Source organism: Mustela erminea, chromosome 20 (assembly GCF_009829155.1).
Source record: "Mustela erminea isolate mMusErm1 chromosome 20, mMusErm1.Pri, whole genome shotgun sequence".
NCBI classification, from domain to species: Eukaryota; Metazoa; Chordata; class Mammalia; order Carnivora; family Mustelidae; genus Mustela; species Mustela erminea.
The window spans coordinates 30,091,704-30,235,882 of NC_045633.1; the positions used below are offsets into that span (position 1 = coordinate 30,091,704).

The window sequence follows — 144,179 nt, forward strand, 5'->3', positions numbered from 1 at the left end:
GGCCCCAAGCCCTGCAAATCGTGTAGCCCATCCTTCTCAGGAGATACCAGTCACATGTTCATTCAAGGACAAGGGCCCCTTTACCCTAGTGCCATGAGGTCATAAAGCCATCTGCCATCCACACAGGCTGGGACACCATCTTGAGGGGGTTGGCAGGGAGTGGGGGACTGCTGTTGGAGACCAGAAGGCAGAGGAACCCTGAAGAGAATGAGGAAACTATTAGATTATAGAAGGACACTATTTTTACTGCATTGCCTTGCATTTTGTTTTCTTCTCTCCCCTCGCCTTCCTCCAGCTACAAATGGGGAGGGGGCCTGGGAGGAAAATCGGATTACTACATAGATTTTATTTGTAGAGGAATAATGAAGCTACACTTTGGACATCTGCAGGCAATGTAGGTCAGTGTAATTGTGCTGCAAATGAAGGAGGGATCTTGGTTTTTCATCCAGTTAGCAAGATTGTGGAAAAAACAATGGAGAGCCTGATCTTAGAGGAACAAAAGTAGCAATGGTTAAAACAAACAAACAAACAAACAGGAAAAGGAATTAGAAGGAAAATGTAAAGCTGTTTCTAGACTCATATGCTGGTGACCTGGCTGTTTTCTGGGGTGGGGAGAGAGTGAGCAGAACAGCTGGTTGCCTAGCAACACCCAGCATCCCCCCAACTCCAACCCCCCCACCCTACCCCGAACTGGAAGAGAGCATGAGGGTGATGAAACTTTTGTTCTGTTTTCGGGATGGAGCATCTGATCAGAAAGGAAAGCCTCATGTTACTTCCTGCGGGTAGAGAAGTCTCAGACCCAGGAACAGAGAATGTTCCAGCCAAAGCAAGAAGGACAGACCATTGGTCCCAATGGCAGAATTTGCTGGAACAGCTTCTTATTGTAAGACTCAGAGAGTGTGAGGAAGATGAAGCTATTCATGGGAGGGAGGAACAGCCTTCTCCTGGGAAGAGGAAAAGAAACCAAGGCTTAGCAAAGAAGAGATGAATCCTGGGAGAATCAATGTAGGCAAGAGGGCGCCCCCCACCATTAGTCCAAGTAATTTCTTTATTTTTATTTATTTATTTATTTATTTATTCTTTATTTATTTTTATTTTTTAAAGTAATTTCTTTATTTTTATTTTTTAAAAATTTTATTTATTTATTTGACAGACAGAGATCACAAGTAGGCAGAGAGGCAGGCAGAGAGAGAGGGGGAAGCAGGCTTCCTGCTGAGCAGAGAGCCCGATGCGGGGCTTGATCCCAGGACCCTGGGATCATGACCTGAGCTGAAGTCAGAGGCTTTAACCCACTGAGCCACCCAGGCGCCCCATCCGAGTTATTTCTTTAAATCTTGCTCCATATTTCCTTTCCTCAAGTAATGTACAGAGGGATTTTAATGACAAATCGCAGAAAAAGTTACAGGCTCTGAGGGACCATTGTGGGGGGTCGTCTTGTCCTCCCCTTGCCTCTGGACTGAACCCTGTCATCATGATCCCAGACAGAAAGCTATGCTGCTTTTATGGTTCTTCAAAGTTGGAGCTATGTCGTCTTCCTTGAAGCTCACTTCAGGGCCTGCCAAGTACCCTTCATCTCTAACATAAATCCCTGCTGCTATAACATTTCCTCTTGTTTGAGGCTCACAGGAAAGAGGGTAAAGCGAGGCGGCAGCTCCGGTGGGCCATCCTGTCCTGGGGGGAGTGTCAAGCTTTCTTTAACCAGAGAAAGGACAGTAATATTCCTAGCCATCCAGAGGTGTCAGAAAGACCCTGTATAGCTCTGTGTCATCTTGCTCCAGGGACCCTACGAGATGACATGTGCTACAGAGCCTGGCCTATCACACAGACCCCTGGGGTGTGGAGAAGGCCTACCCTCTTTCTCCTAGCCTCCACTCTGGCCTGCCGGAATTGAAACTCTTCTCAGTAATGTGACTTACCTTCCCCAAGCTTCAGGCTTATTGTCTGCAAGATAGTGTCTAAGGACACCCATCTACTGTGGTTGCCATGAAAAGGAAAGGGGGTGATGAATAGAGCACACCGCACATCCTGCCTAGCCCCTGTCGGGAACTTGGTGTGAACTATGACTGTTTTCGGGCACTGGGTGTCTCAATTTGTTAAGCGTCTGCCTTTGGCTCAGGTCATGATCCCAGGGGCCTGGGATCAGAGCCCCACATCAGGCTCCCTGCTCCAGGGGGAGCTGCTTCTCCCTCTGCCCCTCCCCCTAGTTGTGCCCCCTCTCCTCTCTTTCTCTCAAATAAATAAATAAAGTCTTTAATTATGACTGTTTTCTAGGAGAGTCGACGTGCCACAGGAACAGATGAGCCCCTCATTAGACCTGCCCTTCCAATTGGTCACCGCTGGCCACGTGTGGCTATTGACTTTTAACTTAATATTAAATAAGATTAAAAAATGCAGTTGTCAGTTGCATGAGCCACATATCAAGCCCTCAGCAGCCACGTAGGGCCAGGTGGCCGCCTATTGGACAGGGCGGATAGCGAGTATCTCTGTCACCGCAGAATGTCCTATCCAGCAGCATTGATTAGATCAGTGAGTGGAAGCAGGTCCCTAAAAGGCACAAAAATAGGGCAGACAAGTTTTGAGGGAGTGAAGGTCAGGGTCTACAGCAGAGGTCCCTCTGGGCAGGGAGCAGGAGGCAGCATGTGGGTAGGACCTGGGTGGGGATCCTAGGGGCCCCAGCAGGAGTGATGTGGGGGTCTGAGGACTCACTGCCCCTCCCAGCGAGCCCACAGCCTCTGGCTCCCCCAGGGAATCCACAATCTTAGCTCCTCCCCTACCCTTCTCAGGTGCTCCACGGCTGTGGCAGTCAGGGCATACCTCGTGAGCCAGAGGACGTATCTGATGCCTCCCCTGACTCTGGAGAGACTGCGGTGGTGGCACCTTGAACTTCCTCCGTGGCGCCTCGAGACGAGGAGACGGGGCAGGTTCATGTCGTCCTTGTGTGTCCTCCCTCCTTAAGTGCTAAGTGATCAGTGATACATCGAAGCCCTGATTGTTTCTGAAAGGCTCTTTTACGAGATCTCCAATAAAGTTCTAAATGATCATGCCTGTTTGGGGAAAGATAATGCCAGAGCGGGGCCAGGAGTTTGTCAGAAGAAATTCCAGCCGGGCGAGCATTTAAGGAACGAGGTGAAGTCAGCGCTTAGAGACAGTGAATTAGACGGCTGAACATGTCACCGTAATAATGATGAATAATAAATGACCGAGAAGCTGCTATAACTCACGGGGTAGGAGTGGGGACTGGCGAGGAAAATTTATGGCCTTGTAGCACCAAGGGAAGAGAACGTCTCAGACGTGCTTCTGTCTTTTGAAGAGAAATCTTCTCGAAGAGACGCTCCTCCGGAAAAAAAAAAAAAAAAAAAAAAAAGTCTCTTGTTAAGAGAGGGCCTGCCTCTGTTTTCTGGGAGGCAAGGGGCTCTGGCTGTAACAGACTGTCCGTCTGTCCAGCCTAGTCCTTGTCCACCTGTCTCCCTGCACCGTGCAAGCTCCCACACAAGCCAGCATCAGGGCAGCTAGGAGGAGAGGCCACTGCCCCACACTCATAGGACGTCTTTCCAACCCCCTTCTTTGCAAATGGGGAGCAGTCCAGTGATCGGGGATCCCATGGGCCAAGGCCAGGGTAGGAAGAGCCACCAGCAGGACAAGCTCATTGGGAAAGCATTTTGCAGGGGTGGGGAGTCTGCTGTTTTTATTAGGGCCCAGGGGTCACCTTCTCAGCATCCATTCAGAGGAACCACTAGGAAAGACATGAGTCAGAAATAAAATGGGCCTCAGGTCTGTGGATCGATGTCGATATTTAATCATTTATTGATGGTCTTCTGGGAAGCATCCCCACACCCTGTGTGGGAAGGCGCCCAAGGGGACATGCACACCACCTGGCCCGCCCGCCCAGACCCTTTCCCGGAGCCTACAAATGTGCGTGAGCCTCCCCATCTTATATACACTCCCTTGACCTCCCTTCTCCTCTCAGTGCAGCCCTGTTTCTGGGCTCCTGGTCAGAGCCCAGCCGCTCAGTCTGCTCCCTGCAACTGCTAAGTCCGGGCCCTCCGTGACCACCTCCCTCAGTCCCGTCGACGCTGTGCACAGCAGCGTCGGCTCGGGACCCTGGATGGATCCCCACAGGCTCTACCTTTCCAGCAGGTGCAGACTTACCTCTTTTCTGAACAGCCTATCTCTTCTTTCTCATCTTCCATGACTTCACCTTCTCCTGGGTCTGGGATCTGTAATTATGTCTTAAATCATGAAGGTGACTGAGTGACAAGGTGAGGAAGAGAAGGTCATGAAAAGAAAAGTTTCATGTTACAGTTTTCCAGGAACCGAGAGGCACACAACCAGGCAGGCCAGGTTGGGTGGGGAGAGGTACATTGGGTTCTCCCCCAGGTGAGGCAGGGCTAGGCAGGGCGAGGCAGGGCTAGGCAGGGCGAGGCAGGGGGAGGCAGGGGGAGGCAGGGGGAGGCAGAGGACAGAGTGTAGGACTGGCTGGTTTGAGCAATGTGAGTGGGCTCTGAGCCACAGGGTGGTCACTAGCTGCCTGGTACCAGGCCCCGGATGATTTAGGGCAGAGGAAATGTTGGCTTGGTGGCTTGACAATCAACCCCTTATTAGCTGCTTTCCCTCCTGTTTTAGTCTGTGAATGCTGCTGGGACAAAAAATGACAAACTGGGTGGCTTAAGCAACAGAAATTTATTATCTCATAGTTCTAGAGACCAAAAGTCCAAGAGGAAGGCATCTGCAGGGTTGGTTCCTGGTGAGAGCTCTTCTCCTGGCTTGCAGAAGGCCACCTTCTTGCTCATAGCCAGAGAGAGACGGAGATAGAGACAGAGTGACAGAGAGCAACCGAACAAGTGCTCTGGTGTGTCTTCCTCTCTCTCTTTTTTTTTCTTCCTCTTCTTATTCTTCTTTTTTTTTTTTTTGAAGATTTTATTTATTTATTTGACAGACAGAGATCACAAGCAGGCAGAGAGGCAGGCAGAGAGAGGAAAGGAAGCAGGCTCCTCGCTGAGCAGAGAGCCCGATGTGGGGCTCAGATCCCAGGACCCTGGGATCATGACCTGAGCCGAAGGCAGAGGCTTTAACCCACTGAGCCATCCAGGTGCCTCACTTCCTCTTCTTTTTAAAGTAGGCTCCATGCTGGGTGCCTACTTAATGTGAGGCTTGTACTCACCACCTTGAGATCAAGACCTGAGCTCAGATCAAGAGTCAGACATTTAACTGACTGAGCCCCCCAGGTGCCCCTCTCCCTCTTCTTATAAGGACACCAGTCCTATTCAATCAGGGTCCCCCCTTATGAACTCATTTAACCTTAATTACCTCCCCAAAGTCCCAATCTTCAAATACAGTCACACACTACAGGTTAGAATGGCAACCTAAGAATTTTGTGCCAACACAATTCAGTCTAAAACACCTGCCTTGCTTCTCTTGGCGCTTCCCAGGTCTTGGGGTCACCTTCCAAAAAACTATTTTGCCTTGAATCCTACCTCAGGTCTGCTCTAAGACACTGTGGGGGTTACTGGTGCCTCTCAGACAGTCCTCTCCAGACCACAGGCTCTGTACCGAAGATGGCATGAATGTCCTCCCTTCTCTCCCACCAAGGTCTCACAGAAGGAAGGTGGGGGTGTCTCTCTACTCTCCTGGTTTCCAGCCGGAGTTAAAGATTCCACTGCTGCCTTCCTGGTCTCTTTGTTGCCACTTTAGAGGATTCAGAAAATTCCAGATGGCCATTGCACCCAGGGGTGGGAACACCCTTGGGGCCCGTCATGGGGCTCCCATCTGGGGCCAGATGAAGCCAGTGGGGAGGGCACGGTAGGCCACTCTGTTGCCCAGGAATGGAGGGCAGAGGTCTGTCCCATAGCTGGGAGGAGGCCTGCCCTGGTGGCCCCTGTCTGCTCTGGCCTGGCTCCGTCCGTCTGAGAAGGGGGAGGCATCCTTCTCCCCTGAGGTTCCAGGAACCTGGATGGGATGAGGCCTGATCTCAGAGCTGTGGCTGCTCAGCCATCACTTGAGCAGCCCCATCCTGGACGTAAATGTAAAATGGCAGCTTGCTGTTTGTGCCCAGCACGGGATGGGGAGTGGGGCTTAGTGCTTTGTGGCCATATGCAGCTGTTTAGGGTAAAATTAAACAAAAGCTAAGATTCAGTTCCTCAGTCATATTAGCCCCCTTCAAGTCCTCAAGAGCCATGGTGACTCGTGGCTACCATACTGGGGAAAGCAGATATGGAACATTTCTGTCCTCATAGAAGGAATGGCCCATGCATTCAGCCCTGATTGGCTCTATGGGTGAGCAACTGTGGTGCCCAGCTTCTGTGGAATGGAAGCAGCCTTTGCTAAAAATGCAGCTTCCTCAAGCAAGCAGCCTCCAGCCTGCCTCCAAGTGCCATACTCTGCCCACTTTGGCTCCGCTCCTGGCCCAGTGCCTGTCCTTTCTGGATCCCCAGGTAAGACTGGCCCAAGGAAGGATTTACCAGTTACCTTCAACCCTACCAGGAGAGAGGGTGGGGGAGTGGAGTGTGGGGGCTCCATGCAGAGCCTGTGTGGGGGCAGGGAATGGTGCCACCTTGGGACTGTGCGTGGAGCAGGACATGTGTGCCCTGGAAGGACAGCTAGAGGGACAGAGGGAATCCGTATCTGACCATTCTGAGCTAAACTGTGTCCACTGCCAAGTTCATCTGTGAAGGTCCTCACTCTTGCATTTGTAGGGTCTAAAAAATCTGGAGCTCCCACGGTCCCACCCCCAGAGAGACTCTGATTCCACAGGTCTGCCCTGAACCCGGGAATATAGATATTTTTTAAAAGTCCCCAAATGATTTTAAAAGCCTTTTCATGTTAAGTTCACTTGAAGCTCACAGAAACGCTGTGAGGATAGTACAGAGTTCTGACATACCCCTTACCTGCCCCCCGCGCCCCTGTCTTGCAGAATCATTGTGCAATGGTGGAGTTCAACCCCACTAGCTGTGTGCACTTGTGTACACAGTGCTTATGGGTGCATGGGTGTGAAGAGTCAGGACGGTGACGGGTAGGCAGACCAGTGGGGCCTGAGGCTTGTAGTGAGGCTGCTAATGCAGGGAAGGCCCCCAGAGAAAATCCAAAAGCCTCTTCACTACCGAATAAATATTTAATGTAGTAACAAAAGCCTAATGTTAAAGATTTTTTTAAAGCAAGTTGAAAGTGGGGCGCCTGGGTGGCTCAGTCAGTTGGGCATTGGAGTCTTGGTTTTGGCTCAGCTCATGGTCTGGGGGGTCGTGGGATCGACCCCTGTGTGGGGCTCCGTGCTCAGTGGGGAGTCTGCTTCCCTCCCTCTCTCCACACTCTGTCTCATAAATAAATAAACCTTTCAAAATAAAAACAAGATAAAAGTAAAATACATTGAGAAAAGTAGGGGAGGTCCATAAGGATGTGTAAAGTGCTTTGAAATGCGTCCCAAATTCTGATGATTCAGGGCAACCTTTCATGATACAGGAAACACGAATTAACTTCAGGTTGTTTTAGATTAAAAAAATTTTAGATTTTAGATTTTTAAAAAAATTTTAGATTTTTTAGATTATCCACATTAAAAAAGTAAGAGCGGGGCACCTGGGTGGCTCAGTGGGTTAAGCCTCTGCCTTCGGCTCAGGTCATGGTCTCAGGTTCCTGGGATTGAGCCCCACATTGGGCTCTCTGCTCAGTGGGGAGCCTGCTTCCCCCGCCACCCCGCCTTTTTCTCTGCCTCCTTGTGATCTCTCTCTCTCTCTCTGTTAAATAAATAAATTAAATATATTTTTTTAAAATGTAAGAGCAACCATTAAAATAACTAGAAACAGAATGTCTAACTCAAAACAGTCAAGGGGATAAAACGCACAAGGAATGTCGCCCTTATCTACCGAGAGCTTGCGGTGAGCACCTTCTGCTCTGGGTTCTCCCTCCAGTCGTCCGCATTGGCCTTCTGTGTCATTTCCATTTCACAGATGGGTAAGCAGAGGCACGGAGAAAGAGAGCCTGCCTGCAGCCAGAGGGGAGGTCCAGGTAGTTTGGCTCAGTGACCTTGAGGAAAGAAAAATAAAACTAAGGAAAAAGATAAAAAGTAGAAATGTAGAGGACAGATATTCCTCCAAGTGCCCTTTGCCTGCTACAAAGAAGGATGCTGGGGCTCTGAGGACACTCGGCCAAGATCACGTCAAGGTGAAGGTGGGCAGAGTGGGAGGCCTGGTGTAGCTCCCAGCCCCCCTCCCCACACAGTGTCTTGCCCCGAGAGACAGAGGCAAAAGACAAAAAATATAGGACTGTTGGTGTCCTTAATAATAGAAGAGACAAGACACCACTCAGGATGCTCATCGACTCACAAATCATGGAAGGAGGAGCCATTCATTCCTGGACGCCAGGTGCTGCTCCCAGGGCCGAGGCCAGAGCTACACTGGAAGCACCTGCTTCACTGCAGCTCCCCAGAGAGCCACTCAGGGCACGTCAGGTTTAAGATTCATTTCAGCATTAGTTGCATCTCCACCACATTAAACAGATCTGAACATTTTTTGAGGGTAAGTCTAAAAGCAGAAACAAGATTTATTTGTCTTACAAACAAGCATGCTTCCTGTTTCAACAATGAAATAGTTGAGGTATCCATGGTCGTGTATCTCCTTGTTTGCGGGTAGCAAAAGCAATATATATTTATTATAAAAGCTTGGGAAATACGGAAAAGAAGGAGAAGGAAATTGAACGTCACCCTTAATTTGGAGACTACAAATATCAGCACTTTTACGTATTTTTAAGACATGTGAATCGGCAATGTTTATCATATCTATCACGTAGTTGCCGAATATGTGTTATATGTATTTAGGGAGACATACGTATGTGGAGAACATTAAAGAAAGGCAAAGGAATGACTCATGCAAATGAAGGATAGTGATTACCTTTGGGGGTTGTGAGGGGGCTGTGATTCAGGGCAATGGGCTCAAACGAACAGCCATATTTTTATTTTAAGCTGGGTGCTGGGTATGTGGGTGTGTATTCTTTGAACTATATGTAAAGATTATATACAAATATCACCTTATGATGTATGATATACTTTACAATGAAAGCATTTTGTTTTTATGGCATTCTATTCCCACTTCATTTATTCGACAAAAACTTGCTGAGTGCCTCCTCTAGGTATTGGGATCCATGGGGTTGAACACAAAGACCCTTGCCCTGGTTGGGGGGGTGGTATATTTGAGTGAAGGACATTGAAGATCAGGAGGGCTAGGGGGCAGTTGCTAATCTTCATAGGATGGCCAGGGGGTCCTATCGAGAAAAAAATGTTGGAACAAAGACTTGGAGAAAGTGAGGGAGGGATCCCCTTGGGTATCCAGGGAAAGACCATTCCAGGGAGACAACAGCAGGTGAAAAGGCCCTGGGGTAGGGTTATGGTGTGTGTAGTTGAGAACTAGAAGGAGCCTCCATGCATTGGGGGTAGGGGGAGGGTAAAGCTCAGAAAAGTAATCTGAGGCCTGATCCAGAAGATACTAGTAGGCCTTACAAGGATTTCGCTCTAAGTAAAATGGGCATCAGGGGAGCATTTGAGTGGAGAGCTGGCTTGAGCTGACATGTTTTCACAGGGTCATGCTGGCTGCTCGTGAGAATGGATTTAGGTGAGACAGAAAGAGGGACACCACTCGGGAGGCTCATACAGCACGTGAGAGAGATGAGGGCCCACAGGACATGCTATTGGATCGGATGCGTAAGAGGGAGAGGAGCCAATGCCACCACCACAATTTCTGACCTGAATGAGGATGATGGGGAGACTCCCCTGGATGAGGAAGCCTGTGGGAGAGGTGGGGGGAGGCAGGAGGAGAGTCACGGGAAGAATGGGGGTCTTGGAGGCCGAGGGAAGGGGCTCCGGGAAAGAGGAATGCTGGTTGCATGAGCTGTGCGGATGGAGAAGCGTCAGAATCAACACCAGGTTCAGCAACTCTGGCTGGCAACCCTGACGCTCCCGGTGCTTATGAACATCATGGGGGGAATAGCAGCCTCCCTAGATATATGTCCAAGTCCTAGTCCTTCTAGTCCTTCATGCCCATGAACATGACTTCACTTGGAAATGGGGGCTTTGCAGACGGAATTAAGGCAAAGATCTTGAGTTGAGGTCACCATGGATATGGGGTGACCACACAGGGAGGGAGGCCATGTGACAAGGGGACCAGAGTGGGGAACAAGGAGGCTACAAGGATCACTGGAAGCCCCCAGAGGAGAGAAGAGAGGCCTGGACCAGATTGTCCCTCAGCCTCCGGAAGGAAGCAGCCCCACTGACATCAGGGGATTGGACTTTGGGCCTCCTGGCCGGTGACAGACTGCATTTCAGTTGTGTGACACCTCCCAGCTGGCGGTGCTGTTACAGCAGCCCGGGGAAAAGAGTGTGTAGAGCGGTGGGGGTGTGAGCGGACGTGGGAGGGGGTAGCCCAGGAGGGAAGTGGGGTCCAGGTAGGGCTGGTGCTCCTGTGGCCAAGGTGGTGAGGGTCTAGGGAGGCTCACTCCTGACTACTTAGATTCCCTTGGAACATAGAGTGACCATTGTCTATGTGCACATTTTATCACATTTTAGAATTTTAAGTATAAACTGATGGATTATTGAAGACCATTTTATTATTCATCTGGCAAAACGTTCTTACCTTTTGCTAGCAAGCATAATTTTCCACCATTCCCTTGAAATGCCCTGGGCTTCCTGGCACCACCCGCATACCCTCCTCTCCAGGAGCCAGGGGAGGAGCTCACGGCCTTGCAGGCTCTGTGCTTGTGCTCGGTGTGGATGGGCGCCCAGTGCCTGGGGCTTGGAGTAGCGATCGATTCCTGGGGCAAATGAAGCTTACAGCTGCCGGGATTTCAAACGGCCAGTTCTGTCTTGCCATGGCCTCACATAGTTGTTTAAAATTCTAGACTTTAATCATCACGCTTGGCATAATCTGTAAGAGGGGTGGGTGACAGGACAGGAAGATACTGATGTAAATGCACAGACCGTGGGCCCCAGCTTGAGGTGGGAAGTGAGTTCGTTCCAGAGGCTGGGCAGAGTGGATTCTGGCATATAGACTGATTGCTCAGGGCCGCAGGCACGGGACACCAGCCAGCCCACGGCTCCATCCGTATGGGTGCCGCCAGGAACACAGAACTGTCCTGTGGGGGGTGCAAAGCTGGGCCTTCTGGGAAATGATGCCAAGCTCCCAACAGGGCCTGTGTACGTGGCCATGAATCCCTGCTGGGGCGACATTTGTCCTAGTTCTCTCTGGCTCACATAAGGGCTTCTCAAAGGCAGTTTGACACACACACGTATTTTGCTGGGAGCGCTAACTCATCACCCCCGAGGAAACCGGCGTTCCTCTATCTGTTAACTTGCTTGTTCTGTCATTCATTAAAAACATTACCAAATGCATGTCTTGCATCAGGTGTCAAATGAAACAATCGACTTCCAAATAATGTGTCCATCCAAGGCCAGGTTATCTGGGTAACAGACCGGAGGGCTTGGCGTCCCTGTGGATTAGAGGATTTTGTGTGGTGCAATGCATTCAGATGGGTTTAGCCCTGAGCTGAAATCAGACCTCAGCCCGGCTTCTTGTGAACACAGTGAAGCATCCATCAGTTTTGTATGCCTGCAGGGCCACTCCCGGGGGTGCTCCAGGACCCCTGTTTTGATCAGGACTGCAGGCATCTTATCCCTCAAAGCCTGACAGTGTCCAACCTTTCCACCCCACCATTGCTCTGCTTGTGTGTATTGCCAGGAAGGTGGCTCTGCCAACAAATAAATTCACCAGGTTCCATGTCCTAAGCTTCACTGGGCTAGTTTTGCTCTCCTTCCCTGGCATGCGCAGGAGGCATTCCTGGTAAAGCCTTTGTCTGCCTGGAAGGCAAGGAGGCAGCCCGGGTGCCGCATCACCGGTGCGGGGTTTTCACTTTTCTTTATAGGGCATGTCATCTGGGACAAGCCAAGTGTTGGATCTTCCAGAATATTACAGAGAAAACATCCCCACACATTTCAAAAATCTTCTATCTGAGCAAGAGGTTGCCAAGGGGAAACTTACCAACCAGCTGCTTTTGTTATTATGATGAGAAGGAGAGTGGCCAGGCGCATAGCTGGGCTAAGATGCTGTCACGCAACCCCAACAACAGTTTGCAAGGGGCTCCTGTGTGTTTGCAGTTTGCTGGCTCTGTGCGGAAGTGTTGTCCTTTCCACCACCCCTTGAGCTTTATCAGGATTGACTTGGGTGCCAAAGCCACGTGTCCAGGTGCCTGCTTCTAAATTCCATTCAAAATTACAGTTGGTGTGGGTAAAGGGGCTGAGGATACAGAAATGGCAGAAGGAACGCGTTGTCCATTTTCCAGCGCCTCCTTGTCTTTTGGACCTTGGCTAATGATAACGGGATTTCTACTCTCCCTGATTTACCCTCATTTGGGGGGTGTGAGGAAAGATAGCGGGGTTGGTTTGAAGCAGGCCACCCCAGATTCCGTGGGGAGGCGGGGCCTCTGGGCGGAGAGATGCCGTGGGAGGCACTGTCATTCGCGAACGTGCGAACGCCATGTGGTTTCCAGCCACTTTCAACCAAACATCTGTTTTATTAATATTAAATGAAAGTGCTTTTGGCTGTTAAGAAAACATTACTATAAAATGTGTAAGTATAATGATCGCATCCTCAATACAGTGTATAAGATCGCCTCTATGGAAAACAGGCACTTGTGCATTTGCTTTTTATCATATGCGAGTGTGATAGGTAATGAGAACATCAATCCACATGGAATGATAAAAATAAAATTTACTGCATCCTCCTGACATTAATAGTGTCTCCGAGTGCCTCATGCCCCTTTTCCTCTGTGAGATTAATTCGGGCTTCTTTTAAACTTTGCCGTATTCATCTGACATATCAATTCTGAGGAGTCTAATTACCAGGGACTGGTGGAGTAAATTTGTATTAGTTCGTGGACCGGCAAGGGCAGAAGGACCCACGAGCAGATTGTTGATTCTCAAGCATCATCCAGCTTCCTGGAGGAAAGGCACATGGCTGAAGATCTTGCTTGAGTGGAGGGCAGAGATATTTGGTTGCTCTGCAAACATCTGCCGTACACCGAGAATGCAAACTTTGGCAGGAATGAGGGCAAGTAAATAGAGTAATGTGCATCATCGTTAAGACAGGCTTTTGTGGGAGGGAGGAAACCGTCCTCATCTGTATGTGCAACTTCTCCGGGTTGGCAAAGGTTGTAGATCATAAGAGATGGTCGATACAGCATTTTCCCCTACCAGAAATGTCTATTAACCTACAGATTTGCACATTTACGGTACAAATAGAAACTGATACTCATAATTATGACTCTCAGGCAAAAAAAAAAAAAAAAAAGTCCTGGTGAGACTCTGTGTTTATTAGAGCCAGATTAAATTATGGTCACTGAGGTTTTAGTGCCAAATGCATTTTATTGTTTTATAATTCTCTGAGAATGGGAGATCCACGTAAGGTATAGATGTAATGCTCCATTAACCAGGATATCTGATTGAGACAGAAGGTCTCATCTGCCAGCCTTGCTAGAGAACAGAGGTAACAGAAATGCGCCATAAAACAATCAAGCTACGAATGGCAGCTTAGACGAGGGGAGCTTCCCTTATCATGGTGATGGTAGGAGATAGAGAGGTCAGGCTGGGGTCACCCATGAGCTGGCCACAGGGTCTAGAGAATGGGGAAGAGACTGTGTGTAGTGGTCCCTGCAGAAGATGACATGCAGAAGTGCATCTGGGTCTCAAGGACTTGGTGTGTCCCATTCTTATCAACCGACCAAGATGTCTGCAACAGTGTGGAGCTCTGGAGAGTCCTGATGCGGGGCGACAGCAACATGCGGTTGGTGTCCACACAGGGCATGCCCTTTTTGGGCCACATGAGGCTTGGTGGCTAAGGGGCTTGTCTAAAGTGCCTCAAATGCAAAGTGGCAGAGCATAATCTCAGACCCTGGCTTCATCTGCTGGAGATGGGTTTGTAACCATACCTTGCAGAATCCTCTCTGCCCTGGTCTCAACAATTCAGCAGCTCTGGTCCTCCTCTGTTTTCTCAGCATGGCAAACTCATTCCTGCCTCAGGACCTTTGCATGGGTTCTTCTCCCCACCTGAAATGTTCATCTCCCTGAAATTCACATGCTTGGATCCTTCAGATGTTCCCTTTGCAGCGTGGCTGCCCTCTAAATGTTGAGCGTTCGTGATAGCCCATCTGAAGTGGGCATCGGGGCACTTTCCATGATGTCATCTTGTTGTAATACCCTGCACGCATACCTCACACCCAACGTCTTCTCAATTACTTGCCTGGGGTTTGTCGTCTGTCTCTCCATGAGGGCAGGGAACGGGTAGGTTCGTTTCAGCTGTGTCTTTAAGGCATACAACCCATTGTGGGTGCACATTACAGTTTGATGAAAGGGAAAAGTTATCAATTGTTTTGGGCGATTGTGATTTGAGCACACATCCAAATCCATCCATCATGTGCTCCAAATCCAGGAGGGAGGCCTGGAGCTCCCCCATGGCTGGCAGTCCTTCGTGCCCCCAGCTGCATGGACAGATGACATGGATGGGAACAGGCCCAAAGTGTGGGACTGCTTCAGGCCCAAGGGGGGCTGGGCACACTGGTGAGCCTTGTCCTCTGCTGAAGGTCACTGGTAATACGGCAAGATATGTACAGCTCCCCTCTCGCGTGCCCCGTGCTGCCCCACCACCCCCAGCTAAAAAAGGGGTTTTCACAGAATTGAGTGATAGTTGACAAAAGTAAAAACAGTTTTTAAAAAGCCCCCTGAACCTCCCCAAGGTCTCCCCAGGAAACACTGGGACCCCAAATTAAGGAGGTATGGTGAAGCCATCCACAGAGAGGGTCCCAGAGTCCGCCCATGCAGGTGTGAGAGGCTAGAAGGCAGAAAAACCCAATGTCAGAGCTCAGAGGGGTGGAACCCGGGCCAGGTTGGCTGGCACCCACATCTGCCCTGCACATATGTGTGACCTGGGGAAGTCCTCTCTGTGGCTTGTCTGCCTAATGACTGACAGCTGCCTCTCCAGCCTCCTCCCAGGGCTGTGGAATGGTGCCAGCAGGCGCAGGTGGGCATGGATACGGCACAAATGGAGAGCTGCTGTTAGTGGACACAAGCCAGTAATCAATACCCCATTCCTCAGAGTGTCACTGGTCTAAACTGTGACTGACATCTCTGGTTCTAGCTTGGTATGTATGTCTAGGCTCATGTATGTCAGACCAGCATGTGATCACGGTCCCGCCTGATTAACAGCACTTGTCCTAGCCATGAAGGCAATACTGACAGTTTGCATTTCTGAGGAATGTTCCATGGCCTGGACACTGTGCTAAACACGTCACGTGAGCCATTGTAGCTGATCGAGACCGACCCTGCAGAGGACGTGCCAATGATGAAATGGGAGCTCGGAGAACTTAAGTTTCTTGCCTGCCCAAGGTCACCAGCTGGTAGGTGGCAGAGCGGGGATTTGAACACTGGAGTCTGATACCCAAGCCTACCTCTGAGCCACCAAGACTCATGGTCATCACTGAGACCCAGAAGGGCCTGGCCACAGGGAAGAAGTGATGGGGTGGGCTAGCTGGCGTTGGGGGCATCTTGCTCCCTGAGAGTGAAGATGGAGATGTACTTCATGGAAACACCATCGTTGGCGGATGATGGTTGGAAAGTTGCCAGCAGGGCCTCTATCTGGTACGAATGGTTCTGTTTAAAAAAAAAAAAAAAAGAGGGCGTGCTTGAAAGAGCTTAAATGCAAACTCTCTGAATTTAAGGAGAAAGAACATTGAGACTTTGATCTCCATTAAAGTAACATTGTGGTGAGATGCCCCTTTTCACTCATGCTGATTGGACAAATTGTACCCAATGCTTCTCGGTCCTCCTTGGCTGAAGATGAAGGTCATTTCCGGGGACTTATCTTAAGGTCCAACCCAGGGCTTTGTGCCCAATAAGCACTACAGGGTGAACCCAGCAGAACAGCCAGGTTGTGAGAGCCCCAGAGGCGCCCAGAGGTGGGTAGAGGAGCCAGACAGAGCTCCTTCAAATCTCTGTCTGCATTTTTCTCACATGTGACCCTGGGAGGTTACTTGACCCCTTCTGGAACTGTTTCCCCTTTTGTTTGATGGGAGCAGTGTGTCCATCACAGAGCTTTCCTGAGGATTAGAATAGTCTATGTGACATGACTGACATTGAATTGGTTCTCAACACGAAGTAGCAACTCTGATGATTTTGATTTTGTGGATTTTGAACAAGGTGGCAAGTGGAAAAATATTCTCACAGGTGTCTGCCTCTACCATGCAGGACTTCTGAGTGCTGGGGACCCTGTCTGCTCTGACAGAGGACCCCTTGATTGCGTCCTCGGCTGGTGCCCACTTGCAGGAAGCAAGTGGTGTCCCACCCTGTGTACACTCCAGACGGAGAAATTCCTACAATGAGTGAGCCCTCAATGGGCCATTTCTCTTGCACATCCAAGAAGATCCCACGTGGGGGATGGTGGGGTGTGAGCAGAATAGGGGAGATGGGTTGGTGGGTTTCTGGTGTGCAGAGTGACCCCCACCCAGGGGCAGAGAGAGGCCCTGATTGAGCTGGGAGGTTGGAGCTCCTGCTGTGCACTGAGGAGAAGGGGAAGGCGGGTGGATGTTGGACGTGCTGTGGGGACGTCTTGACAAGGCATCCTGCTGGGGGCTGTACAGAGATAATAGCATTTCCTCGAAATTCATGTCCTTCCCCAATCCTCAGAATGTGGCCTTATTTGGAAATAACACTGCATATATGATTACTTAAGACAAGGTCCTAATAGAGTAGGAGGCCCTTCATCCAATATGACTGAGGTCCTTATCAACCTTAAGAGAAGCGCAGACACAGAGATGCTCAGAAGGAAGACAGCCATGTGATGATAGAGGCAGAGACTGGAGAAGTGCATCTACAAACCGAGCAGTGCCAAGGACTGCCAGCATATCCGCAGCTGGCTGAGAAGCATGGAGCAGAGGCTCCCTCTGAGACCCCGAGGAGGAACCAGACCCGGAACATCTTGGTTTTGGACTCCTGGCCTCCAGAAGAGTGAGAGCCATTTATTTGGCTTTATATCACAGTGACTTTCTGAGAGTGGGGAGAGGGTCGGCAGAGGTGGGCTCTTAGGGTCAGAGGTGGGCTGAAGAGCAAGGAGGTGGCAAGTCCCAGCATTGAGGACCTACATTTGGTGCAATGACAGATAAGCCTCTGGTGCTAAGGAAGCACACAGGCCAATGAGACAGAATATATTCAGAAACAGCCCTGCTTATGCGTGGAAAGATATATGGCATTTCAGATCAGTGGGGGAAAGTGGGATTATCCAATAAGTGGTATTAAGATAACTTAGAACAGTCTGGAAAAAATGAAGTTGGGATCCCCTACATCACTCTTTATGTGAAAATGAATTTTAGATGGATCAGAGGTTCGAATGTATTAACTGAAAAAGAAGACCATGGCTCCTGAAATGGTGGAATAGATATTTTTCTCTATTCTGCCTGTTAAGTACAACTAACATCCCTGGACATTATATGCAAAACAAACATAAGACGTCTCTGAAAGCTGGAGAGAAGACAGACAGGCCAGGGAGTTTAGGACCCAAGAAATGACATGGCACTGGGTTCCTTAAAATTTGGAGTGTGTGTGTGTGTGTGTGTGTGTGTGTATACACTTTATATATCTCAGACTGAATATTAGAGAAGCTGGCAACTTAGAAATGCTAACAAGTGCAGACAAAAAAAGCCGTAAGAAGAATCTGCTCTCTCTGACCAAAGGATCAGGAAAGGGGCAGTCTAGCAAAGCAGTCAACTTTAGACAATGAATTACCTCCACACTCCTGCAAGCATCTAAAACCACTGAAAACAGAGGTCCCACCCGCACCCCTGCCAGCACAGGCTGAGTGAGGAGCCTAGACCTTCACCCTTTCCAGGTTGTAATGAGGCACACCAACCTACCTCCTCTTTGCTGAAGTGGTGGCAGAAAATGCCTTAGTGGGGAGCCACAAATCTCATTCCTGTGGTGGTAATGAGACCCCCTCCCTCTGTGAATTTGGTGGACACTCTGTGTGGAGCCTGGGAGTAAGCCCCATCTAGTGGTAAGTAACAAGGTCCCCTGCTTCTCTTTGTTGGGGAAGTGTCAGGTGAGGCCTACAAGGAAGCCTGCACTTCTACCCCCACCTAGGAGTAAGGGGTGCCCCCCTCCTTCTCCTGCCAGACCAATGTCACACGAGTCCTGGTAAAATAGGAGATTGAAGTAAGATCCAGATTCTCAAAACATAATGCCAGAAACATCCAGTTATCAGTAGAAAAATGATTCATCATACCAAAACCCAGGAGTGTCTTAACTTGAATGAGATGAGGCGATCAACCAACACTGAGAAACCAACACTGAAGTTGCATAGATATTAGAATGATCTGACAGGGATTTTAAAGGAGCCGTCGTAAAAATACTTCCACAAGAAATAATGAACATGTTTGAAACAAAAGAAAATGCAGAACATCTTAGCATGTAGAAGTAGAAAGTTCCTGCAAAGAGAGAAGGAATAAAGAAAAACTATATGGAAATTTTGGAACTGAAAAATGAGATAACCAATATAAAAGCTCGATGAATGGGTTTAATGGCAGAATGATGGGACAGAGGAAAGAATCAGTGAACCTGATGAGAGAACAATAGAGATGACCCAGTCTGAACAGCAGAGAGAAAATAGACTAAAAACAATAATGACAAAAAATGAGAGCTTCAGGGCTCTTGGGTTATAACAAAAGGTCTGGAAGGAGTCCTGGAAGGAGAGGAGAAAGAGGGTGGGGCTAAAAATTATTCAGAGAAATAATGGCTGAAAACTCCCCAAATTGGGCAAAAGACATAAACCCACAGATGCAAGAAGCTGAGTAAACTCCAAACAGGATAAACCTAAAGAAATCCATGCTAAGATACATCATGTTCAAATTTCTGTAACCTAAACAGAAAGAAAAAAATCTTAAACACAGCGAGAGAAAACACCTTACTTATATGAGAAACATAGTTAGAACTACAAAATTTTCTCATCAGAAACTATGGAGTCCAGAAGGAAGCAGCACAATATTTTTTGAAAGCTTAAAGAAAAGAACGACCAATCCAGAATTCTATCTCAAATAAAAATATCCTTCAGGAATGAAGAGGAATGAAGAAGAAATGAACCTCCTCTCAGATGAAGGAAAACGAAGAGCATTTGTCACCAGCTGATCTACCCTCAAAGGATGACTATCTCATTTTTCAGTTCTCATCCTGGGAAGTTCTCAAAACAGAAATAAAATGATAAAAGCAGGAATCTTGGAATACCAGAAAGGAAGATGAAACAATAGAAAGAGTGAAAATACGGGTAAACGCAATAGACTTTCCTTTTGTTCTCAAGTTTTCTAAATTATGTCTGATGGTTAAGCAAAAACCCTAACACTATTTGATGAAATACACAAAATATGTAGAGGAAATATTTAAGACAATTATATTATAAATGGGAGAGTGTAACGAGATGTAAACAGAAGTAAGGTTTTTATGTTTTATTCAAACTGGTTAGACGCTGATGCTAGACTATGATCTACTATGCATGTTTAATGAGATAACTAAAGTAACCAAAGACACAAAGAGATAAATTCCAAAACATTACTTATAAATCAAAATGGAACTCTCAACAATGTTCAGGTAATTCACAGGAAGGCACAAAAAAGAAAACAAGAAATGAGAAACTGAAGGAACAGAAAACAAAAAATAAAATGGCAGACTTAAGCCCTGACAATAATAATTAAATTAAATGTAATTAGTCTAAATACACCAATTAAAAGACAGAGGTCAACAGAATGAATTTTAAAAAAATTATCCGTGCAAGAAAATAATTTGGTGATTTCTTTAAAAAATTAAGCATTCACTTATCATATGGTCCAGCAATTATACTCCTTGGGTACCTGTCTCAGAGAAGGGAAAAGCCCAATTGTTCATAGAAATGTTATTTGTAAAAGCCAAAAAACTAGAAAAAAATAAGGTGCCCTGCAATTAGTGAACTGGTTTTTTTTTTGTTTTTAAAGATTTTACTTATTTATTTGACAGACAGAGATCACAAGTAGGCGAAAAGGCAGACAGAGAGAGAAGGAAGCAGGCTCCCCACTGAGCACAGAGCCCGATGGGGGTCTCAATCTGAGGACCCTGGGATCCCGACCTGAGCCAAAGGCAGAGGCTTTAACCTACTGAGCCACCCAGGCACTCCAATTAGTGAATTGTTAAATAAACTCTGGAACATCCATACCATGGGATACTTCACAGCAGTAAAAAGCAATGAACTCTTGAAACAGGAAACAACTTGGATGATCTCAAGTATGTAATGATGAATGAAAACAGCCAGTCTTAAATGGTTGTATATTTTGTGATTCCACTTATATAAAACCCTTGAAATGAAAAATGTCTCAGATATGGAAAGTAGATTTATGGTTGCCAAGGCCTAGAAGTAGGAGAAGGAGGGCTGGTCTGACTATAAAGGGGCAGCATGGGGGAGATCTCTATGGAAATGGACTGTTCTGTATCTTGACTGTGATGGTGTCTCCACAAACCTATGCAAGTGATAAAACAGCATGGAACTACAACGCGCAATGAACCAATGTCAGTTTCCTTGTTTTCTTGTTGTATACAACAGCTACGGAAGCTGTAACCACCAGGGGAAACTAGATGGGGGTACAGGGACTTCTCTGTATTATATTGGAAACTTCCTGCGAATCCGTGATCGTTTCAGAAAAAAAAGTTAAAAATAATAAAGATATAGAAATTACGGAAGAGAGCATGAGTGAGACAAAACGCAAAACCTAGAATTCAGAAAGCAAATAATCGATAAATTTGGTTACATAAAAATCTGAGACTTTTGTTTGATGGAGTAGACTATAACAGAGCCAAGAGAGAGATGAAATTCTGGGAAGAACATATTTGCAACATCTGTAGCAGACAAATGTGACAGGCCAATTTCCCTGTCTTACAGAGTTCACATAAATCGATTAGAAAAAAATAACCCAATAGAAAAATGGGCAAAGGATGTGAACGGGCAATTTACTGAAAAATAAATACAAATGGCCAACAAATGCAGGAAAGGTGCCCAGCCTCATACTTGATGAAGGTCATGTAAAACAAACCACAGTGAAATCTGTTGTTCGCCTATCAGATTAGCCAAAGTGGGAAACTGAAATGCCTCAGGACTAATGAGGATGAGAAGTAGGCATTTTCCTACACTGTGGGTGGGAGTGTGAATCAGCGCCCTCTTTCCAGAAGACAATTAGGGCATAATAATGAAAATGAAAAATACTCCCTGCACCCCTCACTGCCATGGTTTTCCCAAAATCATACTCTCAGGTTTCTTGAGATACATGTTCTGGGATTTTTTTGCACCAAGAAATGAGTTACATTTGTAAAATGGTGCCTGGCACATACCAAGTACTATGTCAGTGTTTATTAAATAAATCAATAGGGCTCAGCTGGGGCCTGGGAAGGCTGTGGCTTCAGGGACCCTGGCACACAAGACCCTTAGCATAGACGCCAGGGGTGTGATTCACCTGTGATGGTTCATGTTGTCTCTACTTCATTGGGTCAATGGGGGGCTCATATATTTGGTCAAAAATTATTTGGGGGTGCGTCTATGGTGTTTTTGGATGAGATTAGAATTTGAATCAGTAGACTGAATAAAGCAGCTGGCCCTCCCTAATGTTGGTGGGCTTCATCTAATCAGTTGAAGGTCAGCATAGCACAAAAAACCTCTATGAGAGGCAACTCTATTGCCTGACTTTCTTCCAGGTGGAAGACATCTCCTGCGTTTGGGCTTGGACTGGAACTTACACCATCGGCTCTTCTGTATAGAGAGTCTCATGTTTAAAATCTTGATTCCTCCCTATTCCCCCTTCTAGGGCGGTGGTGATGATGAGTGTTTGGTGCAGTGTGTTTTCCTACACATGCAAGTCTACACATCTTAAACATGTCCCAGGACAGAGAATGAACACCCAGCATCCAGAAACCTAACACTTGGGACCCGTTAAGTCTTTCCTTCCCCTGCTGCACTGAGTCATCTACAGTGTAGACATTGGCCTTGGTCTTAGGGTGCAGACCTTGCTAAAGATGGGCCTAGCCTCATCTCTAGGGAACTCCAACCTCACAGTGTGGACTGGGCAGGATAAGAAAAGCTATGGTCTCACCTCTCTAATCTCACACTCCTGAGCCAGTGGCATCTTATGTCTGGTGTGAATGTAGCTAAAAGGCAAACTATAGTAGGATGCAGGCCTATGCAAGAAAGGCAATTTGCAGAGACATTTCTTGCCCCTCTGTTCTCACTTATCTAATCTTTATCTAATTAAACAAGAAGCTCCACCTGCAGTCAAGGCAGCTGCATGTACGGACCTGGCAATTTGTTCAGCTGGGGGACTTTATAGCATTTGCTCACACATGTATTTGTGGCGAAAGTTCTTGCTTTAGGTAAGAAAGAAAGAAAGAAAGAAAGTCCTCTAGAATAGAAATAGAACACAGAATTTTGACTCACAAATTTGTAATTATTTTTCTTCTTTTGCCCACTTAGTCGTCCTGATCAACCTGTTAACCTATGAGATGCAAAGAAAGTTCCAGAACACCTCTCAGAAGGACCTTCAGATTCTATCTGCACTCACCAAACTGTCACCTTTGGACACGCCCTGTGAGCTCTCAGGACTGCTTTATCAGCACTGTCCTTTTTTTTATTTTTAAAGAATAAATATAAGGTGGATTGGATAGTCCAAGTTCTAAACGTTTGTTTAAATGTTTGTTCTGCTCTTTCCCCTCAGCCTGCACCCCTTCTCCGTCTTTTCTATCCAAATCGGCACATAAATTCACTTGCCTCAGGTTGAGTCGGGGACAGGGGAAGGCTAATGTCTTTGGGGCAGATGTTTGCCAACAGAGTCTGAAAATGGGGAGCCAGTAAGTTTCTCCATCATGGTTGGTGCCCAGGCCCCATCAATCTTGTGAAAATGTTCTCGTGCTTCAAAAAACCTACAAAAACAGTTTACAACAATATAGGTGCTTGGTTATCAATCAGATGGAGTGGAAGAGTGTGGGGTGAAAAGCAGCAGTTTCCTGGCCCATCCCCAACCCCATCCTACTCACTGCAGGACAACTCCCTGCTCTGTCAGTGGTGATTCCTGGGATAAGGGCTTGATTGCTAGACGCCGTGCCTCTTCTCCTGCTTCCTCAATTGCCAAGTTTAGGGAGTAGCTACTGATCCTGTTAGGGTCCGTGAGAATTTAGGTGATTCATCCTACTCTCTGTTTCCTGGCCTCTCCCATCGAGTGACAGTTATGTTCTTCTTCTTCTTCTTCTTTTTTTAATTCTTGTGTTGGTTCCCAGAACGGGGTCTCTGAACCCCAGGAAGGCGTGCCAACAACTGGGCTCCCTCTGAGGGTGGGTGGGAGGTCGGCCCCTGGTGCTCTGATTTCCCACTGGAGGAAGGCAGTTCTGAACATAATGTCTTTCTCTCCTGATGGCCCCATGGTCTGCTTGGGCTCTCCCTGCGCTGTGAGTGGGGGGGCTTGGAAGGGGAGCTGGTGGGGGGGCACAGGTGTAGGTGTCTCATAACCGCCACACTCTTGATGTTCCTCTTACTCCCTCCCCCATCAGGCCTGAAGTGCTCCCATGCAGGCTCCCGTGTCTTGGCTTCTTCTCCCATTTTATCTTGCCACATGGCCCCATCCATTTCCTTATCTTCCAGAAACCCACTGACGTTCCCTCTTCACCGATAACCCTGTCTCATGGGTGCAGTCCTCCTGTATTTCTATCCTTTATTCAGTCTGCCTTGTCAACAGGAAAACCACAGCAGCCTTTTTAACAGGTCTCGAGATGCCAAACAGAGGCCTGAGCTGCCCTGGGCAGACAATCCACAGAGCCCGAGCATGATCTTCTGACGATCGGCTGCCTGGGCTTTCTGGGTTCCCTTTATAGATGTTCCAGACAATTCCATTCATCCTAAACCTCATCACGGCTTTAAAACAATTGCTCAGCCTGGGGCCTTTTGGGGGTATCAAGTCATCTTTAAAATGGTGGAGATGAACTGGCTGTTGGGTCAAATCAACCCACACGTCTCCTGTTCCTGTGGAGACGGTCCCTGTGCCCAGGAACAGACATATTTCTGCCAGCCTGCTCATTCAGGGGCAACCAGTTCCTGTGAAGCCAAGTAAGAGTTCTGAATGATTCCAAAAATCTCCATGAACAGTTTTCATCTGTGAGCCTCATGAAAACCCCCTTGAGGTTGAGTTATTCCATTTTCTGAAGCAGACCCACCAGTGCAGAAAGGTGCCTGGACTTGCCCAAGGGCTCCAGACTGACCCCAGATGCTGGAGCCTGCGCTTGAAGCATATACCATCAACATCCCACTATTGTATTTGCCCAAACTGGGAGGGGCCTTGCTCACAGACAGCAGATCATATATTGGGATCCTAACTTGTGTGTTCATGTCATCTATCTTGTCCCCACTTTCAGGTTTTATTATGGGTTGAATTGTGTCCCCACCCCAATTTCGTAGGTTTAAGTGTTACCCCCTAGCTAATCTCAGAATGCAACTATTTGGAAATAGGGTCTTTGTAGATGATTGAGTTAGAACGAGGTCATTAGGATGGGCCCTACCTAATCCAGTATGACTGTAGCCCTTATGAAAAGGGGAAATTTGGACATAGAGACACACCCAGAAGGAAGATGGTGGGAAAACACAGAGAGGAAAATGGCATCTATAAGCCACAGGACAGAGGCCTCAGGAGAAACCAACTCTGCCAACACCTTGATCTGGGGCTTCTCGACTTCAGAAATCAGAGACCATAAATTTCTGTTGTGTGAGCCACCCAGCCTGTAGCTCTTGGTTACGGCAGCCCTAGGAAACAAATACAGGTTCTAAGTGGGAAAATGGATTCTTTGCATTTCCTTGCTTTGAAAATTTTCCGAAAGACAGTGCAGGAAGCTGCGCTACAGTCTCTTCGTAAAAGCCAATTATCATAGAAGGTGACTGGAACCCCTTCTTGTGCTGCTTCCCAGATGGCCTCTGAGTCCCCATCAGGCTCCAGGTCACTAGCCACAGAATTGCCAGATAAGCTCTGAGCCCAGAGATCAAGGTGCCAGGGACCTTCCAAACTGGTCAGAGAGGTGCCAGGTAGAATCAGCTATTTGGGACTGGCTGCAGTGTTTATGGGATCCAAAAGCTGCAATTTGAAATGAACCTGTTGGTATGGTTCCTAACGACTTCCCCCCACCAGCTTTCCTGAATCACCTGGTTCAAGTCTTGTGAAAGGCTGAGCCTTCATCTGTGGGCAGAAGGAAACCAGGGTTTTCATCTGTACCTGCCTTGTTCTGGGGGAACGTTTACCCCCAGTAGCCAGCAGAGGGAGGCATCACGCACCAGAGGCAGGGGAAAGCCACAACTGGCAGGGGTGGTGTGGGGTGGAGGATGGTTGGAACAAGGGGCAGCGTAGAGCTGGGAGAGGTCCAGGCCATACTCATCCCTCCCTGGTTCCCCCTCCCACCAGCTCTCTAGTCCCCTAATAACTAGAAGTGAGCCCAAGAGTCCAAGGGACTCTTTCTCCAAATACCTGTGGATCCCTCACTTGGGGCAGGCACACAGCCGGATTTGTGTCTGTGCATGGAACTGAACAGACCCCAGGGTGGGGGGTACGCAGGCCGCTTCATCCATCCACATCTGACGACCATTTTACAAAACACACATCTTCGGCCTCTCCTGGAGCAAATACTAGCACCCAGGAGTATCCACCCGGGTTGGAGGTTTTCGAGCCGTGTTCCCTGCCCTGGTCCTGGGAATTCTTCTTCCTGTGCCCAAGTGCCAGCACGCCGAGAGCCATGGACAGTTATCAGCTGCATTAGTACATTTCTTCTTTCTCTCTTTTCCTTTTTCTGGACAGGATTAGGGCTGCTCCTGCCAGCAGTCCCCAATTCTCATGCCAGGTGCTGCAGACCTTTGAGGCTAATTGGGTCAGAGCCTTTTTGGGTTGCAGGCTGCCTGGACAACGTCTTGGACAAGGGCATGCCACTCTGAGATTAAATTCTCCCACGGCGACGGAGCCCGTCTTTCCTGGTAAAAATATGAGCTTCTGTCAACATCTGCACCCTCTGATCTGATCTGCAGGGCTCTGCTGCGGAGTCGGGGAGGGGGTGGCAAGGACATGGAAGGAGGTGGCACAGGGCAGACCTGACACGCCTGACTCAAGTGCTGCTCTCCAAGACCTTCTCACCTCTTGGGGAAAGATTGCAGGCTTGGGGCAACCAAATCTTGGGTTTGGATTCTTTTTGTCCTCCCAGCTTGGTGACCTTGGTTGGGTGTGTCACTTCACCTGCCAAGCCTCAGGGGTCCCTCCTGGGAGATGGGGCACAGGGCTATGGTGCAGAGGCAAGGAAACGAAATGATTTCTTATGTTGGAAAAGACACTGTGTGAAACCAGGGAAGGAGCTGGGTGCTGACTCTGTTCTAGGTGCTTGGGAGACACTAGTGAACCAAAAAATGAAATCCTCACTTGAGGGTTTACATTCCAGTGGAAGAGAGAGAGTAAACAAAAAACAGAATACATAAGGAGTTTCTGTATCAGGCTAGAGGAGCCAAGTGCTATGGAAGAGGAAAAGCCGAGCTGGATAATAGCTGAGAGTGTACCCAAGTAGAAGGGTGGCCACCGGGAAGGGGTTGTGATATCAAATAAGGCTATCAGGGGAAACCTCGATGCACAGGTGGCACTGGCACAAAGACTTGAAGAACACAAGAGAAGTAGCCAAGTAGAGATCCAGGGGAAGAGCATCCAGGCAGAGAGATAGTCAGTGCAAAGGCCTTGTGGCAGGGGTGTGCCTGGTATGTTTCAGGTGCATGGTGGCAGCTGAAAGAAACCATAGAAGAATTTGAATTTTCACTCTGAATGAGACTGGGAGGCACTGCTGCGTTTTGATAAAAGGAATGACATTATCTTTTGTAGGGGAAGGCAAGGACAGAGCAGGCTGGCCACTTAGCAGCAGGGCACAGTAATCCAGGTGTGGGATGATGATGGCCAGTAATCCAGGTGTGGGATGATGATGGCCTGGCCTTGCAGGGAAGTGGTGAGAGGTGACGGTTTCTGGATGTATTTTCAAGAGTATTTCCAGACAGATTGGACGTGGGGTGTGAGGGAAGGGAGGAGTCAAGGGTGACTGAAGACTTTGGCCACTGTCAACACCATTTAAGGAGAGGTTTGGGATGGAAAGTCAAGGTTAAGGCTTTGGAAAGGTGGAGTTTAGATGTCCACTGGACAATTCCCTATGAGATATTCAGCAGGCAGCTGGGTATGAGTCTGGACTTTGGGAGGAAGGTCCAGACTGGGGATGTACAGCTGGGGGTCATCAGTCTATGGATGAAATTTAGAGCCAGGAGACTGAATGAGGTTAAGGGAGCGAGAGTACATAAAGAGGAGAAGAGGGCCGGGGTCTGAGCCCTGAGGTACTCCGAAATCAAGAAATCAAAGAGAATCGAAGGAACCAGCTCAGGGGGCAGGGAAGCAACTGTTAGGGGCTGAGGCTGTGTACTCACAGGGTCATTGTTGTCCTTGACAACTGTGATGGGCTGGACCATGTCCTCCCCAAATCCATATGTCAAAGCCCTAACACCCCAGGATCTTGGAATGTGACTGTACTGTGACTGTGATTATGGTAAAATGAGGTTACTGGAGTGGGCCCTAATCCAGTAGGACTGGTATCCGCATAAGAAGAGATCAAGACACAGATATATACAGGGGGTCGATGCGAGGACCCAGAGAGAAGACAGCTGTCCACATGTCAAGGAAGGAAGGCCTCAGAAGGAGCCACCCCTACCACACCTTGATCTCAGACTGCCTGCCTCCAGAACTGTGAGAAAAAAAATGTCTGTTGGTGAAGCCTCCCCATCTGTGGTACTTTGTCATGAGGGCGCAAGGGGACAAATTCAAGCACCTCAGAGAAGTGGCAGCCAAATCCAGTCAGGTGGGCTCAAGCAGGGAAGCAGGGATAGGTCCAGCAGAGTCTGGAAAACTCTTCTGAGGGTTTTACCCCAAAGAAGAGCAAAGACAAGGAGTGTAGCTTTCAGAGGAAGTGGGATCAAGGAATTTTTCTTTTTCTTTAAAAACGTTTCTTTGCTGATTTTAGGTGGGAGGCGTAACAGCTTGTTTTTATGCTGCTGGGAATGGTCCAGTAGCCGTCACAAAGGCGATGACGATGCAGGACAGGGGCGGAATGGGGGTCTGTGCCCAGAAGAAGGTGGGGCGCAGAGAGGCCTGCCGGCAGTTTGTGGGCGCAGCTCGTCAGGCAAGCGAGGTGACGGAGTGGCCGGGCTAGCTCACCCTTCCGCTATCTACCTTTCCTCGTCTTTGTGCTTTCAGGCTCTGCCCATCATAGAAAACCGATAACCGTGCAAATGATCCTTGTCCAAGAAACCCAAACCGGACACCACTGTTTTGCATGTGTTAGTGGATTCAGTCAGCGCTCCTTTAAACCACTGGTGACATCTTACTGGTTCCCTCATTAACTGATGAGTGAAGTAAGATCTCTGACACGTTTGTTTTTGTATTTGTAGGAGAGTCACTATTTTACCTTGAAAATCCTTTCACAAGACACTCATAGAGGGTAGGTGCATATTCTCTCTGATGGGTTTACTTTTCCCCATGATCCCAGAGCTCAGGGCAAAAGCGGACCCCTCTCTAAAAGCCCCTGAGGAGTGCTGGGTGACAGGAGAGGGATACGGGCCACCTGGAGGGACGGACAATGGCCCAGCCTTCCCAAGGGTGATAACCCCCTGGACATTTATAATTTGGCTGCAGGCCCACTTGGCAACATGTCATTTTTCACCTTGACACTCCCCCCACTGAAATCTGCCCCCCCTTTATCCCCCACCAACACAGAAATGGCCACTTTGATTTATTTGTGTGACTGCAACCCTGGAGAAGGTGGGGGAATCCAAAGAGGTTAGTGCGACCCCAAGGGAACAGAGTCTCCCATTCAAAGGTCTGTCCTGAGAAGAAATGGCAGGGGCTGGGGTTGCTCCAGGACAGAAAAGCCCTGAGCTCAGCTGCTCCAGGCCACTCCCTCTGGGACCCATGTTTGGTCCAGTCTGGGAGGACAGTGATCTATTGAGCAGGTCTGCTCGGCAAGGGCAGGATTCTGACACCTCTGCACAGGCTCCTTCCAAAGCTGGGGCCACCTTCCTCCCCTCTCAGTGGCAACTCACTGCCAACTATCTGGATCTAGAAAGTTCATGAATTTTGGTCTCAAGGTTCTGGGTGGAAGTCCAAGCTCCTCCCTCCCCACATGGATGGACCTGGTGAAGTGACTTTGTCTCTTAAGCTTCTATGTTTTCTTCTGGAAGCTGAGAATAGAAGGAACTTGCCTCTCCAGTTGGGGCTTTTAAAGGGCAAAGTTTCCGGGACTGTACCAGGCACAGGGCACTGTCCAGTAATGCTAGTTCTTGCCATTCTGACCCCCAACTCATGTGCTTTCTTGGGCCCAAAGAGGCCAACCTCCTTCCTGCGCTGACCTAGGGCATGCCCCTCAGCCTGTGATGGGTCCCTTCTCCAGGGAAGGACTCCTGAGCCTCTGGCCTTTCTGTGCATCCTGCCGCACTCCCAAGGGAGAGCAATCTAACCCCTCACTGTAATGCCCCATCAGCAGAGGGACAGGGACTAGACCTTCCCCCTGGAACCTCTGGCCAAACTCTGGCCCCCACCCCTGACTTCCTCTGGGGAATCTTCCTCTGGGGAATTCTGTCATGTACAAAAGTGCTTTAGTGTTCTAGAAACTGATTACATTTGGCCTTGTACAAGTTCCTCAGAAATATCATTCTTGCTTCTGGGTAAACATATCTGGGTAAATAATATGTAACATTTATTTATTTATATTTGTGACCTCCTTTTCCAGGCCCCAAAGCTCTACTCAATCTTTCAGGCTTAGAAGAAGTGCTGCCTCCCCTAGGCAGTCTTACTGGATTGCCTATTGAATTGACTGCTTTCTTCTCTGTAGGTCAATGCTCCGTCCCATCCTGGCCGCATTTAGATGTTTAGATTGTTTCCTCTATTGGCTTCTTCACACATTCATTCATGTGGTCATTCATTTGCACATTTGGCTAAGGTTTCCTGAGCATCCACCATGCACATTGCACAGACCCTGTCATAGGCCTGGTGCTCAGATGTAAACACGTCAAGTCTCTGCCTTCAGATGCCTGTGTCTTTGGGTAGGTTTCTGTTCCCAGCATGGAGTAGAGCGCCTGCCTGCCAGGTCACAGGTGTTGGGTAAATAAAGAGATACTGTGAGCCCATTTGCCCCAAACTCCTGCACTTAGCACACACTGTTTGTTTAGATTTTAACTGTGCCTCTGCTAAAGCACACTTTAATTAATGCTCTTTGGTCCACTGCACATTCCTCCTCCATCTGCAGGAGAGTGACGCCTGCACGAAGGTTTGGAAGTTGTTACCCTACTGCCGGGAGTCTCCTGTCGTTCTGGCCTGGGCCCTGAGCAGCCTGGTTCCCACCCTGGCCTCAGGCCCTGGGCAAGCTCCTGTCCCTTCCTTCCTGGCCCTGAGACCTCTGTGGCCTCTGAAGAGCTGAGGACAGGAGGCATGCTTGATTCTGTCCAAGAGCTGTGGCTGCCCTGGCCATGGCTAAAGTCCTCCCGTCACCCCCCTGCCTGGTTTCCGGCTCCCATCTCTGGAGCCAGCTGAGCCATGCAGAAGCAGCGGCTGCCAGACAGGGCTAAACCAGGAAGAAGCACCCTGTGCTCTGCCCTCTGGGTGATGTTGTATCCCCCAGGGCCTGGGACACCCCACAGCAAGCCCACCTTTAGGAGAAGAGTGGGGGAGGCGGTAGACATAGGTGCCCACGGTAGTGAGCAGACCATGCATGTCACACCTTCCGGTCCCCACTCTGCAGGACAATGCCCAGTGCAAGCTGGACACTCATTTCTGACCCCTGGAGTCCATCCCCTCCCTTTCCCCAATCAGGCCTGGGGCTCCCCCTGGGGAATCATCTCCCACCTTGCCCCATAGCCCCATCTGGGTGGAGAGGCAAATCTGGGCCTGCCCACCCTGGGGAAGCCGCGATTGCTGATTCTCAGTGAAGGGACATGCAGGCCACCCTCGCCCCCCATGGGACCAGGCACACGCTTCCCTGAGCCTCTGCATCCAGAATGGAATGCGATGGACATGAGGAAATGCTGGAGACACTCATCTTCCACACTGGGTTCATTCAGGGCAGACAGTTAATCAGCTGCTGCTACTCGGAAGCCTGGCCCCTCGGATTGCTCCTTCTCCAGGCTTGCTGTGTGTTTTCTCGTTCCTGCGAGCCTGGCGCCTTGCTGCTCCTGGCTGGAGGCCGTGGTCACTGGCTCAGCAGAGAGTGTCCATTCAGAACATCTCCATGTGGTCTACGAGGGATACACTGCTCGCCAGGGTGTCAGCTGGTGACCGTTGCCAAGCTCATGCTTGTCCTTCCAGGGACTTCAGCTGTGGCGGCTCCTGGCAATCCCTGGTGTCCCGTTGCTTGTGGATATATCACTTCCATCTGTTTCTTTACACGGTCTTCTTCTGTGTGTATGTGTCTGTCTTCTTTTAAAGACACCAGTCACGATGGGCCTATGCAAATCCAGTATGATTTTAATTATATGTGAAAAGATCCTGTTTTCAAATAAGGTCACACTTTGAGGTTCTGGGTAGACATGAATTTGGGCGGGAACATTCTTCAGCCACTAGACAGCCCTTCTGAGCAGAAATCCAGCATCACCCCCATTTCCAGACCTCTGCCATGAGTGCGTAGGGAGGGCCAGCCAGCTGGGCCCCTCCCATCACAGCCACCTAGCTGACCGATCTGCAGTTGTGACCCTGTGTCAGCCCTGCCTGGGGACCCTGAAGCTCACTGGCACATGACAGACTTGAAGCCTTGGGGCTGGACCATCGTAAAGCCGAAAATCAAGCCTGACTCATCAGGCCTCTGGTTCCAGACCCAAGTCTCTCCATAAAATGACAGGCTTCTTCCGAAGCACATGCCCTCATCTGCTTTGTCAGGCTGCCCTGTGTCCAGGTGAACAAGCCTGCAAGGCCCAGGGGCCCAGTGTGGCGTTTCATAAACCGAGTATGACACTTGTAGACGTCTCGCAAGCTCTGGGGCGGCAGCTCTGTTTTCTGACATATGAATTACTGTATTGTTGCAAATACGAGTTGTGAACACAAGCAAGCCCCAGATCACAGATCCATTTTTATTAAAAAATACAACTTTCAGTGTGTGGCTCCATTTTTCACTAAATGACGGATATGACCAACACAGCTGAGGGAGAAAAATAAAAGGCAACATTTGGCCAATCAGGTCAGAACCGGTACACAGGAGTGAAAGTTAAAATCGCTGCTCAAATATTTTATGTTAATGAAACTCTCTGGATATGGCTCAGCTTGTAGAGTAGTAAGTGAAACATTGGTTGTTTGTCAGGCTGTCCAGGCTGTTGTCCTGCAGGAAAGAAGCTGGGCCAGTTGGGCCCTGTCTGTTTAATGCTAACCGCTGTGAGCGTCTGCGCCCTTTAGCCCCTGGCTGGGACCTAGCCTCGCTGCTGGGATCTCTACTTATAAACACAGTTAGTTCCTATGCACTTCTGATAAAGGTTCCTGTGTCTGGGCTTGGGTGACCAGGGAACCAGGGGACCTGGGCTCTAAGCACACAGTGGAGCTAAGGAAGCACTGGCAAAGAACTTGGTGAGGCCTCTGCCCTGAGCTTCCCAGCTCAGTCTCCCCCACAGTAGCATGGGAAAGATGTCAGCAGCTCCCCTCAAAGGTGGAGATCAAGTGTCTTCTTCCATGAGAAGGGCAGGGAGCACTCCATGAATGCCAGCCACTATCACCCACACTCATCTGATGAATGCAGGGACAAGTCTGCAGTTATCGGCAGGAGGGGGCAGGACTTTCCTCCCCTCCGGCGCAAGGGGCGCCTTCTTTCCTCACAACTACCGGAAGCGGTTATATGATCCCAGAGGGCTCTGTCTGCTCTTGGCATCCAGCCTTCAGAGCAGAAGAACCACTATTACAAATTCTTACTTTTGTCTGCTCTTTAAAGTAAACAACCAATTCACACCCTGAGAGCTTACAGATTGGTAGGATATAAATACATCAATTTGTTTTAAGCTGTTGGAGAGCAAAATTACATTTTTAGCACTCAGAAGGGCTGAATCATGGTCTGGAGGTATGCAGTTGGACCAACTCCTTTGAGGGGTCAAGTATAATTTTAGAGTAGAATTAGTATGATTCATGAGAGAGCTGCTATACTTACAGGAAAAAAAAAAAAATCAGTTCCAAGCAAGGATTATGGTTCTTTTTACTAAAGTATTTTCCAAAAAGTTTAAGATGTGCTTTTGGAGGGAGGCGTTTATGACTCGTGAAAGTCTGAAATTGCCTCTTCCCACAGAGCACATCTTTGTTACAAACATCTAAGTCATGGTCATGTATCCAGATGACCTCTGCATGATGGCTGAGGAGGCTGGGCCAAGGTACCCTGGCCATTTCATGCAACAGATTCAATATCTCCCAAGTTCCAGTAAGTTCCTTTCATTAGCCTGTCATTTCATAAGGGAGTGGGTTGGAAAAAGCCCAGTCAGGTCAAATGGACTTTATAGGAAGTACTGAAGGAGGGGCACCCACAGAATATTTGTAGATCTTTAAAGCCACACACGCCTTGTATACTATTATGAAGGAAAATAATTCAAAAGTTCTTAATCTTGTTTTCCTCATCTGTCTGATGACCATCGCAGTGACCTGGATGCCTCTCCAATGGAAGTCTTAGGGGTCAACTGAGGAGAAGGTGTTATGGGGCTGTGGGGGCACCTGCCTACACGGAGTCTTCTTCTGCCCCCTCTTCCTGTTTTCTTTTTTTCAAAATTTTATTTATTTTTTTGACAGAGAGAGAGAGATCACAAGTAGGCAGAGAGACAGGCAGAGGGAGAGAGAGAGAGAGAGAGAGAGAGAGAGGAGGAAGCAGGCTCCCTGCTAAGCAGAGAGCCTGATGCGGGGCTCGATCCCAGGACCCTGGGATCATGACCTGAGCCGAAGGCAGAGGCTTAACCTACTTAGCCACCCAGGCACCCCTCTTCCTGTTTTCTTCTTCTGCTTCCGTAAGGGAGATTCATTTTAAAGTCTGAGGTCACCTCTACGAAGAATATTTTGAAAGAAAACCTAGCTGAATTCAGGTCAGGTGCCCCTTTCTTGGCTTGTTTTTGGGGAAGAAAGTTTAGAATCAATAACCAGAAATTTGAATTAGTTGGACGCTGTTTTTCAAAATAACCAGTAGTAGGATGGAAGCTTGCTCCCTTCCCCAAAGGCAAGCCCTTACTCTTCCAATTCCCGCTCTGCCATGGCATCTGTCCTCCTCTCCAGGCCTGTGTCTCCCAGGCCAACTCCTGGGGCCTCTGCGGGGTGAGTCTTCACCCCGAGATCACACACCCAGACATAGCTGTATTTATATAATGGGTTAGCCAGTAGCATGTTATTTCTGGACGATCTTCAAAATATTCTACTCTGATTTATTTCAAGTGTGGATTTAGTTTCTTTCCTGCAGTGTTACCAGTTGGTAAGGATGTATTTTGCCAAGGTAATTTGTTCCACTCTGGCCCAAGTGAGATGCGGCAAGGGAAGACATGAAATCTTCAATTTCAGAAAGGAAAGAGCATAAATTCTGAAGTGTAGCACCCGCCAGCATGGGAAGGTCCCAGGGGAAGGCTGTGAAAGAATTCTATAAAGTTTTAATAGCTCAAGACCCAAGGTAGCAGAATTAAATGCAATCTTGGGGACCAACTCTTTTCGTGATCGTATGAAATGTGGGGAAATCTCTGTATCAACTCTGGCAGCTCCTTGGGTCTTTGGACAGCATGCAGACTCATCAGAATTTCAAAGCACATGTGAGTCTTTCTAATCTCATTGAGAAAGGTGGAGCCATGGGTGGACATGCAGAAGAGTACAATTAAACTGCCTGTGGCTACAGGACACAGGTATCTTTACCTCTCCTGAGAATAGGTAACTCCGTAACTCACTGAATACTATGAGTCGTTCCAGAGAATTATCAAATTCAAGGGTGTTGTGGAAACCCCTCAAACTTGTAGCCAGTGGCTCAGAAGTATGAGTGGCTTGGAGGTCCCTACAGCATGGCTGGTATCTAAAACTAGAGCAGCTTTGGGGAGCCCATAACTTATGGGGTTTGCTAACTCCAGGTGGCACAGAATTTCTGAGTTGAGCTGAACTGAATTGTAGTACAGAGCTGTAGTACACCCAGCTGGTTTCCCCTTTTCATCCAACAGGGAAAATATTCCCACAGATATTCCTAAAAGGAATCAGGAGATCCTGTCACGGGAGGCTGATGTGGCCAAGAGGACTTGCTTTTGCACAACCAGCCCCCACACTGGGGACAAACAGGCTTTAGCCGGAACTGTTAGCCTGACAATGCCAGTTGCCCACTCCTTCTTATGTCCTCAACTAGAGGTGCCCCAAAGCTGCCAAACCATCTATTCACAAACCAAAGGCGTAAATGAACTCCAGGCGCATGTGCTAAAATTACCCTTCCCAAATGGCAGAGGCGCCCAGAGCGAGTACGTGTCCTGCGGTCTCTGTGGTGACCCAGGGTGTTGGTGTGGATGTAGGCTAAGGGAAGTAAAGGCTCCCGCCCTGTCCTTGCATCGAAGCCTTCCCACAGCCCCACTGTTGGGAGGAGTTCCTGGCAGCGATCTATTTGTAGAGTCGCTATTTAACCGGGTGACTTGCCTTGGCAGCTGCTAAGATCTCGGATCTAACAGATTTGAAACTTAATCCCCGCAGTGCCAACAAAGCCCTGCTCTTTTTACATGGCTAAAAACGTACGATGTCCAGACATGGCTCAGTTGTGCTCTGTCTACATGGCATTTAAAACACCTCTGCCTACGTGGGGCGGCCACATGAGCCGGGTTCCCTAGTAGGAGTGTGAGCTTCAAAAAAATAAAATCAGGCGCAGGGGGAAAAGGCTCAGAACTTGCTCTGGAAGCACACTCAGTTCACTGAAAGAGAAAGTGAAGCTCCCTGTCCCTTTCATCAGCGTGTCCCAGAGTGAGGGGAGAGGAAGCAGAGACAGGGAGGCTGTGCAAAGGGACGAGAAGGGTTGCACGCCTGTTTCTGGAGCGCTCTGTACTCCCAGGGCTTGCACACATTCTGAAAGCGAAATGCATGGTTTAAGGAATGGATGCAAAGCCCTTTGAACATCTTAATCTCACTCTGTTTACACTGTTGGCTGGAGTAAAGACAACACCCACACGGGCTGGCTCCTGCTTCCGGCTTCTTCTTCTCTTTTGTTTATTTTCCTCATGATGCATCCCAACAGCTGTTTCCCCAGATCACCATCCGAGAATAGAGGCCTGGGGAGGCAGGATCTGGTCCGTCTTTTCTCATCTTCTCTCTGTCCCACCTCTGGACTCAGCAAGTTGCCAGCACACAGTAGGAGCTTAATCAATGTTCCATAAGGAAACCTCCTACGTGGCCTCCCAGCTTCTGGCCTCATCCCTTCCACCCGCCTACTGAGCCTGACACCTAGGTTACTGCTCAGGTAACAGGTGATGGGGGAGGGCCTTTGCTCCCAGCCCCCACGGGATCGGGCCTGTCCTGAGGGTCTCCTTGGGAGGACTCCCTCGTCTCTACCCTCGCCAGGCCCTCCTTGGTGTGGGTCTCCGAGGCAATCTCAGCCTAGCGAGCCACTGCCTTCTCTTTGCCTTGTGGTCTTCCTTCTTCACACGTTTCCTTTCGGCTCACCCCCGATAGTTCCATGCAGAAGGGGTCCAGTGGCTACTGAACAGAAACATCAGACACCACCTGTCGCCACGCAGGGCCTCACACCAAGCAAGTCTTCTCTTTTAAAGACTTACGGTATATGTAACGCGCCACCATAGGTACATTTTGTCATTACTTGAATGGAGCTGCAGCCAGTTGGAAAAAAAAAAAAAATCTGTTTTTCATCTGGTGGAAAAAACAACCCAATATCAGGGAACTCAGCCATTTGCACATCCGGATCCTCTTACCACAAATGGCTTAAGTGCCTAGACACACCACTGATCCCCTTCTAGACGGTTTTGGTGCCAGAGCCAAATGAAATTCCAGGCGGCAGGGGACTGAGCTTTCTGTGGCTTCCTGGAAGTATGGTCATTGATGAGACTTGATATTAGCGGCTTCAGCAAATGGCCAGGAACCTGGTAATTGCTCATCAGTGTTGGTGCCCAGAGGCCAGGAGGGCAGGCGCGCGGAGGAAGGCACCTGTGCCAGGCGGAGGAAAGTGTGGGTGTTAGGCAGGGTGGCAGGGCAGATAATCGATGAGAGGAAAGAGCCCGACTTGTGTGTCTGACAGCCACCCACAGGAAGTACTCACATGCCCCTCTCTCCTTGGGTTTGCCTTCTTTTTGGGGTAGGGGTGGGGTGGGAGGGCAAATATACTTCACGCTGTCAGAAAGCCCTGCTGTAATTACTCCCAGATGATGGGGATCAAATCCCAAAAGGCCCTTACCACTTGAACCTGCTTCCTTACTCAAGACCTTGAAAGGATGAGAGCAGTTTCTCTCTTCCCACGGTTTCTGCATCCGTAACTGATCACCCGTATGTAACCTCGGCTCCCACGGCCAGGCGTCCCTGGATCTCGCTAACTGAAAGCAGTGATTAACTCCTTATTGCAGCCATCTGCACCTATTTTGTACAAAACACGGCTTTTAATTAAATTAGCAAGAATACAGTAATGATCACTGCCGGTTGCTAATATTAGTGCAACATGTCAGGAGGACTATGGCCAGGAAGACCCAGAGACAGGCAGATAGGGAGGTGGGATTGGGTACTACTGAAATTAAACCTTTATTAGTTGCTGCTATGGTCTTCCTCGGGCTCCCCCACCTACATAAGTAGAAAATGACAGTGAGCATTTTCTTGAGGCCTAAAGCCTGTGGGGGCCCTGATTGTGGGCAGCTGCAGGTTTCAGAGTAATTGTGACATATCTGGGCTTCCCCAGAGCAGTGGGGCACCCTGATGGACCTTTCTTTACCCTGCCCCAGGCCCCAGCACCAAAAGACTGGGGTTTAATGCATTAGCTGGAGATTACCTAGGATTAGTTTGGCTCCTGCCATTCTGGCCTCTGATCCCGATACAGATACAGACCATGCCCCCACTCTTTCTTTCTTTCTTTTTTTTTTTTTCCTCAAGAAACAGAGTCACCTCTTCTTCAGAAAATTATGAATATTTCAAACATAAGTACCCAGGGGTGTCTCCGTAGCATCCTTCCTCCCCACAGCTCTTGGGTCCTCAAGGTGCTTTCTGGCTGCTCAGAAACCCCATGGCAGAGTTGGGACCTCTTCTGCCAGAAGCCTTTTTCTTTACATGCAGTGGCATTCCGAGTCCCATACCTCTTGCGAGGATAGCTCAGGCTGTCCCATCATCTAATCTGAGGGACTAGTTCATACGGTATTGAAGACTGACAGGACTAGTAAGTGACACAGTTCCTTGACATCCCTAGAAGGTACATTTGAACAGGATTTCGACGAAGGATGGGAGTAAAAACAGGGGCACCAGTGGGCATGGGGGAGATGATTGGTACAGAACTCAGCAGCGGTTCCCAGTGGCTCAGCTGTCAAGAGGCCTTGCTGCAGAGAGCGTCACTTACTGAGCCCCCGCTGGGCTGTCAGACCTCTCTGTGTCTCATTTTGGTTTTTTTCTTCTTCAATTTGCTTTTGGCAACTCTCCACATGCAACCTGTGTCTCTGGAGGTAAACAGCCATTTCTTGCAGGCAGGGAGGACCTACAGCTTTTCCAGGCCTCAGAGAGCCAGGCTGAAAGGATTCGGGATAAGGAGCAGGCCAGTGTTGGGCTGAGAGATGGCCCTGTGAGGAGAGGTACCAGGAAGGACAGGGATGCCAACCAGTGATCCCTCTCCTGTGCCAGGACTGCTGAGGGAGGGTGAGAGTGGGGACACGGGGAGGGAAAGACAGGTGCCTGCCCTGCCATGTGAGGCAGTCCTTAAGCCAAGCAGAGCTCCTGTTTTGGGGGGTGTAGTGGACTTCCCTTTTTGTCTGTCCGGAGTCCTCACCCGCTCCCTAGGATGACCAGATCACTCTGAGGAGGCCATCCTAGTGGGAGCTGCCAACCATAGCACCCTAGCTCAGGGATTGGTCCGAGGGGAGGACACATGACTCAAGCCAGGCCAATCAGAGTGCGTCTCTGGGATTTTGAAATTTGTATTCCTTCCTCTTGAGCTGCCAAGCTGTGAGAATGTGAGTTCAGAGTTACCAAGGCTGAGCATTTTTTTTTTTTTTTCCCCACAAGGAAAAGTCCTTCTGCAGTGGGAGAGGGGGGAGCTGATGTGTGGAGAGACAGGGTCAGGAGGCTGGGCAGTGTTCAATGCCCCCAGAGCCAGCTCAAGGGTGGAGGTGTGGAGAGCGAGGGGGAATACCAAGAGACGCAAGTGGCAGAAACTGAGATGTGGTGGGGAGCGTGGAGAAGAAATGGGTGGATGACAGGGGAGAATGACAACAGAAATTCACCATGACATTGAGGGGGCAGCTGGGACAACCGCCTAAAGGCCAGACCAGTGCCCACTGATCGAGAGCTGCCCAGAAGGATGTGTTTTTCTGATTTTCCCAAGGTGCCATTCACAGTGGCTTTGGGAGTCTCTCTCTCTCTCTTGAGAAATGTTTGGGGGAGGACCCGCCTCTGCCCTGTGTATCAGACATGGGGTAAAGGAGACGTGTCCTCACAGTGTCTGATCAGAACACAGGCATCAATGTGCAGTTATTGTGCCTATGAGGAGAGTCACAGGAGAGCTTCAGGGGCTGAGGGAGCTCAGAAGAGGGAGAAGTCTGGGTGGGCTTCACAGAGGAGGCAGCAGGAATAGCAAAAGCCTAAATGGATCATAGCCATGGAGCCCCTCTGGGTCTTTAATATTCATGTCTTAACCTGTGGGAGGTTTTTGTATTGCTCAGTGTCTTCATATCTCTTTTATTTGACCCCAAAAGCAACCATTTCAGGAAAGGACAGCAAATATTACTCTTGCCATTTTCTAACAAAATCTTGGAATAATTGACTCATGAAGTGGCCTAAGGCAAGGGAAGAAAATAGCACTTGTTGAGCACCTACGATGTGCCAGGAACTTTTCAACAGCTATGTTCACTCTATCTCCCCGCTGCAAGGTCGATGAACTACCACTTTTACTGATAGGGAGATGGAGGCTCCAGGCAACACAGAGGCAGAGCTTTCACCTGCACAGGAAGCAATTTTCCAAGATGAGTGAATCTGGTAGCACTCAGAAAAAGAAAACTCATCTCACACTAGTTCCACCCGCAAAAGGGGTGGCTCACATAATGGGAAGATTCAGAGAGAAGGTGGATTTCAGGATTGGTTTGATTCAGCAGCGCAACAACACTATCAAGCAACCCGTTTTCTTTCAGCATCTGCCTTCCAGGATGGCAGCTTTGTCCTTAAGCAGCCTCCCTCATGGGGGCAAAAGGGCCTCCAGAGTTTTAACCCTTGCAACCACTATCATATTTCCTTTTGACATAGGTAAAATCATAAAAGCAAGGAATTTTTTTCCTCAGGATATTCCTAGGAAATTTTCCTTTTGTGTCATTCCCCCAAACTGGATCACATTTCCATTCCGTCCTGAGACAATGTCAGGTATGCTTTGGGCTGACTGGCTGAGCCCTGTGTCTTCTGAAACAGTCACCCATGGCACAAGGGATGGGACCACCCTGACCATTCAGATGGCCAGAGCTCATGCCCTGCACAGGTGGACAGTTCACTGAAGCCTGATGTTTCATGGCAGTCTGGTCTTGTTACGTGCTTGGGTAGGGGATGCTGGTGGACCACCAGCAGAGCCCCCAGGGATGCTGATGGCTTATTTTCCATGTTCACAGGACTGAACAAACAGCTCTGCATATTCACGGAAGCAGCAGAGCCTCTGACTGGATGCATCGGTGTATTTCTAGCCTCTCAGGGAGGGAAGCAACTAGATGAAGAGGCTCTCAAAGATCTGGTGTTCTCGATGGTTTCTGGAGGACATTTTTCATGATTCTGGCAAACTTGTACAGAGTCAGAAAGGGAGCCCACATCAGGGCTAACTATTCAGGGATAACAATTGCCTAATTAGTTCAGGTATAGGGGTCTTTGGCGAGAGGGAAGTGCAGAAGGTGGGCACCTTTACCAGGGTGCTCTTGGAGCTGACAGCACCAGTCCCTGGGCAGTCATAGGCCCCTCACCCAGGTGGAGAGACTCAGGCACCCAGTCTCCTCCAACCCAGAGGGCACAATGACTCCACTTTCATGAGATGCAGATGAAGAGGAAGCTGGTAGTTCACCGCAGGCTGTCTGAGTCCCCCGTCCTCCATTACTGCTAGGAACTGGCTCAAGTTCACACAGGTCCGGGTGCAGGGAGGACCTGCAGGCTCTTCTGTATTGCCTGGTTTATTTATCTCTCTCTTGTTGTCTGAGCTGCACCTGGGCGCCAGGCCCTGAGCTGAGTGCTGGGGGACTGGAGATGGGTGGCAGCCCCTAACTTTGAGAGATTTGGACTGAGGGGGTAGAGGGGAGGCACTTGGGGGTGAGTTGCAGAGCACCCAGGTAGAGAAGAACCTGAGAATCATTGAATATCCCTGGAGGTGAGTGGGTGCTAAGCCATGATAAGGGCATGGCATGTTTAGGGTACAGAGGTAAAACAAGAGGTCCAGAGACTGGTTGTATGTGTAGGAAGGGGAGGTGGTAGCAAATGAGGCTTTAAGGGCAAACTGAAGCCGGGCCGTAATGGCCTGAGTTGAGAAAGTAGAGGAAACAGAGAGCCATGCCTGTAGGCAGGTGGTTTTTTGGGACCTAATGCGTCTGGCAGGCTGTGGTAGTGAGATGGAGCAGGATAAAATAAATATTTTTATAAAATAAAATATTTTATCTCTCTCAAATAAATAAATAAAATAAATTTTTTTTTAGAAGAAGACACGGGCATGGGGGATGGGCTTGGGTCAGGAGATGATGGTTCAGTGCTGCCGTGCACTTGGGACATTCCAGAGTGTCCAGACAGCACAGCACGGGCGCAGGGCAGGGATGAGGATGCAGGAGTTGGCCCATCATCCTTTTTATTTTGCACATTCCCTTCCAGTGTTTGCTCCTGCGAGACGCAATTGTCTGCCAAATGCAGACAATCTGGGCCGAAGTCCACCTCCCAGGATCACCAGCAACCTGAGCTGTGTCTCCTGGTCTGTGATGTGGGAATGACAGTCTCTACCCCACGAGGTTGTCTCCAGCATTAATTGAGATGATGAGCTTCAGCTCATGCCTGCCATATGACAGGTGAGCAGGACGCAAGAGCCGCCGCCGTGGTGACATGTGTGCACCTTTAGAATGGCTGTGGCATGACAGCTTTCTAAGCCACGCCACCTCCCCAGTCCCGGGGACAGGAATGACCCTGGTGGGCTGCCCTCACAGGAACAAAGGGAAGTGATGCTCCTGCGTGCCTTGAAGGGGAGCCTCTGCTGGAAGGGAATTCAGTCTCTCTGGTGGTTCTCTCTGGGATGGATATGGCTGGGCGGCTGCCCAGCAAAGCACGTGGAGAACACAATTCGCTCTAATGAATGCTCCTCCTTCTTTTTGCTCTGAGGGCAGGACCACTGGATTCAGGGTCAGGTGGTTTCACATAATGTAATTACTTCACACAATGGAGGACTGTTCCTGAGAAGGCTCAGAGGGCCAGTGGATTCTGCATTAGGCTCCAATGCCCTGATCTATTAGTGCCTCCAGTGAGGGGAGCTGCTGCCTGATCCTTGTGAATGACAAGCACTAAGACGTTCGGCTTCCCATTTCTTGTACATTGTGTTCTGGCTTTAGACAATGAGATGCATATGCAGAGCCCAGGAGAACAGCTGATCCACATCTCATACTCTGAAGACTCGTGATTTCAGTGAAAATAATGAGCAGAGACAAAGAGTGAAGGCCTTGCCCCCGCCACCGGGCTGATGAAAGTCAGGCTGAGGGAAGCACCTGGGGGTCCGACCTCAGGGTCCCCATGTGTCCAGAGCATCAGGATCTATTTGGCTCCAGCCTCAGTCAGACCTCAAAGGCTGTTCCCAAAAGACCGTCCAAAATTCGAGGCATGAATTGGAGATCAGTGGCCAGAAGAAGTGGAATTTTTCCAGTGAAAATCCTGTTACATCTGGTTTGCTCCTATCGTTATATTTCATAGAGTTTCTCTGAGATCCCATCAGAAGAATACTAAATAGGGAGGTTGGTCGTACACCTTTAATAATGCCAACAAAACAAGAGGAATACATTTGAGCATCTATGAGTCTCTGGCAAGCATTAAGGCCAGTCTATTTGGCAGTTCCTGAGTTTAGCAGAGTAATTAACCTCCCACTGCGGACTCAGCATCATGCTAACTGCTACAAGGGCTGAACAACAGGCCTCCTGGCTGGATGGCTGGACTGACTGACGGACGACCACAAATGAATGAAGAGCAGGATATGTGTCTCCTCAAGTCGTCACTGTGATCTCTTGGCCTGCGGTAATTGACCTGTTTGGTCCTCATCATAAATCCTTAGGTGGAGTCACTTACAGCGTGTGTCTGTCTGTCCCACGGACACCACGGCGTGAGGACTTCCTGGTTTTCTCCAGAGCGACTTTGCCTTCCTGCGTTTTAGGCCAACTCCCCTGGCAGAAACGGCAGCACAAGTCTGGGGAGAACTTTGCCCCAAGGAGATGTTCTGCCTCAGAGAATAGCAGAAGCTTCCCTTCCACTTTTTTATTACTTTCTGCCTTAGGTGGAAGAGGGGGCTGCTCCCCACTGCTGGAGGGTCTGTACCGCACTAGGTTCCCAAGGTGAACCCAAGGAAGGAAGTGCCACAGAGCAGGAAGCCCACTAGGCATTCTTCACTTGAGGAAGTTGGGCAACCTGGGAGAGCTACTTCCAAGGACCCTTGCTGAGACACAGCACCAACATCAGAACTGAAATCCATGCACCTCATTGACCCCTGGTTCCTGGACACCAACCGGGTGGGCCCCCACGGCCCCCAGCCCCAGGCAGGGAAGGAGCTCTACAAGAGGTCTGGGGGAGAGAAAGCTCTGGGTGTCAGGCATCCGGAGGACATGAGAAGATGCCACTTCTGTGGCTGCTGCCAGGACTGCAGAGGTCTTTGAAGATGGTGGGGTCCAAACTGCATTCCTGTGATCTGGATCCTGAATACTGACAAAGGGACAGCAGGAAATTCTCAGAAGAATCCTTGAGGGCATGCCTATTCTGTTCGGGGATGGGGAAGAATGAGCTCAGTCTGTGGATGAGGAACCCAGGCAGTGACAATCACACTGAAATAGTATTAAGGAATTTTTGGATGTTTGGAGGTCACTCCGGCTTTCGAGAACGTGACAGTTTCTAGATTCTGAGTTCCAAAGGAACCACTAATGATGGCCTCTGTGTGTGTGTATGTGTTAGCTTCTATTTAAATTTATATTTCTATTTAGTTTAGCTGATCTAAGAACAGGCAAAACAAAACTGTGTGTGTGTTGGGGGGAACCCTTGACTCACAGCTACTGTCCTTTGCTTTGAGACATTCTGGCTCAATTAGCTGCTCTGCGCTAATTGACATTTGTCTTTCTCCGTAGAGGCTGCTATCCCTGTGTCATTAGGACATTGGCACCACAACTGTTTCTGATGCTGAGTTCCTTTCTGTCAGGGCCAGACACTATGGCAATTATTTAAAAAACAAAACAAACAAACAAACAAACTCACAATCTGATAAAGAACTTGCTTTGCAGGCTTAACTAAATTAATAGACTAGTCTTGTAACAGGATAGACTTTCCTTTTCGGGGCCAGCACTGGAAAGTTCTCAGGCATCTGTCTGCAAAGAACAAAAGGAGCCTAGATCTCTTTATTTCTGGCCAACTTCTTTCCCCCACCCCCAAACCCTGGCTCAGCGTAAGACAAGACACTCTCCACAGAAACAAAACGACTCCCCTGACAAAGGAAGCCAAGAGCCTGTAAGATGCAGCTGAAAGACAGGAGAGGGGAGCTCAGTTTTCTGATTCCATTAGGGGCACCACTGGTTGGGAAGCAATTAAAAAAAAAAAAAAAAGTTCCATCTACATGCAGTGTAAGGTTTTGAAGCGTTTGCCCCCAATTACTGCTGTGGTGGCAGGATGTGGATTAATGTGGAAATAAGGAAAAACTTGAGGAGAAGTGGAGGGAACTACTCTGGTGGGAGGTTGGGGGCGCACTTCTTAGATAGCAAAGTTAATGGGTATCAACGAGCTGCCAGAGCAAAATAATCAGCCATGCCCTTGGCAACCAGCCTGAACATGAACACAATTTTACAGAAGGCCCAGGGCTGCTCCTCGTGGAGAAGATGATGCCTTCGTTCCCAAGCATCCCATACGTCGGCATTGGCAGCGTGCACCCACGGCTCACAGCCAGGAGGAGCCTCCCCCGCTTGGCTGGGTATGAACACAGTCTCAGGCTCACAACATCACACTCCCTCCTTCTGTGTGGGGTCAGTGGAACTGATTCACACGTGATAGGTTGACCCAAGACAGAAGTGGATCTCTACTTCACCATTCGTTGGCTGGTTAGCCATGGACAATTCCTTTTACCTCAACAAGCCTCAGTTTTCTCATCTATAAAACGGGCACCGTGATGACACTTATGCAAAGGGCAGTGAGGAATAAAAAAGAAAACAGGTGTGAAGATGGAAGCTGTAAAGTGCTCTATGCTTGTGATATTGTTCTTGGCTGCTGCCTCCTGTGTGTGTCAAGTGTGCATTTAGAAAAGAGAAAGGAGTGTGGTAGAGTCCAAGAGGAGCAGAGATATCTTCTGACACTCCCAAAACTTCGTTTCCCCCCCCCCATTCCAATCACGAGAGACCTGAGAGTGCTATGCCGGCCATTCTTGACCTGAAGTAAGACTCTTCTTCCTTCTTGAAAAAAGTGAGCCCGATATGCAAAGGAATCCTCTGCTTCCTAGGGGCTCAAACAAGTGCTCCCACCTGGGGCATTTAACTGTGTCCCTGTCCTGTTATGGCTACAGACAGTGACTGACTTGATGTCAGGAACCAGGCCATTCAGCCAATGAACTGTCACAGTGTGGTTGCCTTGGCTGCCTTGTTGAAGGAGCAGCTGGGCCTCCAAAGACCCCCACAGAGATAAAAGCTGTTTCTCATTTTTATCTGATTTCCTATTATCAATAAGTGACCCCTGACCCCTACAATGCTTTTAAAAATGCACCAGCAGACCTGAGTGGACACCAATTAACTTCAGAAACAAGGAACAGGGAAGGAAATGTGCTGTGACAGGAGGGACCCCCCTTCCCCTTCCCATCAGTGTTTGGAGACCGAGAGGGCACCTTTTTCTCACTTATTGAATGTGTAGCAAAAACGAGTAGGAGCAAAAATGAGTAGAAGCTGAACAGAACAGTCAGTGGAGATTCTGGTGTTCACTTCTGAATGGTTCTTGGGCAACAGGCACTGTGCCTGCTCACAGAAATGGCACTCTGCGAAGATGAACAGGACACAATGGCCTCCTTGAGTGGCGCAGCAGAGCTGTGCACTGAGGCTGGGAGCAGGTGTTGTGAATGTGCCATGGGAAGGAAGACAGAGGCTCATCTGCGCAATTACCTGAGGAAGGGGGAGCCTGGGGCTGGGATTCTGGCCCCCTAGATAACCAGAAGACTGTTTCTTGTTGGTTTCTGAGCAAACAGAGAACAGCACCTTGTCAGTGGGTGTGATTCTTGTGACGTCCATCCAACAGCCCCCATTAATTCACACTCAGAGCCAGCATGACTCATGGCCTTGAATCAGCCATTGTTGAGTCTGAGGGAGGCAAATGCAAAAACCAGTGGGAAAAGGTGTCGAGAGGGAACGTTCCGTTCTGTCCTCCTGTGAGAAGTGCCTGTTTGGCAGAGTTGTGGCAGGGACAATGATCTAGGGGATGTCCTTGACAATTCTCAGGCTGTCAGGCTGAGAGGCAGAGAAGATGGGCAAGTTACTGGCAGCTGGGAATGGATCGGGGGAGAAGAGTGAGAATTCACTGACTCATTCATTTATTCATTTACTTGCAAGTATTTCTCAAACACCTCTCTGTGTCGAGCACCGTTCTGGGCACTACAGGTACCCTGGTGATCGAGATACCCCTTCTCAGTGAGCTTAGTGGGCACACAGACAATGAAAATGGGTGCTCTCGCATCAGTTTTCCTGGAAGCCAATACTCAATTCCACATAGTTGTGGTAGTTGGAGAACGGACCTTAGGTCCTTCAGGCTGTTGTAACAAGATGCCACAGACAGGATGGCTTATAAACAACACACATATATTTCTTCTAGTTCTGGAGCCTGGGAAGTCCAGGATCACAGCACCGGCAGATTCAGTGTTTAGTAAGAGCTGCCTGGTTCACAGACCTTGTCATCTTGCTGTGTCCTTGCATTGTGGAAGGTACAAGGATGCTCTATGGAGACTCTTTTATTAGAGCACTAGTCCCATTCAAGAGGGCATAGCCCTCATAACTTAATCACCTCCTGACGGCCTCACCTCCTAATACCATCACCTTTGGGGGAAGGTTTCAACATATGAATTTGGGGGGACACAAACATTCAGACCATAGCAAATTCTACGACATGGTCCCTGCCCTCAAAGCTGGCCTTCTCGTGGAGGAGCTACCTGGGTGCAGTCGTGGGGCATCCCAAAAGAACAGAGAAGTAAAGGGAAGAAGATTCACCTTGGAGAGCCGAATTATGGAGCTGAGTAGGCAAAGTCACCTTACAAGAGAGTCCTCAGTCAGCAGGACTGTAATTGGATTTAATGCGTAACTTATATAAAGAAAGGTTGTGTTGAGCAGAAAGAAAGTCATCGAAGAAGACCCCCTCCCCCACCTGCCCCAGCACTGCTGACGGTTCAGCACCCTGGTCCAGTCCCTGCGCAGGGACAGTCCTGTGGTCCAGAGGCACTTCCCAGATTCCCCCTGGGGGGCACGGATTTCATTATCTGTACACAATCCTTCCTTCCTTGTTTGCCCCTGCCATGGCTTCCCAGAGCTAAGTCTGTTTCCAGCTCTGCTGTCTTTAGCCTTGGCTTGCCTTAGCCGGAGGAATGTGGGTGGCTGTGACGTGAGCAGGGTCTTTGCGTGCCTCTTCTGCCATTCGCCATGAGAAGAGTTTGTCCCAGAAGTCCCTTCAGTCTGGGTCCCAGAACGAGACCCATGTGGAACTGACCTGAACTCGGACCGCAGCACGAAATAGGGTCTCCACAGTCCGCCTGCAGACTGGTGAAGGGGAAATGAACATTGTTGTTTTAGGCCAGTGAGATGTCGGGTGTGTTACACAGCATTGTTGGCACAGAAACCTGACTGATACACAGAACCTAATGCAGTAAACACTGTATTTTTTTAATTAAGATATTTTAAAGGGAATTTGCTTATTTATTTATCAGAGAGAGAAAGAAAGAGAGCATAAGCAGCAGGAGTGGCAGGCAGAGGGAGAAGCTGGCTCCCTGTCTAGCAAAGAGCCCAACACAGGACTCGATCCCAGGATCCTGGGATCATGCCCTGAGCTGAAGGCAGACACTTCACCAACTAAGGCACCCATGGCCCTTGCAGTAAACACTCTCATTACGAAGTGGCTTAACTGCTCCCTTCTCCGGTTCCTGGCTCTCTAAATCACTTCCTAATTATAATTAGTGTCCTGTACAGGTGTGCCTATAGGAACAGAAGGAGCTTGTCAAGCCTTTGTTAATATTATTTAGTAGTTTGGTCGCCTCATAAATTATCAAGTTGGTTTTACACATCAGTCTCTTGTGAGTGGTTAAGAGGAGATGTGGGGCTAGTGTGTGGTAGACTACTGTACCACAGTGAAGGCTCCAAGGCCTTGTCCATGGGCCTCTTTGTGGCCTGACAGCCAGTGTTCCGTAAGCTACATTGCCATGCAGCCAGAAGAAACTCCTCAAAGCCAAGTTCACAAGTTCACTGTAACATCAGCAAAGGCACAGAGTTGTGCAACCACATCATCGCCCCAAAAATTTACCTCACGCCTTGCCAATAGTCAACCCTTCTACCTGTCTCCTGCCTCTGGCATCTCTGATCTGTTTTCTGTTCCTATAATTTTGCCTTTCCAGAAGATCATATAAATGGAATCACACAGTATGTAGCTTCAGAGTCTGGCTTCTGTTGGTTAACAATGCACTTGGGATTGAAACTTATTCCTGTGGGTATCAGCACTGCATTCTTTTTCATTGCTAAATAGTATTCTACAGTATAGATGGACCAAAGTTTGTTTATCCCTTTCCTAGTTGAAGACAGTTGGATGGTTTTTCAGTATTTTTTGGTGATTATGAATCAAGGTGCCATAAGTATTCATTTTCAAGTTTTAGGTGAACATAAGTTTTCATTTCTCTCAGGTAAATATCCTGAAGTGAGATTTGCTTGTCTTAAGATAAGTATATGTTTAACTTTATAAGAAACTGCCAAACTGTTTTTCCAAAATGCCTGTACTGTTTGGTACTCGCATCAATAATGTAGGATGCTAAGTGAAATAAGTCAGACTGAAAAAGACAAATACTGTATGATCTCGCTCTTTGTGGAGTCTAAAAAACAAAAACCAAATGAACAAACATACAAACAAAAAGGAGGATCAGACCTGTAAACACAGAGAACAAACTGATGGTTGCCAGAGGGGAGGGGTTTGAGGTGGGCAAAATGCATAAAGGGCAGATGGAGATCTAGGTTTTTAGTTATGGAGTGAATAAGTCACAGGAATAAATAGCACAGTACAAGGCACACGGTTAATGATACTGTGATAGTGTTACATGGTTAATAGACAGTAGCTATACTGTGAGCACAGAGTATGCTTAAACTTGTTGAATCACTCATTTGTACACCTGAAGCTAATGTAACATTTTACATCAACTACATTCAAATAAAAAAATAAATAGAAACAACAATGTTAACTAAAAAGTTCTTGCTTAATGTCTCCCTAGCATACAATAGTTGCCAAGAAGAGTATTCATTTAATCTTAGAACACTTGCTGTAGAAAATAGAAGGAAGCCTGTGTATTTAAACTTTAAGTAAACTCACTTTATAAATAAAAAAAAAACAAAACAAAAACAAAAACAAAACACAAAGAAACCCAAACACCCACAAAGACAAGAGCTTCGGCTGCTCATCTGTGCAGGAATTCAGGGCTGCCAGATTTTTGTCTGTCTGAAGCCATTCCAACAGGGGCACAGTGGCATCTTGCTGTGGTTTAAATTTGCAACTCCCTGATGACTGATGACTGATGATGGTAAGCATCTTTTCATGTACTTATTTGCCATATGTATAGTTTCTTGGGTAAATTGTCTGCTCAAAACTTTAGCCCATTAAAAAAAATGGATTGTTTGTGCTTTCTTTTGCCCAATTTTTTTTTTTTTTTTTTTTTTTTTTTTTAGAGTTCTTATATCTTCTACAAACAAATCCTTTGTCACAATATATTGCGGTCATTTTTGCTTTGGGTAGTCAGTTCTCTCTTAGGACAGTTTAAAATAAGAAAGAATTTAAAAAACATTCATCTTCTTTTAAACTGTTCTTGGAGATCTTAATTTCTTTGTGCAAATCCAAATTACTGTTTGATATCATATACTTCTTCCTGAAGGATTTTCTTTAACATTTCTCATACCATACATCTGCAGATAATGAATTTTCTCTGCTTTTGTTTGTCTAGTAAAGTCATTCTCTTAAGTTTATTTTTAAATTTTTTTAAGTAGGCTCCACACCAGTGTGGAGCCCAACATGGGGCTTGAACTCATGACCTGAAGATCAAAACCTGAGCTGATATCAAGAGTCAGATGATTAACTGAATGAGCCACCCAAATGTCCCATGTTTATTTTTTGAGAGAATTCTGGGGTGACAGGTTTTTTTCTCTCAATATTTTATTTTATTATTATTTTTATTTATTTGACAGTGAGAGAGAGAGACAGAGCGCAAGCAGGCAGAGTGGCAAGCAGAGGGGGAGAGAGAAACAGGCTTCCTCCAGGGAGCCCGATGTGGGACTCAATCCCAGGACGCTGGGATCATGACCTGAGCTGAAGGCAGACGCTTAACTGACTGAGCCACCCAGGCATCCTCTCTCGATATTTTAAAGATGTTACTCCATTATATTCTGGCTTCCATAGTTTCTGATGAAGTTTCCTATAATTATGCCTTATTATGTAATGTGTCTGTTTTCCTCTAGCTGCCTTCCAGATATTGTCCTTATCATTTGTGTGCAGAAGTTTGAATAGGATGTGTCTGAGTTTTTTGTTTGTTAGTATTTGGAGGATAAGCTATTTATTCTGGTGTGGTCCTCTGATCTTCTTGAATTTGTAATTTGATGTTATTTTATTTTTAAAAAATTATTAGCCATGGGGCGCCTGGGTGGCTCAGTGGGTTAAAGCCTCTGTCTTCAGTTCAGGTTATGATCCCAGGGTCCTGGGATCAAGCCCCGCATCGAACTCTCTGCTCAGCGGGGAGCCTGCTTCCCCCTCTCTCTCTGCCTGACTCTCTTCCTACTTGTGATCTCTGTCTGTCAAATTAAAAAAAAACAAAAAAAAGAAAAAATTATTAGCCATTATCTCCTCAAATATTTATTCTGTCTTATTGCCTCTTTCTTTACTTTCTGGAATTTCAATTACACTTATGTTAGACCATTTTTATTGTCCCATACCAACTGGATGCTCTATCCTTTAAATCTTTTTTAAATCTTCTTTTAAAAAATATCCTTTTTGCTCTTTTTAAAATTCTTCTTTGTGTTTCAGTTTGGGGAATTTCCACTGACCTCCCTTAGAAGTTCATTTTTCTTTTCTCAGCAGGGTGAATTACTCTGATGAGCCCTTTGAAAGCATTTTGCTTCTCTTTATTACTAGTTTTTAAAAATGCTATCACTTACAGTTGACTTTTATAGTGCCCACCTCTCAATTTTAGCTATTTAACTAATTTTAATTTTAACCGTTTAACTGTTTATAAATGTTCTTCACCTTTTTAACAGAGCATTCAACATATTATTTATAGTTATTTTAAAATCTCTATCTCAGAGTTCTAATTGATCTGGTTCATTTCTGAGTCTGGTTCTTTTGATTGCTGTATCCCTTAGCAGGGAGTTGTTTTCACTTGCTTTTTTGCATGTCTTGTAAATCTTGATTGAATGTCAGACACAGTATCTAGAGTAGTAGACTAAAATAAAGACATATGCCTGCAAATGCGCAAGCCTTTTCTTCTCAGCCTTAATGTGGGGGTTGAGTCAATTTAGTCAGGAATAAAACTGGGTTTGGGTTTTGTTGTTGATATAGTTATCTTCAGTGCACCACCAGCTTCAAACATTTCTAGAGATGCCTTGTGTTTAGAGCAGTAGCTGGGGTGCAGAGAGTTTGGGTTTTTTGGTTTTTTTTAATCGTTTCTGTAACGCTGTCAGCTGTTTGTATTCTCTGTGTGTCTGCACCTGAAAGAGGGTTCCATGCTCTTGCCCTTTCCCCTGCAGTAGACTGCTGTTGCTGTCACTTGATGATAATCTAGGGGTAGTGAACAAAAATATTCTCTGTTTCTTGATCCGGGTTTGACACAAGCCCTGTGTCCCTGGATTTGGGGGTGGGGACTTTTCACAGATCCAACCTACTCACAGATCCAACTTACCTTCCTACGGTAGCCAAACTCTATCTTGTAACCTTGGTGGGTCTTATGAGGGAGAGAGTTTCCTGTTCCTTTACCAGCAGTAGGAGACATCTAAGGGTATTAGTATAGGCTTCTGGGCTCAGAATGATTTCCTCCCGACCCCATCTCAGGGGCAGACTTATTCTTTTACCCTTATGCCACCTGCAATGGGTCATCATTTGTGTTCTGGGGATGGTCAAGTCTTCTGCCCATCCCCTCTCAGGACTTTAGGGCTTGATCCCAAAGGGGGCAAGAGTCCTGAATACTGAGTTTTGTGCCTCTGCCACAGTGGCAGCCCTCTATGCTTGTGAGATATATTCTGGTTTCCCATCCTATGTCTAGTCTTTCGTGTGAACATACAGTAGAGGTTTGTAGAGCGGAGCTTGCAAGTGGGAGTTTGCTCCCATGGTTCTATACTCTCATATAAATGTTTCTTTGGTTTTTAAAAGTTAAATTGTTTTCCCCTGGATTCTTCTTACCCATTTGTATGGAACCTGGTAAGTTTTTCTCCTGTGTTCTACCCCCAAATGATTCAGTACCTGTGTCTCATTTTTTCCTTAAAAACACCATCTTTCCTTAGTTTTCTGACTACTTGGTTGCCCTGTACCCTCAGCTTTTTGATAGGTTCAGTAAAAATTATGATTTTCTTGTTATTAGGGTAGGAGTGACATTCTTTCTGCCTTTCTTCATCTAAAGCAGAAACAGAATTCTGGGTTATCCATTTTGAATGGGAAGGACCAACTGAAACTGAGGAGAAACCAGAGTGGAGTCAGACTAGGAGATTTTTCACTAATGGAGAAGGAGGATGTACCAGCAGACAAGGATATGATATTCCAGGACAAGGATGTGGGATGTCTGCTAAATCACAAGAAGCAGAAAGGTATGATTTTTTTTTTAAAGATTTTATTTATTTATTTGACAGACAGAGATCACAAGTAGGCAGAGAGGCAGGCAGAAAGAGAGAGGAGAGGAAGCAGGCTCCCTGCGGAGCAGACAGCCCGATGCAGGGCTCGATCCCAGGACCCAGGATCATGACCTGAGCCGAAGGCAGCGGCATTAACCCACTGAGCCACCCAGGCGCCCCGAAAGGTATGATTTAGTTAGCAGTTAATATGTATAGCAATTCACTGAGACAGATAGAACCATGCACTGGGGCTAATTCTGTATGTCAGCCATACAGGGTTAGACTGTTGGAGTTGACACGGTGAAAATATGTCCCATAGGGTTAAAGGTTAAAACTGTCACCAGCAAAAGCCCCACTGACCCCTCCTTCTTCTTCACAGAAATGTTAACCCAATCTTTTAGAGCCAAACAAAAGAAGGAGTTCTGGCTGGCCTAGAGTAGTTTGAGCTTGACCACTGACTCACACCTGCATAGATGGACAATGGAGTGCTCAACAGTTACCTCTACCTCGTTATAATGTTAAAATCTCCACTCAAAAAGGAGCACACACCTCATTAACATAGCCTAGGGTACATGTATGGGCATATTTCCTAAGTACACCATGCAAAAACATTATGGCCCCCATTTACATGTGATGACAAAACTCCCCTTTCTGAATATTCATCCTAATCCTAAATAAAAGAAACCCACTCACCCTCACTCAAGGAGTCATGGCCTTGGAAGTTATTCCCCATGATCTCCATTTGCTGCAAATAAAATTTCCTTTGACAAGTCCCCTTCTTGTAGTCTCTATCACCAAGGAACAAACTCAGTTTGGTTACAATGGCAGGAGCCTGGTCCCCTGATATGCCCAATGAATGAGAAAGAAGTGGGCAAGTACTGACCTTTGCACAACGAGGGGTGGCTGGCATACAGTACTACATCCCCAAGTGCTCAGCAAATGAACCCTAAAATGTCTTCTCCCCAACAACTCTGAGATTGCTTTGTGCATGGGGAAATTTCCATCTCCTGATTTCAACCACTTCTGGATTTCTGCCTATTCCTTCTCCCAACTATTTTTCTTTCCATCCTCATTTTGGACTCATACTTGTCCCTCTGCTTATAATCTCCTTTCTCCCCTTCAGTCCATCCTATGATTCAGCATCACAAAACATAAAGCATCAATGTCTCCCTCTATTCTCACAAAATGTCAGCAGCTCTCCCTTGCCTGGGCTACAGTCACAAACTCAAATGCTTATGCGGACCAGGCTGGAAGCATGACTAAAAGAGGAAGGTGGGACTGACCAAGAGCACTACATATGCTTCTCAACTCTAGGTTACCTTTGCCAAGTGAGAATACAGGCCATGTGGACAGGTTTTCTGATTTCCAAGATAAGCAGGAAATGCGGATTTCTGTATGAATTTTCCAATTTGTAATGTTGGCAACTAATTTAAAAATTTGTCAAAATAGTGTGTGGGCCAGAGAAAACAATCTGTGGCCAGATATGCCATGACAGCTGCCAGTCTGCAACCCCTGGCTTGGAAAATCAGCTCCATGTTTTCCAGCCTGATATGTGAGGCACCACTCACCCCATCACCCAGGCCTGTATTTCAAGGCTTCATGACCTGAGCCCATAGACCAGACAACTTTATTTCTAGTCCCTGGTGTATAGTGGTTAGTCTCCAGACTCACCCAGTTGCCGAATGCCCCTGCTTGAAGAGACCTGCCCTGCAGTTCATATCACGCAACCCTCCCTGAATTCTAGAGGCCGTGTGCCTCCTTTCCCAGTACAGTACCTTCTTTGATAATTTCACAAACTTTCACCTGACCTTTCTTTGTATCTTTAAATTTTGTTAATGAACTTACTCATTTTAAAAACAGCTTTGTTGAGTTACACAGACCAGATAATTTTCTGAGTAAAGTGTACAATTCAACATTGTTTAGCATACTCACATTAAGTAATTTGTTATTTATGTCCTACTGACTTCCAAATAGGATTTGAGGTTGCTTACAAAATTAAACACAATATAAACAGGACAACTAATAAGAACAATACAGATCCCCCAAATTAGAAATAGACTTTGCCAGGCACCCAAATGAGTTACTCCCCTTGAGCACTTATTTTAGTTTAAGTTCCCTAGCAGAGAAGAAGAAAGAGAAATGAGTTGTATAATTCTCATTGTCTGATAAAACATTGCAGACAAATTTCTCAAGAGAGATGTTCTTTCCTGGCTAACAGTCCAAGGAGGATATTTGCATAAAGAGCCATTATTTGTGACTTTTATCGATACGTAAATGACTTTCATTCAGAACAATACTGACATTTCTCCACTAAAATTATTGACACAATAGAATGGTTGGCAGAAATAAAGTGTTCAGTTTAACATTGCAGTTAAGAACACAGGCTTCAGAATTAGAAAAACTTCACCAGTTATTAGCTGTGTGACTCTGCGCATGTTACTTGGTCTCTATAGGCCTTAGTTGCCTTGTCTACAGAATGGGGTTAATGAGAGTCTTCCTTTTTTTTTTATAATTTTTAAATTTTTTTATAAACATATAATGTATTATTAGCCCCAAGGGTGCAGGTCTGTGAGTCGTTTACACACTTCACAGCACTCACCGTAGCACATGCCCTCCCCAGTGTCCATAACCCCACCACTCTCTCCCTATCCCCCTACCCCACCCTCCCTGGCAACCCTCAGTTTGTTTTGTGAGATTAAGAGTCTCTTTTCTGTCAGAGGATTTTGGCATGAGGATTAAATGAGAGAGTAAGGTTAAGGTGGTACCTACAGCATTTCTCCGATCTAAAGGTTCTATCTCATTCTCTGCTTAATTAATAAATATCTTTTGAGGAAATACTTTGAGATTATGTAAATATCTTATTATTTCTTAAATTTTAACCCACTAATTTTTGTACTCATTGATGATTCTTATCCAATCAGTCATTACTATGATGACTGCCAAATGATGAAATTTTATTATCATCATTACATTTGCAGTTATAAGTTGACTTCCTACAGTAAGAAAAAAATAAGCTTTCTGAAATTAAAGATTGTCTAAATAAATGAAAAGAGTTCATGAGTCAGAAAACTTAGTATTGTAAGATGGCAATCTTGGTAATATTCCCCCAAACTGATCTACAGATTCAACACAATCTCTATCAGAATCCCAGCTGTTTTTCTTTTTTTCCCAGAAATTAACAAGTATTAAGAAGCTGACTCTAAAATTGAACCTTTTCAGGGTCCCAGGGCAGCCAAAAAAATCTTGAAAAGAAGAACAAAGTTGGAGAACTAACACTTTGTAATTTGTACTTCAGAGCTATATTAATCAAGATAGTGTGGTACTGGTATAAGGATGAATACACAGATAAATAGTGTAGAATTGAAAATCCAGGGATAAACTTTAACATTTATGGTCACTTGATTTTTGGCAAGAGTGCGAAGACAACTCAGTGGGGAAAGAAGTCTTTTCAGATATGGTGCTGGAACAACTGGCTAGCCAGAAGCAAAAGAATAAAGTTAGATGCCTTTGTTTCCATACCATTCTCAAAAAAAAAAAAAAAAAAAAAAGGATCAAAGACCTAAATGTCTGAGTTAAAATTAGAAATATTAGGGGGTGACAGCTGGCTTGGTCTTTGAGGGTCTACCTTCGGCTTAGGTCAGGTTCGCACTGGGTTCCCTGCTTGGCGGGAGGCCTGTTTTTCCCTCTCCTACGCCCTCTGCTTCTGTTCCTTCTTTCACTGTTTCTTTCTCTCTGTGTCAAATAAATAAATAAAATCTTTAAAAATAAATAAATAAATAAAACGATTAGAAGGCAACACAAAAGTAAATCTTCATGACCTTGGGTTAGGCATTGGTTTCTTAGATTTGATATCAAAACTACTAATGACAAAAGAAAATATAGATAATTGGACTTCATCAAAATTAAAAACATTTGTACTGCAAATGATGCCCTCAAGAAAGTTAGAAGACCACTCACCCCCGGAATGGGAGAAAATATTTTCAAGTCATGTACCTGATAAGTGACTTGTACCCAGAATACATGAAGAACTTCTACAACTCAATAACAAAAAAGGCCAATAACCCAATAAAAAATGAGAAAGGATCTGGATGTCTCCAAAGACATATGAATGGGCAATAAGTATATGAAAAGATGCTCAGCATCACTAGACATTAGTGAAATGTGATTCAAAACCACAATGAGATACCACTTCACACTCAGCAAGACAGCTGTCATCAGAAAGACAGATAGTAACAGGATAAGGAGAAACTGGAACACTCATACATTGCTAGTGGGAATGTAAAATGCAAAATGTAAAAGTAGTGAAACTGCTGTGGAAAACAGTTTGGCAGTTCCTCAAAATGTTAAACACAGAGTTACCATATGTCAGCAAAATCACTCCTGGAGAAATTTACCCAAGAGAAATGAAAACATATATCCACATAAAAATATGTACATGAATTGTCATGAGTTTGCACACATAAAAATTTGGACACATAGTTCATAGCATATTTATTCATAATAGCTAAATGGTGGAAACAATCCATATGTCCATCAAGTGGTGAGCAGATAAATAAAATGTGGTATATCCATACAATGGAATATTACTTGGCAGTAAAAAGGGGTAAAGTAATGATACATGCTACAACATGGATCAACTGTGAAAACACGAAGTGAGAAAAGCCAGTAACCAATGACCACGTATTGTATGAATCCATTCACATGAGATGTTTAGAGCAGAAAAATCTACAAAGAGAGAGAGAGTAGACCAGTGGTGGCCTGTGGCTGAGGGGTGCAGTGAGAAGTGAAGGTTGAGGAGAAGTGAAGAGTGACAGGGTTTCTTTCTAGGGTGATAAAGATGTTCTAAAATTAGAGGTGGTGATGGCTATACAACTCTGTGAATGTAATGAAACCACTTAACTGTATACTTTAAATGGGTGTATTATACAGTATGTGTATTATGTCTCCATAAAACTACTGAAAAATCAATATATAAACATAATAAAACCAAACATATATAAAACAGGAGAACTTTTCTTCCCCCTATTATTTATTTATATCAATGTGGACTAATGGATTCGATGGGTTATAATAATGATAATACCATTATCACTTATTTTGATGCTCAACTTGTCCCCTACTTTGCCACCAGGAACTCCTTCAAGCTAGCTACTGTGTCCTTTTGACATATGTTGATAATACCTTGAGCAATTCTTTCATACTGTTTTCTTTCCCTCTTGGTACATGATAGTTCAGGCTTACCTTGTATTTTTCCTTTCTAGCCTGGGGCCAACCATTTTTCTAAAGGGCTCTGGTTCCTTGGTGGAGAACAGTAATTAGAAACCAAAATCTGGGCACTAGGTGTGCTCACTGCTGGTGAGGTGTTAGTACGTCTCTCAGCAAGCAGAACTGAGAGAGAGATTTGAATCGTCATATGTACATACACACATGCATGTATACGTATCCATACCCTCACAATCTAGATCCATTTCTATTATCTAATTAGACTAAAACTCACAAATTTACACTCATAGCTCCAATTTCAACATAATATTGTAGGGTTCATTCCACCTTTCTCTCTTTCCATATTTGTAACTCCTTTCTTTGACAGCAAAAAACCTGATATCCATTATCCACAGTAAACTTACTTATTTGCTCAATCCTAGAATATTCAGAAAGTAATTTCAGAATTGCTAGCTCATGCCTCTGAGAAAAATGAAGCCTATCAATTAGAGTTCAATATTTATTTAGAGTTTTTGTATTTATCCCAAGGGTATTTACTCCCAATACTGTGTTCAAAAGTTAATTGGGTTAGTTCTTTTTCCTCCATTTCTGCGTGGTCATGTTATTCATTTGAATTATGGTTCTGTTGTTTTGTTTGTATTCAGTTTTAGAATTCCTACCCCACCCCTGCTGATTTCCTTCCTTCCTCCCTTCTTTCCTTCTTTCTTAAGTTCTTTCTTTCTGTGTGAAATGTTGAGGTTGTTCCAAAGGCAGGACTGAACAAAAAAGTTACATTCAAGAAAGTGCCTTCTCCTTCTCATTCTGTGTACCCTTGTCTCTTCATTCCCAATCATACCCTGTAAGTAACCAGTCTCAGTCTCTAGTTTATCTTTCCTGTATTTCTCTTTGGTTAAATGAGCATAGAGATATATATTTCCTAATTTCTCTCTTCTTTACACAAAAGATGGCATACTATAGATGCTTTTGTGTGCTTTACTTTTTTTTCACTTAATAATACATCCTAGAAATTACTCTCAATCAATTCATAGAGATCTTCATTTTTTACAGCTGCCTAGTACTCCATTGTGTGAATGTACCCCAGTTTATTCTATCACTCTGCTTTGTGTACAATTAGGTTGTTTCCAGTACTTTCTATTGTAGAGTGTATCTTCAGTGAAAATTCTCAGAAATGAATTGCTGGGTTACAAGGTAAAAACATACACAGTTTTTTTAGCTAGACAAATTCCCTTTATGAGGGTTCTAATGATTTGTACTCCCATCAAAAATCTGTAAAAGAGTTCACTTTCCTTCAGTCACACCAATAGTGTGTTGTTATGCTTCTTAATTTCTTTCAATCCATCAATGAAAAATGATATTTCAATGTAGTTTTAATTTGCATTTCTCTTATCATGAATGAGGTTGAACATATCTTTATAAATATGAGAACCATTTTATATCTTTTTCTGTGAATTGTTAGTTCATATTTTTGCCCATTTTTCTTTTATGTTTTTTAAAATTTCTCTCAATTTTAAATAGTGGTGTATATATTAGATATATTAACTTATTATCTGTGATATATGTTGAAATCATTTTCCAAGGTTGTTAGTTGCCTTTTAACTTTATGTATATGAGACAGTCTTCTTTCATTCTTTCTTTTTTGGGAAGGGAGATGTCTTCTTTCATGAATTTTATTAATTTTTCTTCTATTGCATCTAGGTTTTGAGTCACATTGTTAGAAGCCTTTCCCTACACCCAGGTTGAAGAGAAATCTATCCATCTGTTTTTTATTTTACTTTTTTAGTTTAATCCATATGTATTTATTATAATATTAAGTTCCTGGATACTATCCATGTCTTATTTTAGTACCCGTAGGGTTTTATTTAGATAAATTTAGATTTATGTAGCTTTTTAATTTAAAAAAATTTTTTAAATTTTAATTCCAGTATAGTTAACATACAGTGCTATATTAGTTTTGTATTAGTTTACAATATGTTGACTTAGCAATTCTATTCATTATTCTGTGCTCATTATGATAAGTGTACTCTTAAACCCTTTCATTTATTTCACCACCACCCCCACCTCCCTCTGGTAACCATCAGTTTGCACTCTGTAGTTAAGAGTCTGTTTCTTGGCTTGTCCCTTTATTGATTTGTTCATTTATTTTGTTCCTTAACTGTCACAAATGAATGATATCATATGGTATTTGTCTTTGTCTGACTGACTTATTTCACTTGGCATTATACTCTCTAGCTCTATCCATGTTGTTGTAAATGGCAAGATTTCATTCTTCTTTATGGATGAGTAATATTCCATTGCATATTTTTATATACACCACATCTTTATTCATTCATCTATTGATGGACACTTCAGTTGCTTCCATAATTAAGCTATTGTAAATAATGCTACAATAAACATAGGGGTGCACGTATCTTTTCAAATTAGTGTTTCTGTATTATTTCAGTAAATATTCATTGGTGGAATTACTGGATCATATGGCAGTTCTATTTTTAATTTTTTGAGGAACTGTTTTCCTCAATGGCTGCACCATTTGCATTCCCACCAATAGTGTATGAAGGCTCCTTTTTCTCTACATTCTTGCCAACACTTGTTTTTTCTTGAGTTTCAGATAGCATTTTAGATAACTGATCCTATTAGAGTCTATTCTCATAAACGATATGAAGTTTGAGGAATTTAATTTTATCTTTATCTTTAAAAAAATCTTTAAAAACATATATCTATTTTTTTAAACAGGTGTGTGACCTGTATCCTTGGGGATACCTATAACTTGTACATAGGTAGGTCCTGTATTTAAGTCCAATGTCACAGTGTTTCACAGCGATGCTCCCAAAATCTGTGAAGTGGGTGGTAGCTGTTTGCTTGCTTTATTAAAGATTATGTCTCCTCTCCCTCATGTTTTGTTATTCTTATTTTTGGTGGGTTTCAAGTAAAGGGGATAGAGTAAAAACTGCCTTTACTCTGCCAACTTTAACTGGAAGTCTGTTAAAATATATTTTCATTTTTATTTTGTTTATCTTTTAATTTTTAATTTTATTTATTTAAGAAAAAAATTTTTTGAGAGCAAGTAGGGAGGGGCAGAGAGGAGAGAGAATGTTAAGCAGACTCCATGAGGGTAATGTGGGGTTTGAGCTCATGACCTTGAGATCATGACCTGAGCTGAAATCAAGAACTGGATGCTTAACCAACTAAGCCACCCAGGCACCTCTATTTTATTTTTTTTTAAGAGTTTTTTTTTTTTTTTTTAAGTAATCTCTACATCTAACATGGGGCTCAAACTCACAACCCCAAGATCAAGAATCACATGCTCTACCAACTGTGCCTGCCAGGGACCCCTTTTAAAATATATTTCTAAATATGACATTTTAGTTTCACTAAAAATAATTTAAAGTACAGTTTGAATTTTTATGAAAAGTATAAATTCAGTTGGGTGGGAGTAGGGAAGATGCCTCCTGGATTAACAGGGAGAGTGTTAAGTACAATTGAGAGTGTTAGAGTGGGATAAGGCAGCTAGATTTATAGTAAAAACAGGCTTCAGGGAGTTCAAAACCTATGGAAGTATGGAAAATTCCAAGTTTCCTCCTACAGTCCTCCAACTGGCTGAGTTAGCTTGTGCTATTCTTCTCAAATTTGCAATATAACCAGACAGTGGAAATAGTAAATAATCACTGAGCAAAATACTTGTATTTTTTAAAATTATGTTCTGAATTATAGGCCATCCTTCCAAAGACAAACCATGCAAAAAATATTAATAATACTCCTTTTAGTTAATATACTATGTATTTTTTTAAGATTTTATTTATTTATTTGACAGAGAGAGATCACAAGCTGGCAGAGAGGCAGGCAGAGAAAGAGAGAGAGGAGGAAGCAGACTCCCACTGAGCAGAGAGCCTGATTCAGGGCTCCATCCCAGGACCCTGAGATCATGACCTGAGCTGAAGACAGAGGCTTTAACCCACTGAGCCACCCAGGCACCCCTAGACTATTTATTTATTTATTTATTTATTAAAGATTTTATTTATTTATTTGACAGACAGAGATCACAAGTAGACAGAGAGGCGGGCAGAGAGAGAGGAGGAAGCAGGCTCCCTGCTGAGCAGAGAGCCCAATGCGGGGCTCTATTCCAGGACCCTGGGATCATGACCTGAGCCGAAGGCAGAGGCTTTAACCCACTGAGCCACCCAGGCGCCCCTAGACTATTTATTTTTAAAGAATTTATTTATTCATTTGAAACAGAGAGATACAGAGAGAGAGAGAGAAAAAGCATGAACAAGAGGAGAGGCAGAGCTGGGAGCCGGACGTGGGGCTTCAATCTCAGACCTGGAGATCATGACCTGAACCAAAGGTAGACAGTTAACTGACTGAGCCACCCACACACTCCAAATATTTTATTATATATATATATATATATATATATATATATATATATATATAATATATAGAGAGAAATATATATATATGTAGAGAGAGGATAACATTTCTATTATTTAAATAGAAATAACCATTGGGTGGGAAAGCATCCTAACTTTTCTTCATTTTTTGTATGAGCCTCTTATTCAGAAAGTCTGGCCCATTGGGACCATTAGTAACCTGCTGGAAGTTATTCAAATTTCAGATAGGAAACCTCAAAAGAAAGAAATATCTTCTGTGTGTAAACTCTGTCAAACCCAGCCTATAGTGTGGCCAGTATTAGTCACTAAATCTTAATCTCTAAGACCATACTGACAATTATTTTGTCAGATCAAATGTGCCATCCAGGCAACTTGGGAGAAGTTGGCACAAGTGGGGTAGGAGGAAGACACAGTGAAAACAGGCAAATCTTTTTTTACAATTTTTCTCAATGTGGGCCTTCTCCCAATTCCAAAAGGATTGTAATTTTAACTCTTGTGCACCAAGGAACCGGTTGTGCATCTTCTTCCTTCAAGAGGGGGTTGCCATGTACAGCAGGTTAAGAAGTGCAGGTGACCCTGAGTTGTCATTCTGCCTTTACTCTACAGCTAAAGAAGGAAGTACGTTGGAGAAGAGCATGTAGAGGAAAAGGTCAAGTGTTCTCATTTTTATTTTCAAGTTTAAGGTGTTTCGGTGTCATCACCCAACCTTTGTGGAGCCTTCCCATAATAGAGAGTAGAGAGGGTCTAAATTAGATGAGCAATTGTAGTTTCCAGACAGAGGAGAGGTCATCACTTGGTAACTGGACCCATCTCCCAGCCCACTGCATGACCTCACGGACCAGGGGTCCCCCGAGTTGTCTCCTTACCACTCGCTTGATAAATGCCTACTGTCTACTCTATGTGCTTGGCCATGTACTAAGTGCCATAATCTCATGGAAACGGTTTGGGGGATTTTTGTGATGCTTCTATGTCAATCTGCTCTAGCTGCTATGACAAAATACTACAAACTAGGTGGCTTAAAGAACAGAAATTTGTTTTCTCACAGTTCTGGAAGCTGAGTCCAAGATCAAGGTGTCTTTGGGGCTGGTTTCTGGTTGAGGCCTTTCCTTTTATTGTAGCAAGTCACCCTCTTGCTGTGTCTCCACATAGCCTCTTTCTTGTTGACATGTGGAAAGGGACAGAGAGATGTATGGTGTGTCTTCCTCTTCTTATAAAGACACCAGTCCTTTCAGATTCAGATGAGGGTCCTACCCTTATGATCTCATTTAATCTTAATTACCTTCTCAAAGGCCTATTCTCCAAATAGTCATATTGGGGGCTTAAGGCTTCAACAAATGAATTTTGGAGGACACAATTCAATCCATAACAGTTCACTTCTGGAATTTTAAGGTTTTTTTTTTTTTCTCTTAAAGTTTGAATCACATTTATTTTTGGTCTAAGTGAGATTTTACCTATTGGATTACACATCCACCCTCACCTAAAGTATGTGGGATGACTAAGCAGTGTGGATTAAGGATTCCTACACTTCCAAATACCTGGGTGTAAACAAAGTTGGATCCACACAGTAATCACACCTATAGGGCCAGACATCAACTTGTAGGGTGGAGAATCATTTCAACAGTCCTGCCAGAGATCCCTTACACTTCCAGCATGATGCTTTGCACACAGTGGGCACTCCATCTGAATGGGCTGAACGAGGAAACAAACAAATGAGTAAGTGAACAATGATGACTTCTGCTGAATATGGGAAATGCCAAATATATAGGGTTTTAGTAAAAGGAGGCTGGCTATCTCCCTTCTGTCTGTCATTCACACAATCCTGAATTTGAGCCTGGAACACCTTATCTTGAGCTCTGAGTTTATTTTACTTCATGTGCTTCAGGAAGGGCAGGGCTCCCTCCAAGTCTTTGTGAAGTGAGCCTTAGATAAACTGCAGAGGTGTGAAAAGCACCTGTCTAAGAAGATCTCTAAGACGACTCCTGTAGGTCTTTAATCTTGTTCCTCCAGGGTGTGTGGCACTGGTGGTTCATGGAGGTTCAATCAAATACAGACAGGTGGGAATGGATTTCCTCTTAACGCAGCTGGCTAGATGGTGAATTTTTCTTTTTCTGTTTCGCTTTGCACTGCTCACAAACATATTTTGAGCTCTAAGATGGTTGGGACTCCAAAGGATCAGACTAATGCAGTCTGATAATCAAGGAGAAGTTTATTTTAAAAATCTGTTTAAGGGGTGCCTGGGTGGTTCAGTCGGTTAAGCTTCTGCCTTTGGCTCATGTCATGATCCCAGGGTCCCTGCTCAGCGGAGAGTCTGACTCTCCAACTGCCCCTTTCCCCTGCTCATGCTCTTTTTCTCCCTCTCTTAAAAATAAATAAATAAAACCTTTTAAAAAATAAAAACCTGTTTAAGGATTCTGCCAATTAGACTTTAAACTACATATGAGCTGCACTGCTTGGAAAAAGTGTTCGGCCTATGTCTACTTCACAATGATTATGTTAATGACAAAATATTTCATAATTTTTTTAGCTATTTGGGATAAATTAATCAAATTAAGTCTACCTTGCAAAATTGGAATTGAAATAAAGCTATTAAGAGTAGGATTCCTACTCTAGCAAAACCATATAATTAAATGTAGAAAACTTAATAAATATTTGATAAACTCAATTCAGCTTAACATCCACAGAGTGCCTGCTATGTATGTATAAGGCATAATGCTCAATGCTACAAGATTTGTGAGAAAAGAATAAAATAATTTCTCAAGTAGCCTTGGCTTTCTAAGTATTTTATGTCACAAAAATATAAAAATATATAGTGCCTTTTTAAAAATCAGCTTGTGCATTGTTATCTTTAAGGACTCATGTTCCCCTATAAACAATTTTAATCCTACTGTACCTCAGAGGAGTTCTGTCAAAATGAACAATTATAAAAAGTTCCGACCTTAAGAATAGCTTGTAAAAATAGTACAGCTTAAGTAATGCTGTTAAAAACATTAATTTAAACAGGGTATTCTAGCTGAGAGCCAAAACAAAAGGCACAAAATTCATTTATGGGCTTCTCTGCCAGGGGTACACATACACACTGTCATTTGCTGATCTAATTCTCTCTTCAGCTTGAAATGTTTTCCCTAAGCTCACACAGAGAAATCTACCAAGAGGGAAGAGAGTTCTCTCACCTATAAAACTCAATCTGGATTCAAGAGCAGACGGATAACACTAGTTCCTCTCAAAAAGGCCCTTATTACTGATAGGATTCTTTCCCCACCCCCTTCCTGCGCTCACCAGAAGGCTCTATAGAAAGTCTCCATAATTTGCTCCTTTGTGTTTCTCATTAGGGCCTAAGAGGAACCCTATTGAGCTTCCCTGACATTATCTCGGTCCACCTGATGCCTGGGTGTTTTGAAATGTCATATTGTTTGAGGGATAATACCAGCCCTGATTATGTCAGTCACAGAGCTGGGCATGGAATAAGTAAGTGAAGAGGGACTACAAGGAAGAAAGTCAAGGTCATTCACACACCTTGAAGAAACTGGGCCCTCCATACTGTCCAGGACATTTGGGGGCCAAAATGGCATTGGTAATACAATCCCAGGGTGAATTCTATGTATGCAATTGGCAACAGGCTTCTTGGCCCTGGCAAGAAGTAAGTTTGAGCCCCTTCAGCACAAAGAGGGGGATCAGGGGCATTGAAGCCTTGTAACTATGACAACCACAGGCAGCAAAAGAGAGCAGTGAGCTGGATCTGTCAAGGTTGACACTAGCACGGTCAAGGCTGATCTGCTCCCAGGGGAATGGATTTGAAGACCACAGGAGCTCCTCCTTGCCTCAGTGGGTCACTAAAACTGTAGACCCTGCCAGAAAGTATAGGCACTTGCTTCTGCTGGTTCTGATGCTTCCTTCCCGTAGTGTCCTGACCACTGCTCAGAGACTGTGAATGAGAGCTGGGACTCACATCCACTTCAACCTTCCCAGCCAGAACTCTTCACTGCTTCGCTCTCCTTGGCACTGTGGACTGGGCAGCACGAGGCAAGGCCAGCCAAGTGCCTATGATCCCAGGACACTAAAAATATGCAGGTCAGCAAACCGCTCCAGTTCCCTTACCTAATCTGCCCTCCTAGAGTCTTGCATCTCCTCAGGGGACTCCAGGGGGAAAAAAAACACAACTGACACTGAACCTCAGAGATCATTTAATCCCAAATCTGCAGTCTCAAAAGCCTGCTGAGATATGTGCCAGGTGAGCATGTAAATGTGTAAATCAGGCTTACAGCAATAAGGAGGTGTGGGCCCAGTGTCTGAATTCGTCATCTTAAAAGAATACAAAGTTAATACAACCCCTTAAAAACAAAAACAAAACAGGATGTACAGCCTCAAAACAAAACAAAACAAAAACCCAAAACATGCGCGCGCGCGCGTGCGCACACACACACACACACACACACACACACACACACAGCCCTGTGAGCTTCCAGGGTCCCACAGGCCACTAATATGCAATTCCTAATCTGGTCTAATGTCCTCTTCTTATGGATGGAGAGACTGAGTCCCAGGAGGAAAAGTTACTTGTTCCTGGGCAGGGCTAGAACCTGGGCCACCTAAATTTCCTTCTATGGTTGGTGAACTCACAAAGCCTGCCTCATTGTTCATTGGCGGTTGGCAATGGACATGGCTAGACTTCTAAGTCCCAAACCTTCAGATGTGTGGACACAAAGCCCCGCCTGACCAGGACTGCCTGGAGAGGGTGAGCCGTCCATCGTGGGCAGGGTTCCCACACAGACTAGATGGCCTCTGGCTCAGCTTCTACTTCCGTCCTGGAGATGAAACTTCCCAATTTGTTTACTTTCTGTCACAAGACATTCCTTACCATTAGCTTCCTTGCCTGGACGATGGGGATTCTCCAGTCAAGGCTGCTGTGAGGGTGTAATGAGCTGATCATGCAAAGTCCTGAGAACAGTGCCTGATGCAGAGTAATTGCTCGTTCAGAGTCTGTTAACATTGTGGGGTTCTTGTATCGGTGTTATTATTTGATGTGGTCTAAAATACCATTAGTGGATAAATGAATAAAGAAGATGTGGTAATTATATATGATGGAATATTATTAAGCCATAAAAATGAATGAAATCTTGCCATTTGAAATAATGTGGATGGATCTAGCGGGTATAATGTTAAGTGAAATCAGTCAGAGAAAGACAAATACCATATGATTTCACTCATTTAAAAGACAGAACAAACGAACAAAGAAAAAAAAGAGAGAGAGAGAGACAAACCAAGAAAGAGACTCTTAACTATAGAGAACAATCTGATGGTGACCAGAGGGGAGGTCGGTGGGGGGATGGGGGAAATCGGTGACTGGGATTAAGGAGCACACCGTGATGAGCCCTGAGTAATGTACAGAATTGCTGAATCACTGTGTTGTATACCTGAAACTAATATAACACTGTACATTCACTATCCTGGAATCGAAATGTAAAAAAAAAAAAAAAAACCCACCATTAGTAAAATTGAAATGTTACCCAGATGCCTAACTAATAGGAAATGACTCAAAAGATGCTTCGTATGTGATTCACACAGCATACCCAGGAAAATTACAAGGAGAGAAATTACATGGCCCAGCCAGGAAAAATAGAATAATGAAAACCAAGTAGTGATGCTATCCAGGGTAAACCTTTTCACCAGCCAGGAAGATAAGAATTTGGCAAATTTGTTCTCAAGAAAGATATGGCAGAGAGCTTTCCCTGAAAAAGAAAAATTGAACAATCTGCTTACTAAGTTCTCTTAGGAAAGAAAATTTCCTTCAGTAAATACTTCATATTCAGAATGATCATGAGCCACAAAAGGCATTTTTTTTCCTCAAGTGAACTAAGGGGCACTTTCCTCAAGTGAACTGAGATAGAGTTTCTTGTAAATTAAAAACTTTCTCAAAAAAATTGAAAGTGGAGGCAAATTCATTTTGAGCTATTAAAATGAACGTACCTTCCTGGCCATTTTAAGCTGTTTGTCGCAGTCAAGTTGCTGTGTGTAGGAAGTGTGCTGGGGAATGTGCACTTCCAAGACTTTGACTCTTTCGTCCTCATCTGCCACAGTGGCTCAGTCATTTCTGCTTCACTTGATGTCTGCCAGTGCTCTCTCCAAGCTTCCATGATCTGTCCTGGCAGCATGCTGGCCCCTTCTCCAGGGGTCGCGTGTAGTACATGGATATAGACGTGCCTCCACTTCGACAAACTCTCTCATGCCGTCTTATGCCCCTCTCCCTGCGTGGTCCAGACCCTCAGGATCCAGTCCCTACGTACTCTTCTCCTGGAGACAGTCACTTTCCTCCTTTGGCAGACCTTCCACTTCCTCAGATGGCTTGTGTTAAGACTTGACCCCTGATTTTTGTCCGGTGCTGGGAGGGAAGAGGTGTGCATTCTGAGGAGGTTACACATTGCAAGGGAACCACTTCTGCATGGTCTTCCAGCTAACCTCCAGCTGGGGCGGGGTGGGGGTGGTGGCAGTGGTGGGCCACCACAGCAGGGTCATGGGGTTTCAAGGGATCTGGGGTTTCAAGGTTTTCAAGTGTATCCACCAGAATGACCCCATCTCAGTTCTCAGGGTGCTTCTTCCCAGCTCAGGTCCTGAGTTGACACATCAGACTTGCGAGGGTTGAGAACTCAATCCATTTTTTTTTTTTTAAAGATTTTATTTATTTATTTATTTATTTGACAGAGAGAGATCACAGTAGACAGAGAGGCAGGCAGAGAGAGAGGGAAGCAGGCTCCCTGCTCAGCGGGACTCGATCCCAGGACCCTGAGATCATGACCTGAGCTGAAGGCAGCGGCTTAACCCACTGAGCCACCCAGGTGCCCTGAGAACTCAATCCATTTTGAAGGACCGGGGCTACTCCCGTGATGAAGTCCTGGGCCTGACTTTTCCCATCTTGTAGATGTGGGAGTTAAGAGTCTCTTCATATGCTGTTGAGGAGGCCCTATGACTTTCATACTCTGCTTTTTATAGTCTTTCTTCAAGGCATCAATGGCACCCATTAAAAAGCATCTCATTTCATTGGGATCATTCATTTCACTGTAGTATTATTTTTGGCCCTTAAGCTCTCAAGAGCCAGAGATACTGACCCTGCCAGGACTCCTCCCCCAATCAGCCCCATTCTCTTTCATGAAGGTCTCCCAGTTTTACCGTGACAGCACATCAGATCTCCACCTGCCACTGATACAGCCCTAGGCCACCCCACTGGTCAGTGACTAAGGGCCAAAGTCCCACTTCAGGGGACTGAAGAGGGACCACTCCTGATCCCAGCAGTCTTAGGTACAGTCCCACCATGGAACAGGCTCTGAGACTGAGATTTGCAATCAGGAAGTTTCCTGGGGAGCCCTAGAGTCCCACACATGTGGGGGACTGCAGGATGAAGGAGTGGAGCTGTGATAAGGCTGCAGCAGGGGCGTCAGCCTATGCCATAGGACCTCTGGAGCGGAACAGCCCTTCACAGTCATCCTATCCTGCCTTGAGACAAGGCCCAAACCCTGAAACTGTTCCATGGACCAATCACTGGATGTGGCTGCCCAGGGGAGCAGTATGACTTGAGATGAGGTGGCTGAAGACAGATCCTAGAGAGGTTCTCAGTTGAGAACTGAGGAAGGTCACCTCCCTGAGCAGCTGAGGGACAAGTGTCTTGGGCCTGGGGGGGATGCAGAGAGGTGCACACACAGGAGGTACACACACGGCATACTCTTCTTCTTCTTTTTTTTTTAAAGATTTTATTTATTATTTATTTGACATAGAGAGTGAGAGAGAAACCACAAGCATGGAGGAGGGGTCAAGGGAGAGGGAGAAGCAGGGAGAGGGAGATGCGGCACTCAATCCCAGAACCATGGGATCATGACCCGAGCCAAAGGCAGATGCTAAACGGACTGGACCACCAAGGTGCCCCACACCCTTTTTTTGTTAATGAAGATGGTGCCTCATCACCTCCCTCTTCCCTGGGCCCCTGCACGCTGCAGCCAGGGACCTTTCCAAAATGCAAACCTGATCACACGAGGGCTGACCTGCCTAAAACTTTTTTATGGCCTCCCAATGTTCTCAGAATAATGTCCAGTTGCCCTAACATGGCTCATAAAATTTTGCATGATCTGACCACTGCTTACCTTTGTGGCCTCATTTTTCAATGCTTCTCGTGAATGTCTTGCTTCTGACCTTAGGAAGAAAAGAAAAAGAAAAATTTATTTCTTTTAATTTTTATGGCTGCACCAGGCCTGTGTATGTGTGTGCTCATGTGTGCCCGGGGTGGGGGGAGGTGAGGGGTGTCTGTCTGGGACACTCTTTCTATCCCCACCACCTCCCTTCCCATGACCACTCCCTCAAGCACCTCTGACTGGCTCCCTCTTCCTTATCCTGTACTCCGTACTTCTCACTTTCTCTTAGAAGTCTTCCCTGATTCCCCAGTGTCCGTTAGGTGTTCCTCTTCTGTATTCCTCAGACTTTCTGTATCTCTCCAGTAACCATGCTGCTCATACTGTGTTTTGTTTACTACTGAGTCTTTCTGAGAGACAATGACCATAGCCGTCTTGTTCACTATTGCATTTCTAAGTCCTCGCAGGATGCCTGGCACATAGTCTTCTAAACAACTGAATAAATATATGGCAGCCAGGGTGGGGAGCACGTGGACCACTCAACAGAAAGAAAAGATGGAAATAAACCACTGAAGGTAATTACACTTTTGGTCAAATGGGTCTAGAGAGAGAATGGAACTAGTTCTCGGTGCAGGCTTCCTCTGAGCACGAAGGCCAGGGGTAGCTATCAAGCACGCGAGGAAGATGAACTCACCCAGTGGAAATGGGATTCAATGTGATGTTTACCAAAGAGCTCGGTGTCATTCTGGATGCAGGAATTCAGGGGGAAAAGGCCAGAGATCTGGAAGGAACGTCAAAGAAAGCCAACCAAGTAGTCAGGGAATTGAAGTGATTCCTCCAGAAAGAAAGAGAGACTGGACAGGTTAGGACCCTAGCTTGGAAGGTTTAGGCCAAAGGGCACAGGTTGAAGTCTCCAGAAGAATACAGGATATGAACATAGACTAATGCATGGAGGCTGAAACACTGGAATTAGAGGTAACTTGGAGGCCTACATGACATTGACATACGGATGTAAGGAAACTTCACATGGCAGGAAGCAGATATACAGATTTCACTTTCAAGAAGTGCCAGAGGCAAAAATGTGCAGGTGCTTCACGTGGAGAAGGCCTGGTCACCTCTCCAACAAAGTGGGAGGCACGGAATGGAGGGATCACTCTTCTCCCAGCAGAGCTGCTCCTCACAACAGCCCCACATAGTCAGGGTTGCATCCAGAGTAGGCATCTAAGTGGTGTTTGCTAACAAGCCCTTCAGTTTCTAAAAAGACATAGCTAATTTGGCAAAGTACCTTGGCCTTGAGTAGGAAAAAAGAAAACCCCAACAACCCTCAAAGTAGGATCCTTTAGAGCACAGAACGCCTGCTGAAGGTAAGAGTAAGATAACTTCTCTGGACAGCCATCTGTTGTTTTGTGCCCATTTCCGTCTCTGTAAAATTGGACTGTGACAAGGATTAAATAACTTACTATTATCTAATAATGCAATCTTGGCCAGCCATTTACCTCTCTGGCTTCTTCATCTGTAAGAAAGCGAACAGTGATGCCCCACACGGTGTTGTTATGGGTATCAAAGGACAAAGCACCTAAGAAATTTCTGCAGATGTTTTAAAGTACTGTCTGTGAATTAGAAGATCAGGGTGTGTGTGTGGTGGGGGGCGGGGGAGTTGTTGGAGTATATGTGTTCCTGTAAGCAGTTTCTGCTGTATGGCTGTTGTCTTTTAAGAATAACTTCTCAACACTCGAGTGGTGTCTGGTTTGTGTCTCCTGAGAGGGGACGAGTGAGTGGTGGAGATGCCAGACTGGTTGGATGAGCCCATGTACAGACCCTGAGGTGGGGGCAGCATTTCCACCCGCTCTGTGGAGCAAGGGCATAGCAATCTAATAAAGAGGAGCGATATTACCTCTCTTGTCTGTCGCCATTCCCAATCTCTCAGGCCCTCACTGACCCCCACCTGAGGACAACAGCTGCGCCCTGCCATGTGCCTCTGTTCTGGCTGACATGGAAGCCTTCTCTTCATATACCAGGGTGCAGATGACAAGTAAACACAAAACCGTACGCTTAAATGTGCTTACTCTTATTTGGGATGTTTTTGTTACCTCTTGACATCAGACGTTTTTATCTGAATTGCTTCCATGACATTAACCAGGTATTTTGCCTGAGATGTTTTCAGTGTTGCAGTGCAGTAAAGGACATACTCCAAAACCATGAATTGCCGTGAATGTATAAGATCATCTCCTAACTCATGCTCCCTCTCTGCTTGTCTCTTAATACATATGCCTGGTATAGACAAATCACACCTATAAACTGTGTACTTGAATCTTTTCGAGATGCTGTAAGTATGATGTTAACAATGAGAAATAGAAAGAGAAGGCTTTCAAACCTCGAAGCTGTGTTTCTGAAATAGTTACAGATAGAGATATAAGCTATTAGGCCTCTTTCTGAAAGAACATGAGTAGAATGAAAAATCTATCTCAGTATGGATGGAAAAATATATATAGGTTGTCTGTTTTGCTTTCCTTGAAGAATATTGGTATTATAAGGCGCAAACTGAACCCTGAGCATGTACACGTCTTTGGCATTTATGAGCTACCAAATCCAAGTTGCTCAATGACAACACTTTATTAGACCTCTTCATTTTATTGCTACCACCACTAGCACTAGTATTGATATTACTATTATTAATAATAGTGCCTGTACCAGGCACCATGCCCTCCGCTTAACATAATATTTCATTTAATTCTCACAACAGCTTCATGAGACGATAGTATCATCCCATTTTGCAGGAATGGAAATTAAACCTTTGGTAACTGATCCCCAAGTTACAAGAAGGTAGTGATGCCACCAGGATTTGAACACAGGCTATGTGATCTAAATCCAGGATTCTTAAACTCTATACAATGCCACTGCTTGCTAAGGGCTTTCTCTTTCAGGATCACATTCACAATTTAACATAGTTTTTTTTTTTAAATATTTTTATTTATTTACTTGAGAGAGAGAGAGAGAGAGCAGGGGAAGGAGCAGAGGAAGAGGAAGAGAATCTCCAGCAGACTCCAGGCTGAGCAGGGAGCCTGACACAAGGCTGATCCCAGGACCCCGAGATCATGACCTGAGTTGAAATCAAGAGTCGGACCCTTGACCAACTGAGCCACCCAGTCATTTTTCAAATTATGAGACGTGCTGGATTCATGGAGACAGAAAACAACAGAGCCCCCCTGAGAAGTGGAGGTGAGCCACTGCCTTTTCTCCCCAGCTAGCAGACTGCTGCACACAGGCTTCAACACACCATCCGTCACACTTTGGCCTTAACAAAGCGAGATGTATAATGTTACAGACTTTCAGAGTAAAGTTTTTGTCTCCTTATCCACTTGGGCATAAGCCAATGGGTTCCAGCCATTCTTCATCCTCATGCTAGGTAGAGTTCCAGGCTGGAAATAATATTTTCCTTAGCATTCTAAAGGCAATGCTGCACTGCCTTGTAGAGTTAACTGTCACTGCTGAGAAGTATGATGCCATTCCTTTGTGTGTGAATTGCTTGTTTCCTTGAGAGTTTTGCTTCTAGAGATTTCTCTTTGTCTCCGGAATTCTGAAATTATGTGATTACATGCTTAGTGTAGGTCTATTTCTGTACTGGGCTTTTTTGGTGGTCTCCTCAATCTGAGCACTGAGATTTCTCAGGACATTTAGAAAAATAGCTTTATTGAGACATAATCTACATACCATAAAATATGCCCATTGAAAGGACACAGTTCAGTAGTTTTCAGTATATTTACAGAGTGGTGCAGCTATCCCCATAATCTAATTTTGGAACATTTCCATCACCTCCAAGACAAACTTGTGCCCATTTGCAATCGTTCCCTGGTCTCCCCCACAGCTCTAAGTAACCACCCATCTACTCTGGGGGCCATTCTTTTGAATTATCACTTTAATAACCCTCCCTCAATTGTCTTTGTTCTCTCTTTCTGGAACATCTACTACTCAGGTATTGGATCCCTTGAACTGATGTTTTATAGCCATCTCTCTTTTTCTGTTCTGTTCAACTAAACTTCCACACCCTTTACGGAAAATTGTATTTCCACCAGAATATTTTTAATTTGTGAGAGCTCTTTTTTTTAAATTCTCTGAACATTTTTTGGGTAACATCTTGTTCTTTTTTTTTTTTTTCATGAATGGAATATCTTCTTTTATCTCTGAAGATATAATTTACAGCTTTTGTGAAGTCTTCTTCTGCTCTTTGCATTACTTATTTCCTCTGAGTTTTTTCCTTCTGTTGTTTCGGTCTCTTTCATAGTAGAGCTTCCTCAGACATTTGGTGACTGCCAATTCATCCTTAGGAGTGAAGCACTCAAAAGTGTTTCTGTGTGTATGGCTATAGCTTACTGACTGGTGATCGGCACTAGGAGTGTTTCTCACCCCTGGCCATATGTTTTCATCACCTAGGTGCTTTTAAAACCAATACAAATGCCAAAGCCACACACTTGAAACATCTGATTTAATTGGCTGAGACCTTGTCATTCATATTTTTAAATGCTTTCCAAATAATTCTATCATACTATAGGGAGAGCCTCTACAGAGGGCCGGGGGACTGACCCCTTCACTGGGGAGTCCTCAACTACCAACATAGGATATATTTTTCCTTTGGGGTAATCAGATCCCTCAGAAAATAAACTTTTCATCTCTCACTTGTGGGGTAGGCATCCAGCTGCTAATATCCTGGGACCCTGCTGGAAGAAGGGACTGAGGGTCTTCCACTCAGTATGTTAAGTACTCATACAATCCTTGTTTTCTGTAGAGTGATTGCATACTTAACTTTGCCCTGCATGCCCACGTCTGGAATCAGAGAGGAAATCTCTAGTCCAGTGATTCTCATGGTATAGTGTCCAGATCAGTAACACCTAGAACTTGTTAGAAAAGCAAATTCCCTGGCCCCATCCTGACCTGCTGCACCTGAAATTCTGAGAGTGGAGCCCAGCAATCTCCAGGGGATTCTGATGCCTACTCACACTTGAGAACTACTCCTCTGGGCTTCTGTTGGTGGGGGAGAGCATGCAGTTGTTCAGAGTGGGGATGGGGATACAACGATTCAGGAGCTCTAGTGAAGGCCCTTATCTATCTCTGGAGTTCCTGCACATTCACTTTTAGAAGTACCTGGGCCCCTATTTCCACAGCCTGAGATTCTGAATTGGAAAGCAGTGGTTTGGGGACTTTGTCCAACCTCCAGTTTTCATTGCTCTGGTTTCCTGAGACACTTGCAGCTCCTCCATTTGCTTTCCAGTTCCCAGATTTTATTGTTCTCTTCTCCTTTACTGTGCTCTTTATCCTTGCAGCTCATGTCCTTCTCAGTCCCTTGGCTGCCATTTTAAGTGAGGCTGCAGGAGGGTATTTAATCCACCAGGCTTAACTGACGTCTCATGATATAGATTAAGTGAATAAAACACAGAGGGTGGAAAAAAAAATCCTAGTTTCTGTGTTAATATAGGAAGGAAGAAAAAAAGAACAAAACCACGATATGTGAGTTCATATATTTGTATGTGCTGGTACATGTATTTTAATACCTGGTATGGACCGATATACTCTCAGCTGTTAATGTTCCCTCAGGGAAATTATGTAAAGGACGTGGGGAAGTGGGGACAGAAAGGAACACTATTGTATTTTTATTTATTTACTCCTGAATTATTTCAATTATTACAAAGAATAAGTATTACAAGTAAAAAAATTTTTTAAATGTTGAAAATGTATTTGCTTTGTACTAACTGACCTTTTAAAGATGCATTTCTTTATTTATTCGACAGCCAGAGATCACAAGTAGGCAGAGAGGCAGGCAGAGAGAGAGAGAGAGAGAGAGAGAGGGGAGGAAGCAGGCTCCCCGCTAAGCAGAGAGTCTGACGTGGGGCTTGATCCCAGGACTCCAGGATCATGACCTGAGCCGAAGGCAGAGGCTTTAAACCACTGAGCCACCCAGGCGCTCCTACTAACTGACCTTTTAAAATGTACATAGTGACCTGTGTGACCCATCCAGGGAGGGATTGAGGGGTCTGGATCTCAGGAAAGAAACTATCTACTCCCAGATATTCTGTTAGATTTAGGCTGGGCCTGAACAAAACCATCAAGATCCAAATATTCAAGTACCTGAAGTACCTGCTTCTATCCTTATATTTGGCATGGAATAAAAGAAGTGTTATCACCCCTAACTGGATATTAGACTTGCCTGGAGTACTGAAGAGCGGGAGCACAGCAGAAACAACAAAACACCTCACTGCTCCACCCCTGCACTAATTAAATCCCCTGGTGATTCTAATGTACAGCAAGGGTTGAGACTCATTTATGGAGATATGATTTTAATTGCTTTTTAAAATCAGAAATATCAGCTCTCTGATGCCACTCAGATCTTAAAAACAGGTTGCTTTACTAGATTTTTAAAAACTCTTCAGCTTTCTGACGTTGCATAGCACAATACCGGGAAGTTTTTTAGTCTGTGTTTTAAAATACTGCCTGGTTTTGGCTTTGCTAGAACCATAGCGATCAACTGAGCAGTATATCTCACAGCATTTGCAAGCTGGATGCTCTCTCATGGGCCTTAGAGATAATGCAACTCTTCATTTTACAGATGAGGAAATGTCGCCCAGAGGTATTCCTTTACAAATTTACTGTATTGGGGGGAGGGCAGAGAAAGAGAGAATGTGTTGTGTCTGTGTGTGTGTGATAGAGAGAGAAAGAGAGATGGAAAGTGAATGTTGTAAAAGACTTGTATCACTTTTACAAGTTTATGTAACTGGTTTATTCTATATTATGACAGGAACATTCTCTAAGGATCAGTTTTGCTTAACCTTGAAAAAAATAAGTCAAGATCCAGATGAATTGAGAATTGCTCATCTATTCTTCCTTGTGGATTCGTACTAACTCAAGTCCTGGCCTTGGCCTCTTGCAGAAAACAAAGAATAATTTTCTTTAAAAATATTCTATGTCTTTATCCAATGTGCTTCTCTAAGCTTCTTCTTTACAGCTTTACTGAAAGTATTTTGTTTCAGAGAGAAATCCTCTTGGCTCAACCTGCAATGTCCCAGAACAAATGGTGTGCTATGTGAACAAGGCATTAGATTGCCAGCTTCTGTGTCTGAGAGCCATGGAAGGCTTGAGGTCAAAGTGTTTTCCTTAATTGAGGTCAAAGTGAGTAAGAAGAAAAGATAGTTCACAGTAGGAAACGGGTTACTCATGTCATGAGCTAGGACTCTAAGTTCAGGGAGGAGGAAGGAAATTCACGCTTACTGGATGAAAATATATTCTTGGGTTTCCTCTATTAAAATCACATTATGTTTCCATGATGGGGCATTACAAATATCCTATCATGTGATATGTTATCTCAAATGTACATTTATGGCTTCTCAGGTATATCTGTTAACCTATATTTATACTTATTATCAGAAGCTTGCATTATTTAGATGTACATATTCCCACATGTACATAAGTATGATCTCATGGACATGATTTCATGACGTGATCTCACATGCACGTTTATTTGTGTTGTTCACATGTGTACATGATCACTGGCATCTTTATTTTTTGTTAAGTTTTATTGAGGTATAATTTACGTAAAATAAATCTCATGTATTTGAACTATACAATTTGGTGAGGTGTTCTGTTTTGTTTTGTTTGTGGGGGGACGGGCAGAGGGAGAGTAAGAGAGAGAGAGAGAGTCTCAAGAAGGCTCCATGCCCAGTGCAGAGACTGACTCAGGCTCAATCTCAGGACCCTGGGATCATGACCTGAGCCGAAATAAGAGTCTGACACTTAACCCACTGAGTCGCCCAGGGGCCCCTGATAAGTTTTTACATATGTGTACACCCATGAAACCGTTACCACAATCAAGATAATGAAGACATTCATTATTCCCAAGGATCTGTAATCCTTCTCAGCCCCTCTGCACTCCAATGCCCTCTGCTGACCTGTTTAATTTTGCGTTTTGCAGAATTTGATATAAATGGGGTTATGAGTATTGCTCTTCTTTCTCTGACTCCTTTCAGTCAGCATAATCATTTTGAGATTCACCCATATTGTTAGACATAAGGACAGTTCATTCCATCTTGTTGCTGAGTGTTTACCACATTTTATTTATTCATCCACTTATTGATGAACATTTGGATTGTTTCCACTTTCTGGCTATTATAAATAAAGCCACTGTAGACATTCATGTACAAGTCTTTGTACGAACACAGCTTTAATTGCCCTTTGGTAAATACCTTGAAGTAGAGTAGCTGGTTCATAAGCTAGGCATAAGTTCAACTTTTTGAGAAACTGTCAAGCTTCCCCACAGTGGTGGTATCATTTTGTACTCCTACAACGGTACACGAGAGTTCATCCTGGCCAACACTTGGTGTGGTCAGTCTTTTTTTTTTTTTTTTTAATTTTTTATTTTTTATAAACATATGTTTTTATCAGTCAGTCTTTTTTAATAGACATTTTAGTGTATGTGTAGAGGCATCCTGTGGTTTAAATTTGCATTTCCTCAATAACTGACGATGTTGTCTATCTTTTCATGTGCTTATTAGCCATCTGTATATCCTCTTTGGTGAAGCATCTGTTTAAATCTTTTGCCATTTATTAATTAGGTTGTTTGTTTTCTTATGATTAAGTTTTAAGAGTTTTTATATATTCTGGATACAAGGACTTGGTCAGATCTACAAATTTGAAAATACTTTCTCCAATTCTATGACTTTAAAAAAATTCTTTTAGCAGTGTCTTTTAAAGAGCACAAGTTCCTAAATTTTTGAAATATAATGTATTACTCTTAAAAACTGGATTGTGCTTTTGGAGTCACATCTAAGAAATCTCTGCCTAATCCAAGGTCGCTAAGATTCTCTCCTATATTTCTTCTAGAAGTTTGATAGCTTTAGACTTTATATTTAGATTTATTCCATTTTGGATTATTTTTTAATATGATGTGAGATAAAGGTCAAAGTTCATTTGTTCTGGGCATAGATACGAAATATTTTCTAAAAGACCTTCCTGGGGTTCCTGCGTGGTTCAGTCGGTTAAGCACTGGACTCCTGGTTTCAGCTCAGGTAGTGATCTAGGGTACTAAGATCAAGCAAGCCCCATGATCAAACATAAGTTTCTCCCTCTACCCCTCCCCTCTCTGTGAGTACACTCTATCTTTCTCAAATAAACAAATAAATCTTAAAAAAAAAAAAAAGACTTCTCCACTGAACTTTGCACCTTTGTCAAAAATCAATTAACTATGTATGTGGAGTCTTTTTCTGGACTATGTATTCTTTCCATTGATCTATTTGCTTGTCATTATACCAAAGCACATTATCGTGATTACTATTGCTTTAAAATAAGACCCAAAATCACATAAATTAAGGCACAAAATCATCCAACTTTATTCTTTTTTTCAAAAGTGTTTTGGTCATTCTAGGTTCTTTGACCTAGAACTAGAAACTTACAACTAGATTATCAATTTCTACAAAATAGCATGCTAGAGACAGCATGCTAGAATTTTTATTAGGATTGCACTGAGTCAGGGGTGCCTGGGTGGCTCAGTTGGTTAAGCATCTGCCTTCAGCTCAGATCATGATCCAGGGATCCTGGGATTGAGGCCCATGTCGGGCTCCCTGATTAGTGGGGAGTCTGCTTCTCCCTCTCTCCCTCTGCTGCTCCCCCTGCTTGTGCAATCTTTCTCTGTCAAATTAAATAAAATATTTAAAAAACAGTATTGAATTGACTCTATAGGTCAATTTGGGGAGAACTGACATCTTAACAGTGGTGAGTCTTCCAATCCACAAACATGGCATATTTCTCCATTCATTTAGGTTTTAATTTTTCTCAGCAGTATTTTGTAGTTTTCAATGTGCTAGTCTTACACATCTTTTGATATATATATATATATATATATATATATATATATATATATTTCTAAGCACTTCATAGTTTTGTTGCTATTATATTCTTTTTAAAAATATTTTATGTATTTATTTGGCAGACAGAGATCACAAGTAGGCAGAGGGGCAGGCAGAGAGAGAGAAGGAAGCAGACTCCCCGCTGAGCAGAGAGCTCAACGCAGGGCTCGATCCCAGAATCCTGGGATCATGACCCAAGCCAAAGGCAGCCTAAGGCTTTAACCCACTGAGCCACCCAGGAGCCCTGTCATATATTTTTAAATTTCAATTTCTAATTCCTGCTAGTATATAGAAATAACACAGATTTGTGTCTGTTGATCTTGAATCCTGAAGTCTTCTTAAACTCACTTATTTGTTCTAGTAGGTTTCGCAGATTGCATAGGATTTTCTCAGCAGACAATCACGTAGTCTCCATAGTTACCATTTCTGGTGTTCATTATTCCTTCATAGATCCATATTACCTCTTGGTGTAATTTTCCTTATGCCTGAAGATTACCTTTAATATTTCTTATACTGTGGACCTTCTGGTGACAATATATCCATCTATCCTTTTTTCTTTTCTTTCTTCCTTTTTTCTTTTTATTTTTTTGTATGTCTGAAATGTCATATTTTACTTTTGTTTTTGAAATATATTTTCATTGGGTTATAGAATTCTACATTGACAGATTTTTTTTCAGTAATTTAAAGATGTTCTGGCTGCTTTAAAGATGTTTCTCTTTATCAGTGGTTTTAAGAAATTGAATTATGATGAACTTTAGTGTAGTTTCCTTTATGTTTATTGTGCTTGGGGTTCACCGAGCTTCCTAAATCTATGAGTTTACAGTTTTCATCAATTTTGGAAATTTTTAAGCCATTATTTCTCCAAGCCTTTTTCCTGTTCCCTTTCTCTGTCCTCTCCTTTGGACTCCAGTGGCCTCACTGGCTTGTTTTAGATTACCTAAAAAATAAATAACTGTAGCTCATAGATAGGACACAGAAGAGGTAATGCAACTGATCTTTGATATATCACTGCAGGTGAGATGGAGAAATAATTAATCAAGGTGGGATGGGTAATGTGCTGGGTGAGAAGTCGGAAGTTAACTATACAACTTCAGGTTAGCCTCTTTATCTTTCTGGACTTCAATATTCTCAATAGTGAAGTCTGGGAGGTATTCTAAAGGACAACTGATATTCTCTTCAACTCACTTCTTTTTTGATTCTGAGTAAATTTTGGTGGAAGGAAAGGGAGGAGAAAGGACTGCATTCATTCTCATATCCTCACATCTGCCTAGTATCCATTCATTTTCTCCCTTCTTAGTGTAACGAGTTTGAGCAATTTGAACTCAACAGAGTTGGGGAACTTGGTTAGTTGGACCAATCCTTTGGTTGAAAATAACTAAAAGCTGCATTTTTAAAAATTCCTTAAAAACACCAAAGAGCCTGACAAGGTTGTATGAAATTACTAGGGAAATTAGGAACTTAGAGAAATAAACCGTATGCTAAGGCCACACTTGCCTACCCAGGGAATTGATTTGTTATTGGCCTAGATCTCTGAAGACAGAGATGTTCCAGTGACTGAGAATTTTATGACATAATTTATCTTCATTCAATGGTTGGGATAAGGAACAGGATCCATCTCCACAATGAATTCCTTATTTAATATTTGTTGTGTTCAAGGATTGGATGTTCTGTCTGGACCAAAAATTGTCATTATATAACAGGGTTCAAGATGAGCTTTTAGATCATGAAACTACTTGACATGACCTCTAAGTTCTTATTTCACAACCAGAAATTCTTAAGCCATATTCCTGAGTCCTCCCACAGGTACTAGAAAAGATACGCAATTTTGTTTGCTAGGTTCTCCCCTTCATTCTGCCATTTACTTTCCCGGTTGCTCTCATTTCTTCCAACAGTAAGGCACATTGTGAAACTGACTTTCAGTATCATTCTCTTCCAGTCCATCAACTCAGATACTAAACATGAAACAGGTTAACGTGTTAGCTTCTAACAAAACATTTCTGTTTTAGATTTGTCAAAATAGCCTCCTAAAAGTATGTGCTTATAATGATGATTGATGGATGATTCAATAAAACTTCATTGGGGTCACTTCTATCTCCCAGTTGCCAATATTGGCCCACAGGGGTGGGGGGTCATAGAAAGAACTCCTGTTCAACCCAGGTCAACCCAAACATTTCCCAAGTGCTGTGCTTGAAGTAAACATTATAGCTCTAGAATTATGGCAACCAGGATACAAGCAACGCTGAAGGTTAATGTTCTCCTTCTTTTGCTTTGCATTTCCAAGATTCCATTTACAATGTCTGTTATGTGTTTATCTCTGTGGCTTATATGATGACTGAGGTTCCATAAGTCGTGTTAATTGCAGTGATGTAGAGAGAATAGTTGAAGCTTATCCCAGTAGAAAAGTCTTTTCAGGCTTATTCTGTTTTTTGCTCCTTTTCCTCAAAGAATGCCCTTTTGAAGTTTTCATTCTCAGGAGCGAGGCTATTCTTCCATTCTCTACTTCCCTAAGAGGCAGTCAAAATCAGGAGGGCTTTTGTTTCTGTTGTTTCTCCTGGACACACATATTTCTAATGTATAGTTAAAACTGCAATATAGTTGTCTTGCCTGTAGTTTTCAGAAGCAAATTAAGCTATCAATAAACCTTCTGGTTTATTGATCAAGAAGTTAAGAGTCTTTTACCCTAAATTGGCATAGCACCTATTCATGGGAATGACATCTGTGGGGCATCTACAACAATACATCTTTCACAACAAATACTGACTGTTTACAATGTGCCAGGCACTATTCTAGAGCTGGAGATGCAGAAATAAATAAAAACAAAGCATTTATCCTTTATCATTATCAGTTAAAATAGTATTTCCTGGCCAGTTTACTCTGTGAATATAATCTTCAGCAAGACTTGAAGCATTGTGAATTACATTTATGTAATAATCTGAGGATTAATATTAAATTCAATTGCAGAGGAAATGGCAATCTTCCCAACTCACTACCCTCCCCACCACACCACCTAGCAAACACATATATTCTTTATATTTCCACGTTTAGGTGCTTTCCAAACCAGGACTCATGCTACTGCTTATTTGTTTAAAAATAAAGATTAAATATCAAAACATTTGCTGCAGTTTCAAGTAGCATACTCAACGCATATTTATTTTTTTACAGGGTTTGGAAATTGAGCGAATTCTTTTTAGTGCCAAAATAGCAAAGAAAAATATGAAACACAGTATAAAGAATGAAGTCTAAGCTTTGACCTAAAATGCTACACATTGACTCCGATTCTTTTTCCTTTCATATACCATGAGAGGTTTTTTTTTTTTTCCTTTTTTTTTCTTTTGGCATTAAATTGACCTTATCTGTCAAATCCAAAGACTCAAGGCTGCAATACAGCATTATGCCTTTGTTCTCATAACCCTTTTATTACCTTATGTAGTTTTCAGGAAGCTAGACTTAAAAACCAATCATAACATAGAATCTCTTTCCACCAAAGATTTTTCCTTTATTTTAAATGAGTTTTTAAATATTTTGTGATGAATTCCGACCAGAGTTCATTTTAGTTGGGCAGTGAAAGAAAGATCACTTAACTGGCTCTTGTTGAAGAGGAAAGAAAATCTTAATAGAATTTATTTATTTGGGCTGCTTATATTTAAAGGAAATGTTCTCCACCCCCTTCCTCTCAGATGGGCTGTTCATTAGCTAGACTGAATCACATAGCAAAAGAAGAAAGAGTCTGGTTGGAGGAGGCTGCCACCTCTGCAACAAAAGCAGTGACATACATGAGGGTTTAATTCACTTCATGTGGTCTCGAGCTGAGTGGAGATGGCAACAGGACATCTGGGACATAGAATAGTGCAGTTCCTCTCTGATTAGCAACCTAAAACATGCAGTCTCTTTGCACCTTTCATTCAGCTAAGGTGAGGCTGGTCCAGGTATGAACATCAAGATTCCTGGGGGAATAAATAATTCAGCTGAGATGAAAGAGGCAATAAGAATTTTAGCTCAAAGCTCAAGGAGGGACTGAACCTAACATGGTGAGAATAAACAACACTGGAAAACTTGTTTTGGCTCTGACCCTCTATTATCAATTGCTCTTAGGACTCAGACATCTGATAGTACTCAGAGAGAGGTTCATTCTTTCAAATTTCACCTTAACCCCCACCAAGTGGTGTTACAGAGCCAGCAGAAAAAAATGCTAACCCTCCCTCCACCATTTCTGTAACACTTCCATCTGGGTATCCATCTGGGAGAATTTCAGAAAGTCTGGAATGTGTAGACGTTTCAGACACAAATTCCCACTTCCCTTTGCTCAATTAAAACTGAACATTGTTACTACTTACACTTGTTCATTCTTGCAAGTAGCTACTCCGGTCACTTGCCCAAAATAATGACCCTTTCTTTCCCTATGGAGGTTAGGTGAGTGACATCTTCTACCAGAAATGAGATAAATTTATCTTAAGGTATCCTTGGAAACAGAGAACAGATTTGGAACAGAGGACTAAAAGTCAGACATTACTAACTGCATATCTTGTTTTTCTCCAATGGCTTCGACTTTTCCTTCTCTTGCCTGCTTCATCAGACACCCAACATTCCCTATCAAGTACCCCTTCCACTATCTTCTCTAAGGGCCAGTTTAAATCCCAACTTCTCCATGAACATGTCCCCTGCCAATCTAACATAGTGACTTTTTTCCTGCAAAATCAGAGAATAAATCATACACTGAGTAAATCTCTGTTTGTCTTCCACAGCACTATCACTGTTGTGCACATCCAACAAGGTATTTTTTTTTAAGGAGAATGTACATCAGATCTAGGTGTTGCTCTCAAGGAGCTTGTAGTCCAGTAGAGAAGATAATTATAATATAGACTGAAAGTAGTAAAAGAAATAAAGAATGCAAAGATAAACTACTGTCCTTTACAATGTTGCTTCAGATGGAGCAAAATCAGGGTAAACTTTGTGAAGAAGGTAACATGTGCAGGGGTGTGAAGGATGAATAGGCTATGTGGTTCTAGAATTGGCAGAAAGGTCATTCCACAGGTAGGAAACAACCTAAATCCTCCAAATCTGGAGGATGTAAAGTGTGGATCATGTGTGAAAAGCATCAGATAGTTTCCTTGAATTAGTGGGAAGTGATGAAGGAAGATAGTAGACAATGGGGTTGGATAGGAAACTGGGGGACATGTAATGGAGACAGAAGAGTTTACAAATTTGCATAGGGAAACATGGAAGTTTTCTGTGTACAGATGCTAAATGCTTCACAGTTGTGGTTCAGGAAAACTGGCCCGGCAACAGAATATATGTTGGAATGGAGATGGTAGAGTTGGAGAATCTAGCTAGGACGCAGTTGTATCGTTTAAAACAGGAGTAATGAGGTTGTGGCAGTGAATGTAGAGTTGACATATTGTAGAAGTACAACTAGAACTTAGAAACTGAGTCGAATTTGAACGGACTAGGAGGGTGGGAGAGAAGACACAGGTAACTCCACAAAGTTTTCAATTTGAATGACTTGGAAAGCATGAATATGTCCCAACAAGGAGTATAGGAGGAGGAAAGAGGAATGAGGAAGAAAACAATGAAATTAGTTGAGGACATACTGAGTTAGAAGTGGTGGCAGTATTTCCTTGACATGTCTCTCCAGCATGCAATTGGTTTATTATGTTCTGGAGCTCTGTACAGATCAGGGATAGAGTCATTAACCTAGAGATCATAGCTAAAAGCATAAAACTTGTTAAGGTAGAATAGTGAGAGAAAGGAGAGAGATCATGACAACTCAATTTTGGGCACATGTATTGAGGAGATAGGTAATGGAAAAAGATGAAAGAAAGAGAAGAGGAGAAAAGAAAAAAAGAGGAAGGAAGGAAGGGAGAAAGAAGGAGGAGGGAAGAAGAAAAAAAGAGAGAGAGAAAGAGGGAAGTAGGGAAGAGAGAAAGAGCTCTGAAAGCAAGGAAGAAAGCCAGAAGAATACAATATCATAAAAACCAACAACGGAAAGTTTTACTTTAAAAAAAAAAAAAAAGCCATACCCAACAATGTTGCATGTTGTAATGAGTTCCAGGAGAATCACAGAAAAATGGTCATGGTGTGGCAAATTGTAGATTTTTAAGAAAGTTGTTTTTGAAGAGATAAAGCATTTTAAAGGGTTATTAATGAGTAAATTAGGGAGTGGTACAGAGGAAAGAGTCCTTAATTGGGAACCAGAGAACATGAGTTCCAGCTTGGTCCTGCTGTTAGATAGCCATGTGACCTATTAACCTCTTTTAAGCTGCTTCCTAGAATTCAAAATTCTATATTTTAAATTCTATATTCTATATATATCTTCTGACTCTCATTTTCAAAGATTCAAACAAGCTAAATGTGTGCTTAAACCAAACGGAGATAGGGGGCTACATACAAATCTTAATTGGATAAAGGTAAAGTTCATTACTTCTGAAACTTGTGTAAAAGCAAGGCACTTTCCAAGAGTTTCCTAATATAGAATAATTCAGATTATATTCTTCAATTGTTTTCTCCACGCAAACTTCCTCCACCCCATCTCCACCCTTCCTCTCTCCCATCCCCAGTCTACTAGTCTTTACTTTAAAAAAACTAAGCTAAGATAGTATTCCTAGTTTATCCAGCAACTTGTTCTATTGCTTAAAATTAGAGAGTGCCACCAAAACCCTTTTTGCTTATTGAAATCTACTGGGTAGCTTTATCAATCAGTCCCCAAATCATGGCTTTTCTGCCACATGTGATCGTATGCTCGTAAGGAACACTGTCTGAAACTCAATGTCTCCTATCACATACTCCCCAAATTAAACCAGAAGCACGTCATTCAAGAAGAACCCAGAGGCACCGAAGAAAAAACATTTGCTTTATTTGGGGGCCTTAAATCTATTGGGATCCCATAGCAATACAAATTCAGAGTCACTGAAATGTTAAGGACTATAAATCTTTTAGTTGGGTTCAGGAATATGGCCTAGTGATATAAGCTAGCGGAGGTGTGAAATCGTTTGGGAATCCTATGATTAAACACAATGCTTTATTTTAACACACACACACATACACACACACACACACACACACACACACACTAGGACAGGATAACTTTCTCCGAGATGCCAATAAATTTTTCCAGAGTTCTCATCCCTTGCCTTTCCTCCAAAGAGACTGGCCTGCTCTTTTTCAAGAATTCTTGCTTTCATTTAATTACAAATGGATATTGTGGAAAATAAAGGAAAAATTTAAACTTTGTTTCTGAACAAAGTAAGTTCTGAAATAAGTTCTGAAAGAACTTATATAATGCAGCTCTAAATTCAGTGGAGAAAAGGAGAAAAAAAAAAGGACAATTAGCATCTATTGTGCACCTGCTATATGCCGAACATGTTCACATACATTATCTCACTAGGCCTGACAATAACATTTTGTAGTAAATTTAGCTTTGGTGTTAGAGATAAGAAAAATGAGACTCAGAGAGGTTAAGCTATCCTCTCAAGGTCAAATGGACAGTTATAAAACTAGGATTGAAACAAGAGCAGAAACAAGATCCCAAATCTTGAGCATTTTCTACTCTACCATGCCATTAGTTCAGTCTAGTGAAAAATTCACACTCAAAAAGGTCTTAGCATTTTGGGCATAAAAGAGTATTTGTTATAATTCACTAGAGCCTCCAGATTCTGTTGTACCTGCACTGAATCCTACAAAAAAGAGGAAAAAAGAAAAACAAACCAACAAAAACACCCCAAAAACATCACACACTCTTAGATCCCTTTTCAACTGAAATTCAGCAGTGAGGACAGTTCCTGAGTCATGTTCACAGAAAGCTGTCCTTGGATTCTGTTATTGAGCTCACACCCCCATTCTTGACTTCCCAAGTGGCACTGAGAAAGAGAAGAGGAAATGTAAGAAAGTATAAGATGGGATCCTCTGACACCATGGTGGAAATTAGCACATTTCCCAGAAGACCGAGATAAAAATGCATGTGAGAAGAACAAGGGAACCAAACAGATGGGGCAATAAAATGGAGGCGGAATGAGCTCATCAGGATTTCCAGCGCACGGCTGAAGTCCATACTGGGCTCTCAGCTGACCTGGGAGCCAGGAGACATAGTGAATGAGTGGGTGGTTACTATGCTGCAGCATCAGTTACACTAAGAGATTAGGTGGAGCTGATTCACTGCTGCAAATCTGCACGACTTTTGTGGAGGAAAATCTGTGGGCCCTGGTCTCTGCCACTCGCACAACCATCCTTATGGATAGCATGAGTCAGATATGTAGGCTCCTTCAGGTAGACAAGGTTGTTGCGCTGTGAGTAAACCAAGGACAAGCTTTCGTGTCATCGACAGCAGGTTTTAACCACAGATACAGCCTATCTTTGTGTGAAGGTTAACCTGCTGTATCCACAAACACCCCACCTTCCCAGACTCCTCCTTGCTTACAGGTGGTTCATGACAGAAACAGAAAGGACAAGGCTCTGGAACGTTCATCACACTGAACAGTGATTCTAACTATCAGCTCTCCAGCATAGCCAGGGGGTCTTTGGAGAATCTAGTCTAACCCCCTTAGGTTATACACTGGAAACGGAGGTCCAGGGAAAAGAAATGACTTGCCCCAAAACACTTAGCTAGTGACAGAGTTGGCATTAGGACTTGGTCCCTGTTTCTCAGCCAGCAGAGTTTCCCACTGCACCAGGAAAACAAAATCAAACCCTAAATAGCACATAATACCCTTGTGAACTGAACCCTTTAATTATACTGCCTCCAAAGGAAATAACATCTTAAATGCCTCAGTCTCTCCATCTTTGGCGATTTCACTGATCATTTCTCATATTAGAATCCCTTTTGAGAAATTTAAGAGTAATTATTTTGGGATATAGGCTTTGTTATTTTTATGGCTTCTTATACACTGCTTTCTTTGTTCAGGAGAAAAATTAGAATTCTGGAAATACACTTGGCTTTATTTAATTATTAAAGGAACAAGTATCTCTTTCAAGTAGTTGCAAATATAAATGTATCAACCTGTGTCAAGAATGGATATATGGAACAATATAGGCTATGCTACTCTATTTTCATATCCAATTACGATCCACCTAGATCAGGGAAAAAAACAAAACAAAACAAAACAAAAAATACTCATAGAAGACCTATAAGTGAAAACTGAAAAGTGAAATCCTTATCTGGGTAATTCTGAACATGTCTGGATATGGTGCCTTATGGAATCACCTAAAATGTAATATTTTATAAAATGCTTTGCAACCTTACTGCTTTCATTACAGCAGTTTGTGTGTTTGTGGGTGCATTGGAACTTCTGGGGTTTTCAAAGAACTGACCTAAGGATGCAGGAGGAATGAGCCTGTTCAAGGTCATATTTACTACGTGAAGCTGACAGCTCCTGGTGTTGCGGACCAACAGTGGCATTAGCCCATGACCTGCTTCCCTCCACCCCCACCTCATATCTTTCCTATCAACGAATATTCTTACCTGAACCACCATCACTTCCACTGTCCTTTGCTTTAGTAGTTGTATAGACCAGGTTTTCTGTCTCTTGATGTTTATCCATAAAAAGATTTTCATGAATAGAACTTTTCTTGTAATTTACATAGTCCTTGAAAACCCCACAAGTATTTACATAACAGAAAACTATTGTTTGAAGTGCAAAGCAGGTCAAAATTTGGTTTCTGGAGATTAATCACTGCAGTCTACTTTATATTATCATAATAATTTCATTTAGTTTGATACAATTTGTTTTCAGAATCAACCTCAGCTTCTGTGCACAAGCGACAAATCCATTTCGTTTCTGGTATAATGGATAATGTGATTAATGACCTTGCCACCAGATTTCTTAAAAACACCGAGAAAAAAATAAAGTTTCCATTTATAATGTGCAGTAAACCAGCTCGGTCTGTAGCTGTGCATCAAAATCTCTCTGAACTTGTTGGCAAGCCACAGCCAAGATTTTGAAACAAACTGGCTCCTCCTGCCTTTTGGGGTTTCTGTCCAAATCCGGGCTCTCCCAAGAATGTGAGGGCAGCGGCCTCACCCTGGGAAGCTGAACCTGCGGGCAGCCGGCTTACGAGGGTGGGGCCCGGCTTTCCTCCGCGCTATCTCCGGGATGGCTGCGCTCCGATGGACCTGCGGAGCCCAGGGCTTGCTGAGTAAGTTCACCACCTGCTGGGCTGTCGCCCGACCAGCACGGAGAGCTCCGCCGGTGGCCTCGTGACGCCGGCCCCCGCGCCGTGCCCTCGGCGGAGGCGGTGTGCGCGCGCCCCCTCCGCGCAGTGGCGTCTGGCGCGCGTTTCCGGTCCCCGCGGACCTCAGAAGTCTTGCCCACCGCGGCGGGTGGCGCTGGGGACCGGGGAGGTGGACGTGCACGCGGCGGGCGGCCCGGGGTGGGGGGGGGGGCGGTCGTCGTGCGTCTCCTTCCCGTCTTCAGGGCGAGGCGACCGCGGTCTTGACGAGGAGGCCCTCGCAGCCCGCGGGGGTCTCTCGACGGCAGCCCTGGGTTGAGTTCCTCCCGGGGCTCCTCCTCACTTTCCTCGCTTGGGAAGTGGGGGTGTCCCTCCCCACGGGGACGGCGGTGGCCGCAGAGCGAGGCGTCGCGCCGAGCCGGAAGCTCCGAAGCCGCCCCGGGGAAGCTGCCGGCTTCTCTTCAGCCCCCGACGCCCACATCATCGGGTGGGTCTGAGGGGCTCCTGGACACGCGGCCAAGGCTCGCGAAGGCACCGGGGCGGCTTCTTTTTTCCCCTTTCCTTTTCTTTTTTTCTTTTTCTTTTTTCTCTCTTTCTTTCTTTCTTCTTTTTTTCTTTTTTTTTACCTCAGTCCTCCCTTTTTGAGAGCCCCGGGACCCCGCGCTAGCGCCCCCGCCTCGGGCCCACACACGCGCCCGCCCGCCCGCCGAGAGAAGGCGCCCCCGCCCCGCCCCCTCGCTGACGCGCGCCCAGCCGGGCCAATCAGAGCTCGCGGCGCTGCGCCCCACGCGCCGGCCCCCCCACCCCCAGCTTAAGAAAGGGCGCGCGGACTCGGTCGGACCAGAACCGTACGCGGAGCGGAGACAGCGGGCTGCGGGAGGCAGGCGGTTCCCTTAGCTCCCGCGCTCAAGCTGCCCTCGAGCGGCGCGCCGGGCCTCAGCCCGCAGCGGAGGCGCCTCCGCCGCGCGCCCCGACGGCGCCCGCCCGCCTGCTGATGCTGGAGTGAGCGCTGCGGCGACGGGATGCTAGCGCTGCTGGCCGCCGGCTTGGCGCTCGTCGTGGCCGCCGGCGCCCAAGACGGCCCGGCGCCCGGCAGCCGCTTCGTGTGCACGGCGCTGCCCCCGGAGGCGGCGCGCGCCGGCTGCCCGTTGCCCGCGATGCCCATGCAGGGCGGCGCGCTGAGCCCCGAGGAGGAGCTGCGGGCCGCGGTGCTGCAGCTGCGCGAGACCGTCGTGCAGCAGAAGGAGACTCTGGGCGCGCAGCGCGAGGCCATCCGCGAGCTCACTGGCAAGCTGGCTCGTTGCGAGGGGCTGGCAGGGGGCAAGGCGCAGGGCCCGGCAGCCACAGGCAAGGACACTATGGGCGATCTGCCGCGGGACCCCGGCCACGTCGTGGAGCAGCTCAGCCGTTCGCTGCAGACCCTCAAGGACCGCCTGGAGAGCCTCGAGGTAGCCTGAGCGCGGGGCTGGGTGGGGGGTGATCCTGAAGGGTGGGAAAGATCCGAGGCGCGGGGCAGTGGTGGGGCGCGTGGTTCTGCCAGCCAGACAGTGCGGAACACAGCAAGATGGGCTTGGGGTCGGGGGTGGGGGTTGGTTCTCTCTCGGGTTCGCGAACTTACCTGCGGGGCTCGCATCCCACTCCCACACCCCACACCCCCACCACGCTTCTTGCCTAAAGGAAAGGGTTAACACCCCCCACCCCCACCCCCCGCCCCGCACCGGGACTGTCCGCCTTGTGGCCATTCACTTCCCGGGATCCCGTTGAGCGGACCGGGACGGCCTCTTCTCTCTAAATGTCCGAGACCCCCGGGGCCGCACGCGCTCGCAGAGGCTGTGCCGGGTGACTTGCGGCTGCCGAGTGCGGTCAGCTGTCCCGGGCGTCCCGCGTTTCCTTTTCTAAATCAGGCCGGGCTGGACCGGAGCGGGCGGAGACCCCAGGGTCGCGGCGGGGAGGCGAGCGCGGGCGGGTCCTGGGCCACACGCCGGTTGGCGCCTCGGAGGAAACCTGGTTTTAACTTCAAAGATGCTCTGCCCGCGAATTGCGCCCGTTCTAAGGTGCCCTTCCAGGCCGTTTCGGGGGAAGGGACCTTCTTACGTTTCTCTCTTGGAAGGTGTATGCAGTTTGGAACTTTGGAAGAGAAATCCTCATTTAACTTCCATCTTTCCCTTTGAACCCTATTTAAGAAGTGTGGAATGTTTCTGTTAAAAAACGTTTACCAGAATGCTCATTAACAGAACTAGGTTTCAATTACAGGTGGTAATTATTGCAAAATTATTTGAGGCTTTCCTGTGGCATGATGGCTAAATACAGTATTTCCAGCATCTGTATATCCCTTGATTCGGTATGATTAATAGCAGCTAACGTTTCTAGTTTACTAAATATATACCAGGCGTATTATCTAATTTTAACCCTTCCAACAGTCCTTTGAGGCAGATCCTCTTAGCTGCATTTTACAATTTGGAATGCTTAGAAAGGGGGTACATAGCTTGCCAAGGATTCATGGCTAGCCAGTGGCAGACTGCCTCCAGAGCCAGCATGATGGTAGAGAAGGAGAAGGCATAGGAAATGAGGATTTAGCAACAGCATTCAAAGCAAAAATTCCTGGAATTCAGAACTGTCACATTTTAGGCCTCTCATTTTCCAGTAACATCTCTGCAAGCATAATTATTCACCTTTGTGCCATATTGGGACTTGGGGGCTGTTTCCACTTCTAGATGAAGGCTCATCTGCTTTAGTACCATTTGGTTAACTTTTTTTTTTTTTTTTTAAATCTTCACTGTGTTGTGATCTTTACCCAAGGATGATAGATAGTGATTAAAATTTTGAGTTTTTAGCAAGAGAAGGAAAATAGCTTTCTGAGAGAAGAAAATGGAATTCGTAAGTTTCAAAGATTGCAGCAAGGTAATTCTTGTTTGACTTTGAAATCCTTTCCATACAAAAAAGAAAAAAGCGTCCGTGAAGTGCTCCCCTTCGTGCCATTGGCACGATTTAATACTCCTGTTTTGGAAGCTTCTCCCTGTGTGGTTGGGCTTTTAGAGCTACATTTCACAATTTCTTTTTAAATGGCCTTAATACTTCTCCCTCATATGTCCCTCTCCCCATCTAAAAGCACCAGCTCCGAGTGAATGTGTCCAATGCAATGCTGCCCAGCGACTTTCGAGAGGTGCTCCAGCGGCGACTGGGGGAGCTGGAGAGGCAGCTGCTGCGCAAGGTGGCAGAGCTGGAGGACGAGAAGTCCCTGCTCCACAATGAGACCTCTGCTCACAGGCAGAAGACAGAGAATGCCCTGAATGCTCTGCTGCAGAGGGTGACTGAGCTGGAGCGAGGTGAGTTCTTGACTAGCTTCTCTGTCGCCCTCTGGCTGACATCCCTCTCAGCCCCCCACCCCCACCCCATTGCCTTGGTGTTTGGCTGCAGTGTAAGGCAAGCCGGGCTCAGTAAGGCAGAGCAGGCAGAGGGGGGCTGGCCCCACAGCCACCCATTTATAGACAGGCCACTAGGGCCGTTGAGAGAGTCGTGACCCCTGCTTGCTGTTAGCACCAGGCTCTGCTCCTGTTTGCTGGGGTTGGCTCTGAGGCTGCTCTTGGGTCATCTCTGAACCTACCTGCCCTACGTGCAAAAAGCCGCAGCATTCTCTACCATCCCAGCAGGTCTCCACTCTCCCTTCTCTGTTTCTCAAACGAAGTGTTGCTTTTTCAACTTGAGGCATCTCCCGTGGTGTGCAGGGGTGTAGGGTTTCTGCCTGACAGTTGCCCAGCTTGACGGCCTTGTTCATACATCTTCTGACCTGGTGGAGACAGAAGGGGCCTGTTGCTGCTGGGAGCAGCCTGCTTTCCATCTCAGACGGGGACCCCCAGGGTGTCTGCAGTGACGGACCCTGCATGGAGGTAGCTCGCAGCTGTTTGAGCAAACAGTAGCGTGATTGAGGATGGTCCTCTCAGGAAAGAGGCCCCCCTTCCCCGCCCCCTGTTATCCGTGGGAAAGCCAGTGCCCTCAGGACCAGCGTGGGCAAACAGCCCAACCCTGTCCTTCTGCCATGTGGACATTTCAGTCACTTCCTAACCAGACCTTCAGTGGATTCTGAGTCTCTTTCTCCCCTCTGCTCACACTGGGGTGCGTGAGTTTCTCCCATGGGGGACAGGAAGGAAAGGGATCGAGGGCCCTACGTAATTCCGACTGCATTATCAACCCCCAAACTACCTAGTGGCCTGGGAGTGAAGTGTAAGTTTGCTGATAGGGGATATGAAATTGCAATCTTCTCAGAGGCACCAGCCTGTCAAAGACAGTTTCTCATTACTCGATTTCATGAACTGACAGGAGAAGGTCCAGCTGTGCCTTTAGTGACTCTGGCAAGGGAGGGCCAGATGATCAAGGGGATGGTGTGTCTGTTCCATTTTATTACAGCAGCTCCCCAGAAGTCACAGGGCTCCTTCAACACTTTCCTGCTTTCCTCCTTCCTTATCCTTCTCAGAAAGGGGTGGGTGACTTGCCTGTTAGACTTGGATTCTTGAGTTTCTGAAAGAATTTCCTCTCTGCCTCACTTCTGCCGGGTGACCTCAGAAAATTCCTTAGGTCTCAAGAGCCTTCCCTGAAGGCAGAGCAGCTGCGGCTGCAGCCTTTCTTGCCGACAGGAGGACAGAAAGGCAGCATCGGGTCCAAGGTGAGGGTGGCTTGCCTTCCCTTTCCCCAGCCTCACCCACAGTGGAACCTGGCAACATGCAGGCACACCACAGTCACTTAATATCTTGAAGGGGGTAGCTGTAGAACAAAAAGAGAGCTCCGCCAGAGACCTTGCTGGCTGTATACCTTGCCTGGCTCAGTGGCTGAATTGCTGCAAGGATGTAGGTTAACAGAAGCCCGCCGTGTTAGCGTGTGCTGAGCACATCACCTCTGTGAGAGAGGACTTGACTTATACCCATTACACAGATGAGAAAAATACCCTGAACTTTCGGCCAGAGGTGCATCATTTGGGGAGAGGGGACTGAGTGGGACCTGGGCCACTGGCTGGTGAGCTGCAGTGGCAACATGGCTTTGACCACCCGGCAGCTGGCTCTGTATGACTATCCCTCCCATGCCCAGCCAGATTCCAGCATCCACACTCTCGGTACCTAGGTTTTATGGGAAGCCCTCAGAGCTCATCTGGCACAGAAAGGAGGTTCATGTTCTAGCTAGCACTGAGCTCTACAGGGCAGGGCCCCTGACTGACCTTCTTGTAGAGCCCCCAGGACCTGGTACTGACCCACCATGAGAACTCTAGAATCCTTCTGTGTGCTCCACCCAGCTCTGGAATGAATCTTTGAGGAAAGTGATCATCTGCCGACAAATTTGTCTTCTGAGTTTCTATCTGTCCTTTTTGTGGTGAGAATAAAGGAATATATAAACTCCCAGCGCCCCAAATAAATCAAGGGTGGAAGATACATTCTGTTCCTCAAAACATCCTGCTGAGCTCAGAGGAGATGGACCTCTTTGCATATGCAAAGTAGGGGGCTTTGGGAACTCTGGCCCTCAGTCCATCATCTCCTGCCCGTTATGGGCCTGTTCAGAGCCAGACACCAGGCTGCGACCTCCACATTCCGTGTCTTCCGTAACCCTCGCAACCACTATGTGAGGTAGGTATTAGTTATAGATGAGGGACTGAGTCAGAGAACCAAGTGATTCATGCATTCACGGGCCCAGCAGGTTGCAGAGCTGGGGTTGAACTTGGTGGTGACCCCAGGAGACAAGATGCCCAGAGGCTGCAGCCTGGAGTGGCGTGTGGGCTCCAGCCCCACTGGGCCGGAGGCTCCTGAAAGCCCAGGAGTGAGCATCCGACGCTCCATGCAGAGGCTTGCGCTGCCTGAGCCCACGGATGCTCGTTTTCTCTGTCGTGGGATCTGCTCATCTGCAGGAGCCTCCAGGTTCCGGGCCAGCCAGCCAGGGACAGCCCACCTTGGAGTTGAAGTAAACGTTGCCACTGAGAAGACAGAACCTGTCTCTCTTTGGCCCCAGCTGCCCCCCATTTTCACTTGTCTGCCACCTGCTGCCTCTGATTTATCGGTCAGGCCTTTTAATGCCCTAATTGGTTTTAACGAAGTTTCCTCTAAACCTCCAAGCTGTTTGATATAAATAGAGGGCACCAGCTTTCCGGGTGTGGGCCCCTCCTCTGCCCCTTGGCTCTCCCAGGTCTAATTAAACCTATCTGTTGTCACCTAGCTAATGATATTACCGACACTGAGCCTTATTAAATCAGCAGGCCTGCCCACCTGCAAGGATAGAAGCCATTTCTCTTTATTAGCTAATCATGCCTTCGTGAAGAACACGGCCATTTGCAGATTAAGAACTAGTGGCTGCATGTAGTTGAGAGAGGGGCTTCTGCTCCCTACTCTGTCCTTCATTAGCTGTGTGACCTGTGGTTGAGTCCCCTCGCTTCTCCAAACCTCAGTGCCTCAACTGCACAATCCACAGAATTGGGGACAGGGCTTCCTAGTCTCAGTTTTGCTTCCACCTGTACCCGGCATGGCCCCCCTCGTCTTCCCCAGGAGACCAAGCCTTCCCAGCCCTCGCTAGGTATTCAGTGACTCTGACGGGGAGCTCAGGATGGACCGGATAAGAGTCCACAAGCAGCAGATTCAAGTAAATAGCCCCCATAAGGCCCAGAGGCTAGTCTTTCTCTGCTGCCTGTTCCAGAGGTTGAAAGGGTGATGCTGGGCCTTGTTGCTTTTCTGTGCAGGTCTTCCTTGGGTGGGGGTGAACCACGGCACCAGAGAGCTTCTCTCACATGTTCCTGTCTACAAAAGCAAATGAGTCTGGGGGATCACAGTGGAGAAAGGGTCATCCGTTGTGGCCTCTGTTCCTTAGAAGGGACTGATTTATACACTCACATGAGACACAGGCCTGTATGGTTCCATTGGTTCTGGGTCCAGAGAGCCTGCATGTTTCTCATGGTGATGGAGTCCCTCCGGCCCCTTGTGGATGCCTAATAAATACTTGTTGAATGAGCGAAGGGTGTTCAGGCTCCTTCACCAGAAGCATCTGGTCCCCAGCTGAGAGGGAAGTTGCTGCCGTGACCACTCACAGAACTGGGTGGTACCTGGCAAACCTCAGAATCTGTGATAACTCGAGATGGGGACTTGCCTTCTGTATGTTTATTTTTATTGTTAATTTGGAGCTTAAGTCAGAACTATTAGAAATTACTTAGACCCAGTTAAGCGTACTAGTGGCATTCAAAGATTTTGGAAGCACCATTTACATGAGGACAGTCAGGGGCTTCTCTTCTGTCCCAGGCAGGCCCCAAGGGCTCAAGGCTCTGGCTGTGGGTGCTCACCTCAGCGGAGGGGCATCTCTGTACTTCTCTGTCTCTGACTGTCTTCAAACCACAGGAAATCATCAACAGACACAATCTTCTCTTGAGGAGGAAAAGGCAAATCATGAGCAAAGTGGTTCATGTGAGAGATTTAGTCCAAAAAGCCACTTCTGAGTTAAGCTGTAGTGTCCAGGCGCCCATGTGGACTCGGGGGGCAGTGATTCTTCAGGGTGAGAAGTGACAGGGACTTACTGGCTTGACGAGTATCTTATCAATCAGGTGTCTAGGTCCCTGTTAAGGACTTTTTGCCTCTAAGCCCAAGTCCGGCAGGGCCCCAACCCCGCCCTTGCTGAAGGAGCTAAAGGGGCTAGGATTTTTTTTTTTTTTTAAGATTTTATTTATTTATTTGACAGAGAGAAATCACAAGTACACTGAGAGGCAGGCAGAGAGAGAGAGAGAAGGAAGCATGCTCCCTGCTGAGCAGAGAGCCCGATGCGGGACTCGATCCCAGGACCCTGAGATCATGACCTGAGCCGAAGGCAGCGGCTTAACCCACTGAGCCACCCAGGCGCCCCAAGGGGCTAGGATTTTAAGGAAAGGGCTGAAGGAGGGTTTTCTGGCTTAACTAGAAAATTAAATTCAACTTGTCCTTACCCGCTTCTTCAGGCTTTCAAGAGCAAGGCCAGTCTTGTTTACTTCCGGGCTGGTAGCACTTTGCACCGTGGCTCCCCAGTAGCAGGTGCTCTGTTGCTTGAGGGACTGACCTGGGGGAATTTGGGGTCCAGGTGAGCTGTGGCTCTGGGCTGCGCTGGCGGGGAGTAGGTGAACACACCATGGCCTCTCTTCTCCACCCCCCAGGCAACAGTGCGTTCAAGTCTCCCGATGCGTTCAAAGTGTCCCTCCCCCTGCGCACAAACTACCTGTATGGCAAGATCAAGAAAACACTGCCTGAACTGTACGCCTTCACTATCTGCCTGTGGCTACGATCCAGCGCCTTGCCGGGCATCGGCACACCGTTCTCTTACGCGGTGCCAGGGCAGGCCAACGAGATCGTGCTGATAGAGTGGGGCAACAACCCCATTGAGCTGCTCATCAACGACAAGGTGAGGCCTGCTTGGATGCCCCCATCACAGCAGCAATTGTCAGCCTGTGTGGCTTCTGACAGCTGGCTGCAGCGCTGTCCTCCTCACAGTGGGGACAGCTCTGCACCAACTCAGTCCCACTGTGGCCAGCTGGCTGGGTAGGCGGCAGGGGCAGGTGGCCATGGCTGGTGGAGATCCAAGCTGTGAGTCTGGCCTGGAAGCGGTACAGGGTCCAGGTCAGGTGCCGTGGGAGGAATAGAGCTGGGGTCTCTTGGGCCAGCCTGAATGGTCACAGGCCCTTGGGCCAGTCACTCAGGACTATTCCCCAGGGCCATACTGGTTAGGGGAAGAGGTCTGTGTGTGTCCCTTTGTGTAGGAAATTTTTTCAGTGTATCTTTTTGGGGTGGTCTACTGGGGTACAAGTTACAGTAAAACTTTGAGTAAACAGTCCAACCAGTTTTGAAAATGCATGCACTTGTGTGATTTCCACAATTAAAATATGGAAATGTTTCATTTCTCCCTTATTCCCCCCCAACCAAATCTCATTCCCCTTTGTGGTCGGCTCCTACCCCCTACCCCAGCCCATGAGAACCAGATCTGTTTCCTATCTCTATAGCCTTGCTTTTTCCAGAGTAAATATCCCTTTTTAATAGACTGGCTGGTTTCAGTATTCGAGAGCGTGGTCTTCTCAAGACCTCCGCTCTGGGCATCTGCAGGACCCCCAGGAGCCCCACTTAAACTTCCATTCTGAAGTCAGACTTGGCATAGCCAAAGAAAATGTGTCCTGACGTCCTTGCTGGAGCTGAGCCTTGCGGGAATGGCTGCTCCAGCTCCCTGCTGCCTCTGCCCTGGCCCCTTACTCTGGCGATACTGAACCATCTTGGATGGAGTTGAAGTGGGAGATGCCGTGGAATCTCCTCATTGGGCTCCTTCTAGTGGTGACCATGTCCCTGAGCCAGGGATTAATTGTTCTAAATAACGCCCTTGGACACAGCAGGGCCAGAACCTTGTTTTCCTCTTGGGTTAGGTGGCACATAAACAGCCAATTCCTGGGAGGAAGCAGCAGGTTGCTAGGATACCAGCAGTAACAACAGGATGGCACCTGGTTGGGCTGGGCTGTAGTGCTCACGGGACTGCGCGCGGATGACGCGGGTCAGAAGTGCCCTTCCTTCTGTTCCATATGGGGATCCCTGTGTGCACCCCTAGCACACACTCCCACATAACTGTAGGCCTTTTTTTTTTTTCTGCACAGGAGTACACACGCACACACACACACACACACACACATACACAGTCTGCAAGTGTCATGATGGATAATCGTGAGCCTCTGTCTAGAGTGTAGATAGCTGTTCGGACTGTTTCCAAAGAGGCTTGCCCAGTAGGACCCTGACTTCCCTTCAGGCCCTCTGGCAGGAGGCATTCAGACTCAGCACAGCGGGGAGGGGGGTTTGTCCTTCACCTCACATCTGTTCAGTCTGGACAGCATCCTGGACCCTCAGCAGAACCCGGACCAGAGGTGTCCCCTTGAAAGCTGGGCCACCCTGGGGTCAGGGGCCTGTACCCAGGCTACGTGCCCTTTTCCTCTGAGGTGTCTGTGTCACACAGTGTCCCCTCTCCAAGGCTTTCTGAAGGGTGGAGTTGCCCGTGTCACCCAAAAAGCAGAGAAGGGGAGACCAGCAGGGACCCTGCAAGATGAGAGCAGTAGGACCAACAGTCTGTCTGTAGGTCAGACTTCTGGAAACCCTGAGGGGGTGCCTCACCTGCACGTTGCTGTCCGCAGGTTGCGCAGCTGCCCCTGTTTGTCAGTGACGGCAAGTGGCACCATATCTGTATCACCTGGACGACGCGGGACGGCATGTGGGAAGCATTCCAGGATGGGGAGAAACTCGGCACTGGGGAGAACCTGGCCCCCTGGCACCCCATCAAGCCAGGGGGTGTGCTGATCCTCGGGCAGGAACAGGTGAGTGCAGGGGGGCAAGACGGTAGCATGCTGCCAGCCGAGCGGCACAAGGCTACACTTGAAGGTTACCCCCGGGCCCCCTAGTCAGCTGTCCGCCTGCCCGACCCAGCCCCTGAGGCGGGACAGTGCCAGCTCGCCCCGTGCTGTCTTATGGCCTGAGGTTGGTGTGGTGGGTTCGGAAAGATTCCAGAATGGAGTCCAACCCAGGTGAACAGGAGTGTCCCTGGGGTCATGCTGTCGTGGAGTGACTTTAGGTTCTTTCCAGATGTTAAGCCTCTGCCAGGCACAACATCGATTCAGGATGCCAAAGACTGATAGGGCATCTTCCAGGAACTGCTGGCTCAGTGTTTTAGGGGACTCAGGGCATGCCTGTGGGTGCTCAGCACCCTGGGGGAGATGGGGGTGGGAAGGTGATTTCAGAAGCTGCCCTCCAGAAACTCACCCGGTGGGAGAAGGGAAATGTACATTGCTTGTCTGCTCCTGGGCGGGTAAGAGTTGATGTTTCAGCCTGTGCTTGAGGTTTGCTGAGGGCCCTTTCTTCCCCTCACTTCCCTGGGAGAGGCTGGGAGCCTGGAGACCGGGAGCTAGTGCTAGCTTTGGGAGTTTGGACAAAATGTCTTTCCACTCTAGCCTGGAGCACCGTGTCGAGGAGCCCCAGGATGTGAAGGAATCAGGGGTCCTGAGGTGTAGCCAGAGTTGGAGGGAGTCGGGAAAATGCCCCAGTCTCCCCATCTCCCTCCCAAGTTGGCATCTCTTCCCAGAGGCCATTCACAGTCCAGGAGAATTAGCAGACCTGTCCGCTTTTTGAACCTGCACTGATGGGGTTCTGTTCCCCCCTCCCCAGGACACCGTTGGGGGCAGGTTCGATGCCACGCAGGCATTCGTGGGGGAGCTCAGCCAGTTCAACATATGGGACCGCGTCCTCCGTGCACAAGAAATTATCAACATTGCCAACTGCTCCACGAACATGCCCGGCAACATCATACCCTGGGTGGACAACAACGTCGATGTGTTTGGAGGGGCTTCTAAGTGGCCCGTGGAGACCTGTGAGGAACGCCTCCTTGACTTGTAGCTGCCTCTGGCTCTGTCTAGGCCAGGGCCGGGCTGTTCCTGTCAGAAGTGCAAGGCCACCTCCTCCCCCAGTTAAACTGTGTACAAAGCCCCTGCCAGAATGGGCTGGGGCCCCCAAAGCTCATTCCCAGGGAATCTCGAAGGCCGAGGTTCTGTAGCGGCCCTTGTCACTGGATTCTTTGTTCCTTACCTAGATTATGTTGTTTTGAGGGGGGAAGCAGCCCTGAGCTTGCAGGTGGGGAGATCTCTGACTTCCTGCTGGGGGTGGGGGCTGAAGGCCCTTGAGGCTCCTTGCAGAGCCCCTGTCATTGCTAGCACACCGCAGCCTTGTCCGCCCTCTTGGATGCTCCATGTCTCGTGTGCCCTTTTTGTCTGTCCCCTTTAAAGGCTGTGCGGCTCTCCTGCTGGAATATCTGTGTCCCCTGTGTATAGAGTATACCCTGCTGTCCCCGAAGCACGTGGCAAAGCAGCCCCTGCCGCCCACAGAAGGGCCTTTCTCTTAGTGTTCTTTACTAGGCTGTGAGGAACTCTTCAGCTCAAGGAGGGGGGCAGGCTGCCCGGACAATGCCCTGCCTTCTCCAAGATGGAGGGGGCGTCTGGGCCTCCAGAGGGGGCTGGGAGCAGGAACGCAGAAGCGAGTTCTGGAGAAGGGCTGTGGCAGCTGTCCCTCCCCTCTGTCACCTCTCCCTCAGACCGATGCTTTGATGGAATCATCGCTGGGAATGGCTTCTTTGAAAAGCCTCTTTTCTCCACCGGTGCCAAAAGTTCAGCTGCAGCTTCCACAACCATTCGGTATGGTGAGGGGGGATTTATTTTTTCCCAACAGAGAAGAACAGCCATTAGCAGCCTTCCATTTTTAATGTCTCGTCCCCACTGTGAGGAATGTGCTAGCTTTAATTCATGTTGATTCCTGTAAGCATTTGACTGTCTCAAGTATTTCCCCCAGAACTTTTTCAGGAAATGGGAGTCATTTGGCTGATATTTGCTTCGTGACTCCAGGTTGCTTAATTTATTGGACAGAGGTAGTAATTTATTTTAAGGACAAAGTGATGAGGTGGGGAAATTTATAAAGCTAAATATTATATATTTTATTTTTCATACATGTTTGAAGTGCAAATATGTGGAAATTCCATTTGTAGGACCAAGTTGACATGCCCATCCTAACATTGTATGCTACAAGAACTCTTCTGATGATGGAATTTTGATTAAAGTGCACTGGAAGATGCCTCCGTATCTGTTTGCTCCATGTTTGGGGCTGAGGGTAGGGGGTGGGGCTTTGCCACAGTCCTTAGGTCTGGGGCCCATGTCTGGTGGACCCAGGGGCACTGATGTGCTTGGAGGGAGAGGGGCATGGTGCAGGGCTGAGCCCTTCCCTCCTCAATGCCAGGCCCAGACTGCAGATGTCCCACAAGCTCTGGCCAGTCTCCTGGTCTTCAGCCGGCCCCTGTCTTCTCAACCAGGAATCAAACTTAACCTCGATGACCCCCACTTCCCTATCCCAGACCTGACACCTGTTGGCCACCTACTCTGTGTTCTACATACATCTCATTCTCTCCTCCTAACAAACCCCTGAAAGTGAATCCCGATTTATAGGTGAATGCTTGGAACAATTAAACAGTGACTTGGATCACACGGCTAGTTGAAGGCAGAGCTGGGGTCAAACTGGCCTGTGGCTCTGCAGGCCCCATCCCTGTTGTGATGTCTCTCGTGATGGCATGGCTGACTGGGAACCGTGGCTCGGTGCCGCGGCCCAGCATCACCGGTGTCGTACTGCATATCACTCACCCAGGAAGAATCAAACTTCAAAATTCGAGATAGGTTCTACTAAATGTGTGTTGGTTTCACATCATCAAGAAGTCAAAAAATTGTAAGTCAAGCCACTCTAAGTCAGGGACACTGAAAACTACAGAACATTAATTCTTTTTTGGTTTTTATATACTACATAATTGAGAGAAAGAACACCTAAATAATTGGATTATTTAGACTTCTTAGTGTCGGGATTGCCACTGGGGACACCTGGTGGGGAAAATGTGGTTCAGATGTCCAGAAGATCATACCACACACACCCTGAGAAGGTATGAAAAGGTTGATCATATAATGAGAACTTTCCGGGGAGATCAGGGTGGCTCCCACACAGTTCCGAAATAGCTTGAGAGAGCAGAGAAAGAATACTGACTTGGTTTTTTATGGTGGTTGTGTGTAGGACCAGACCGATGATTCCACCGTGTGGTTTGCACAACCCCCTGCTCCTCCCAGCCCCCTGCACAAAGGAAAAATAATTTAGATTCTATTACTCGCCCAGACGTGGGGTATGATGGGAAGAGGAGAGATGAGGCTTAAAACTGTCAGCAAACATCAAAAACTAGACACGTTACTACAATTCACCTCCGATGTTTGACGGATGGCTGACACGTGCCATGTTGCATTTAATCGAATTTGACCTTGTTTAAGTAAGTCATTACGAGGTCTCTAGCTTGAGGCTGGTCGGGAGGAGAGAATTCTGTTTAATACCTGTTCGAGGGCCCAGAACTGGGTATTTCGAGAAGTATAATGTCATCTTGGTCATGCTTAATAAGATCTGGAACTCTGAACGAGAGAAGTCTTGTTTTATGGCTTTAGTAAGTAGTGAGATATGTGTGATCTTGATTTATGGTTTGAGTATCTGTGGGACAAGAGATTCCCAGAGTTCTTTACCCCAAAACAGGCTACCTGGCTCAAAAGTAAAAATATATATATACATGGGTCAGTTGTTGGCCAGGGTGCCCGGTGCTAAAATGTCTGTCTGAAAATTTGGCCAGTTGTGCTGACCCTTGGGTCCTACTATTCTTTGGGGACATCCTGGTTAAGGTATAAAAAAGCAGCACTAGCAGGAGCACTAGCAGGTGTCATCGTGGTTATTCTATCTGTAAAGTGTGAGAACTCCCTTTGCTGTTTACCCAGCTGATGGCAAGTGGCTTCGAGGGGTCTGGGAGAGGAGTGCACCAGGGCATCTGGTAAGGGACTGAGGACAGGGAAGGCCACCCCCTGCTGCAGATGGGATGTGCCAGAGGGTCCAGCTCTATTATGTAGCAGAAAGGCCTTGGTGGCCATGCTGAAATTATTGCTGGGATGTTGCTTTTATGACCCAAGACCTAGAACAGCTGGGTATGGGAGGTCTCAGGCCAGGACCTAGGACAGCTACTATTTCCAGGATCTAGTATGCAATCAGCAATTGAAGTTCTAATGACATCTAGCTTGAGGCCAAGGAGCCCAAGGGTAGCTTAGATGCTCCAGAGGCTCCAGGAGGCAAGGGAGGGGATTGCTGAGGCCTCTGTAGAGAAGAACCCTGGAGGCGGGGCACTCTTGGGAATGCCTGTTGCATTGCAATTCACACAGATTCTAGAACCTTTTCTTGTGAGGCCCCCACCTGAAGTGGGCGATTTACAAGTAACAGCACAAGTGAGCTTAAAAAAATTTTGTAAATGCAGAATGCACTGCTTCCAGAACCCAAAGAAGTCCTAGAAGATGTTAGGCTTGTTTCAATGCTGTGGATGCTGAGGTAACTATTTTTTGGCAGTGTCCATGATGGAGTGGCCTTCAGTTTACCAAAAGATCTTTAGGAATTTAGCGGAGATTTCAGGGTCAGTGGTGGGGAAGGAGGTACAATGATCTGTTAGAATTTAATCAAGACACGGATTTGGGGCCCCTGGGTGGCTCAGTCGGTTAAGTGCCTGCCTTCCACTCAGGTCATGATCCCAGGGTCCTGGGATCCAGCCCCATGTCAGGCTCCCTGCTCAGCAGGGGGCCTGCTTCTTCCACTCCCTCTGATACTCCCCATGCTTGTGCTCTGTCAAATGAATTTTTTAAAAATTTTTAAAAAGACACAGGATTCAATCTGGCACACGTGGGTAAGTCCGGTCCAAGACCTAAGGAGAGCCCCAATCCCACATTCCTGTCCAAAATGCCAATTATCTAAATTTCCAACTCCGATCAGTTATATCTACAACAGACTCTCAAGCTGGGCTGCCGCTGACTTGAAGGCAGGAAAAGGACACTAACAGATTTTTATGATCAGTTGAAGGTGGGACTGGGGTGAGGTTTCTGTATATAGTTTGAACTTCCCACCTACACCAAGGAAGAGAGCACCTGGGCTTTCTCATCAGAAGGGAGGGGTAAATGTCAAAAACGGACTCAGAGGACTTCTTACAATGACAGTACTCCCCTAATGGATCTGCAGATGAAACACCATCCCCCATCCCTATTAAAAACCCACCTGACTTTTTCAGAAATTGACAGGCCAATCCCAAAATTGGTATGAAAATGCAAGGGCTCCAGAAGAGCCAAAATAATCTTGAAAAGGAAGAACAAAGTTCAAGTTTCTTGATTTCAAAACAGACTCCAAAGTCTAGACTAACAAGACTGTGTGGTCCTGGCCTAGGGTTAGATGCATGGATTAATGGAATAGTTTCAGAGTCCAGAAATAAATCTATACATTTATGGTCAATTGATTTTTTTTTTTAAATGCCAAGACCGGTCAGTGGGAGGAGAAGAGTGTTTTCAATGAATCAATCCTGCTGGAACCGCTAGATATGCACATGCAAAACAAATGAAGCTGGATTCCTACCTCACACCATATGTAGAAAATAACTCAATAGATCAAAGATCTAAATTTAAGTGCTAAAACTATAAACTCACAGAAGAAAACATAGCCATAAATATTTGTGACCTTGGATTAGGTACTGATTTCTTAGATATGACACCCAAAACACAAGCAACCAAAAGAAAAATTGTTAAGTTGAACTTCACCAAAAGTAAATCTTTTCTGCTTCAGAGAAGACTGTTAAAGTGAAAAGTCTACCAGAGAATAGGAGAAAATATTTGCAATTGTATATCTTATAAGAAACTTGTATCCACAGGGCACCTGGGTGTCTCAGCGGGTTAAAGCCTCTACCTTACGGCTCAGGTCATGATCTCGGGGTCCTGGGATGGAGTCCCGCATCAGGATCTCTGCTCCGTGGGGAGCCTGCTTCCCTCTCTCTCTCTCTGCCTGCCTGTCTGCCTACTTGTGATCTCTCTCTCTGTCAAATAAATAAATAAAATCTTTAAAAAAAAAAAAAGAATCTTGTATCTGGAATATGTAAAGAACTCTTAACCATCCCATAATAAAAATGGACAAATAACCCAATTTAAAAGTGAGCAAAAGATGTGAATAGATCTTGCTCCAAAGAAGATAGACAAATGACCACTAGCACGTCGTGAAAATATGCAATATCATCAGTCATCAGGGAAATGCAAATTTAAGTCACACTGAGAGATACTATTTCACACCCACTGGAGACAATTCAATTGTATCTTAAAAATAAGTAAATAAATAACATGAAAATTGGAAAAATGGAGAAAGTGGAACCCTTGTACATTCCTGGTGGGAATGTAAAATGGTACAGCCACCTTCAGAAAGCATTTTGTCAGTTCCTCAAAAAATTGTAAACAGAGTTACCATATGACCCAGCAATTCTACTCCTAAGTATAAACCTAAGAGAACTGATAACACATACCCACGCAAAACTGACACACGAATGTTCATAGCAGTGTTATTCACAATAACCCAAAAGTAGAAACAACCCAAAGCCTATGAGCTGTTGAATGGATTTAAAAAACTGTGATATATCCATACAGTGGAATATTATTCTGCAATAAAAAGGAATAAAATACTGTTAGATACTATAACATGAATAGACTTTGGAAACAGTACGCTAAGTGAAAGAACCTGGCTACAAAGGATCACATATTTTATGATTCATTTATATAAAATGTCCAGAACGGGCAAATCTATAGAGACAGAAAGTAGATGAGTGGTTGACGCAGGCTGAGGGTAGGTGTGGGATTAGAGAGAAGCAGGGAATGACTGCTCATGGGTATGGAGTTTCTTTCTAGGGTAATAAAAATGTTCTCCAATGAGTTGTGATGGTTGCAAAAAGTCTGAATATTTTATAAATTACTGAATTGTATACTTTAAAATTAAGGGTGAATTTTATGGCATGCAAATTATACCTCAAATTTAAAAAGGAAAAAATGAGGTTTTGAAACTAAGCAGGTGGTAGATGCCATTTCCTGAGATGGGGGAGGGCAAAACGCAGGTTTGAGAAGGAGAAGAATCAAGAGTTCTGTTTTGAGCATAGATCTGACACACCTTACAACGCACTTTTATGGAGCTGTCTAGTGGGCAGTTGGGTTTTGCATGAGGCCAGGTGCGGAGATTAAAACATGGTCCCCACCCTCTAGGCACTCCTGGCGTGATTACCTAGCCTCTGCTCTTTTTGAGAGTAAATGTAAAGAAACAGAGGTGTGCCCTTTCTTACCTGGATCACAGTCTCCTCACTGGTGGGAACCATACTCGTCCACAAGCCAGTTTAATTCAACATGTACTTACGGATCTTGTTGTGAGTCATATTTAAAAGGACGGAACTTGCACAGCCTGTTACGAGACAGACAATTAAACCAATTAAGTCAAATAAGCAAATCATTGTCTGCAAAAACCCATGGCTGGCCAGTGCTGGGGGAGGGGCATTTCCATATTCAACTGCAAACTGAACCAACCCAACCATTGCCCTTAACCTCAGTGGATCCTAGAGCAGCAGGTTGACTCTGCCTGGGGTTGGTGCTGGCCAGTCCTACAGAAGGGACTTGAGTGTTACAAGGGATTTCAGTAGGTTAGGGAAATTGGTCAAGAACAAGGATTATGCAGGTTTGGTTATAGAATTTTGTCCTTGATAGGCTGCTGGCTTCCCAAGGAAACACAGGGCAAATTTACCAGGTGGTTTTACCCCTCTCTACAAAGCAGTCCTGCTTTCTGTAGTTGTCAGTGCAAATATTCACAAGTGCATTTTAAAACCCTGTTCAAGCAGAAATAAAACACAGAAGACTGCAGCTTGTGGGTAAATTGACATTTCCTTGTCATTCATCATCATGTACCAGAGAGCACATCCTGAGGGAATAACACAGTCCTATCCTGGCTTTCTGTGCTTAAGGGAATGGTATTGATCACGCTCAAGATTCAGGTCTTGCAAGATACACCACATCCATTTTCCTCCAAAGCTATCATGAGACATCCTGTTTACAACAGACTAGGTGTAATGCATGTGCACAGTTTAAAAATAGTCACAAATGAACATTAGTGTACCAACCACTCAGTTTAAGAACTATCTGGGGGCACCTGGGTGGCTCAGTCAGTTAACTGATTCTTGATTTCGGCTCAGGTCATGATCTCAGGGTTGTGAGATCGAGCCTTGAATCAGGCTCCATACTGGGTGTAGAGTCTGCTTAAGATTGTCTCCCTCTCCCCCTGCCCATCCCTTGCTCTCTTAAAAATATTTATTTCTGTTCAGGGCCTACTTTGTGCCGGGTACGATTCTAGACACTTTGTGGACATCAGTGAAAGAAAGACCAAAAAATTCCCCTCTTGTGGATCTAATGTCTTGGAGGGAGGAGGTTGATAATAACTACTAGAGGCATGCATAAGCAAATTATATAATTTGTGAGGAGTTGATAAATGCTTGGACAGGCAGGAAGCGAAGTACAGTGAATAGTGGTGTGTTTGTGGAGCATGGGCTTTGGTTTGTGGAACATGGGGTGGGCTTTATCAACAATGGAGCAAAGACTTGGAAGGAGGCAGAAGAACTCAGATCTTTACAGCATGATTGGACCATGGGCTTTTCTGTGACTTGCTCTCTCTCTCTCTCTTTTTTTTTTTTTTGTAACATTAATATGATGCTTTTTCTCTTTTCCCAGGATGGTGTATATAGCTGTAATTCTCTAATTTTCACCACTGTGTAGCTTTCTTTAATATACATGCTGCTTCCATCTCTCCGTTCTGCTGATGAACTTTTGGGTAGCGGTTATCTACTTACTAGTGCAACCTGCAGGAATTTTCTCTAGGGCTAGCGCCCAGGAACATGAAGGCTGGGTGAAAGATAGGAACATCTTCACATTGGAACAAGTGTTACGGTTTGAATTGTGTCCTCCTCCTACCAAAAGGTGTTGTATGCCCTCACTTGCAGGATCTGGGTGTGTGACCTTATCTGGAAATAGGGTCTTTGAAGATGATTAAGTAGAAATGCAGTCATTAGAATGAGCCCTAATCAAATATGACCTTTTAGAGGTTTTATTTATGTATTTGTCAGAAAGAACACAAGAGAGCACAAGCGGGGGGGGGGGGGGGGGGGGTGTGGCAGACAAAGGGAGAAGCAGGCTCCCCACTTAGCAAGGACCCCGATACAAGACTCAATCCCAGGACCCCAGGATCATGACCTGAGCCGAAGGCAGACACTTAACTGACTGAGCCCTCCAGGCGTCCCATGACTGGTATCTTTATTAAAGGAGGAAATTTGAATGTGGAGACAGAAAGTGTAGAGGGAAGACAATGTGAAGATCCAGAGAATGCCATCAGTAAGCCAGGAACACCTGAAACTTCTAGAAGCGAGGAGAAAGGCCAGGAACACAATAGCAATCACAAGTCCTACATTGTCAACTGTACTTGTGGCCGATGGGCTGCAATTTGGAGTCCCCATGACATGCTCCCTAGGTTTGGTAATTTGGCAGAATGGCTCCCAGAACACAAGGAAACATTTACTTACATTTACTGGTTTATTATAAAGGATATAGTAGAGGATACAGATGAAGAGACACGGGGAAAGAATCTTGAGCTCAGGAGTTTCTGTCCCATGGGGTTGGGGTGTGCTACCCTCCTACACGTCAATGTCTTCACCACCCAGAAGCTCTCTAAACCTCACACTTTGGAGGTTTTAATGGAGGCTTCATTACACAGGCATGGCTAATTATTAATTCCATTTCCAGTCCCTTTCCCCTCTCCGGGCTAGAGGGGATGACATTTCCAAGCATCTAATCAGGACTTGGTCTTTCTGTGACCAGCCCCATCCAGGGGCCTCATTAAAACAAAGAATTGCCTCATTAAAACAGAAGATGCTCTATCACCCAGGAAATTGCCAGGGATTTAGGAGCTCAGTGTCAGGAAGTAGGGTCAGATATATATATATATATATATATATATATATAAAATTTCATAATACCTCACTTAGATTTTTGGACATACAGAACAGAACTTTGGAGACATAGTGAACAGTTACAATAATTGTTTTAATGTCCTTGTCTCTTTATTTTACCATCTATATCACTTCTGAGCCTGGCTTCCAGGAGCCCTGCCCTTCTGTCCAGGGACAGTGGAAGGACTGAGCTGTCTGCCCGAGGAGGCTGGTGGGGCTGACTAGGTGGAGCCCTCTAATGTCCTTCCTCGGGGCACATGCTCCTTGTGGCCCTGCAGCCACTGCCTTTCGGGAGCTGGCCCCATGTGGCTGGGACGCCCCTGCGGATGTGTTCTTGCCCATGACCTTCCCTGCAGGGAGCCGTCCCCCAGGGCCACTGGGCTGCTGCAGACATAGCCTTTATGGTCCCCAGAGCAATGGGTGTCCCAAGCCAGGGCCTCTGGCAGAGCGGAGAGGAGTGGGGGTCGTGTTGTCCTAGAGCCACGCCAGGTCTGCACTGTACTGGAGTGGAAGAATGAGCTCAGGTCTCCCCATGCTGTGGGGGGCAGAGCCCCAGCCGCGCCTCTCAGCCCTCAGAGCGGAGCTTCCGCCTGGGACCTCTCCTCACAGCCCCACCTCCTGTCCTATTTTAGGAGTCTCCAGTGCAAGAAATAGGGAAATGGAATAAATACATATATTTGCATTCCAGCAGAGAGAGGAGGCCGCGTGTATATGGCTGCAAGGAGACTCGGCGAACAGCCAGACTCGCTGTTTACATGGGGCGGGGAACTGAGACCCCAGCCTTCTAAAAGAGCCAAGACTCGATCCTGGACCTCTTAGTGGTGTGTATCCTGCATGCTTGGTCAATGCATCTTATTCTCTTAACAATAAGATGGAATCTTTTTTACTCCCTAGAATGTAACTTAAAAATAAATGCAGCTTTTGGCTTACTTGTCAGGCGCGTTCATGGATCGGTTAACCTGCGACTGTAGGTGATGGGGACGGGCCGCAGGGAGAGCCCGGGTCCCTTCCTCAGGTTTCTGCAGGAACATTCAGCCCCTCCCAGAGCAGGACTCTAGACTCTGCTTTCCTGGGTCTCTCTGCTGAGACATACTTTGGCAGCTACTGTCCATGCGCCTGGCACACCCAAGCCCTGACCCAGATTGTGGCTAAGCCCTGAGCACATCCACGGGGTAGCACGCTGCCGCCATCACTCACGGCCGCTCAGCTGGCAACAGCTGGTCAGGGAGCGCCTGGTGCCGTGATGACAGCAGGGCTTCGTGGCTGGATTCTGGGCTCAGCTGCATTTGCCGGTGGCCTTGAATGAGCCACTTCCCTCTCTGGGCTCTCTGGAAGGTGGCCCAGAGATCTCGACAATCCTGGAACCCAGCTGGGGTGGGGAAGGAGGGGTTCTTCACAACATCATGAGGATGTTCCAGGATGTTAGAATTCACTTAAGCCACGTGACATCCTTGAAAAGGCCAGCAGGTTTGTTACTCCCCTTTCACAGATGAGGAAACAGACTCAAGCAAAAGAAGGGGCTTGCTGATGCAGAAGAGCTCCCCCCAGGATCTGGCCTTGAACCTGTTGTCTCAAGGGCATATTTCATGCAGAAACTCAGGAAATGGGGGCAGGAGGTGGGACACGTACCCTTGGGTATTATTAGAGACATCCTAGTGCCCCCACCGCCAGATGTGGGGACAGCCACCGCCAGATGTGGGGACATCTGCAGACCCCCAGAACAAATCCCCACTCTCATATCCTCAGGTCCCTTTTCCTTCCTACCTGGCTCGGGCTCTCTCCTTCTGCAAATATTTGCTTTTGCTCCGTGAGGGGCTGCCATGGTTACAGGCATCCCAGGAGCTCAGGGTCCAAGTTGGACTATAAACCTCTTTAAAATTCAAGACCTAGAGTAAACAGCTGCTTCTTGAAAACTCGGTCCCACAGGTGACTGTGTACCCATCGCTCCAGGATGGGAGCCCTTTGCCGGCTGAGGGGTCGAGAACAGTGGAGGAGACACTCCCACGTTCCAGCAGGCCCCACGGGCCTGGACAGGGAGGGGAAGAAGAGCTTGAGGCCACACAGTCCTCCCTTAGAGGGACACTCAGTCTTGATTTCTTCTCTGATGAGATGCCTCCTCTGGGCAGGAGGTATCCAGCTTCCAGTGACCCCAGGGGACTGGGGCCTGGGGCCCGAGTTCCGATCGGGCACCCTCCTTCCCATCTGCGTGAGCCTGGACAAGTCATGATTCTGAGTCTCTGTCTGCTCATCTATAAAATGAAGGCAGTTATCTCCCCAAGGCTTATCTTGAGGAGTACAACCCTCGGATGAGGACATGCTTTCTGAGTAGGAGTGTGCTTGTCAGCGGACGGAAAGCCCGGTGGTCTGGTTGTATCAGAGGTAAATAGCTGAGCCGCCCTGCACTAGCCTTCCCTCTGGGTGACTTGAGCCCATGACTCCACTGTCTCTGAGCGGCCATGTCCTGCTGAGGAATGGAAGAACAACACACAGCACAGATTTGTTCCAAGGATTGAAGGAGCTAAGATGGGTGTATCAGTTATCTGTTGCTGTGTAACAAATTCCTCCAAAACTCCGAAGCTGGCAACTATTTCTTGTCTCAAAATTTCTGTGGGTTGGGAATCTGAGAATGGCTTAGCTGTGTCGTTCTGGCTCGGGATCTTTCATGAAGTCGTAATTAAGATGCTGGCCAGGGCTGCATCTCTGAAGGCTTGAATGGGCTGGAGGGACTGCTACCAAGATGGCTGTTGGCAGGCCTCAGGTCCTCACCACTTGGGCTTCTCCAAAGGGCGGCTCACGACAGGGTATTTGGCATAACATAGTGAGTGATTTGATGGCATGTGGTCTCTGATCTCAGGGAGGTGACATGCCATCACCTCTGCTGTGTTCTACAGGGCACACACACCAACTCTGGTGCCATAGGTGGCCAGGTGGGGGTCTACTCAAGGCTGTGCATTCAAGAGGCGGAGATCATGGAGGCCAGAGCATCTTGGATGTAGGCTACCACCGCAGGAAAGGATTCACCCAGTGCCAGCACATAGGGCGTGGGAGGCAGTACAGTGTTATGCGGGATGAATTCTCTCTCTCAAAACAAAACAAAAAAGGCCAGGGAGAAAATATATAGCACCACACACATAACCTACGTAACATAACAGGGCATGTGAAGCAGAGACATGGTAGATAAAAGCAAAGACCTAGACTTTGAATCACAAGGAGAAGAATCACAAGGTCTGAGATAAACCATGAATTCTATATCTGGTGACTTTGGGAATGAAGGGGAAATAAAGACATTCTCAGATAAAACTAAGAGATTTTGACGTTAGCAGACCTCCTGAGAAAGACTGGCAGAAGGAAGTTCTGCAAGCAGGAAGGAAATGATGTGAGGAAGAATCTTGGAGCCTCTGGGAGAAGGAGCACTAGGAAGGACATATGGGTAATACATGGTAGACTGGCCGTGCCTCTCCTCATGAGTTTTCAAATCACATTTGATGATCGAGACAAAATTATCACACCATCTGATACACTAGGTAGTGACATCTAAAAGCAGGGAAGGTAAAGGGACCAAAATAGAAGTAAGGTCTTCACACCTCGCTCCAAGTGACAAGCTGTTGGTACCAGAAGACCGCTGTAAATTATACATGTATATTGTTTTGGGTTTTTTTTTTCTTTTTAAGATTTATTTATTGATTTTAGAGAGAGCAAGAGCAAGCAGGGGGAAGGGCAGAGGGAGACACAGAGAGAGAATCCCAAGCAGATTCCCAACTAAGAATGGAGCCCGATGTGGGGCTCGATCTCACAACCCTGCGGTCATGACCTGGGCTGAAACCAAGAGTCAGACACTCAACCGACTGAGCCACCCAGGCTCCCCAAATTGCGCATGATTATTATAACACCAGAACAACCACCATAGAAGTTATCCACAGACACTCAGAAGCACTGTGAATAAATCAGGATGGGCTATCATGCAGGTCTTCAAAACAATCTGATGTATCACTATGCAGGCGGGCACGCAAAAGACATGTGATAGTAAAATGAAACAAATTCCACAGTGACATTATCAATGCTTTTGTGTAAAAGTCGCATCTGTGTGTATGTGTTCTCTTGCATCCTCTGAGAAACAACCCCAGCATGAGATTAGACAGGATCCAGGTGCAAGAAATGTACTGGGGACATGACCATGAGGGAGGATTGGGGTGCTGGCCAACCCCAAGGAAGGGGGGGGAAAGGAAGAGAGATTAGGTAGGACAGGGGATTGCATAGTGTCTCCTCAAAAGATACAGCCAAGTCCTAACCCTTGGCACCTGTGAATATGGCCTTATTTGGGGGTCCTATTCTGGGTCTTTGCAGATGTCAAGAAGTTAAGAACCTGGAATGGAGATCATCCTGGATTAAGGGTGGGCTATAAATCTCATTACAGTGTCCTGCAAAGAGAAAGGAGAGAGATTTGAGACCCAGGGGGGAAGGCCACGAGAACACAAAGGAAGAGGTCAGCATTATGCCACCATTGGAAGCTAGGACACAACCATGGAACAGACTCCTGCGGGAGGTCTCCAGAGGGGAACCCCCCCAACCTGCCGACACCTTGATTCCAGGCTCCTGTCCTCCAGACTAGGAGAAAGCAAATCTCTGTGGTCTTGAGACATGCAATTGGTGACACTTTGTTACCGCAGTCCTAGGAAACTACTACAGGTGGAAGAAGTCTCAGAAGGGCAAAATTCCCCCAAAGAAGATAGGGTGTCCGGAAGCCACACAGTAGGCAAGTGGGAGTCCAGCTCCAACTTGCAGAAGGTTACTATTGATGTCTGAGAAGCTTTCCAGTATGATGACAATCTGTATGACCCAACTGGATCCCCCCCCCAACCCCGCCATTCATGTGTTGAAGCCCTAACCCAAAATGTGGCCATATTTGCAGATATGGAGACTTTAGGAGGTAATTAAGGTTCAATGAGGTCGTAAGGAAGGGGCCCTCCTCTGTTAAGATTGGTGTCTTATAAGAGGAGGAAGAGACACCCAGAGCTCTCTCTCTTTGCAATGTGAGAGAGAAGAAAGCATATTCCTGCAAACCAGCAAAAGAGGCTTCAGAAAAAAAACCTACCTGGCTGCCACCTGGATCTTGGACTTCTTGCCTCCAGAACCATGAGAAATAAATTTATGTGTGCAAGCCACCCAGTCAGTGGTATTTCATTGTGGCAGCCTAAGCTAAATGAGCTGAATGAGATGGTGATGACTTCAGCTAACATTCTGGGACACTCATTAGGTGCCAGGCACTCTTTAGATGCTGAGGATGCAAAAGGAAATAAAATGAGAAATTCCTCCTTTCATGGAGTTTATATTCTAGTAAATAGATCTTACATGGGGGCACCTGGGTGGCTCAGTGGGTTAAAGCCTCTGCCTTCGATTCAGGTCATGATTCTGGAGTCCTGGGGTCAAGCCCCGCATCGGGCTCTCTGCTCAGCAGGGAGCCTGTTTCCCCCTCTCTCTCTGCCTGCCTCTCTGCCTACTTGTGATCTCTGCCTGTCAAATAAATAAAATCTTTTTTAAAAATAGATATTATATGTAGTAAACAGATAGTATATGTACAGAATCTATATGGTGTCTTTCAACTATCTATTGTTTTTCTATCAATAATATATATAGCAAAATATATATAATGATTGTACTTGGTAGGGTTCTCTAGAGAAGCAGAACCAACAAGATACAGAGGCAGAAGGAAGGCAGGTGCATTGACCCTGATGGGAGATGTTCTCAGACTAACACATGGTAGGTAGGACCCATGTGGCAGGAAGAGGAGAGTGGTGAGATAAGGTCTCCCAGCCCACAGCCTCTGGGACCTCACCACCCCAGTAAGGACGTTGGCTTTCATTCTGGTACCGTGGGAAGCCACTGGAGTATCCACACCACAGCACGGTCCAACTTTGGTTTTTTTTTTTTTTTTTTAAAGATTTTATTTATTTGTTAGAGAGAGAGATACAGAGCGCAAGCACAGGCAGACAGAGTGGCAGGCTAGAGGCAGAGGGAGAAGCAGGCTCCCCGCCGAGCAAGGAGCCCCATGTGGGACTCGATCCCAGAACGCTGGGATCATGACCTGAGCCGAAGGCAGCCGCTTAACCAACTGAGCCACCCAGGCGTCCCCCAACTTTGGTTTTAACGGGAGCACCCCAGCTGCTGCAGGAACAGGTTGTAGGGCCCCGGGGAGAGGGCAAGGAGGGAGAGCCTGTCTGGCAATTCAGAACAGAAATGGTGGTAGCCAAGCCCTGGGGAGGGGGGCAGTAGAGTGGGTGATAAAGACTTAGCTTCCAGATTGACTCAGAAGGTCAAGCTGCCAGGATTTCCTGAAAGGTTGGCAGTGGCTGCGTGAGGAGGGGTGGTGAGGATGACTCGGGTTTGGGCCAAAGCTGGGGCGTGGTGATGCTATGTGCTGATATGGAGAACAGGGGCAGTGGGTTTAGGGACATGGCATGGCTGGTGTGGGCACTGGAGCCGGAGATGTTTGTAGGCACCCGGTGGGAATGTGGGTCTGAGTCCAAAGACCAAGAGTCAGGTTGGGGATAGATAGCAATGTGTTAGCCAAGGCACAGAGATACAACACACCATCCCCTTAGGGTTGACTGTCAAATGCAGGAAGCTCAGCAAAATCAGATTTCAGATAAGCAACAAGTAATTTTGTAGCATAAGTATATCCCATGCAATAGTTGGGATATACTTATGCTACAAATTCTTTGCAGTTTATCTGAAATTCAGCTTTCATGGGACATTTTGTGTTTTTAACTGCTAATTCTGGCAATCTTTCACTTGCTAAAGCTTGCTTCCCACATCTAGGATTTATGGCCAGGTCTTAGGAAAGAGGCTAGACAAATACTCTCAGCTAGACAAATACTGGGTCATCCCCTCACCCACCTCACCTCTCTCCACCCCCACAATTTGGACCCTTGTCTGCCATGTGCAGAACGCTCTTTCCTATTACACCTACGTCCCCAAATATGAGGAATCAATAACAATTTTAGGGAGAAAATACAGTCGTCGTGGGGAAAAAATGAAGTGAATTCAGAGTTCATTAGGCAAGTTAATCAAATTGTCCAGCCATGCCTTGCTGCTTCTTGGAGCCATATGGCCCTCCTGGATCAATGCTGGGCCCGGTGGGAGGTGTTTTGCAATAGAGAAGGGGCGCAGAGATGCCAGCTGGTGACAGGACAGGAGGCCCTGGCAGAGCCCAGGGACCTGAGGAATGCATCATCCCATGCAGGGGAGGGAAGCTCTAGTCAGAATCTCCCACCAACTCCCATACTCCTTTTTTCTTGAGTTCCATACGCAGAAGAGAATCAAAAGACTGCTCTTGGCCAAACAGCATCTGCTCTCCCCACCATGTTTCCTGGGATCCTGATCTAGGACGGCCACCCTCCCAGAAGTGAGCCAGCCAGACCAGGTTCCTGGCCTCACAGGGCTGATATTCCAGGCCAGCAGAGGTGGTCAGTACTGGATCAAGGACTTGCAGAACGACCACCTTCTTGAGCTTCAGGGCAGCAATGCCCCTCACCAAGTCCCCTGGCAGGCCCAACCCCCTCATTCAGATGGGCGAGCCATCTACTATCTTGGTGGGTGCCAGCACCAGGCAAGTCCATAATCTTCTTTGCTCACATGTCAGACCCCAGGTTCAGAAAGCAGGCTCTCTTGTCTGCCAGAGCTCCCCTGCTCTAGATTCTCAGGAATCCACTTTCACCCCACTTCTCCCTGCAGAGGATACTGTCTGGACTCAGATCCCAAATAGTCACCCAGAAGTGAAGGCTCCTCTGTCACTATCCTGTGTTCTCTTCTCTGTCTGTGCCTTAGTTTGGGTTCCCCAGAAGAAGCCCCAGAACAAGGACTCAGGTGCAGAGGGTTACTGGGGAGACGCTCCAAGAAGCAGGGATTAAGGAGCAAGGAAAGCAAGGCAGAGGCGACCAAGAATCTGAGAAGGACATGTTAATGAGCAGGTTCCCATGGGAACTGGAACTCACGACTGTCCCACTGAGAGATGATTTCGTCACCCTGTCCCATTCCCCCTCAGCTGATGCTGAGTTCAGGAGTCTCAAGGCCCCAGATGTCTGGGCTTCCCCACCCACAGCTGGAGCTCCCTCCCAGGCACCAGAGGGGAAGCTGCCAGCATGTCCAGGGGCTGCCCATGGGTTCAGATGAAGCCAAGATCAACTTCCCAAAGTGAAATTCTGTCCCCATTAAACACGAACTCCCTTCCCCACTCCCCTAGCCCCTGGCAATTACCATTCTACTTTCTGTCTGATTTTAACGACTCTAGGGCCTTCATAGAAGTGGAACCATAAAGTACTAAATTTTCATGACTGGCTTATTTCACTGAACTGTCATGTCTTCAAGGTTCATCCACGTCATAGCAGGTGTCAGAATTTTCTTCCTTCATAAGGCTGCATAATATTCCACTGCAGAATATACACCACATTTTGTTTATCCATTGATCTGTCTACACCTGGGTCGCATTTACGTTTTAGCTACTATGAATAATGCTGCGATGAACATGGGTGTACTCACCTGGAAAATTTTTGAAGAGACTTTTGAATGAAGGTTGTGTGTACAGACTTAAGGGCAAGGCTGAAGGAGCAACAAAAAGTGGTGATGCACCCAGAGACTCCTAAGAGTGGAAAGTCATTACCACCTGCAGGGCTGATGGACAAGTTCAAAGAAAGGTATTACCAGAGTTCAGGGCATATTTGGGGCTACGCAGCAGGAACCATAGCTTCTAGAACCACAACAAGGCAGAGAGGGAGCAGGACCATTGGTGAAGGGGCAGTGATATCCTGACATCCTTCCCCTGCTATCAGATGTGGTGGGTCCTTCCAATGGACCCTGAGTGTACTGGTCAGTTCCAGTCATTATCATGCTGGTAACAAACAACCCCAGTCATTATTCAGTGGCCAACAATCATTTGTTCTCATGTTCGAGGATATTCAGATCAACTGGGCAGCTCTGCTCCAACTGTCTCACATCTTCTGTGGCCCAGCTGGAAGGGCCACAGCTGCCCAGGGTGGGTCCTTTTCATGGCTGCACAAGCACGTTCCAGTCTGTGTTCCTCGTGTCCATTAGCCTCTCATTGGCCAAGTCATTGGTTAGGGAAGATCACTCTGCATGCCACCAAGCCATGGCAAGGGTAGGGAGGTATATTTCTGCTATTGGGGAGTGAGGAATCATGACCAATAGCCCATCCATTAAGGAGGTGGGGGTGGGCTTTGGAGTCAGGCTCCAGATGCCCAGGGAGAGATAAGCAGAGAGTAGTTAGCAGAGAGTAGGATAAGCAGAGAGTAGTTAGCAGGCAGGCCCCATCCCTTGGCAGACTCATCCCACCTCCTCTCCTGCACCATCCCCCTCCCTGCCACCAGCACACACATTCCCCAGAGGAACTTGGCCCGTGATACTCTCAGTTACCCCAGTCAGAGGCCAGGAAGGGTTAACTGGAGAAGTGCAGCAAATCATAGAGAGAGACTTTTTCAAAGACTCGATAAATAAATCACCACTCATGTTTAATTCAATGGCCCCGCTGCCTACAGAGAACACAGGGAAGAACCGATCTTTCAATTAAAACAGCTCTGAGGGGCTTCTCCTGCTCTCCTGGGGCTTCCTGGCCTCCCCCTCTGGCTGGAGGCCCCTGCAGGAAAGGCCAGCGTGATCCTGCAGTACTCCCAGGACAGCTTTGAATAGAATGCAGACCCCTCATCCAGGCTGGCCTCACCGGCCACCCTCCTCCCTGACCTCACCCTTCCAGATTTCCCCTTCTCTTCTCTATAGCTTTTGTCCTTACGTGAAGTTGGTGCAGGCTTTGCTGGTTTCTTTATCATCCGTCCCCCCAGCTAGAATGTCATCTCTGTGAGAACAGAATCTGGGTTCATCTCACTCCCTACCGAATCCCTAGCATCCAGAACAGTGCTTGGCACACAGTAGGTGCTCAATAGTTCTTTGTCTATGTTTGTGCCTTTCCCCTTTGAGGCTCAACATCCTCAGCTCTTCCGGTTTTGAGCACGGGGCGGAGGCAGAACATCTGGCCCCTTTTGTTTCTCAGAGCTCAGGTGTCTGAGGAACAGCAAGAAGCCTGGAGGAACGGGGTGGGGGGAAGAACCTATATTTACAAGGGCCTGCAACAGGCCAGCGTCTCGCTGAGCACTTTGCATGGATGGACCAGCTCATCTTCACCAGAGCCCATTTTACAGATGAGTAAACCTAGGCACATTGAAATAAAGTCACTTTTGCCAGGTGGCACCATTAGTGACTGTGGTGGAGATGGGACTTGAACCCAGGCCCAGCTTTTAGAATGGGCCCCCTGAGTCACTCTTCTAGAAGATAAGAGCTTTTTATAACCACTGGGTGCTGTGAAGGATGAGTTACCGTACACCTCAGGAGATCCCAGGTGGCAAAAAGTCAGGCTCAGTGACGACAGAAAGACCAGCTATTCTTGTAGGCTGAGCTTAAAATAAGCTCTCAATCAATATTTTGGGCTTAAAACCTATTCTTTCATATTTGTCAAAAATATATCCTGTTCCCAGTATAGCACTCTTTTTGAGGAGTAGGTCTAGGTGCCAGCACTCAGCACACCTTGGGTGATTTATCTCAGCAATATCATTCAATTGATATTTTTAATCTCCTCTTATAAGAAAACCAAGTCCCCAAAAGGCTGAGTAACCCAGTGAACCTGCTAGGGAGTGCTGGGAGTTCTGACCTCAGAATCACGTTCTCTCTACAGTGATCCCACAGCAACCGTGCTGTTCGTTATAATCGTCATCGCCAACATTGAACGGACACTTCCTATGTGCTGGGCCGTGTGTTCAACAACTGAGCCTTGGTAATGCAATGTAATAATAGTAATAAATGAATTATGAACTCATTTGATCCTCATTGCAACCCAAGGAGGCAAATACTAATTTTATCCCCATTTTAAGGATGAGGACATTAAGGTCCAGGTGGTTAAGGAAATGTTTGAAAATGCAGGTTGCATTATCATTCCGGTGTGGTGAGGCCAGCCGATCAGGACACAATTGCCATTGAGGAGATGGTTTGTCATTCGAAGTTCCCAAGAGGCTGGGGTATGCCACGCCACGCCCACAAGCCACAACGCCACGCCCACACGCCACAACGCCACACCACGCCCCCAGGCCAAGCCAAACACACCTGTCACGTCACGTCACGCCGCGTTACGTCACGTGCCCCATGTCACGTCACGCGCCCACGCCACGCCCCCCACGCCACGTCCCGCACGCCACACCACGTGACTGCGGTTACCCAGGGAAGTGCCCGCGCCAGTCAGGACGCAGAGAGAGGGGAAGACATGGGTGAGAGGCTTGACTGTGGTCTGCGCAGGAAGGCAGGCTTCGGACTGGCTAGTTTGAATAATTGCGGAGGGCCCTGGAATGTAGGGGGCTGTCGCTAGCTGTCTGGCCATTAGGGCAGTGGGTAGTGGCCCAGAGGGTGAGAGCCTGATAGAGAAGGGGGTCGAAGGTATGAACTCCGGATTGGCTGGTCTGCGGGTAAACGACACACTTGCAAGGTGAGCGTTTTATTTACTGGGTCAAGGAATTGGCTAGCCCTGGGAGGAGCCGTCTCTCTGGGGTCAGGAGGTCCAGATGTCAAAACGCCAGCAACACGTGGTTCCCCCAGGTCACCCAGAACAGGCCTAGAAACGTAGGGCAGCTTGGTCCAGAGCCCTTGCTCCTAGCCACTCTATAAGGAGATTTCCTCTCTGTGGCAAATACTTGCGAATACAGCATGAGAAGAACTCAGGGTAGTTAGGACAAACACCAGAGTTGAATGAGGTGAGCCCAGGCGGAGGCAGCAGGTGGGACTAGGCAGGAGCCAGGAAGGCTGTTGGGGGCTTTCTTCAGCTAGATCTAGAGTCCCTGAGAGGGTGTTATGAGCTGGTATCCCTGTTGATTCTATTGCCATTTCCATTTGGGAGAAAACCAGCGCCACCTGACAGAAACTTGACTCTTACCCCCATTGCAAAGAGCCCAGATTGGATCCAGCGGTCCCCACTGCATGGCTGGGCCACGCACGTCCTGATTGTGTTGTGACACAGGAGTGCCACCACCGTGCCTCCAGATTATTGGAATAATACGCTTTATTTGGGTTAGGCAGCTGGAAGGGGAGGCACAGCCTGGACAGAAATAGCAACATCTGTTGGAAACTCCCAGGAGAAAAATTCTCCTTTTGTTGTATATTAAGTCATTGAAACACACAAAGAAGAAAAAGGGACATTAATTTCCCCACCATATGCAGACAGTATTTTAATGCAAAGGTACCAAGGGAAGTACCGCCTGCTTCAGGCTGACAGTCTGTGGGAGGAGAGTCAGTCCTGGAGTTTGGGGGGATGGAAGGGTGACCCTTTACAGGAGCCAATCTGGCCCCTGCAGAGAGGCTCCAAGAAGCCCAAGCCCTTCCTAGTTTCTTTCTACTTCCCAGGCCTGAGCTTGGCTTCGAGCCCCAGGGACCACACGGGGGTCTTGGCCTCATGCTTACAGCCTCGTCCCAGATCCTTTTAGAGGCCATAGTGGGCACTCATTTCTGCTAAGCTGGACATCTGCCCATTGGGTTTGGATGCCCAGAACAGCTTCCCCAGGCCTTTCCAGGCCAAGGCAGACCTTGGCGAAGTCTATTTGCATCTTGTGTATTGACCCCCACGCAGCCACTGCCTTTCACGTGCCTGGGATGGCCCTCATGAGTGGATCAGAACCAACAGGGTTGGCGAGATTGTGGCAACTTCCAGCTTCCCCAGAGTGGGAGAGGGGCAATGGTGGCAGCAGCCCTCAGGTCACAAACTGAGGTCCACAAGACTCCCAGCTCTCCTGCAGGGAGCAGCTTCTCTGCAGAGACTTCAGAATCTTTGACCTCAGTAATGACACGGTTGACCCACCAAGGAAATGGAAATTTCCACCGCTAAAATTCTCTGGACACTCTGGTGGTGTTTTGTGGGTCAGAGTCCTTGGTTTTTGACAAATTGAAGTTCATTCTAATGTTGTTTTCCTGGGCCCAAGCCAAAGCCTCCTTGATGGGCAGCCTCAAAATTTTGTAACACCATGGGGTGTGAGGGGGCCAGGTGTCAATTAGTTTTGTTTGCTAGTAAGAAACTACAAAACCCCATAAATGGAATATAAAATAAGTAAGAAATGTTTTTGCTTCATGAAGCAAGGATCTGGGGAAGGCAGTCCACTAACGTAAACAGAAACCCAGGTTATTTCTACCCTCCTACTCTGCCATCCTTGGCATGGGGATTTGACCACGTGGCTACAGGATGGCTGCTCTGTTTCCACATATCATACCTGAGTTCCAGACAGAAAAAAGGACAAAATCTGAATGGCTGAATTAGCTCTAAGAGCTTCTGCCTGGTCCTTTTTGCTTACGTGTTGATGGCCTAAACTGGTGGCTTGGCCATTCTAGCTGCAAGGAAGTCTGACCAAATGAGTATTTTATCTTTCTATTCTCTTTAGAAGAGGGAATGCAAGTTAAGAATGGCTTTGGGGTCCGATCCTGTCCGGCTGTGGGAGGCAGGCAGATCTGGTAATATCACTTAGAATGACCTTGTACAAAGTATTTATTTGAACTTCTGTTTATTCATTTGGAAAATGAGAACACCAACAGCAACCTTCTTCCCAGGGTTGCCATGTCTGGAATACAGTAAGTGTTTAATACATGGCAAATATTATTATAATTATTATAACGGGAAAGCAATATTTACGTAAAAGGCAGGCAACAGGCCCAGTTAATGTATTTCTGGAAAATTACTGAACTATCCCAAATTACACAGAAATATATTCCAGAAATCCCTGTAGAGGTAGCTCAGAGTTCTGTTTGAAGAGGCCTGAGGGGTGAGGGTGGAAACGGCTAACCTGCTTTCTTTCTTTCCCAGCCTGTAGGGAAACAGCCGGGAGGAAGCAGAGGCAGAGTGTGCCCAGCGGGCTCCCCTGGGCACAGCTACCAGCCTGCCTGGCCCATGTGGGACTCAGAACCAGACCACAAGACAGGCAGAGTGACGGAGGTGAGGTAACCCAGCGGTGTGCCCGGCCTGCCCTCTTCCCTGGTAGAGCTGGGATCCTCCCCACCCCCGCTCCCACTTCCCGTGATACATTTTTTGCTCTGAACAAACAGATGAAAGATGAAAACAAGCTGGGGGTGGCTGGTCCTGCCAGTGGGAAGATCTCTGAGCAGGAAGTAGCAGTTGAACTGACTGCCCTTTGGAGCTGTGGGCTGCCCCGGCTTCTGAGGTCCCGTGGGGTGAGAACTAGGGAATGAGAGAGAAGGGCAGGCCTGCAGTACTCCTGCCCAGGAGAGCTCTGGCCCTTGCTTATCTGGCCCAGAGAGCCCCCAAGAGGTCAAGAGTGGGAGAGTGGACTGGATCAACTTTTGGGACACCCAAGACCATGCTGGTTGAGGCTGCTCTCCTAGGAGACCAAGCAGCCCCTGGTCCTGGGAAAGTGATGTGGACATGTCTTGGGGTTGTGTAGAGGCAACAGCTACAGTCCATGTGGGCCGAGTGGGTAAGCGCAGTATCTGGGACATAGTAGGCGCTCCAGAAATGGGGTGGGAGATGCCAGGAGAGGTCAGCAGCCACACTTGGTTTAGCTGGTCACCTGGCCTGACTCACTGTGATGATGTCTTGCAACCTCCTCCCTGGCCCACCTCCTCCGATGCTCCTTTGCAGCAGCAAGGCCTGGGAGGGACTAAATAGAGCATCCTGACTGGTGAGGTCATTCAGGCATATTGAGCATACATTAAGCACCATCTGTGTGCACGACCCTGGACCAGACAAGGTCACCGCCCAGCACTAGAGGCTGCCAAGTGTCTATAGGCAGCTCTTGGTTTTCATGTAAAATCTGCTGGTTTTTACCTCCAGCACATTCTGCTTAGAGATGACTCGTGGAGTTAGTCACTCAGAGAGACACAAAAAAAAAATTAAATTAGGAGTATTCATGTTCTAATGGCAAATCCAAACAGACACCAAGCAGCTGGCTTTCAGGGGACTCAGCCTCCCCATGTGGCGTTGGATTTGGGAAAGAAGTCAGAGGCTATTGCCTGACATACATGTCCTCCTTCTGGGGCCTGTGGGCTAAACTGGGATGAGGAATAGCTCATCCCCCAAGCAGCCCCTACCCACCCCCAGATCTGACCTATAACAAGATTTGACTCATTTCTTTGAGCTTCTCGTTAACCATCGAGGTCATTCCTGCCTCAGGGCCTTTGCACTTGCTTTGCCCTCAGCCAGAGTATGGATTCTTCCTCAGATCTTCGCCAGGCTCTTTCTCACTTGAGCAGTCAGCGTAGATTTCAGAGTGTCCTAATCAAAGTGGTCACTCAGTCTCTCTCTGATTTTCTTCTTTACCAGCACTTGCCTTGAAATGTCTCCTTCTTAGCTGCTTGTTTACTATCCTTCTCCCTTCACTAGGGGGCAGGTGCTAGACCTCAGTACGTAGGAAGGAATGCTGCGCGCAGTAGTGCTCAGTAAACTTTTTATTTTTTTAGATTCTGTTTATTTACGAGAGAGAGAGAGAGAACAAGCACAGAGGGAGAGGGAGAAGAAGACCCCTGCCAAGCAGGGAGCCCAGTGCGGGACTCCATCCCAGGACCCTGGGGTCATGACCTGAGCTGAAGACAACCACTTAACCAACTGAGCCACCCAGGCACCCTGTGCTCAGTAAACATTATCAGGCAAATGAAAGGACCCCATTTAGCAGATGACATAATGGAGGCCCAGAGGCTAACAGAGTTGTCAACATCCACAAAATGGGTCAGCGCCAGGATTCAAATCCAGGTCTTGGATCTCCGTGTCTTGTGCTCCATCTAGACCCAAAGCTTTAGGTTTCTTCTTGCTTCTGTCATGACTTACAAAGTCTCCTGCATCCTGCTCCCTTGAGAACAGCAGTGACCTTAAGGCTAAGCATCCCACCTCCCTGAGAGGCATCTGGTGCTCTGACTAGGCCCAGGAGTTGGGCGGACTGGCTGCCAAACACAGCTCTACCACTTATAGCTGCTTGACCTTTACAAATGTCACTCATCGTCTTGTGCCTCAGTTTCCCCGTTTCTACACTTGGGTTGATGGTCATAAATGAAATCACACACAGAGCCTCGAGCAGCAACAAACAAATGATCTGTCCTCCCAGAAACCTTGCCTTGAAGGCCATGCAGCATCTCCCACCAGCTCCCCACCAGCTCCCCACCAACTCCCCAGCCCTCTCCTGCCAATGTTCACCTCGCTGCAGCACCCGGCACAGTCCCTGAAGTCAACCAACGAATGAACCACGTCTTCCTGGTAGGAATGCCTTCTTGCCGTGGAAAATCCCTCTCCACACTGCCTCCTCTGAGAAGCCTTCCGGCATTCCTGCAGAAAGACACCTGTTCCTTTGAGTCCCTGCACTGAGATAACATTGGCCCGACCACAAGGAGGCCAGATGGCGGGGAACCAACTCACAAGCCCCTTGGAGCCATTGTAGAAGCCAATCTTCTGGCCCTGGGCGAGACTTGCCACTGGGAGCTCCCTTGCAACCTCCCAAGATTCTAAGCCTGAACCACCCTGCAGCATCGCTCCCAAGGTCCTGAACCACGGAAAGCAAGATCGTTACTGCTCTCGTTTTTAAGGTAAGTGTTAGGATGACTTTTTAATGCAGCAATAGATAACTGACAGTGCATCCGAAAACCCCAGCAGGTAGCATTGCGCTCTGATGGGCTAACTGTGAGGTGGTACTCCACACTGGGTTCTGGGGTCTGTCCATGGGATTAATTCCCATAGCTCACTTTGCCACCCCATCCTTTTCCCTCCCAAGTAGACCACTTGTCCTACTTGTCCTCAAACTTTTGTCTCTGAGTTGCCTTCTAGAAGCCCCAGCACAAGAGATAGGGAAAGTCAGATGCTCTACCATGCAGCCTGGCCTCCCCTTGGGGCATTACTGCTCTGGTGAGGGCCTAGTTGTGACCTCTACATAGGGAAAATCTGGGCACAGTGCATCCAGCCCCAGGGACCTGCTTCTCCTATGGGTCTCACACACACACCCCTCCGAGAAAACTCACCTCCTCTGTCCTGGGTGGAAAAAATGCCTCCTGAATCCAAGCTGGTGTTGACACTCAAGGCCTGGGGATCCCAAGGGCATTCCAGACCCTTCCCTCTCCCCTCCTGCTCCCAGCGTCCTGCCAAGAGTTCCCACCAGGGCTTCTCAAATCTCCCCTCCATCCCCACTCTGCAGCTAGCCCAAATACAGTCTCTCCACAGTGGTTTAGGTTTCAAATGTATGGAGGGGCTGTGATAAATCACTTTCAAATTGTTTTTTAAATGCACCTGAATGAATTCGGTTCAGGCTGTTTGTCCTATACTGGTGTCTCCCTCTGTAGGCACTCAGAGCACCATGACCATCCTTGGCTATATGGATTTTTCTGATGTGACAAAGGGGTTCTCCCACTGAATAAGGTTGGGACCCCATAGTGCCACACAGGCCATGAACCCAGGGTAGCAATATGTGACAGCTTGGGCAGAACCAGGTTAGGAGAGGGATTGGGAGGTGGGAGAGTCTACCTCACAGGCAGTGTCCAGCTTTTCCTGAGACTCCAGATGGGGCTGAGTTTTGTTCTGAAGTTGAGGCCACAGAGGACTTGGTGGTAACTGCTTTGGCTGTCCCTGTGTCAGGACTTCCCCCGGTCCTGGTTGCTGGCTTTTCTGCTCTTGATTCAGGGAGCTGCTGCATCTGGAAGCCAGTAGGCCTGCCATCTACAGTGGAGTTTGTTATAGACACTTAGTCCTAAAAGGCTCCATGCGCAGGGAGGATTTTCTCCTGTCTTTTGCTGTTTTGATGCTGTTCACTTGCTTGTCTGTGTCCCCATCCTGCCAACCCTGAGGCCCATGAGGGCTGAGACCTCCTCATCCTGGTACTGCATGCCTACATGAGCCCGGACCATCAACCTTGCCACCAGAACCATTGCACACATACGTGATCGAAATTCTCCATTAGCCACATTAAAACAGCAAATGCAACAGAGAAGATAAATTTTAACACTATATTTTATTTAATACAAAATACCCAAAATGTCATTCTGGCACAGGATCAATATAAGATTTATTAATGAAATGTTTTACATTTACTACAGAGCTCAACTTTGACCCCTAAATTTTCACCCGAAATACCTGATCTGTATTTAGGCTTCATCAAACTTGCCATTGAAAAAGCTGATTCAACTGTCCAAGCTGGTGCAAACATCCTTGAGAGTTTTCCAAAAATTGTGTCAAGCATCTAACTTTAAAAGGTAAATGAATGGAAAACAAACAAAATGTTTAAATGAAATGTTCAGCCTCCTTGGTCACACTGGCACATTTCAAGTGCTTGGTAACCGCTGGGAACCAGTGACCATTGTGCTGGACAGCTCAGGTAGAGAACATTCCACTGGGCGGAGACTTGTGTTGCATGGAACAGATCCCAGTCTATATGTGCTTTGGGCAGGGCGCTGATTAACAATCAATTAGGACCCGTCTAGACACTGCCTCGGACGCTTCCATCAGCCCTGAGGGGCTTGGGGTGGAGGCACACACCCCACGTGACCCCCCAAGTGCACCCCACTCCCGAAACTCATAATACCTTTGCAAAAACCCCAAACATGGTTCCGCAAACAACATGGGCCAAAAAGCCCAGAATGAGAAGGCAGATTGATTGATTCAATATTCCCCCTAGACCTTTGTTTTCCAGATGGGGACTTGAAACCAAAAAATTTCAGTAAGCTTTTCAGAGACAAATGCTTCCAAGAACATGTGGAAAAGCAAACTCTGAGACAAGCAAATCTTTAAATATTTCCCCGGGCGGGGCCCATCGAGTTCATTTTTGGTGACACTTAAGGGCAGCGAGGGGCTGTCAGCGCATTAAACCGGCCACAAGCTGCCGCTTTAATTTATTTTCCGCTATTCCAGGGCCTTCGTCTGCTTGTGCGGATCTCTTCTTAGCCTCAGACAAATAAATAATTCATCCCCAAAGTGGCACATTTGCTGGTATTGCTTAGATTAAAATCCCTAAAATATGTATTTAATTTGGATTTGGTGGGGCCATTATCAGCCTCAGATAGCACCGAAACGAAAATAAAATCTCGAGCTCTTAGGAGATAACCCGCAAGTCAACTCCGGACGTTCTCGGCAACTGGACCCTTCTCACTGTGGTCTCTCCTAATGACCGATCTGGAGACGGCGAATGGCAGGATTTTTATAATTGAGTCTGGTCTTTTGCTGAGTCCGCCTAATTACCGTGTTGGAATGCGTGTAGCACCTGCTTCCTGGGCCTGCAGAACTGAGGAAATGTACTATGTAATATTTATGGTTCCTGTAAAATTCACGGAATAATTTGTGGTGCTCGGCATTTGGTGCTGTTTTCAAAAGAGTCTCCCCATCTCGGCAGAGACATGCCCTCCCTGCCACCTTCCCTGGGGTCAGGCGCACGTGCCCTGTGATGGTGCTTTCCTGGCTGGCACTGGCCTGGGAACTGGGGTCGGTGGTGGGAGTCAAAGCCCATTTAAGGATGCTCAGAGATATATTAGGGTTCCTGAAATTCATTTGGAGGCCTTAGAACTGTCCTGTGTTGACCTTTGTCGTGAGTCTGGTAGAAGCCAGAAGACACCAGGGAGGAGGGGAGAGTCTTGAAAATCGTAAAGGTGGAGGGAGAGGGGTACCCCAGGAGACCCAAGGTTCAGCCCACCTTCCTCCCTCTCTCCTGCCCTCATTCCCTTCCTTCCTGTAATATTTAATAATAACCTACTATGAGGGGCACCTGGGTGGCTCAGTGGGTTAAAGCCTCTGCCTTCGGCTCAGGTCATGATCTCAGGGTCCCGGGATCGAGCCCCGCATCTGGCTCTCTGCTCAGCAGGGAGCCTGCTTCCCTTCCTCTCTCTGCCTGCCTCTCTGCCTAAAGACACCAAATACCATGGACAGTGGAGCCATGTCCTTGCCCTCAGGAAGTGCACAGGCTGGAGGAGGACAGGAACTACCCTCAGGGGTCACATGTATATGTTCTCAATGGTGCCAAGCTCCACAGGGCCGCAACCAAATCACCCTGTTTCTCAAACATCTCAAAGTTGGGGGAGGCACCAGCTTTGGTCCTCACTGGCCTGACACCCACGTGAGTGCAGAGTGAGGACTCTGGACTTGGGGCATCTGGCATGGTGACACCAAGCCTATAGACATCTGTATCATTGGTGCGTTCATTCATTCCCTCCACCCACAAGCATTCGTGGGGGTGGTTCCTGTGCTGGGTGCTGGGCGGGCAGATGTGCTCCCAGGCGACTCTAACTTGGCAAGAAGACGCCTGTGACAGAGCTGAGCTGTGGAGGGGTGCGACCTTGCACTCAGGGAGGAGGGAGGGGGTCAGTGTGGATGTAAGTCAAGGCCACCCAAATGAGGACAAGCCAATGCTATTTATTCAGAGCCTCTGATAACAAGTAAGCCCTTGTCATTTGTATTTGGCAGAGACCCAGAGGCAGGCAGCCGGGGGACAAAGCTTTATAGTGGGCTGATGGGGGACTCAGACATGCCCTGTCCGGGGGATTTGAGGAAGCAGGAGGTGGGCTTCTTAGAAGTGGAACATCCTGTGTGGTTGGTTAAGGGAGCATATTTGGCTTTCTCTGATTTATCCTAAATTGGAAGCAGGAAGGAAGACTAAAGAAGCTGCTGGTCGATAAAGTCCTGGCTGTCTGGCGCTGGTTGCTGTGGGTTGTGGATTCAGGTTCTGTCTCCGTATACAGTCTGGCTTGTGGTTGGCATTTCAGCCTCTCATCGTGAGTGCTCCTGCTCTGTGCCAGCCTTAGGATGAGCTCGTCTTTCCACGTCCTCAATCTTGTCAGGAAAGCATCACAGATGTGGATACATGAGCTGAGCCCGGAGGGAGAGGAGAGAGGAGTCGTCCTGGGGAAGGGCATGTGAGGCAGAGGGGGCAGCGTCAGGAAGGGGCACAGGATCCAGGGACTAGGGGGCACCTAGGAGCAGGGGTATTGAAGGGCTTCATGCCCCCCTGACAGAGGTGGGGAGATAGGATGAGGACAGAGCAAGCACCAGGTCATCTGGAGTCTGGAAGTTAGGGAACAAGAGAGAGCCACCCAAGGGCTTTGAGCAAGGGCAGGCCACAATCTGAAGTAGGTGCTAGAAAGCCAGATGTGACAGCATGGGGACAATGCACCATTGTGGGGCTAAGTGGGGGAGGGGCTCAAGAGGAGATGGGAAGATTTGCTCTCTCACCTGTCTGGCCAAAAGACAAGGAGCCTGAGTGAAAACAGGGACAGGGAGCCATTCCCGTGGGGGATCCTGGGTGCAGAGGTAACTTGGAGCAGCACCAGGGTCCACACAACAGCCTGGGTGTCCCTAGGATCAATTCTCAAGATGTGTGGTACTATATTCTCCAGCTTCTCCCCATCCACGTTTAGGACAACGTTTCCCAGATTTAGTTGACCGTAAGTTCCCAAAACTCATTTGGCTGATGGCAAAATGCAGGTGGAACCAGAAGACAGGCTGGGATGTCTCTTAATGGAAATGTTACAGTCTGGCACCTCGTTGGCTTGCACTAATGACTGAGGAGACCATGGCCAATCCCTGTGCATCTCCAATTTGGTATTATAAATGAATGAATGAATGAGGGAGGAAGGGAATGAATGAATGACATAACAACGCTCCTTCATCCAACCAGTGTGCCTCCTTGCAAAGCAAGAAGCCAGCTTCCTCAATGACTAGGATGTAATTTAGTTGCTAATGAGCCCTTGAGAGTGTATCATAATTAGGAAGCGCTCTGGCAGACCAGGCCTGTCGGCAGAACAAACCACTTCTTTGTTGAGTTGAGCTAGGATGGTGATTTACCAAAGTGAAAACTAATGAGATTCCACAGTCACCAGCTTTTATGTGCAGCCATATAATACCGGTATAATCATATGTGCATGTCCATAAATTGGACACAAACCTGCAGAGCAAACTTTTGGTATCGGTAGCTAATGCAAAAGAATAACAGAGCCATAAAAAGACACACCGTGCCCACTGTGTGGGTGTGAAAAGCAAGCTGCCATGGTGGGGTGTTTGTTTCCACAAACTTGGTGACCTGGGGTCTCTTTTGTGACCCTGCAATCTTGCTCTTTCTTCCTGAAGTCAGGCCGGATCTCGGTGGCCTCCCTGTATCTCAACAGCAAATGTCGGCGAAGGCTTTGTGCTGGCTGGGAGCGTTTCTCGGGCTTTGTCTGGCTTCCAGACGTGCTGTTGGTTAATCACGGAGCTTAAAATGCGATCAGACAGGATCTGACTTTAGCCTTTCTAAGCGGCCAATTTTGCAGAAGGCCCACAGAATGGCATTCATTACATTAATTGTAAAACCCTTTAACAACTGGAGGTCCCTGCAAGCGGAAGAGGCTGGCCGGGAGGATGGAGCAGTAAGACTGTAACCTGTAAGTGAGGAGTTTGGGCCATGTACCGCCTTGGTAAGACTCCCTAAAATTCAGAAACCCTAATTACTCCCTAGGGCATGACGTCCGTAGTTGTCTTAGGCCCACATTATATGAACCAGTCTGGAATTTGGTGGAAAGGTTGAGAAACAGACACCCAGAACTTTTGGGCTACTTCGTGCTCAAATGACTCTTGGGAGACACTCTTGTAATATGCATTTGCTGAGGGGCACCTCAGTGGCTCAGTTGGTTAAACGTCTGCCTTCGGCTCAGGTCATGATCCCAGGATCTTGGGATCGAGTCCCGCATCTGGCTCCCTGCTCAGTGGGGAGCCTGCTCCCCCTGCTTGTGCGCTCTATCTCTCTCTCTCTCTCTCTAATAAATAAATAAAAACTTTTAAAAATATATTCATTTGCCAAGTCAAGTGATTGAGTAGGCACTTTAAAGCCCTAGAAACACAGCTTTGGCGGGGGCGGCGAGGCGGAGGGACTGAGCTAGGATTTGGGATTTGGGAGGGGGTAGTCTTCTGTGCAAAATTCCCAGTGCTTTTGTAGCTGCCCTCTTGGGAGGATTTGGGGGAGTCAGTGTTGGTGGGGGGATCCAGGCTGTGGAAGTTCCCTGAGGCCTTCCAGGGGGAGACTGGCTGGCTGTTAACCTCACCAGCTGGGGCGGATTCTGTTGGACAGATAGAGACAAAGCATTCTATGTTTTCCTCTGGGTGGTGACCACCTGTATATTTATGCAAAAATCCATTGAGTTCTTGGAATGTCCTGCCTGGTAAGAGTGTCTTTGTTTACCAGGGCCCTGGGCCATGGCAAATGGTCTAACTATAGGATTTAGGGTGGGGTTGTTGGGTGACACAGGGTCAGCTTGTCTTCCAAACGGGCTGGAGACTGAGCTCAGCCACTTGGAGAGTCAACCATGGATCCCCCATAAAGATTCTTTTTTTTTTTTAATTTTATTTATTTATTTGACAGAGATCATAGGTAGGCAGAGAGGCAGGCAGAGAGAGAAGAAGAAGCAGGCTCCCTGCTGAGCAGATAGCCCGATGTGGGGCTCGATCCCAGGACCCTGGGATCATGACCTGAGCTGAAGGCAGAGGCTTTAACCCACTGAGCCATCCAGGCATAAAGATTCTTGACACCAAGGCTGGGTGGTCTGCCTGCTTGGCAGCGCTCCATGCATGTTATCACATGTGGCTGGGAGACATTAGCACAGCCCTTAACTCCACCATTGGGCAACAACTGGAAATTTCCATGGAATCCTGTGTTTGGATCTTATCTACGCCCTGCCCCATGAGCCTCTTCCCTACACTGATTTTAATCTGTATCCTTTCACTGTCATAAACCCTGACTTTGTGTGTAAGAGCTCTTGGAAAATTCTATGAGTCTATTTAGTGAATTATCAAACCAGGAGTCTTGGGGACCTCTGGTGTCAGAAGGGACGGTGGTCTCATGGACTGTTCCCCTAACTTTGAAAATCAGATTTTCCACCATGTGCAAAATACACCCTCAAAACACACCCTCAGGGCAGCTCACTCTGGCCACCCACACCTGGAGCACATGAGGAAGAACCAGGGAGGATTCTCTCCAGGCCGTTTGTGGAAGCCACTCCTCTTCAGAAGAACAGGTCACTGCCATCTGTGTCTTCTCACAAAAAGCCCCACTTCCCTGTTTTGATGCCAACCAACAGACACATGTTTGATCCACAGAGTTATGGACAGACGCTCCTTGGGATGTGGCTGGCATCTCCGCCCCAGTCACGTGTCCCCGGAGGGAAGTAAGCATTCCCAAGAACTGCCAACCATGTGGCATCCGTTTCTTTAGATCCCATTGGACATTCATCGTCTGGTACCCACAGAATCTGAAAAAGCAAATGAGTTCTGGAGATAATTTATTAGAACAGGAGATAGCAAACAATTATGTGTATCTGTTGGTTTGTTTTCCACATCTGGTCACCAGGCCAAAGAAACATAATTAATTTTTTGGTTCCAAAGAGACAATTCCACCAATGATACACATCTTTAATTAGCCCAGCTCAACAATTGTGCTCCGGCACTTTATTTCAGGGAGCTCCACGCTGACACGTTAATGGAAGACGGTGCCAGACTCTGGGGTAGGAATAAAAGTGATTGCGTGGCCTGAGATGAAGGTGGTTGCTTCCACGAGATAAGCCCTGGGTTTCATTCTAGAAGTAATCTAATCGGCTGCACATCTAAAAGCGAAATGCAAATGGGTGAAGAGCTGTGTAGAATCCATTAGGAAAAGAGAGGGGGAAGGTAAAGCAGTTTGGGGACTGTCTTTGGTAAATCTCTTAAAGATATATTTTACAAATGGTGGAAAATCCAATACAAATGAACTTAAGCACAGAGAACTTTTTGTCATCTTGCAAAACTAAAGAGGCCACAGGGCATCTGGCTGACTCAGCCAGGTAGGCTTCCGGCTCTTGGTTTTGGTTCAGGTCACGATCTCAGGGTCATGGGATCGAACCCAGCATCTGGCTCTGTGCTCAGCCAGGAGTCTGCTTCTCCCCACAGGAATCCCCACCCCCACCCCCAACCTGGCTCACGCAAAAGAAAGGAAGAAAGAGAGAAAAGAGAAGAAAAGAAAGGAAGAAAGGGATAGAAAATCTTTAAAAATAGAATAAATAATCCTGTAGGAGGGCTCTGACCCAGTTTCCCTACTGTTCTCTCATCTCCCTCCCTCTCCTTGTTGGCTTCTTCCTCACGTTGGTTTCCCTCATGGTCACAAGAGGGCTGCCAGGGGACATGTGGCTGCAAGTCTCCTCCTTCTTATGGTGGGGGGCATGAGGAGGGAAGAGGAGGGTGAGCAGGAGAATAGTTTCCCACAACCATCAAAGAGTCCCAGAAGAGCTCCACTCTGAATGGACCAACCTGGCTGGGACCTGATTTGCTTTTGTGGATGACCCACGTATGTACCAAATTACCTAAACTTGAGGAACCACGCAAGGAGAAACTGAGTGTGGGTAGAAAGGGGGGACGTGTTGATACTAACAGCGTGTAGGAACACCAAATGACAGGATAGTTTGAAGGGAGCGTACTAGAGACTTGTCAGAAGTATGAGCAGGGGAGAGGAAAACCACCAGACTGAGGCAGTGCCTTGGGCTCCATGACTGCCCCTAGACCTGGGTGGTGGGGGACAGGGGGCAAGGGGCAGGGATGGCCGCTGAGACTGGCATGAGGGGCCCAAGGGGAGAGGAGAGAGCCACCTGATTGGACCTGTGGCGCTTGTCAGAAGAAGCAGCCCAGTTGGTGGTGTCTCTGAGGATAGGCAGCTGAGAAACAAAGACCCAGACTCCACTCTCTTCCTTCATTCTTAGCACCTACTGGGCTCCCCATTGCCAAACCTAAAGAGAAGCCAGGGGGCAGAGAGCCTCAGGGTATGGCTGGCACAGGGCAGCCCTGTGAGGAGGCAGCTTGGAGGAGCTTAGAGGAAGGTCTGAAGGGAGAGAGGGAATCCTGCCCGGGAGAAGCTTCGCCCTGGGTGTGGGGCAGCGACACAGTTCCTGGCTGCCTCTCCCTACAGGACTGGGTAGCGGCATCAACCAGGGGGCAGACCAGAGTCCCCAGCCAGCCTGTTGGTCCTGATGGGTGGGCCCTCTCGGACCAATAGAGAAGTCTACTTTCATAATCAAAAAGTTGCACTGTGAGGGGCTCCTGGGTGGCTCAGTCATTAAGCGACTGCCTTCAGCTCAGGTCATGATCCCAGGGTCCTGGGATCGAGCCCCGAATCGGGCTCTCTGCTCAGCAGGAAGCCTGATTCTTCCTCTCCCACTCCCCCTGCTTGTGTTCTCTCTCTCGCTGTCTCTCTCTCTCTCTATCAAATAAATAAATAAAATCTCTAAAAAAAAAAGTTGCACTGTGAGATGTAAAGGGTCAGATCAGGTTTTAAATTGCCATTTAAAGGCTGCCATGCACCAGCCTTGTGATTGGAAGTTAACCCTTTATACTCTAGCGTCTTCATTCATAAGAAGGGGAGGATAACACAACTAGTTGTTAGGGGCATGAAGTTAAGTAATGTGTGCCAGCTGCCTGGCATGGGATATGAGCTCAAGAAATGCTGTTGCTTGTTTTTGACTATGATACATTGTGATGTGTTTATACTGTGATAGAATGTGATACATTGCCCATAAACCCTTAAGATGATACACTGCGGGTGGCCCTACACTATGGTTTGGGTTTTGTTTTTGGTTTTTGGTTTTTGGTTTTGGTTTTGTTTTTTTACTGCGGGTGGCCCTACACTATGGTTTTGGGGGTTTTTTTGTTTGTTTGTTTGTTTGTTTTTTGGTTTTGTGGGGTTTTTGTTTTGTTTTTTGACGATTTCTGAGAGGTGGCATCTAAGCTAGCCCAGAACAGACAAGGAATTTTCCAGATGAATGCCACTGTAATGAAGCTCTTTCTTTATCTGCTCCTTGATCATATCATTGTGGTGCTGAAACACCTGCTGTGACTCCCTATTTCCTGACGTAACAATTCTGAGCCTATGTGATCTTAGTTCCTCCATCTGTCCATACCATCCCCATCCATGGGAAAGCTGTGCCCAGGCCTATCTGGGTATATCTAGACAATTGGAAAGCCCCCCCACCACATTCCCTTCTTCTCAAGTCTGTAAATCCCTCACCAATACTTCAAGACTCAAGGAACCTCAAGGAACCCTCCCTGACAGGTGCAGCCCTGCTCCCACACCCTTATACCCCTCTCCTTTTGGATCGCTGTTCTCTGTGATGGCCCTTACTCCCCAGCTCTGAGTTTCCAGAGATGGGAGCTCAGAGCCCTGGGACATAGCCTTGTACACAGTAGGCACTCCATAAATGCTGGTGGAGCAAATCACTTTTTATAAATTAACTAATAATTTAACCTTTTATTAGTTGTGGTAAGTGACAATTTTTCTAGAGTCTAATTTTCTCATTTGTAAGAGGGTCAAAGTACCTCTTAGAGATTATCATGAATAATTAAATGATGGGAAATCACACATTTAATACTGAAGACTCCTCACAGGGGCTCAGTAAGCTGTGTCCTCTCTGACTCTCCCAGGAAATGTACATTATCTGAAAGTAGGCCCCCCATGTTGTCCTCATGCTTCTTAAAAATCAATTTTATTGAGGTACAATTTACATACAATAAAATGCACATATTTTTGTTGGATGAATCTTGACCATATACACACAAAATTACCACCCCAGTCGAGATGCAGGACAATTCCTTTAGCACAAAAGCGTCCTTGTCAAGCCTCTTCCCACTAAACACACCCTCACCCCAGGCTACAGCTAATCATTGATCTGCTTTCTAGCCCAATGGAATAGATTTCTCCTGCCTGAAGTGTGTGAAAATGGAATTCTACTGGAGGTACTCCTGTTGGACGGGCTTCTTTCACTCACCTCGATGCTTTTAGATTCATCCAAGCTGTTGCAATCCTTTTTAAGACTCAGATTCCATTCCATGGGTACATCACAATTTATAATTTGTCAATCTGTTCACTTGTTGATGGACATTTGAATTGTCTCTGGTTTGCATTGTTGTGAATAAGCTTTCATGGACATTTGTGTACAAGTCTTTGTATGGACATACATTTTCCTTTTTTTTGGCTAAATACCTAGGAGTGGAATCATGAGTTGTATAAGTGTATACTTAACTTCATAAGAGACCGCCAAACTGTTTTTTCCAAAGTGGTTGTAGCATTTTACATGGGGGCTGACAGCATAGGAGAGGTCCAGTTGCTCCAGACCCTTGTCAACATTTGGTGTTGTCCGTCTTAAATTTTAGCCCCTTGAGTGGATGTAGAGTATCATCTCCCTGTGGTTTTCATTTGCAATTCCCCGGCTAGTTTCAATGTTGACCATCTTCTCGTGTACTTGTTGGCTGTTCCTGCATTTGTTTTTGTGAAGGGTCTGTTCAAATCTCTTGTCCACGCCTATGGTTTTGAAGTGTGCCTTCTGCGTAAACAAACAAAAAAAAGCCTGAATGTCACTTTCCCAGCTTCTCTTGCAACTGGCCTATGGTCATGAAACCCAGGCTTGACCAGTCCAATGCACCCAGCCCCATCTGTACACTGTGAGCTGCTGACTGGAATGAGTAGTGCCAGTAGAGTCCAGTAGAGGACAAGTTGGCATTAGGGGTAACACTGGCTGCCATGGTACCCGTGACCACACACGTTGGCTAGTGACCTGCATTAAGTGCCAAAGTGATGTCCAACCCACTGGATTTTTTAGGTCCCAGCAGCAGGGTCCTCACGACTGACTCTGAACCAGTCTCCCCCACATCCTGCCTGTGATCCTGGAGCCACCCAGCCCCCTTTTAGTGGCATCCTTTCCTGCTTGTGTCAGCCACGTCCGCCGACTCTAACGGCACGGCTTTGAGCATGGTTAGGTTGGTGTGTTGATTTCTGGTGTGCAGGGAATGTCCAAGATTGTGACTTTCTCAGTCAGAATGAGAACCCGTGAATTAGCATGCCTTTCATCAATGCAGCCATTATAGGCTTGGCTTTCTTTCAACTTCTTTGCCAAGGGGCTTGACAATAAAAGACACTGTTGAAAATGAAATCTTAAAAAAAAGGAAAGAAAATGAAATCTTATAATTGCCTTTTTAAAGGAGGGCTGTATTCCAAGGGCTGGATCTCCGCCTGCATCTGCATTTGGATTGGGGAAACCAATACAGTATGATAAGTATTTATTTTTAATAATCTGAGAGCATGCAAATACATTTCCCATTTCCTAACTTCTTTCCCGTCACTAACCTTTGTGTCCCTGTCAAAAATGAGAACAAGCAAAGACTCAGCAACTCGATAGGTTGCTGTGGTTTCCTCCATCACTGTCCTTTGGGAATTGCAAAAAGTTTCAAAGTTAGGGACTCGGCACCCTGCCGTAAGTATGTTTCGGGAGAGCACTTCCCAGGGGTGGGTCCAGGTTTTGCAGGACCTGAGGCTTATATGACATGGGGTGTGCTCTTCAAGAAGAGAATTCACAGCTACCACGAAAGCATTAGAAGCAGATGTTGTCACAGCCTTGCAAGGGAGGAGCTTGAAGCCTGAATTTCATTAGCTTCACAGTAGGTCTCTTTCTTGCCACCATTGCCATCCTTCAAAGGACAACAAATTCTAGAGCTCTTTGCTTCCTGCCGTGTCACTGGTCTACCAGTAGGTTAAACTGCCACCAGAGCTCTGGGCTTCCTCCACTTTCGTCTAATCCCTCAATAACCATATGTTGTCAAGGCCTGGTGAACCTGGGGACACAGATTTCCATGCTCTGTGATCAGGGACAGGAATGAGATGCATACTTGGGCATGTGCACGGGGGTCGCTCCTGCTCATTCTCAGCCAAGACACCGCCCTCCCACCCTGCCCAGTCATGGCTCCCTTTGCGGGGACGGGGCTCAGGCAAGTCCTCTCTTAGACTCCTATGTGGTCACCTCTCTGTTTCAGAACACGTTTTGCCTGTGCAGATACCCAAGGGCTGGGAAGATCTAATTCTCCTGCCCTTGAACCCGGGCTGGCCTTATGACTCACTCTTAGCCGACAGAATAGAGAGGAAAAGGATGCCCATGACTTTGAAACTCTTGAAACACTTCCTCTCCAGACAGTTCTTCTTGGGACCCTCCTTGTGTGAATTAGCAGCCACGTGGTGAGGAAGCCCAAGCCACACACAAAGTCATATTTAGGTGTTTCAGGCAACAGGTCCAGTTGGGCCCAGCCTTTAAGACATCCCAGTCCAGACAGCAGATGTGTGAGTGGAAACCTCTAGATGATTCCAGTCACCTGTCGCTGTTTGCATCTCCCCTCTGAGACCCCACACACGTGGAACAAAAAATGTGCCCTGCCTGGGGCATCTGGGCGGGTGAGTCCCTTGAGCATCTGACACTTGGTTTCAGCTCAGATCATGATCTCCAGGTCATGGGATCGAACCCCATGTCAGACTCTGTGCTCAGGACCTGCTCATGGTCTCTCTCTTGCCCCCCACCAAATAAACAAACAAACAAAATCTTAAAATCTTGAAAGAAAGAAGGAAAGAAAGAAAGAGCCATGCCTGAATTCCAGACCCACAGACACCGTAAGTTTACTAAAATAATCGCGTTTCATGTCATTGAGCTTTGTATGGTTTGTTAGGTAGCAACAGATAATAAGATACATAGCTACATATTTGTTCGAGATCATATGAGTAGAGAAGGGATGGGTTGAGACCTTCACCAGGCTGTTAACACTGATCAGAGTTGAGGGAAGACAGATGAGGGAAAGAATCGGGGAGAGAGAGAGAGAGAGAAGATAAGCAAAAGTTTCCAGGATTTAACCTTGTACATGCCCCATTTATGAACCTCTGTGTGTTGATGTGTAAGTGTGTAGAGATTCATGAAAAGATGGCCTCCAAAATGTCACAAAATGATAGAACTTACGTGGTTTTTCTTCCATATAATTGTCTGTGTTGTTGCAGTTTCCTTGACAATTAATTATCAGGCATTTCAATATAATCAGAATACAGAACAAGCTTTCTTTACTAAAAGAAAAAAAAAATTTTAAGCAATCCTGGCTGAGGAAACACCATATTGCCGTGAGTCAGCCATCCCAAAGCCCGTGGCTAGGTGAAACCTCTCAGTTATGGACCCTTTCCTGGACCACGGCCCCCTGCCTGGTCTTCTGGAGCTCTGTGGTAGCCTCCAGGGATGTGGCTTTCAGGGGTTCCCTCCAACCCCTACCTTGCACAGCCCCACCCCTCCTGGGATCCTCTGTGAGTCCCAACGTTTGCCAGCATCCTGTTGGGTGGGGTGACCACCGATGTGACACTCACCCTCCAAAAGGACCTGCTTTTCCTTTTGTAAAACGTAGACTCAGCCAGAAGAGATAAGAGTTGAAGGGTTGTCTCTGCATCCACACCGGCTCCCAGATTTTTTAAACAGCTTTATTGAGATATAACTCATACACTTTATAGTACACACACTTAAGGTGAACAAGGCGATGATTTCTAGTATATTAAAATTCTTAAAATTGCGATAAAATACAGATAACATAAAATTTGCCATTTTAACCATTTGTGGGTGTATCATTCAGGGCCATCGCGTACACTCATAATATCGTACGACCACCACCACTATTTATGTCCAGACCTTTTTCCTCACTCCAGACAGAAACTTGGTACCCCTTAGCTAACAATTCCCTGCTCGCCTCCTTCCCCCAGCCCCCAGTAACCTTGAAACTACTTCCCATCTCGATGAACTTGCCCCTTCCAGGTATTTCATGTGAGCAGAATCATAGGGTATGAGGTCTCGTGTGTCCGGCTCCTTTTACTTGGGGGTAACGTCTTCACAGTTCGTTGAGGTTGTAGCTCTGGTCAGCACTCCATTCATTTCTGTGGCCGAATCACATCTGGCTGTCTGGGTGTACTCCATCATGTTTGTCCATCCATCCTTTGGGGGACACTTGAGTTGTGCCATCTTTTCTGCCCCTGGCCTTGTCGAGACCAGGGCGTATGTTGCTCCTTTCAGACAAAGCCCATGTTTACCTTGGTCAGGACTCAAACTCTGTCCCGGGGACATTTCAGGTCTGGGGTTGGGGGGAGGGGGAGGACGACCAGCTATGGATAGAGGGGGTGGGGCATGGGCAGCTGGTCCACACCTGTCAGTATGGCCCCTGGTAGCAGCCTGTGGCTAACACAGCTTCTGGATCATTCCCTACACTTCAACCTGGCCTAATTCCTCTCCCTCTCTGGGACTCAGTGTCCTCCTGTGTGTCCATGTGGGCTGCAGGAACGGGATGTGCAGATACAGCCCTAAACCCAGTGCCTGGTCCAGGATGAACCCACAGTGCATGACAGCCATGGCCACTAGGCCCTCCTGCAGCTGGTGTCTTCCACCTACCTCCTTCCAGCATCTGCGTCCCTCTGCCTGTGGCTTTCCTGGCAGCCAGAGCCTGCTCTGATCGTATCTGTAGCACAGTGGATGAGCAGGGAAATAAAGCCTGCCCCTTCTCCAACAGCTGTCTGCCAACTGAGTGCAAACACC

The 144,179-nt window shown here is 46.6% G+C and overlaps 1 protein-coding gene and 1 long non-coding RNA gene across 2 annotated transcripts; one reads left to right on the forward strand and one right to left on the reverse strand.

The window, feature by feature from the left end:
- Positions 1–13,774: 13,774 nt before the first annotated feature.
- LOC116581241 lies at positions 13,775–92,023 on the reverse strand. The gene is made up of 3 exons (XR_004281963.1): positions 90,625–92,023; positions 71,302–71,350; positions 13,775–15,673 (listed from the first exon to the last, which is right to left on the reverse strand). It is a non-coding gene; the product is annotated as an uncharacterized LOC116581241 (long non-coding RNA).
- NPTX2 (neuronal pentraxin 2) lies at positions 91,989–103,951 on the forward strand. Its single transcript, XM_032328329.1, has 5 exons — positions 91,989–92,779; positions 94,441–94,657; positions 99,472–99,716; positions 101,476–101,655; positions 102,500–103,951. Exons 1-5 carry the CDS (start codon positions 92,354–92,356, stop codon positions 102,725–102,727), a joined length of 1,296 nt encoding a protein of 431 aa, XP_032184220.1. The 5' UTR covers positions 91,989–92,353; the 3' UTR covers positions 102,728–103,951.
- Positions 103,952–144,179: the final 40,228 nt, after the last annotated feature.

Excerpts from the sequence above, each read along its gene's own strand:
- NPTX2 (XM_032328329.1), top strand. The coding sequence starts at position 92,354 with ATGCTAGCGCTGCTGGCCGCCGGCTTGGCGCTCGTCGTGGCCGCCGGC. Across the intron at positions 92,780-94,440 it reads ACCGCCTGGAGAGCCTCGAG|CACCAGCTCCGAGTGAATGT; the intron begins GTAGCCTGAGCG and ends CCCATCTAAAAG. Across the intron at positions 94,658-99,471 it reads GGTGACTGAGCTGGAGCGAG|GCAACAGTGCGTTCAAGTCT; the intron begins GTGAGTTCTTGA and ends TCCACCCCCCAG.